At 47.4% G+C, this 120,294-nt stretch overlaps 3 protein-coding genes across 15 annotated transcripts; 1 reads left to right on the plus strand and 2 right to left on the minus strand.

Moving 5' to 3' along the window:
- Positions 1-1,138: 1,138 nt before the first annotated feature.
- On the minus strand, positions 1,139-3,248 carry Fzd9 (frizzled class receptor 9). Its single transcript, NM_010246.1, has one exon. It carries the CDS (start codon positions 3,228-3,230, stop codon positions 1,452-1,454), a length of 1,779 nt encoding a protein of 592 aa, NP_034376.1. The 5' UTR covers positions 3,231-3,248; the 3' UTR covers positions 1,139-1,451.
- A 40,656-nt stretch (positions 3,249-43,904) lies between these two features.
- On the minus strand, positions 43,905-104,010 carry Fkbp6 (FK506 binding protein 6). Of its 10 annotated transcripts, XM_011240913.2 has the most exons (10): positions 103,412-103,427; positions 102,136-102,257; positions 101,819-101,936; positions 100,078-100,167; positions 98,291-98,493; positions 96,850-96,969; positions 92,123-92,317; positions 91,679-91,788; positions 89,816-89,908; positions 43,905-44,312 (listed from the first exon to the last, which is right to left on the minus strand). In XM_011240913.2, the coding sequence occupies exons 2-9, from the start codon at positions 102,190-102,192 to the stop codon at positions 89,818-89,820; spliced, it is 984 nt and encodes a 327-aa protein (XP_011239215.1). In that variant the 5' UTR covers positions 102,193-102,257; positions 103,412-103,427; the 3' UTR covers positions 43,905-44,312; positions 89,816-89,817. The 10 variants fall into 10 exon arrangements, with proteins under 10 accessions (XP_011239215.1, XP_030110812.1, XP_011239217.1 ...); XM_030254952.1 differs by lacking the exons at positions 96,850-96,969; positions 103,412-103,427 and adding an exon at positions 103,441-103,497; XM_011240915.1 differs by lacking the exon at positions 96,850-96,969 and having other exon boundaries at positions 103,412-103,430.
- Positions 104,011-104,084: 74 nt separating this feature from the next.
- Trim50 (tripartite motif-containing 50) lies at positions 104,085-120,091 on the plus strand. 4 transcript variants are annotated; one of them, XM_006504411.4, is made up of 7 exons: positions 104,085-104,262; positions 105,484-105,895; positions 111,056-111,151; positions 115,929-116,159; positions 116,251-116,273; positions 118,742-118,866; positions 119,275-120,091. In XM_006504411.4, exons 2-7 carry the CDS (start codon positions 105,497-105,499, stop codon positions 119,853-119,855), a joined length of 1,455 nt encoding a protein of 484 aa, XP_006504474.1. In that variant the 5' UTR covers positions 104,085-104,262; positions 105,484-105,496; the 3' UTR covers positions 119,856-120,091. The 4 variants fall into 4 exon arrangements, with proteins under 4 accessions (XP_006504474.1, XP_006504475.1, NP_001333674.1 ...); XM_006504412.4 differs by having other exon boundaries at positions 116,254-116,273; NM_001346745.1 differs by lacking the exon at positions 104,085-104,262 and having other exon boundaries at positions 105,496-105,895; positions 119,275-119,855.
- Positions 120,092-120,294: the final 203 nt, after the last annotated feature.

Genomic DNA, 120,294 nt, shown 5'->3' on the forward strand with positions numbered 1-120,294 from the left:
TGAGGCTCCAACTACCGAATATTCTGTTTTGTTGTTAGTGAAGGGTTTTATTGTTGATGTTAATGCTGTTTTTGTTTTTTGAAGACAAGGCTTCTAACTTGCTGAGCAAGTCTTTAAAAAATATTTTTACATCAATTTAGTGGGGGTCAGGGATTTGTGGGTGTTGGTTCTCGTACCTAGTGGGTTCAAAGGACTGAACTCAGATTAGACTCCATAGTAAACAACTTTACCTGCTGAGCCATTTGGCCTGCCCACTCTCTTTTTTTATTTTTATTTTTATCCAAAGAGTTTCAGGTAGCCAGGGGATACCTATGTTAAATTCCTGATCTTCCTACTTCTATCTCCCAAATATTTGAATTACAAACATGCTCCACTATGCCTCTTTTAAGCCGTGCTGGAGACAGAACCCAGGGCTTCATGCACGTTAGGCAAGGACACTGCCAACTGAGCTTGGATCCCAGCTCTCAGCAACCTTCATAGATAATGAGGACCATCCTCCAGACTTGGGTGAAAGGATGCCTTAGAAACAGTCTCCCTCCTCCCCTCCCTCCCTCTCTTTCTTTATAAAAAGCATCTTACTACATGTATGTATTTGTATAGTAGGAGTTGTGCCACAGGGCACAGGTAGGGGTAAAAACAGTCTGTGAGTTGGTCCCCAGCCCTATGTGAGTTCCTGCGATTGAAAGCAAGTCCTCAGTTTTAGCGGCAAGCACCTGTCTCCACTGAGCTCTCTTGCCAGCCCGGACCTTATTTGCTAAAGCAAAGTATGGGTGGGTAGGGGCGGGGGAGCTTACCTGTTTCTCTAAACAGGCTAGATGACACTGTTAGGACTAGAAGGAGCCATGTCACAGCCAGGGGTTCCTGGGTATTCATGAGGAGGTTCTTGTTGCACTTCAGAAGCACAGATCTCAGACTTGAGACAGGTGAGAAGAGAAACACACACCACGCACACGCACACACCCACAGCAGTCTAGGACTCCTATAATCCACCGATGCCCCCACAGAGGAACTTCCTCCTGGACAAGGGGTCAGAGGATGAATCTCATGGCCTCCGCCCCCCACCCCCAGCTCTGCTTATGAAGTTTCTCACCCTCCTGTCTTGTCTTCCCTCTTTCCAGCCCAGATAGAACACAGCAGTGCCACACGAGGGTTTATTCCAGTCACAGCTTCCAGAGAAATGCCACAATAAATTACATCATTAAATAACTCTGCACTGGACCCTGCCCCCTTCTGCCCCTTCTTATCCTGGGACCCTCTGTGGACTAGGACCACTCCCTGCATGAGACAGAAGGTCAAGGCCCTGAGCTTTACTGGGTCCCCACCCTAGTCCTCAGCCCCCTGTGTCTCACTTGTCTGACCTTGACAGCTGGGCAGCTGTTAGTCAGCTGTCTCTGAAGGGGGGAGGGGAGGGCAAGGAGGGAGCAACCATAACTCACAGCCTAGCCTATGTTCTAGAGGTGTGTGGGGTTCTCCAGAGAGGGGTCTGTCTTAGTCATGTGCAAGACCACCGTGGGGGCTTTGTAGTGGCAGTGGGTACCCCGGCCATAGCCCCCTGGGGTTCGGCAGGCCTTGGCCCGGGCTCGGCCAGCTGCCATTTTTCGGTAGCACAGGCTCTGCCAAGTCTGAAAAGTCTTGGAACTCCATACCCAGACTCCACTGGTGATGCCCACCACCAAGGACATGAAGATTTTGAGCATGAAGACAGCCACAGTGGGCACCGAGCCCCCTGGCAGCGAGCAGTCTCTCCGGCCTCCAGGCACGGTGGCAGCAGTACATGGTTGCTCTGTGGCCCGAAGCCGCCAGAAGTCCATGTTGAGGCGTTCATAAACGTAGCAGACAATGACGCAGGTGGCCGGCACTGTGTAAAGGATGGAAAAGACTCCGATTTTGACCATCAGCTTCTCCAGCTTCTCCGTATTGGTGCCTCCCGTCTTCATGATTTTGCGGATATGGAAGAGAGCCACAAAACCGGTCAGGAGGAAACTGGTACCCAGTACCAGGTAGCAAGATAGGGGTACCAACACAAAGCCAGTGAGGGCTGCCGGGTCCATGCTGGCTACATAGCAGAGCCCAGTCAGTTCATCGCCAGCCACCTTGCGCAGAGTCAGGACCACGATAGTTTTGAGTGCTGGCAGGCCCCACGCTGCCATGTGGAAGTAGCTGCCGTGAGCCTCGATGGCCTCGTGGCCCCATTTTTTGCCTGCAGCCAGGAACCAGGTTAGAGTCAAAACCACCCACCAAAGTGAGCTGGCCATCCCGAAATAATAGAGCAACAGGAAGACCAGGGTGCAGCCTGTGTTTTCCAGACCCTCCTGGATCACATACAGAGCCCCTGCCTCCTGGTCGCATGCCACACTCTGTGCACCTGCCACCGCTCTGATCAGGAAGGCCAAGGAGTAGACATTGTAGCACATAGAAAGGAAGATAATCGGGCGCTCTGGGTACTGGAACCGGTGAGGCTCCAGCAGGAAGGTGAACACGGTGAAGGCCGTGGAGAAGAAACACAACGCGGACCACACAGCCATCCAAACCAGCGCGAAGTCCTTATCGCGCCGAGACCAGAACACCTCGACGCCTGGCCCGCAGCGCGGAGCGCACGAGCGACTCTTCTCCACGTACTGGAACTTCTCGGGGTTGTCGCAGGTGCCACCGCTGCCGGGACCTGGGGCTGAATCTCCCGGTGGCCTCGCGGGCCGAGGTGCCACAGGGAGCATGCCCAGGCCCTTGTGGGGTTCTGTGGGGCCTGCTGTAGCGTTCTCGGGTGCCTCCATACAGAGTGCGTGCGGGTCGTTGCGCGTGGGGAGCCGGGCACAGTCGAGTGAGTCGGGCCAGCCGAAATTGAATTGCTCCATGATGGGGGCGCAGCGCAGGCGAGCCTGCTCGCACATGGGCCGGCAGGCTGGGATGGGAGTGGAGACCTGGTCGGTGCACATTGGGGCGTAGAGCGAGCAGAGGAAGAAGCGCAGGTGGCTGTGGCAGCCGTACTGCACGAGGGGCGAGAACTCGGCCAGCTGCGCCGCCGCCTCGCCCTGCGACGTGTGGCCCAGTAGGTTGGGCATGCGGGTCAGGTTGTAGCCAATGCCCCGGCACATGGGGATCTCCATCGCTTGGCACGGTGCGGGGCCACGGCCACGCTCCGGATCGAAGCGGCCGATCTCCAGCGCCGCGCCGCCCGTCGCCAGCAGCTGCCACAGCAGCAGCGCCCCGCGGAGCAGCGGTGGCACGGCCATCGCCCCGCGGCGCGGCCGCTCGGGCTCACTCGCACCGCTCCATCCCGCGTCCCGGGATCTGCGCGCCACGTCGCGGCTCCCGCGCCATCTCTCGGCCGCCCACGTGTGTCCCGGAGCGCGTGGCGCCTTCGGAGGAACAACCGCTACCACCGCCGTCGCCGCCGCCGCCGATGCCGCCGCCACTCCAGCCAGAGCCGGCGTGGTCTCCGCCGCCAGCCGCCGCGGCTCGGCACCCCGAGGGCGTGGTCAGTAGGAGGACACGCCCAGGGGCGGGGCAGTCCCTCAGGGCACGCCCCCGTCGCGCTTTAAAGGTGCCGCGCCTCTCTGCCACGCTGGAGGCGTGTGGGCAACGTTGTGGGTCAGCTTTTCTTCTCTTCTGCTCATTTCTTTCCCTTCCTTTGCAGACTCGACAGTCCGCGGGAACGCACCTCCCAATGTACTCCCTCGCATCAAGTGCGCCCTTTTCTTCCCAGGTGGGAGGGGACCATCCCAAGCTCTCCAAGCTCCAGGCTAGGGAGTTGCTTGTTCCCCCTCTCCTCTCTTCTTCCCTTAAGGGTGTTTTTGTTGATCCTGTTGTTTTTGAGACAGGGTCTCATATAACCCAGGCTGGCCTCAAGCTCACCTTGAATTCCTGATCCTCCTGCCTCATAAGGGCTGCCACCACATGAGGTTGTTTTTTGTTTTTTTGTTTTTTTGGTTTTTTTTTTATTAATTTATTATATGTAAGTACACTCACTGTAGCTGTCTTCAGACATTCCTGAAGAAGGCATCAGATCTTATTATGGATGGTTGTGAGCCACCATGTGGTTGCTGGGATTTGAACTCAGGACCTTTGGAAGAGCAGTCAGTGCTCTTACCCGCTGAGCCATCTTGCCAGCCCCCCACATGAGTTTTTTCTGCTGTTCATTCTAGGGATGGAACCCAGGCTAGACAAGCCACGTGCCCAGCCCAAGCTGATTTTGTTTTGTTTTCATTATATTTATCACACACACACACATCCTGCCGTTTGTCTGTCTGTGTGTGCGTGTGTGTGCATGTGTGTGTGTGTGTGTGTGTGTGTGTGTGTGACACGCACGAAACTGCATGCAAGCAAGGACAACTTGGGGAGTCAGTACTCTTCTTCTATCACGGGATACCTGCCCCCTGACTCGGGTCATCATGACTGGGATGGGGTGACTACCTTTATACTGAGCCATCTCTCCGGCTCCTCCACTTGTCTGTTTTGTTGTTGCCTTGCTTTGCTTTAAATTTTTAAATTTTCTTATTAATGTGCTTTGCTTGTCTATCTGTATGTGCACCACGTGTGTGCCTGGTACCCTTGGAGGCCCTAAGAAGGCTTTGGAACTGGAGTTGTGAACCTCCATGTGGGTGCTGGGAATCGAACCTAGGTCCTCTGGAGGAGCAACCAGTGATCTCAATTCCTGATCCATTTCTCAAACTCCCCATTTGTTTGTTTTCCAGACTATTTCATGTTGTCCAAGCTGGCCTCACATTCCTTATGTATCAAAGGACTTCTCACCCTCCTACTTCCACCTCCCAAGTGCCTGAGCCAGGTATTTCACAGTGATGATTTCAGCCTCTACTGTGGCCCTACAGGAAAGCCGGAGTCTCTGGTACAAGTCTGAAGGGAAAGCTATACTACTCAGGCTCACACACCTCCTCGGTGTCAGGACTGGCAGGCACATTGTTTCCCTGCTAAAAGTTGCCTGTTACATGCGCGCACACGCGTACACACACACACACACACACACACACACACACACACACACACACACACACACACACACACACACACACACACACACACATACACGGCTTGGCCAATACCCTCCTGCTATATTTAGAGCCGGGATTCAGGAAGAAGCCAGGGCAGCGCTGATGGCCGCAGTGAGAAAATGGGGTGGTCATTTCCTAGTCTCTCGGCTCCCAGAAAGCTGCAGCTCGGCAGGGACAAAGAAAAACATATGTGTCACTGGCATGCACCCAGCCCCCCCCCCCCCGAAAAGACTGGAGAGAAGAGGCTTTGTGAAGATGCAGCCAGCCCTGCACGCCAAACTGAGCCCCTGCGAGTCCCCAGGTTGGGTCTTGCTTCGCGATCCTAAACTCGGGGCTGGGGAGACGGCTTAGGCAGATAGGTGCTTTTTGGGCAAACATGAGGTCGTGAGTTCGGATCCCCAGCACCCACAAACGAAGCCAGGTGGCGTGATACACACCTGTTGATCACACTCCTGGAGAGGAGACAAGAAGATCTCTGAGGGTTCTACCTCAACCCCCCCCCAACCCCCACCTTATGAACCTAGGTCCTCACTTCTCCATTCTTTAAGGTTTTTTTTTTTTTTTTTTTTTTCAAATACCCCAAGACCTTTCTCTTATTCCATCGATCATAGTAGACTCAGGGGCAGGCTCTGCTTTGGGTCCCCCAGTGTCCTTACCTATCCTATAAGCCTTCTGCTATCTTTCCCTTCCTTTTTGCAGAACACTAACAGCCACACCAGACACCCGGGTGAGGGAGCACTTATTTCTGATCTCAAGGCTTAGCCTTGCTTCCTGAGCATCTGTCCCAGTGGCTGGAGCTCTCTTTAAGGAAAGTTGTCCCTTTCCTCAAAGCCAGCTAGGAGGCAGAGACTAGCCAGGAGTTCTATTTTGTATGTCCCTGCCTCCCACTCCAGGATGCAAAAGAGTTGGGGGCCCCTAACTTTGGCAGCCATAGTGGGAAGGGCAACTCCAGGGGCCAGTGGGATGCAAGGCCTGCCTGTCACTATGGCAACAGCCAGCTCCTGGGAAGCCAGAGGTGTATGTGTGCCTACCCCTCAGTGCAGATGCTTCAGGGGGAGGGAAGAGAAGAGGCCCCTTGGGCTGCCTGCCCACCCACCCGGCTTTGTTACCCGATCCCCCTCTTTACAAAAGAGGAACAATACCTCAGGCACACACTGAAAGGGAGACGATGCGAAGGGGCAGAGACCGAAGGAGGTCACCATCACTGCCCCACCCCCACTGGGAGCCCCTCGAAGCTCCACCTCCTTGGAAGATGCCAGCCTTTCTAGGGGCCTTGGCTAGAGGCCAATTGTGGGAAGGGACAGCCTTCTGTCCTGAGTTCCCACCCTCACCAAGCCAACCTTCCCCCTAGGCCTCTCTTGCATTGTAAGCTCCCCTCATTCTTGGATAAACCGGAATCCTTCCCCCAGGCCCCACCTCGGCTCTGATTAGCCTGTCAGGATGCCCTACCGGGCACCCCACTGCAGAGTACAGCTAACTGCTCCAAAGCCTGATTTCCCTACAAAGCCTGGGGGCTTCAGGAGGAAGGCACCGTGCCATGCCCTACAAGGTTCTGGCTCCTGGCCTGGAGGAGGCGCCTATAAATGTCCGTTGTGTTAAAAGAACGTGTGAAAGAGAGGGACCATTACCAATGCTTAAAGAGGGCTGGGGGAGACAGCGCAGGGAGCGATACACTTGCCCGGGAAGTGTGAGGAGTTTGAGGAGCCGAGTTCAAGTCTCCAGACCCATTTGAAGCCAGGCATGGTAGCTGTAATCCCAAGGCTTCTACAGGGAAATGGGACGTAGAGACAGGAGAGAGCCCCTGTAAGCCGGCAGGCCAGCTACCCTGCTTTACAGATAACGGACAACAACAGAGCCCTGACTCAAACCCAAGGTTGTCCACTGACCTCTACATGCAATGCAACATACACACACACACACACACACACACACACACACACACACACCATACGCAAAAAAGGTGTAGCATGCACCTTTGATTCCAGCAGAGGTAAGCCCAGTCTACACAATAAACTTGTCTAAAAGAAATGCTAAAAGTATTTTAAAATCTGTTATATGTATTTATTCGGGGGAGGGGCCATATACCTGCTACAGTGTGTAGGCTACAATGCACATGTAAAGGTTAAAGGACAACCTCGGGGTTGGCTCTCTCCTCCACTATGTCACCTTTGGGACTAGAACTCAGGTCATCAAACTGGGCGGCACACACATTTACCCAGTGAGCCATCTTGCCAGCCCTAAAAAAGCATCTTTTTTTTAATTATTAAAATTTTTAAATTTTTATATGTTTGTATTTGTATAGGGAGGGGTATGTGCACATGAGATCTGGGGACCTCAGAGGCCAGAAAAAGATGTCAGACACCCAGGAGCTGGAGTTATAGGTGGCTGTGAGGTGTTTGACATGGGTGCTGGGAAGCAAACTCGGGTGCTCTGAGAGAGCAGTGCATACTCTTAGCTGCTGAGCCATCTTCAGCCCCAAAAAGCTTTTCTTTTCGCTTTTTTCTTTTCTTTTCTTTTCTTTTCTCTTCTCTTCTCTTCTCTTCTCTTCTCTTCTCTTCTCTTCTCTTCTCTTCTTTTCTTTTTCCTTCTCCTCTTCCTCCTCCTCCTTCTCCTCCTTCTCTTTCTTCTTTAGTTTATCAAGATGGGGGTTTCCTTGTGTAGTCCTGGCTGTTTCTGGAACTGGCTGTGTAGACTAGTCTGGCTTCAAACTCTCAGAGATCCACCTGCCTCTGCCCCCTGAGTGCTGGGATTAAAGGCGTGCACCACCATGCTCTGAAAGAAGCATTTTCTTAAAATCTAGGCACTCTGAGCACGCAGGCACACGCCAGCACTCTGAGGCAGAAGAAGGCAAATCAATGTATGTTGAAACCAGCCTGGTCTACATAGTGAATTCCGGAAGAGCCAGGGCTACACAGTAAGACCCCATCTCAAAATAAAATAGAAGCCAGTCATGGTGGCACATACTTGTAATCCCAGCATTTGGGGGAGCAGAGGAATTGTCATGAGTTCAAGGTCAGCCTAGGTTACACAGTTAATGAGAGGCCAAATCCAAAGCCAGGTATGGTGGCGGAAGCCTGTCATTAACATCTTCTGGACTGGACGCCAGAGGATTGGGAGATGCAGAGGTGCCATCAGCTTACTTTTTCTTTTTCGTTTTCTTTTCTTTCCTTCTCCGCTCCCCCCATGCTGGCCTCCCTCTCCTCGTAAACCATATGGAGGGACATTATTGGTATTATACCTTAAATGGCAATTTTTTTTTAAGGTTTTGGGTTTTGGTTGTTTTTGAAACAGGGTGTCTTAGTTTGGACTTTATTGCTGTGAAGAGACACCATGACCAATTCAACTCTTATAAAGGACAACATTTAATTGGGGCTGGCTTACAGTTTCAGTCCAGTATCATCATGGTGGGAAGCATGGTAGTGTGCAGGCAGCCATCATGCTGGAGGGGCCCAGAGTTCTACAGCTTGATCAGCAGGTAGCAGAAGGGGACTCAAAGAGGAGGCTCTGGAATTTCACACTGGGTGGAGCTTGTGCATTGGGACTTCAAAGCCCGCCTACACAGTGACATACTTCCTCCAACAAGGTCACGCCTACTCCAACAAAGCCACACCCCCTAATAGTGCCACTGTCTATGGGCCAAACGTATTCAAACCACCACACAGGGTCTCACTTATTAACCCTGGCTGACCTGGAACTCACTATGTAGACCAAGCTGGTCTTGAATTCATAGAGATCTGCCTGCCTCTGTATCTTAGTACTGGCATTAAAGGTGTATGGCACCACACTTGGCTCTGTCTGTTTATGTCTTATTAGCATGGATCAATGATATATAATTACATGATGGTCTCATATAACATTTCCATACATGTACGAAATGTGCTTTTGCGCGTGCGCAAACAGGCACTATAGAGTATGTGTGAAGGCCAGAGGCCAGCTTCCAGGGGTCAGTTCTTTCTGTCTACCATAGGGATTTAGGTTATGAGACTTTTCTACCTCTACAGCCCTTGATATTTAATTAGTCAGTCAGTCAGTCAGTCAGTCTGTCTGTCTGTCTGTCTGTCTGTGTATTGGGACCCATGTGAGTCACCTATTGTATGTGAATCAGTTCTCTCCTTCCACCAGATGGTCAGGTCGGTAGTAAGTGACTTTACCTACTGAGCCATCTTGCTGACCCAACGATATGATTTTTTAAAAAGACTTATTTTACTTATTCGTTTGTTTGGAGATAGGGTCTCCTTGTGTAGCCTTGGCTAGCATCAAACTCACAGAGATCCACCTGTTAAAATTAAAGACTTGTGCTACTAAGTCTACTAAGTGGCTTGATTTTCTTCTCTCTTTTCTCTTCTTCTTCTTTTTTTTTTTTTTTTTTTTTTCGAGACAGGGTTTCTCTGTAGTCCTGGCTGTCCTGGAACTCACTTTGTAGACCAGGCTGGCCTCAAACTCAGAAATCTGCCTGCTTCTGCCTCCCAAGTGCTGCTGGGATTAAAGGCCTGAGTCACCACCACCCGACCTTTCTCTCTTTCTCTCTCTTTCTTTCTTTCTTTCTTTCTTTCTTTCTTTCTTTCTTTCTTTCTTTCTTTCTTTCTTTTCCTTCCTTCCTTCCTTCCTTCCTTTCTTTCTTTCTTTCTTTCTTTCTTTCTTTCTTTCTTTCTTTCTTTCTTTCTTTCTTTCTTTCTTTCTTTCTTTCTCCCTGCTCTCTCTCCCGCTCTGCCCCCTTTTCTCTTTCTCTCTCCTCCCCCCCCCCCCCAGTGTTTCTCTGAGTAGCCCTGGTTGCCCTGCACCTAGTTCTTAGTTCCATAGACCAGGCTGGCTCTGAACTCAGAGATCTCCTTGCTTTTTTCTGCCTCCCAGGTGCTGGAATTAAAAGCCTATAACCAAGAGCTTGATACAGACTTAACTGAGCACTTGCTCAGTGCCAGGCAACGACTCCTTTGCGCCCCCTGCAGTTCACAGTCTTCACGTCACTTGTGGCGACTGAAGCGGAAGAGGTAAGGGGTAAGGCACCATCACGGTCCAGATCCCAGATCGTGAGGAGAACGCAGAGAGGTGATACTCCCTGCCCCGCAGGACCTCAGTCCGAAGAGGAAGCCACGGAGAAGGAAAGGGAAGGGTGTTCAAGATGCACAGTGTGGGTGCACAACGAATTCCAGCACTTGGGAGGCTGAGGCAGGAGGATCACGAGTTTAAGTCATCCTGTGTTGCACAGGGAATTTGAGATCAGCCGAGGCTTCATGAGACTCTGTCTGAAAGCTCCAAAAAGAAGAAAAACTAGGAAGGGGGGGGGGGAGAGGAAGAGAAAGGCGGGGGGGGATAGGAGGGGGAGGAAGCAAGGGGACAGGAAGAGAGGAGGAAGAGAGAGAGAGAGAGAGAGAGAGAGAGAGAGAGAGAGAGAGAGAGAGAGAGAGAGAGAGAAGCATCGGCCCTCGAGGACAAGGACGCATTAGTCTGGTAAAGCGGAGGCCCCCAGCCAGGACTCCGGGATCCCCCTAGGGCAACAGAGGGCCAGGCAAAGCTTTTAAAGGGGCGAGCGTTTTCTAACACCCGGACAAAGAACCAGACCCTGCTGGGGGCAGGCGGGATCCCGAGCAGGGCTGGGGGCGCTTCTGGGAAAAGGTGGGGTTTGGGGGGGCGAGCATGAAGGCCAAGTGCAGCCTGGCTGGGCTGGGGGGAGCCCCGACGGCCCGGGCGGGAGGCGCCCGCTGCTGCTCAAAGCGGCTTTTGTGCGGCTGAGCCCGGAGCGAGCTCCTGTTTCGTTGACGTTGGACGCTCCTGCTTATTTATCCAGTTCAGCAGCGGCCCAGGCGGGTGAAAAAAAGAAAAAAGAAAAAAAAAAAGAAAGAAAGAAAAAGAAAAAGCCTCAGCTGCTGAGTTAGCGAGGAGGAAAGAAACCCTGCCAACTTCCACAGCCCTTCCAGGCCGGAGGGGCCTCAAAAAGCCTGGCAGAGGAGCCTCAAGCTGCCCGGAGGCCCCAGGGATTGCCCACAGGCCCTGAGGGCTGAGGGGAGTCCTCTAGGCCTATAGTCCATTAGCAGTCTCTCCCTGCAAGACACCAACTCTCCTCTGGGGTGGCAAATAGCAGCCCCCCCCCCCGGGGGGGGGTCAACCAGGTGGGAGGGGCACCCAGCCTTTGCCAGGCCTCATCTTGTCCCGGGGACATTTGCCAGGGTCTGGCTGGGGTTCTTGGCTTTATAAAGCTCTCTCCAGCTTGCCTGGCCAGCTGCAGGAAGTCACCCCTCAGATGGACGAACTCCACTGTCCCGAGCCCCATCTTTCCAATCTAGTCTGGGCAGTTATGGTGCTAGGGGTTGATCTAAGTTGTAAATTCAGAGACTGTTTTAGTCAGGGATTCTATTCCTGATTAAGAAATTGTGTAGTCCAACATCAAAATACACACCACAGCAAAATGCTGTCATTTTTGCTCCTAAGTCCCGGTGGTCAGAATTTTAGAAGTTCATGATCTACTGAGCTCACTTTCTTGACTACATTGCTGTTCATCACCAAAGGAAGTCAGGACAGGAACTCACACAGGACAGGAACTTGGAGGCAGGAGCTGATGCAGAGGCCATGAAGAGGTGCTACTTACTGGCTTGCTTCACCTGGCTTGCTCAGCCTGCTCTCTTATAGAACCAAGACTACCAGCCCAGAGATGGTCCCACCCACAAGGGGTCTTTCCCCCTTGATCACTAATTGAGAAAATGCCTTACAGTTGGATCTCATGGAGGCATTTCTTCAACTGAAATTCCTTTCTCTGTGATAACTCCAGCTGTGTCAAGTTGACACAAAACTAGCCAGTACAGAGACTGAATTCATCCAGTACTGGCCCATGGGGCTAGCAATGACAGAAGGTGGAAAGTAACAGATGACCATATCACTGGGACATGGCAGGACATGTGTCCCCTGTGACCTCAGCACTCCTGAAGCTGAGGCAGGAGGACTAGCATGAATTCAAGGCTAACTACAGTTGCCTGCCGAGATCCTGTCTCAAAGAAGAAAAAAAAAGAGGGTGGGTAGTGTGTGTCTGTGTGCATATGTCTGTATGTGTGTCTGTGTCTCTGTGTGTCTCTGTGTGTATGTCTGTGGGTGCCTGTGTGTGAATCTGATTGTGTGTGTGTCTGTCTATGTCTGTATGTATATGTCTGTGTCTTTGTGTGTATCTGTGTGTCTGGGTATGTATCTGCATGTATCTGTGTGTATATCTGCAAGTGTGTGTCTGTGTGTGACTGTGTATGTCTGTGTGTGCCTGTGTGCGTATCTGCATGTATCTGTGTGTGTGTGTGTGCCTCATTGGGTAAAGGAGCCACTAAGCCTGAGGTCCTAAGTTCAATTCTGGTTTCCCATACAGTGGAAGGAGAGAGCACCCACTGGAGAGTTGTCCTCTGAGCTCCACTCACAGGCTGAGGTGCGCGAGTGCGCGCGTGCGTGCGTGCGTGCGTGCGTGCGTGTGTGTGTGTGTGTGTGTGTGTGTGTGTGTGTATGTGTCGCCCCAAAGAAATAAATGTGAAAAAAGAAAGAGCTAGGTGTGGTGGCGCAGGCCTTTAGTCCCAGCATTCAGGAGGTAGAGGCAGGAGAATGTCTGTGAGTTGGAGGCCAGCCTGCTCTACATAAGGAGTTCCAGGGCAGGGTTACATACTCAAAACACACACGCACACACACATGCACATGCACACGCACACACACACAGAGTTGCAGCCGTTTATGTGGGCCCCAACAGGACATTAATTGTTGGACAGGAGAAGGGCCTGGTGCTGGCAGGACACTTGCTCAGTGACAATGCAGAGTGGAGCAGTCTCGGGAGCAGTGTGACAGCTCTGCCCAGCGGTGTGAGGGCTCAGTCCCCTGTCCCCAGGGTCCCAGCATTGTCACAGAAAGAATTCAGAGACAAATTAGGTAAGGAACTGGGAGGAAGTTGGTTATATATAAAGCAATGTACAAATGGTGAATGTGGGGTTCTCAAGAGTCAGGGTGCGGCAGGCCTGTGGTTCCAGGTACTTAGAAAGAAGGGGGAGAGGCAGAGGCAAAGGAGAACAGAGACTTCAAAGCCTGTCCGGGATACAGAGGGATTTCAAGGCCAGATGAGACAGTTCAGGGAGGCTCTGGTAGTACAATTGACTTGGAGGCACATTACGGGGAAGATCCTAGAAGAGTCAGACTCTACTCCTGACTGGTGGCTTGCTGCTATCTCTCCTTAAAAGTTAAGCCAGCTGGACTGGCAGACAGACCTGGCCAAGGATATGCTCTCAGAAAGGCAGGTTCACCCAAAGTTGTACAGAAGAGGTGGCAGGAATAATTAGCCCTTGATTATCTTCCCAGAATTCCTACCCCTAACACAGTGCCTACAAGCCCCTCTGTTTCTGGTCTGCCTGGTCTTTAGCAGTGATGGCCCCAGAGCCTAAGTGTGCTTTCCTGGCACTCTGGGACTCTTTCCCCCAAAGCTCCCCTCCCTGTCTTGTGGCTGCTCCTTGCTGGCTTAATCAGACAATATGGCCTCTTCTCCCCCCCCCCCCCCGCCACCCTTTCTTCTCTATTTCCTTCCTTGAGGCTTCTGTGGAGGTCCACAGCCCACCTGCCTTGGTGTCTGTCTCTCCTTTCAGATTTACTTATGTGCATGTGTGTTTTGCCTGCATATATGTATGTGTCCCATCTGTGTGCCTGATGCCTTCCAGGGCCAGAAGAGGGTGTTAGATCCCCTGGAACTGGAGTTATCATGTCACCGGGTGGATATTGGGTTCCCTACAATAGCAACAGTGCTCTTAACCACTGGACCAACTCTCCAGCCCAGGGCTTTTCTTTAAAACGCTAATAAAATTGTCCTTGAGCTTCCATTTGAGTCTGCTCTTAAATCTTTTTTTTAAAGGTTTATTTATTATTATTATATATAAGTACACTGTAGGTGTCTTCAGACACACCAGAAGAGAGTGCCAGATCTCAATACAGATGGTTGTGAGCCACCATGTGGTTGCCGGGATTTGAACTCAGGACCTTCGGAAGAACAGTCAGTGTTCTTACCCGGTGAGCTATCTCTCCAGCCCCCCCCCCTTTTTAAAAAAGATTTATTTATTTATATGAGTACACTGCAGTTGTCTTCAGACACACACTAGAAGAGGGCATCGGATCCCATTACAGATGGTTGTGAGCCACCATGTGGTTGCTGGGAATTGAACTCAGGTCCTCTGGAAGAGCAGTCAGTGCTCTTAACCACTGAGCCATCTCTCCAGCCCTTAAATCCTTTTATTAATGATAAGTTGGTCCCAAGGGGGGGAGATTCCAATTTCCTTAGTATCATTTTCTCAAAATAATAAATAAGACGGATCAGTCCGACATGATGGCGCACTCTTTTAATCTTAGCACTTGGGAAGCAGAAACAGGTCCACCACTGTAAGTTGGAAGCCAGCCTGGTCTACATAGTGAGTTGCAGGCTAGCCAGGGCTACATAATGAGACCTCATCTCAAAACAGGGTTTTGGGGCTGGTGAGGCATCTCAGCATCTCAGCAGTACGGGTTCAGCACTGGCCTAGAACCCATGATGGGTTCAGAGGCTTTTTGCAGAGAACCAGAGTTCAGTTCCCAGCACCCACACCAGGAAGCTCACCCACAGCATCTAACCCTCCAGCACCAGAGGAATGCAATGTCTCTGACCTCTAAGGGCGCCTGCGCTCCCATGTACCCACCCCCACTTCACACGCAAAATTAAAATAATAAAAGAAATCTTTAAAAAAATCTAAGTGCTGGCATTCTAGCTGTGTTTATATTGGTATATGTGTATAAACCTGTGTGTGTGTATACAGGTATATATGTAGACTGTTAATGGTGATCATGTATTTGCTTCTCTAAGATAGTGTCTATGGCTGGCCTTGAACTCATTAGGATCCTCCATCTTCAGTCCCTGAAAGTGGGATGAAAGAGCTGCATGGGGTGGGGGTGGGCGCTTACTCCTTAGAGGAGAGTGCTCGATGCCCTGAAACTGGAGTTACAGATAGTTGTGAACCACCATGAGGTGCTGAGAACCAAATTCAGGTCCTCTGACCCAACAGCCTGCATTTTTATTGCTCTTCAGAGGTAAAGATGACATTATCAGAGCTGGGCGGTTTTAATCCCAGCACCCAGGAGGCAGAAGAAAACCGTTGATCTCGGAGTCTGAGGCCAGCCTGGTCTACAGAGCAAGTTCCAGGACAGTCAGGGCTACACTAAGAAACCCTGTCTTGAAAAAAAATAATTAAAAATAAAATTAAAAAATAAAGATGATGGCGCTGGAGAGATGGCTCAGTTGTTAAGAGCACTGGCTGCTTTTCCAGAGGACCGAAGTTCGATTCCCAGCACCCGCATGGCAGCTCATAACTGTCTGTAATTCCAGTTCCAGGGGACCCAACACCCTCACACAGACATTCATGTAGGCCAAACAACAAATGTACATATATATATATACATATACATATATACATATACATATATATATATATATAGAGAGAGAGAGAGAGAGAGAGAGAGAAAAGAAAGAAAGAAAGAAAGAAAGAGAGAGAGAGAGAGAGAGAGAGAGAGAGAGAGAGAGAGAGAGAGAGAGAAACTCAAGATGACATTATCAGAGCCATATTTAGGTCGGGAAGTGTCTCGGTTGGTGCCATGCTTGCCTGACATAACAATGTCCTGGGGTCTGTACTTCGGTACTGCCAGCACTCGGGGTGGAGGCAGGGGATCAGAATTTCAGTGTCATCTTTGACTATGTAGCAAGCAGGAGGACAATCTGAGCTACATGAGACTCTGTCTCAAAAAAAAAAAAAAAAAAAAAGACGAAACCAGAGATCTCAGAGTCCAGAAAGAGAGAGTGAGCTTGCTGTCAGCAAGGCACAGAGGTGCACAGCAGGAGCCAAAGAAATGGACTGCGATCTAATGCACAGGATGCCCTGAACTGCATGCATGCCCAAAGGAATGAAGGAAGGAACGCATGCATAAGTATATGAACGAATGTATGAACAAACATATACGAAAATGCATGCATGAATGTGCCTAAGTGAAGGAATGAAGTTATGGATAAACAGATGAATGAATGCGTGGATGAATGGCGGGATCGGTCACAGACACTGGCTTGTCAGGAAAGAATACTCTATGGTTGAGAGTAGTCAGTATTCTCCAAGCCTCTTCACGATGACCACAGCACTGTCCAGCCTCCAGCCTCTGATGTGGACGGAAAGAACTACCCGAGATTGGTGAGATACGGGCAAGATGCTAGGCAGGACTGAACCCAGGCTAAACATGGTAAGTGTCCGGTTATGGCTCCCGAGGCTTCCCTCCACCCTGGGCTCACAGGTCAGTGGCTGGGAATCTTTCTGATCCCTGAATCCTTTGTTGCCCCTCCCTCAGCCTCGGTCCCTCCCAAGCGGTATCATGCGAGCAGCCCTCCGTCCCTCCCCACACAGAAGCCCTTTCACAGGGCTGGCTCTGAACGCTGGCAGCTCAGGTCCACGCCTCCTTCCTGCCCGGGCCCCCATGCTGCCTCCTGTCCCCAGGCTCCTGTGGCTGGCCCAGGGTGGGGAACTCGGGCAGGGAACACAATGTGGCTCCTTGTTCCCTCGCTCAGCCTGCTGGAATTGGCCCATTTCCTGCCTGGGCCTTGGGGCCTTTTCCAAGGTAAATAAACAAATACAGAGAAGTCGGGGCCTTGGGTGGAGAAAGGGGTGTTGGGGTTTTCCTACCCCTGGCACCCCACGGGCTGGGTCTTTATTCTCGGAGGGTCTTTGACTTCTGGGAAGACAAGCTCTTCTTGAAGATTTGGGTGCTCTGCCTTGGGTACCCAACCCCGCCCCCACCCCTTTTCAAGTGCTGCCCCAAGAGAGGAAGCCGGGGCCTGGGCAGGGGGCAAAACCAACTGACAGGCTCTCCGGAAAAGGGATCTGGGGTGCATGGTAAGCCCTGTGTTGCTGCGCGCCTGCTTGGCGTTGATTTCAGGAAGGAAATGACTGCCATCCAGCATTGGATATGGGCTCCTCCCATGGGGCACTTCCTGGAGAGCCTTGACACCTGGTCCCCAGCTCTGACGTGGTTCAGTTGCTTGCTGTCCTCTGGATTCGGTTTCCATGACTTCAAAATGGGGGCATTTCCGCTTTCAGAGTGGCTGGTTGGTTGCAGAATGCAGGCACTCAGCTGGCCCCATGGATTTGGGTGTGGGACACCCTACACCTGCTCTTAAGGAACTTCCAAGTGGGACTTGATTTTCTTGTGAAAAAAAAAAAATGAGAAGAACCTGAATGGACGCAGGCACCTGTCACCTAGCATTTCAGAGGCTGAGAAAGGAGGACGAGCCAGCCTGGTCTACCCGGAAAAAAACTGACCAAAAGAAAGAAAAAGAAGAAGGAAAAAAAGCGAGAGCGCCAGGGTCTAGCTTACACGGCAGAGTTCTTGCCTAACATGCACAAAGCCATCACTAGGTTTGAACCCATCACTACATAAACTAGACATAATGAAACACACCTACAAGCTTTGGAGACAGAGGCAGGGGGATTGAGAATTCACGGTCATTCTTGTCTAATTGGAGGTTTAAGGTCAGCCTGGGCCACACGGGGCTCAGTGTTAAACTGATGATGGTCACTATGATGGTCTTGAGGAGAGTGCAGAAGTCAGTCAGCTCCTCCCTCCAGGACTCAGGGGTCAGGCTCTCCTGTCACCCTCTCTGTCCTGTGGGTCCCAGCTGGGCCTGCTATGGCCTGTAAGTGTAAGAGGGCCATGGGGGGACAAAGCACCTTCATACTTCTCTCTCTCTCTCTCTGTCTCTCTCTCTCTCTCTCTCTCTCTCTGTCTCTCTCTCTGTCTCTCTCTCTCTGTCTCTATCCCTGTCTCTCTGCCCTGTCTCGCTATCTCTGTCTCTCTCTCACCACCGACATACCACTCTCATGGAGAAGACACACCCATCATCCATCCACGGCTCCTCTGTCCACCATCCCTCCATCATCCATCATCCACCCACTTGAAGAAATTTTAGTCCCAATCTGGTTTTTGTTTTTGGTTTTCAAGACAGGGTTTCTCTGTGTAGCCCTGGCTGTCCTGGAACTCACTCTGTAGACCAGGCTGGCCTCAAACTCAGAAATCTGCCTGCCTCTACCTCCCAAGTGCTGGGATTAAAGGTGTGTGCCACCATTACCCAGCTGAGTTTTTTTTTTTCCCCTGCCATTGACCATTTAGTTTTTGGATAAAAGACACAACTTTTATTATTTACAATAAGCCTTAAACAGCACAAGAGCTGGGCAGATATCTACCCTCTATGCTATTAAAGTCTATTTTTTAACATTTATTTAATTATTTTACATATATGAGTACACTTTAGCTGTTCAGATAGTTGTGAGCCATCATGTGGTTGCTGGGATTTGAACTCAGGACCTTCAGAAGAGCAGTCAGAGCTCTTAACCACTGAGCCATCTCTCCAGCCCCTTAAAGTCTATTTTTTATTGATAACTCTGAGTTATTACTATGTTTTATCTGGGCTGATCTTAACTCTAATTGGCCAGTCCTTGGGATCGTGTTTTTGATTCTTAAACCATGGCGACCATTTTTTTTTTCTAACCTTCTTTCCCTCTCTTGTGGTTCTCTGTTGCGGTACTAAGGGAATCCGCTCCATACTTTCTGGCAGGTGCACACGAGCTTCTTGCTATTGCCCCAATGTTCTGGATTCCTGAAAGACATACAGACACAGCCTTATATTTTAAATACCTTAAACAGCTTAATGGCTGGGCCATTCCCTAACTCCATATGGATAACACACACTTCCCTCCGATATTCCTGAGTTAATGCTTACTAAACCTATATTTCATCTTTCCTGCCCTAGACCCTGCTGGGCAGCCATCTTGGGGCCGCTTTCCCCCTGCACTTATGTGTTGGGTCTCTCACCCTATGCCCTCGTCATGGTGGAATCCCTTCCTCCTCCTCCTTCCCCTCCTCCTCCTCCTCCTCCTCTTCTTCCTTCTCCTCCTCCTTGTTCCCCCCTCCTCCTCTTCCTCTTCCTTTCCTCCTCCTCCTCCTCAGTCCATTTCTGGGAATCCCAAAAGTCCTGCCTCTGTTTCCCTGCCCAGCATTGGTCACTAGCCAGTCAAAATCCAACTGGGGACAGGCTTCCTTTAGTCCTATATGCAGGACACTGCAAACAGGTTTTGGGGTAACATAATTAACATGAGAACACAACCCAGCCCTAAGGGGACCCTAAGCCTGACAGTCCTAAACCCCACTGATATGTCTTCTGCTCAGCTATTGGCTGTCAGCATCTTTATTCACCAATCAGAAATAATTTGGGGGCAAGGTCACATAGTGTCACTTGGGTCTTTGTGTAGATTCTCTGGTCTCTGGGGCAACCAGGTCTTGGGGTTTGCACTTAGCATTACAATACACAGCAAAACCATAGCTCATCTATCCATTACCCTTCCAAAGTCCATCATCTTCCCATAGACCATTACCCATTTCATCATCCTTCCATAGACCATCATCCATTCCATCATCCTTCCATAGACCATCATCCATTCCATCATCCTTCTATAGACCATCATCCATTCCATCATCCTTCCATAGACCATCATCCATTCCATCATCCTCCCACAGACCATCATCCATTCCATCATCCTCCCACAGACCATCATCCATTCCATCATCCTTCTATAGACCATCATCCATTCCATCATCCTTCCATAGACCAGCATCCATTCCATCATCCTTCCATAGACCAGCATCCATTCTGCCATCCTTCCATCATCCATTCCATCATCCTTCCATAGACCATCATCCATTCCATCATCTTCCCATAGACCATCATCCATTCCATCATCCTTCCATAGACCAGCATCCATTCTGCCATCCTTCCATCATCCATTCCATCATCCTCCCACAGACCATCATCCATTCCATCATCCTCCCACAGACCATCATCCATTCCATCATCCTTCCATAGACCATCATCCATTCCATCATCCTTCCATAGACCAGCATCCATTCCATCATCCTTCCATAGACCAGCATCCATTCTGCCATCCTTCCATCATCCATTCCATCATCCTTCCATAGACCATCATCCATTCCATCATCTTCCCATAGACCATCATCCATTCCATCATCCTTCCATAGACCAGCATCCATTCTGCCATCCTTCCATCATCCATTTCATCATCCTCCCACAGACCATCATCCATTCCATCATCTTCCCATAGACCATCATCCATTCCATCATCCTCCAAGACCATCATCCATTCCATCATCCTTCCATAGACCATCATCCTCCCATTCTTCTATAATCCACCATTCTCCTTTCATCCTTCTGTAGATGATCTTCCATGCATCACCCACCACAGTCCATCACCCATCCCCTGTTCTCCTCTAGACCATCTATAGACTGCCATCCATCTATGATCCTTCCATAGTCCACTGCCTACCTCCCAGCCTCTCACTGTCCACCTGCCACTCCCTGTTACTCACCACTGCCCATCTACCACCCACCCATCTGTTCCATCCTGCCTGTGGCCATCTTGCCCATCTGCTCCATCCTGCCCATGGCCACCTCACACACCCAGAAAGCCTTCTGCTCCAATGCTTAGCATCCACCCTTGTCCCTTCAGTTCTTCCCAATCTTTCTTCACTTTTTCTCCCTGCTGGTCTTTGCCAGGTGCTTACTTAGCCCTGAACTTTGTTCACAGAAGCAGTCCGTGTCCTCAGTGGGGAGGTCTTACTGGGTATAGATGGCGAAGGGGAGCTGGAGGGAGTGTTTTAAGTTCTACATTCTTTGAGACTTGATATGTTTGATTTGATTGGTGCTCGGGATGTCTCTCAGCTTGCTTTCTATTACTGGGGTGTGCCCCAAAGCAACTTGGGGAGGAAAAGATTTTGGCTGACAGCTTACAGTCCATCATCAGAGGAAGCCCAGGCAGGAACCTTGGGAAGGAACCACGGAGGCTCAATGCTTCCGGGATAGATTGTTCTCCACGGGTTGACATATCTCTCTCTCTCTCTCTCTCTCTCTCTCTCTCTCTCTCTCTCTCTCTCTCTCTCTCTCTCTCTCTCTCTCCAGCATTTCTCTGTGTCGCCCTGGCTGTCCTGGAACTCACTCTGTAGATGGCACTACTCACTGTGGGCTGGGGTTTTGTACATCGACCATCAAGTGCAAGTATGTTAGCCCACTGAGCCATCTCTACTGCCCGGAGGATCAAAGAAACAAAGAGAAACACAAAGATCTTTCCTGAGCTCCCACACCTGGCAAATGGAACTGGCAAAAGGGTAAACAACCGTGGGTGAGGACAGACTGAAGGACACAACAGGGCCGGGGTAAGGTCCATCCGGGAACTGAACACCCCTTGAAACGGTTTCCAAGAGGGGCATGTCCTATGGGGACATTTTGGATAAGAGGCAAAGCTGGCTCAGTCAGCCATTCTGACCTCCTGCCTGGCTCCTGGCTCCCTTCTATTGCCCTAACTTCACCTCCATCCTATACCAAAGCCTGTTTCTTCCTCTCTGCTCTCATCCAGGATCAGAGCTGTACCCTGCCGCGCCCCCCCCCCATACCTCCTGCCTCCCCCCGCCCCGCCCCCCACAACAACTGGGTTTCCTGGCCTTGCCTGATAAACTCACTTATACTAACCCTGAGGGACTGAGGTGACCATTTGAGGTGGGAGCCAAGCCATACAGGACAGGGCCTGGGCTTTCTCTTCAAATGAACAAGAGTGTGGGGCTGGGTGTATTTATAATCTGGCCTTGAAGGGGACCAGGCCGCACATAAATCACACTGTTTCCTAGCATGAGTAAAAATAGCCTGTGGCAGGCTGCTTAGGCCTGAGCACATGGGGCAGAGTTGGCCTCGACAACCTTCCACCCCCCAGCCTCACCCCCCAGTCACGCCTGCTTTGACAGTCAGGGCCAGGTTTCCATTCCTCTCGTGGCACCAGCTTGCTGACTGCGTTCGTCTCCCAAGACAGGGGCGCCCCCCAACAGGGTTGGAAGGCTCACTTGAAGAAGGCAGGGTTAGGGGAAATGGCTAAGAGACTGGTAATTTGGGCTGTCTCCGGCCTGCTCAGAGAGGGACAAATGACAACACAAAGTCTGATGGAGGGAAAGGTCGGAGCCAGGTAGCCTGCTCAGTCTGCCAATCGGGCCTCCTGCCTGAATCCTTCTGAACGCCTATTATCCTACCCTGTCCCTTGAAGGAGGTGTAAGAGCAAGGTGGGGACAACGGGGGGTGTATGCTGAAGAACCCCAAATCAATATCCTGGTGCATGTGAGGCCTTTTGTGATTTCATAGTAGGGGAAACTGAGGCAGAAGGGATGGAGGACCTTTATCAAACCCTAATCAAGAGTCCAGTGGGAGCCGGGCGTGATGGCGCACGCCTTTAATCCCACTACTTGGGAGGCAGAGGCAGGCAGATTTCTGAGTTCGAGGCCAGCCTGGTCTACAGAGTGAGCTCCAGGACAGCCAGGGCCACACAGAGAAACCCTGTCTCGAAAAACCAAAAAAAAAAAAGAGTCCAGTGGGAGAACCCCTTTGCAGCAAGGCCATCTGGGGGTCTGGGGATTCGTCACCATGGGCCCTGTCAGTGGCCCTCACAAGCCCTTGGGACATGGACTCTGTGGGGTGTGTGACAAAGACTGCTTTTGATTTAATTTGGGGGAGTGGTAACGGTGGGATCCCATGTCAGGGCTTCTTACCATGCTAGGCTACTTTTTGCTCGTTTTTGAGATGGGTTCTTATATAGCCCAGGCTGTTCTCAAACTCACTGTGTAGCCAAAGGTGACCTTGAACTTCTGACCTCCTGCTCCCACTTCCTGAGCACTGGGGTTGGGTTACAGGTGTGTGTCAGCACACCCAGTTTACCAAATGTGAGGATTGGCTCTTGGACATTCGGGCACGCTGGGCAAGCAGGTCATCAACTGAGCCACATCTCAAGCCTCACTTATTTTAAGACAAGGTCTCACTATGTAGCCCAGGCTGGCTTTAGACTCATCCTACCTTAGTCCAAAGCTCCACCAACCGTGTCAGGTTTTGTGCCTTCCGCAATCTGCACTGTGGTCCTCAAGCTTGGGCATAAGCGATTTACACACAGGAGGTGTAAAGGGTGTAGAGGGGTTTGAGGTGGTGTGGTGTGTGTGTGGTGTGTGTGGTGTGTGTGTGTGTGTGTGTGTGTGTGTGTGTGTGTGTGTGTGTGTGCGCGCTCGCGCGCGCTTGTCTCTTTTTCCAAGCTACATTTATCATCTCACTTGTGGCTCTGCAAGGAACCGTCCCTGCCCTCAAACCCGGCACCCTGCCACTCCACGGATGCACTGGGAGCTGGAAGGCAGGGCAAGGTCAGGGCCACTTCTCCCACCTCCCTTGTCACCTCCCTTGTCCCTCAGTTCCTTTCCCTTGAGCCAGCCAGTTTTCCAGCTGTCTGTGGGTCAGCTACTGTGGAAAAAAAAAAGGGACCTGTTGGAAAAGTGACCTATTTGGGGCATGATCACACCCTGCCCTGGCTAGCAGTTGTTTCAGTCTCTCTCTGGGGGTCAGGAGAGGTGGCCTTGTTTGTAAAGGAGACCTTGGGTCGCATCTGGGAGGAGTCACAGAGAAAGACCTGCGGAACAGCACCTCCAATGTACTTTTTTTTTTTTTTTTTTTTTTTTTTTGCGACAGAATCATCTCACATAGCCCAGGCTGCCCTCCAACTGACTATGTAGCCAAGGATGACAACAAACTTCTGGTCCTCCTGCCTCCACCTCCTAAGGGCAGGGATTACACCACACCCAGTTTGTGCAGCGCTAAGACTGGACCCCAGGGCTCTGAGCATGATTGGATAGTGCTCTGCCACATTCCAAGCTACATTTTAATTTTTGCTTTGTCCTGTTCATTTTCTTCTCGAGACAGGCTCTCATTATGCAGCCCAGAGTGACTCTGAACTCATGATCCCCTGATGTCTGTTACCCGAGTGCTGGGTTACAGGCCTGTCCCACCACACCTGGCTCCATTGTCTCTCTACTTACACAGAGGGGTCTCAGCCAGGGTCTCTTTGATAGTTAGCCACACAGTCTGACTCAGAATGGGAAACCGCAGTTTCTTTCTTGCGTCCAAGCTCAGCTTTGTCACTAACCTGGCTTCGGCGTCTCCCTGCTGTGATGTTCGGGATGTAGGCATCCACTTGAGCTCAGGCCAGGGATGGCAGTGTGCCCTGCCCTCCCTCTCCCTTCCCTGGGCATCTGCCTCTGCCAGGCAGAACTCCACGGTGCCCCCGGCGCTGAAGTTCTGCCAGAGCCTTTGGGTACTTAATTCATCTAATTAGACTTGAGCAGCGGTTCTGGCCACACCAAGCCCTGGGAGATCTCGGGGGAGTTAATTTTCTTCCAAGTCTGATAAATTCCAATCCAGCTGACAGCCTGCTTGTGACCAGCTCCAATCTGGGATATTCTCTTGTATTCTATACATGCCCTGGGTAGGTGAGAGTAAGATGAGAAAGCTTCCTGTCCATGGGACACTTCTAAGGAACATCATATAGTATAAAGAAGAAATTAAGAGCAGAGACTTTAAGAACCAGGGAGATGGCTCACTCATCCAGTGCTCACTATGCAAGCCCAAGGACCAGAGTTCAATACCCAGCGCCCCTGTAAAAGTCCGGTGCACCTCTGTAACCCCCGTGCGGGGGTGGGGTGGGGGTAAAGCTCTGGAGCTGGCTGGCAAGCCAGGCTGTCTGGCTCGATGAGCTGCAGCTTCAGTGAGAGGCCGCGTCTCAAAACATAAGACACCGATGTCAACCTGTGGCCTCCGCACGCATGTCCACACTCCCACATGGACATGGACACACACACACACACACACAAGCGTGCATCTCTAAACTGGGCATGGTAGTACACGCCTTTAATCCCAGCACTCAGGGGACAGAGGCAGACAGATTTCTGTGAGCTCGAAGCCGGCTTCATCTACATAGTGAGCTCTAGGACAGCCAGGCCTATGGGGGCGAGAGAGAGAGAGAGAGAGAGAGATACAGAGACAGAGACAGAGACAGAGACCCTGTCTCAAAGAAGGAGGAGGAGGAAAAGGAGGAGGTAGAAAAAGAAGGAGAAGTTGAAGGAGGAGGAGGAGGAGAAGAAGAAAGACCTCTGAGTTTGATCACAAAATACATTAAAAAAAAAAAAGGATGTATCTGTACACATCAGTGGTTAAATATACTCATTGCTCTTCCAGGGGACCTGGGTCCAGTTCCCAGAACCCACACAGTGTCTCACAAGGATGTATGACTCCAGTTCCAGAGGCTCCGACACCCTCTTCTGACCTCCGAGGGTACCAGGCATAAGCATGGTACACATGCATACTTAGGTAAAACATAAATAAAATAAAATAAAACAATTTAAAAAAGGAATACTCCACTAGGTTTCTCCTTTATATTCAACCCAGGACCAAGGCCAGGGAATAACGCAGCTCTCCCTTAGGGCACGTCTCCACAGGTCAGCTAACCCGAGTGTGGTAATCCCTCACAGGCACCCAGAGGCCAATTCATCTAAAGGACTCCTCAGGTGTGCCTAGAGATGGGCTCTTAGGCGATGTTACGTTCTGCTGAGTTAGTAATCAGTATCAACGCCACGGGATAATAATGCTGAGATTGTTTCAGTTCTGTTGTTCTGAGCACACTATAGCCATATCTGATAAAGCATGGAGGGCTTAGGAGCTAATGCTATCACTCTAGTATTTGCCCTCCATCACTATGGGATGCACCTCAGAGGCCAGTTGTCAATGTGCTCCTGGCCTGCATCAGGAGCTGCCCTGGAGTGGGTTAGAAACCTGATTTCTCAGACTCCTCCATCACTGGATCTGGATGCTCCGTAGGAGGAGCCTGCATTTCCAACTGCAACATCACTCTCTCTCTCTCTCTCTCTCTCTCTCTCTCTCTCTCTCTCTCTCTCTCTCTCCTTAGTCTCTATTCTTCTCCCCTTCCTCCTCCTTCTTTCTCTGTGTATGCATGCAAGTTTGTGCAGGTGTGTGTGTGTGTATGTGTGTGTGTGTGTGTGTGTGTATGTGTGTGTGTGTGTGTGTGTGTCCAAGCCTGTGCATGATGTGACATTAGATCACCACTGTAGGCAACCCACCTTGTTTATCAAACAAGAGTCTCTTGTTGGCCTGGAACAGGCTGCATAGGCCTGGGTAGCTGGCTCAGCAGATTGCAGAGATTTGCCCCCCTCCACCATGGCTGGAGTCAGAGGTGTGAACCACCACCCCTGCATCACCACACTTGCCTGCCTTTGAATTCCTGGGACCAGAACTCAGGTCCTTGTGCCTGCAAGGGAAGCGCTTTACTGAGCCATTATCTCCCTGAATCCTTTCCTTTCTCAGTCTCTCTCCATCTCCCTGCCTCCCTCCCACCCTGTTTCTTATGACCGGGCCTTACTTTCTCATTCTGTCTTGCCTGCAACTCAGTATGTAGACCAGGCTGGTCTTGAACTCACAGAGATCTGTCTGCCTCTGCCCCCACTCTCTGAATGCTGGGATTAAACATGTGTACCACCACAGCAGACTTTCTCTTCTTTTAACATCTTTTATTATATCTCTTTACTGTTAGGGTGTAGATGTGGGTGGAAGGTACCAGTACCACCCATGCAGAGATCGGAGGACAACTTGTTCTCTATGTTCCCCATGTGGGTCCTAGGTATGGAACTCAGGATGCCAGCTTGGTGGCAGGGACCTTTCCCTGAGAAGCCACTTCCCCTTGCCCTCCCTCCTTCCCTCCTTCCCTTACTTCCTCTCTTTGTTTCCAACATCTCCCTCTGTAGCTCAAGTTAGTCTAGAATTCTCTATGTAACCTAGGTTAGCCTTGACTTTTCCTCCCTTGGCCTCTGGAGTGCTGGGGCCACAGGCTTGCCCATTCCCCCAGCTCTTTGGTCTATTTCTGGCTCCATTTTGGGAACTCCAGACCTAGATCTGTGATGTCAGCAGCTCCTCCCCCACTCCTGGCAGGAGGGGTGTGTCTTCCTGGCCCTCCGGGGTACACTTTGCTTACCGCAGCCCCCTTTGGAATGGCTCCGAAAGGCATATAAAAAGACGAATAAACATTTATTCAAGAAACTCCACTGACACGTGGGAAGCACAGTGAGAGCCTGTGGTTTTTGAGCTACGATCCACTCCCCACTCCCTGTGCAGGACAAGATGGAAATTCCACTCCCAGCCGCGCAGCCAAGAACACTGCGGCTCCTCTCCCTGGCGTGCATGGGCTCCCACTTGGAAAAGCCTTCCCAGGAGGGAAGCAACGGATACTGGGCTCCTGCCTCTTCTCTGGCTTGAAAGACAAAGAATTCACTGTTTTGGCATTCTTGAAAGAGGGTCTCATGCGGGCCAGGCTGGCCTTAAGCTGTCTTTGTCTCAGAAAATGATGAAGTCTTGAATTTGGGAATTACAGGCCTGTGCCACCAAGCCGAGCTTGTCTGTCTGTAAGCCCAGCGCTGCAGGGTGGAGAGGAGTGAGTGGCTGGGACTCCCTGGCCAGCCCACTTAGCCTATTACTGAGCTACAGGTCCAAAGAAAGCTACAGGAAGGCAGAGGGGCTGGCGAGATGGCTTAGTAGGTAAAGGCATCTGCTGCAGAGGGTGACAACCCCAAGTTTGATCCCTGGGTCCCCACATGGTGGAGAGAGAGATCACCTGGGTCCCCTGTTCCACCGGAGGAGACCACACTGTCTCTCACGGAAGCTCCTGAGATGCCTTAAAACAGTATGGGTGGTGGGTTGGGGAGCCGATTCTGTCGTCCTGGCACTCAGGAATGGAGGCAGAAGGATCAGGGGTTTTAAGGCTAGCCTGGGCTATCTGAGACCTTGTCTTTAAAAAAATTTTTTTTCGCCGGGTGTGGTGGTGCACGCCTTTAATCCCAGTGCTCGGGAGGCAGAGGCAGGCAGATTTCTGAGTTCGAGGCCAGCCTGGTCTACAAAGTGAGCTCCAGGACAGCTAGAGCTATAAAAGAGAAACCCTGTCTAGAAAAACCAAAAAAAAAAAAAAAAAATTTTTTTTTACAGGGAGCCCTGGGGTCTGGTCCCAGCACTATATAAAGCCAGGCTTCGGTGTGTGCACTCAGGAAGTAGGGATGGAAGATCAGAGTTCATGGTCCAGGGGTACCAGAGGTCAGTCCCAGGTGTCTTCCTCCACTGCTCTCTGCTTTCTTTTTAGTTATGTTTAAATTACATTCATTTGTATGTGTATGGGGGAGTGTGGGGGTCAGAGGTCAGCTTGTGCTTTCTCGACTCCCACCCTGTGTAGTGTAGCCCAGGGATCGAACTCGGATGGTCACACTTGGCAGCAGCCACTTTTACCCACAAAGCCATCTTGCCAGGCCCTCCTCCTCAGTTTATGAGATGAGCTTTCTCATGGAACCTGCTATTCACTAGATGATAGGTTGGCTGGTCACTGAGTACCAGGGATCGGCTTGTCTCCATCCTTATGCTTGGCAGGGTCCCTCTGGGCACATTTGGTGACAGCATTGCTGACAAGGCAGCGCCCACTTCATCATCCATTTAGGTTGACGAAGAGCCCATGTCTCCTGGGATAATGACAGTGGGGTGTTGGAAAAATGTCTCCCGACCTTCCCTCAGAGACTAGAGGGAGCAGCCACCCTGCCCAGGAAGAAACGCTTTATTTTCTTTTTTTCTCCTCCTCTGCCCCTGGGGTTCACATTTCCTGTGCCTGGGCCAGGACATAACCTTCGCTGTGAGTGTTTTTTTTTTTTTTTTTTTTCCACACACACACTCCACGCACGCACGTGTATTTTGGGAAAGAGGAGGAAAGCTTCCAAGCTCTGTTAAGAGTAAAGTGAGCGGGGCACGGCGAGTGCAGACAGAGGCCCCTTTCATCGCCCAGGCCTTGTGCCCCGGGCCGCTGCCAACACAAATGCAGGCGGATCCGAACCCGCACAGCGCCGGCCACGCTCCAGTCCGCGGTCCCGCCGCCCCGCGCTGGCGCCACGACACTTTCTGCTGACGGCGACGGAATCGCAGGCGACGCAGGAGCCTTCGCCCCTGAGGGATGGGGGTGGGAGACCGGGTAGGGAGGGTGAGTACCTAGCTCAGTGTCACCGCCGCGATGCTCTATCCTCCGCACACACTGCGGCTGTCCTGTAGGTGCAGAGTGGCTCGTCCATGAAGCCCGTTTGGCTCCCAGCGGCTAGAGCCAGGCCTCCAACCAGTTGTGTCTGGTTGGAGGGGACAGGACAGGGCTCTCGGGGCAAGATGGCTCGGCGGGTGAAGCACTTGCTGAAAAAGCCTGAGGATCTGCGTTTGGTTATCCCTGGCACTCGTTTGAAAGCTGGGGTGTCTGTTTGCCTAGAACTGGGGAGGCAGAGACAGAAGGACAGAAGGGTGAGAGCTCCAAGTTCATTTAGGAGACCCAGGCTGACAAGTGGAGAGAACCTTAGAGACCCACATAGAGAAAGGAAAACACAAGCAAGCAATCAAAACCAAATAAAACAGCTCCAAGTTGCCCTTTGACCACCGCTCATGTGCCTGCGCTCGCGGTCTCTCTCAATTGTGCGCATTTTCTCTCTCCCTGTCTGTATCTTTGTCTCTGTCTCTGTCTCTGTCTCTCTGTCTCTCTCTGTCTCTCTGTCTCTGTCTCTCTCTGTCTCTCTGTCTCTGTCTCTGTCTCTCTCTCTGTCTCTCTCTCTCTCTCTCTCACACACACACACACACAAACGGAATTAAAAATAAAACAGAGGGGCTGGTGAGATGGCTCAGTGGGTAAGAGCACCCGACTGCTCTTCCGAAGGTCAGGAGTTCAAATCCCAGCAACCACATGGTGGCTCACAACCACCTGTAACAAGATCTGACTCCCTCTTCTGGAGTGTCTGAAGATAGCTACAGTGTACTTACATATAATAAATTAATAAATCTTTAAAAAAAATAAAAAATAAAACAGAGAGTGGCTGGGGAGACACCGTGCCCTGAGACTTCTGGTCTCCAGGCATGCACACGATGCACACCCTATAATAACTGACATGTACACACATGTACACCACACATTCAAAAGAGAAAAAGGGGGGAACGAGGGATGGAAGGGAAAGAAAAAAAGAAAGGACTTGAGGCAATGAGATGGCTCCGCAGGCCACCAAGCTAGAGGACCAGAGTTCGATTCCTGGAGCCCCCAGGGTGGGAGGGAGGACTGATTTTTGTCCTCTGGCTTCACAAGAGCTATGTGGAGCTTCCTCACAGACAAACACACGAAAGAGAGACAAAGAACTGTAAATAGAAGGGAGGCTCTTAGCTGAATCACTTGCCTTGGTGGCCTGGGCCATTGGACGCGAAATTTCTTTCCTACACCTTGGTGGCCTGATAGTTCACCGGCTGGGGCCCAGAATCTCCATTTAATCCCCTGCAAACTGTGTGATTTTCTAGTTTTGATATTTTGTTTGTTTGACATTGTGTTTGTTTGTTGAGACAGGGTCTCTCTACATAGCCCTGGCTGTCCTGGAATGATGTAGACCAGGCTGACCCCAAACTTACAGAGATATCCCTGCCCCTCCTAGTGCTGAGATTAAAGGTGTGCACCATCATGCTCAGGCTTTGACTTTTCCTTTTGTTTGGGTTTTTAAATTTTTTTTATTTTTATTTTTTGTGTACGGTTGTGTACAGGTATTAGGGATGCATGTATGTGTGTGTACCTATCACATGTGTGCCTGGTGCCCACAGAGTTGTGAGCTGCCACATGGGTGCTGGGAACCGAACCCCGGTCCTTTGGAAGGAGAGCTAATGCTCTTAGGCCCACCCCACCCTGCCCCACCACAGCACCATCTCTTCAGGCCTGGCTTCTTATCTTTTGAGGTGGGCTAGCTTAGTCCAGGCTAATCTCAAATTCACTCTGCAGCCCAGGCTGGCCTCAGACTCTCAAGGCTCCTGCCTCATCTTCCTGGTGCTAGGGTTAGAGGTCTGTGCTACTGTGCCCTGTGCAGAGAAAGCTACTGGATCTCAGAGGCACCATGACTACCGTCAAGTCACCTCCTCTGATGTCAGAACTCCAGTGCTGATGGGAAGTATATTGGTTCTTTTTCTGTTGCTGCAACAGACATACCCGAAATTGGATCCTGGGACTCAAACCAGAAAACTTTGTGCTTCCTACACAAGCCCCAAAGTCATAAACCCCAATCACAAATTTATTTACTTATTGGGGTGGGGGGCATGTGTGTGGGGGGAAGGACAACTTGTAGAAGATGATTTCTTCCTTCCTCCATATGGGCCCTGGGATGGAACTCGGGTCACCAGCCTTGGTGTCAGGTGCCTTTCTCCGCTGAGCCCTCACGGTGGTTTTAGTGTTACTTATTATGGATCTAGTGCCCGGCTCTGGAGGAGTGCGGTCCTCCACTAGGTGGTACCTGTCCAGTTTGTACTTTTGGAGGAACTTCTGGCAAGAGGAAATACATCGGCTGTGGAAGGTCTCACACATTTATAAGGAAGCTGTAGACCAGTGAAAGGGCAGTCTCATCCATCCATCCATCCATCCATCCATCCATCCATCCATCCATCTTCCAGATAAGGGCTCATGTACCCCACCTGAGTTTTCAGCCAAATATATGTACCTAAAGATGACTGTGACCTCTGGTCCTCCTGCCTCCATTTAAAAAGTGCCAGGATTACAGACGGGTGCCATCTTGTCCAGCCGCTGAGTCTTTGCGGTTGCGTTATGGCGTCTGTTTTTTGGCCTGGGACTTGCTATTATAGACCAGGTTGACCTGGAATCCATAGCGATCTACTTGCCTCTGCTCCCTCGCCCCTAGTGCTGGCATTAAAAGCCATCCACTCTAGATGGACATAGTGGTACGCGCCTTTAATCTCAGCACTTGAGAAGCAGAAGCAGGCAGATCTCTGTGAGTTCAAAGCTAGCCTGGTTTACATACTGAGTTCCAGACCAGACAAGTCGACCTAGTGAGGCTTGGTCTCCAAAAAAAAAAAAAAAAAAAAAAAGCAATTCACAAGTAGGAGCATAAAGCAGGATTCCGTGAGGACTACACCAGCTCCGTAGGACTGAGGACTGAGCCTCCTGCTGGGCTGCATCTTTAAAAGTCAAAGGTTCCACTGTCTTGATCTTGCTCCCATTGGAGATCACACTTTTTAAAAATTAGATATTTTCTTTATTTACATTTCAAATGTTATCCCCTTTCCTAGTTTCCCCTTCACAAATCCCCTATTCACCTCCCCACCCCCACCCCCGCTCCCCAACCCTTAACACATGAATCTGTTGAGGATGAACCATTACAAACCATAGCAACGTGGACAGCTCCAAACCACAGGGCCAGCCATGATTCTTTTTCGACAAGGTGTTTACTACTAGCCAGGAATTCTCTCTCTTCACATCCTCCTCATCGTCCCTCTCCTACCCCCTCATAAAGGAACCCTCAAGACTCCCCCTGTGGAAGAGGTTTGGTCACTTGGCAGCTTTCTGGCTTTCTGGTTTCAGAGAACCTCATTACTGAACTCTCAAATGCCCCAAATCAGAGACGGGCACAAAACCAGACGGCCAATCAGAGATTACTACCCAACTTCCTATTGCGTTCAGGGATGAGCAGCGAGCCAAGCGGAGCCAATCAAAGCCATACCTGAGCTGTTCTGGACACAGTCCCGGGAATCCATCTTTTTTTAGACAGGGTCTCACTATGTAGCTCTGGCTGGCATGGACAACTCACAGATCCGGCTGCCTCTGGCTCCCAAATGCTGGGATTGAAGGTGTGCCACCACACCAGGCTTCCGGCTCCCATTCCCCACCTCCCGCACATGGGGTGGAATAAACAGTAGTGACCCTGTTGGGAATACTTTAGCTTCCAGCTGTTTTCAAGGACACAATGTTTCTAACACCTTTAGCTCCTGGCTGTTTTCACTCTCCCTGTTACAGAGCCAGGGGACTGGGCTGCCTCAGGACAGAGTGTTTTTGGAGGGGGCGGGGTGGGGGGTGGGGGGTGGAGAGTGAGCATCCTTGATCCCAGACTTCCTTCCAAAAAAAAAAGAAAAGCATGTGACAGCTTAGCAACAGAGTTTACAAGCTGCACAGGGGCGGGGCTGAGGGAAAGGTTAAGGAGGACTGTGGGTAAAGTTGGAGGTTGAGAATGGTGGTTCTCTACGTGGTCATTGAGACCCCTTTGGGGGTCTAACCACCCTTTTACAGGAGTCACCTAAGACCATCAGAAAAACATAGCTATTTACGTTATGATTCGTAACAGTAGCAGAGTTACAGTTATGATATAGTACTGAAAATAATTTTATGGTTAGGGGTCACCACAACATGAGGAACTGTATTAAAGTGTCACAGCACTGGGACGGTTGAGAACCACTGGTTTAGATGAACCCTCTCTGGGAAAGGGCAGGCAATCCAGGGTGGAGCCCGCGTGTTGGACAGAGGAGTCAGGCGACAGAGCAGAGCCAGGGGAAAGATTTGTGAAAGTCACAAGAGAACAAAGCCTAGTTTGAGACAAGTCTCTCTCTCACCCAGACTAGCCTAGAGCTAACTTTTTAGCCAAGGCTGATCATTCATTCAAGGCTATCCTGTTACCTCAGCTGCCCAGTTCTGGTATTTCAGGGGTGTCTCACGTCACCAGATTTGTTTCCATACATGGTCTGTGTTACTGGGGCTCGTCTTGAACCCCCAGTCTTCCTGCCTCAGCCTTCCAAGTGCTGGGATTACAAGTGTGGACCTTTAATCCCAAGAGGAATTGTGTTATTTTGTTTTTGTGTTGGGGTTCGAACCCTGGGCTTTGCCCATGCTGGGCGAGTGATCTATTTCTGAGTGAAGGTCCCAGCCTCTCATTAGGGGAATCGAAACAAACAACCACTGAGCCACACCCCCTGCCCTGACACTTCCATACCATCTCATTATATAGCCCAGGCTAGCCTTAGCTTCATGACTCTCCTACTTCATCTTCGTGGGTGCTTCAGGGACAAGTGTGCACCATCTTACCATGCCCAGAGTGTCATCCTTTTAAGTGTTAATACCTCTAATCCCTTATTGTGACTGTCTTATTCGCAGTCCCATCCTGGGTTTAACATTTTACTGTACCTCCTTTTCATTTGTTTTCCTGTAGTGCTAGGTATGGAATTCAGGGCCTTGCGCCTATCAGACAAGAACTGCATCTCAGAACTGTACCATCGGCCCTCTTTACTGTTTGAGTGAGCCCACACTTGCCGGTCGGTTGGCTGAGTCGTCTCAGCTCCTGCTCTATCACATGCAGACGCTAGACTTAGCAACACCTTCCGTGAACACTCTCGGGACTTCAGTCTCCAGGGGCAGCTTGGCTGACCTGACCATCCAGTGGGTACCTTCTGAGTCTACCTCTCCCGCATCTGAAGAACTCCTTCTTACACATCCCTCTTTGGGACTGTGGCTCAGCTAGTACAGGCGCCTCTGGTGCAAGTCTGGTGACTTGATTTTGTTACTTGTTATGTGAGCATAATGGTACAGAGAAAGAACTGACTCCTCAAACTTGACTTCTGATATCCACATGCATGCCACAGCACACCCCACATCACACATTAATAATAGCTTTTAGTAAATACATTTAAATTCAATTTTCATTTAAGTTAATTTTTTAAAAAAGATTTATTTATTTATTATATGTAAGTACACTGTAGCTGTCTTCAGACACTCCAGAAGAGGGCTTCAGATCTCGTTATGGATGGTTGTGAGCCACCATGTGGTTGCTGGGATTTGAACTCCTGACCTTTGGAAGAGCAGTCGGGTGCTCTTACCCACTGAGCCATCTCACCAGCCCCTTAAGTTAATTTTTAAAACAGCGTGTCTAAGGCCAGGGATTCCTTCCACAGCAAAAAGATGTGGAAGAAGCAAAGAGTAAGAGAAGAGGGCTCTGGCAGGAGGCAGTCCTGCTTCCTTCATGATAGACAGCCTTGTTATTTAGTTCTGTGGAGGAGGAGGAGGAATAGCCCCTGGGCCTGGAGAGAGGAATGGAAAGGCGTCCCTGGAAGGGGAGAGAGACCCAAGAATCAAAGGCAGAGTGAGGAAGGGCTTTCTCATGAAATCAAAAGGGAGCCAGTGACGCACTAAAGGGCGGCTGAGGAATCCTGAGGTTGGAAACGTACCTTGGTGCTTTCTACATCTATTCCACGGGGCTTGAGTGAGGCTCTTTGTACACGGTGGAACACTGTGGCATTCATTTTCGGTGCCCCGATAGGGTCAGGCCCCTCCAGGTGCCAGCCTTTCTCTCTAAATGCTTAGCTGGGCAGGGTAGACTCTGCTGAGCAGCAGGCCGTGTGGGGTATGCGTGTATGTGACGTTGGCAGTACACAGCCGAGGAGACACAGGCGGCCAGCCGGTCACAGACTTCTTTATACCAGGCTGCGGGAGTGCTGGCATCTGTGAGTGAGAACCTGGGTTGGTTGGGGTTGTAGAAGAGGTCCAAACTCTGTGTTTCCAGCCAACTCCGTGCTTATTGTGCCTCTCTCTGCCCCCTCCCTGGCTGTGTCTGGCAAGGTGCAGGTGGACCTGAGATGTCATCATCAGGTTTCATGTTCACAGTCCCCGTGTGTTACGGTCGGCAGTTATTAAGCTGTGTTTCTTGCTCAGCTCTCTGAGCACACCCTGGATGGGGCTGCACTCAGAATTTCAGCTTGCAGACCTGCCTGGGCTTCTGTTCTAGCTTCCTTCCTATTACTGAGATGAGGCACTCTGGCCAAAAGCAATTGAGGGAGGAAAGGACTTATTTGGTTTACCCTTGCATGCCACAATCCATCATCTAGGGAAACCAGGGCAGGAACTTAGGTCAGGAACCCGAAGGCTGGCTTGCTATTCTAAGCAATATTACCTCTGACCAGGGAACTCACTTTATAGCTAGCAGTCATGGTAGATGAATGCTGTTATCCAGCTCGCTCATGCAGGCTCACACTTAGCTTTCTCATACTGCCCAGAACTACTTTGCCTAGGGAATGGTTGCCACCCACAGTGGGCTAAGCCCTCCCACATCAATTAACAATCATAACCCCTCCCTTGCAGACATGTCCACAGGCCAATCAGATCTAGGTGATTCCTCAATTGATTCTTCCTTCTCAGGTGACTCTAGGCTGTGTCAAGTTGGCAGTAAAAGCTAACCAGAAGAAGTTCATAGGAAGGAAGAGACCTGGCAGAAACCCCAATACCCATGGCCTGGGTGGGATCCTGTCCCTGGCCTAGATTAGTCTTTTTTTTTCTTTAATCAAGGGTTTGCCAGTTATGTCTCCTCTACAGGGCATGCCAGTGCAGACTGATCTCAGTCTAGGCTACCTGCTGTGTACTGCCACACCATCTTGTCTACGTGGCAGGGGTTCCTTTAATAGTTATCAATGAAGGGGCTGGACAGGTGTTTGGAAGTTAGCAGCACTGGCTGCTCTTCCAAAGGACCTGGGTTCTGTTTCCAAGACCCATATGATAGCTCATGGCATCTGTAATTCCAGTTCCTGTGGATCCAATACCCTGGTCAAGCCACTGTGAGCACCAGGCACACACATAGTGCTCATGAACATGGGGCAGCTGATGAACACGGGGCAAACACATACATGTAGGCAAAACACTCATACACTTTAAAAAATCATTTTAAGAAGTATCATAGTTGGGTGTGGGTGGCCTTTAATACCAGCATTTCGGAGGCAGAGGCAGGTGGATCGCTGTAGGCAATTTGGTCTACATAGGAAGTCCCAAGTCAGGCAAGGCTATGTAGTGAGTCCCTGCTTCATACAAAATTATCATTGTTATGACTACTTTAGTGGTGCTGGAGAGTGACCTTAGGGCCTCCTACATGCTAGGCAGTAACTCGACCACTGCACCATGCCTCCCTGCCCCCCCCCCCCCACTCCTCACTGGGGATCACTGTCTCTTCCCTCTCTTCTTTGAAACAGGGTATTTGTTTATGTTTTTTAGAGACAGGGTTTCTCTGTGTAGCCCTGGCTGTCCTGGAACTCACTCTGTAGACCAGGCTGGCCTTGAACTCACAGAGATCCACCTACCTCTGCCTCCCTGAGTGCTGGGATTAAAGACGTACACCACCACCCATCAGATAGGACCTTGATAAGTTACACAGGCTAGCCTTGAACTTGTTCTCCTGCCAAGGCAGGTCTTGAACCTGAATCCCTTCCATTCCAGCTCCTTTAATAGCTGTGACTACAAGCCTGCATCACCAGGTCCATCCCATAAGAGGTTCCCAGTAGACAAAAGCCTTGCTGGGACCTAGGCTGAGTGAGGATGTATGGAGCTATCTTACTAGTGGCTTCTATGATGCCCCATTCTAGACTCTCCAAAAGAGATCTGAGATTCTCCATCACTGTCCCAAGTCTGCAGCCACCTTGGGTTTCAGGGACAGCAGAGCTTTGAAGACAGGATCGCCAAGGATGAGATCAGCTTCCGAGCAGACACAGTCACCTGAACCAGTGTGTCCCCTCAAACAATGACTTCTGAGGATCACCTCACAGAGCTGAGACATTGATCCACCAGACTATGCTCTGGCCAGGCCTGCTTAACCACGCCTGCCTGCTACTTACCCTGATTCTTTCTCATATTAAACCTAAAGCTCATGTCAGTACCCCCAAAACAGTCTTGGGATTGCCAGCCTCCTTATCTGTCTCTCTTTCACATACAAAACTTGGTTCAAGCTCTCTGCTTTCTCCCAGCATTCTCTTTAATTGCACTGGGAAGGTAGCCAAGGCTAGTTTCAAGCAAGGGCTTTAGCCACGGGGGTCTTGTGAGCTCCGAGGGGCTTTTCTTAGAAAGAGGCTCAGCTTGCAAAGTGCTTGCCACACAAGCATGAGGACCTAAGGTTGATTCCCAGAGCCTAGGTTAAAAAGTCAGGCATTGTGGCTTGTGCTTGTAACCCCAGCATGGGGGAGGCAGAGAGAGGCAAATCGCAGGAGTTTGCTGGCCAGCCTGTCTGCCCAAAGCCATGAACTTTAGTTTCAGTGAGAGGTCGCATCTCAGGAGATAAGATGGAGCTGTGTGTGGTGGTGTACACCTTTAAGATCAGCACTATGAGCCGCGAGTGGTGGCGCACGCCTTTAATCCCAGCACTCGGGAGGCAGAGGCAGGCAGGTTTCTGAGTTCAAGGCCAGCCTGGTCTACAGAGTAAGTTCCAGGACAGCCAGGGCTATACGGAGAAACCCTGTCTTGAAAAACCAAAAATAAAAAAACAAAACAAAAAAAGATCAGCACTATGAAAGCAGAGGGAGGTGGATCTCTGAGATTGAGGCCATCCTGGCCTTTACAGCAAGTTATAGGCAGCCAGAGTGAGGTTCTGTCTTTTATAAAAGTCACCGGCCAGATGGTGGTGGCGTACGCCTTTAATGTCAGCACTCAGGAGGCAGAGGCAGGCAAATCTGAGTTCAAGGCCAGCCTGGTCTACAGAGTGAGTTCAGGAAGGCCAGGGCTATATACTAAGACCCTGTCTCAAAAATTTTTTTTTCTCCAGAGTGCCGGAGGAATGAGCCCCTGTCTGTATTTTGTCTGTGGAGGGAGGGGTACACTGGAGTCAGGACACACACTGTACCCTTGTGTGGGGCCAGCCTCTATTACCACCCAGGTCCCCTCTCTGACCCTGGAACCATTTCATTCCAGCAGTGTGGAGATCACATCCCTGACTGGGCCCTGCTGTCAGCAATGTTCTGCCTGTGGTATAGTGAGCATCCCAGGGGTCAATGGCTGCGACTGACAGCATGACGTGGGCTATGTCGCCCCCTATCGTCTGATGCGCTCCGCAAGAGCCAGTTTGATCCTTGTGGACTGGGTTCTGAGAGCTCAAATCCTTATTTCTCTCTCTGTCTCATTGTCTGTCTGTCTCTGTCTCTGTCTCTCTGCCTGTGGTGTGTGCATGTATGCTATGTATCCCATGTTGGGGTGCAGGAGTTGTTTCCACCACGCTGGCCCTGTGGCTGGAACTCAAGATGACCAGGCTTGGCCACATGTGCCGATGCCCTGTGTGAACTCACAGTCCTTCAAATTCCGTTTTTGAAAGAGAGAAGAAAGACTGAGGGAGGAGGGTAGAAAGCCTGAGGCTACGCTGGGCAAATGAGACTCTATGTTAATATAAAAAACACAAAGAAGGGCTGACTGGGTGTGTAGCTTAGCTGTAGGAATTTCCCAACATGCACAAGGTCCTCGATTTCAGTGCCCAGCAGTGGATAATAACCACCAAACCAGCAACTGGTGGAGCGATGGGATCCGAGGGCTGGGGTGTGTTTCAATGTAGAACACTGGCGAGCACGGGTGGGTGCTTAACCCTAAGCACTTGTACTCTCTTCAGACCCACCTGTGCCACAGACCTTCCTTCCCTGGGACTCAGAGGCTAATTCTAAAGTGACCCTGGGGATCCGTTCCACTGTGGCTAGAGCAAGGCCTGGGAGGGGTCATCCCTACTGTGTCTGCCTAGGAAGATGGTTCTGGAAGCTTCCGGTCCATTCTAAGGCAGCCTTTTCCACCCTAGGTGAGTGTGGCCACACAATGGTGGCAGGCTGAGCACTGCAGAGCCCAGACCTCTGGCTGCCCAGAGGTGGTGAGAGACACCCATTATCTGTTCCCACATTACCAGGGAGTCTGGCTATGTGGCATCCACACGGACACATTTCACAAGAACACACATACAAAGCATGAAGCATGGAGAAGGAGACAACACGCTGGGAGCTAGAAAGGGGATATCAAAGCCCTGGAACCCACCTTACCTGAGAAGGGTGGATAGCTGGAAACGGTGGGGGCATGCCTGTCATCCCTGCTACTGGGAAGGCTGAGGCAGGAAGATTTCAAGTTCAAGGCTTATCTTGGCTACAGAATGAGTTCCAGGCCAGCATAGGCAACTTAGGAGACTCTGCCTAGCAAAGGAGAGTTTAAAAAAAAAAAAGGCTGAGTTGAGATATAACTTAGTAGCAGAAAAGCTGCCTAGAATCCCCCAGAAAGGGGCTGGGGGTGTGGCTCAGTGGTAGAGCCCCTGCCTAGAATCCCCCAGTGAGGGGCTGGGGGCGTGGCTCAGTGGTAGAGCCCCTGCCTAGAATCCCCCAGTGAGGGGCTGGGGGTGTGGCTCAGTGGTAGAGCCCCTGCCTAGAATCCCCCAGTGAGGGGAAACTAAAAGAGGAAATTGTAACGAAGTCACCTTGACTATGCTGGATAGCCTTGCATGCTCTCTGGTTCAGGTATCAGAGGAGCAGCTGATGTCAGGGCAGGGAGACACGAGGGACCTCGCAATGCTTACTGAAGTGCTTGTGTGAGGACAACTGGGGGAGCCATTCTGCTGCATTCAGCAGGAAGAAAATCACAAGGGCACCTCTAGCAGGTGCTTCACACTGTACCCAGCTGTATCAGTGACCTAACCGAGACCTCCCCCTTATCCTTGAACAGATGTGAAGCATTCTCTGGGGTAGCCATGCTATGATTTCTTTTCCCAGTTCCTCGGAAGAATTTGAAGTCTTCTTTCTTTTTTTTTTTTAATATTTTTTATTACATATTTTCCTCAATTACATTTCCAATGCTATCCCAAAAGTCCCCCATACCCTCCCCCCCACTTCCCTACCCACCCATTCCCATTTTTTTGGCCCTGGCATTCCCCTGTACTGGGGCATATAAAGTTTGCGTGTCCAATGGGCCTCTCTTTCCAGTGATGGCCGACTAGGCCATCTTTTGATACATATGCAGCTAGAGTCAAGAGCTCCGGGGTACTGGTTAGTTCATAATGTTGTTCCACCTATAGGGTTGCAGATCCCTTTAGCTCCTTGGGTGCTTTCTCTAGCTCCTCCATTGAATTTGAAGTTTTCTGTCCTATTGCTTCTCCAGCCATGGTTGAGCTAGCCACTGTGACAAGACACCTGCCATAAACAAAGATGGCTTACACTGGTTCATGTTCCAGGGACCTTAGAGCATGGTCAGCTGGGCCTGGGCAGAGGTAAGCAGGTGGCAGCTGGATGGCAGGATGCAGCAGAGCTGCTCATTTCATGGTGGCCAGAGACAGGGCCAAGCTAGTCCCAATGGGGGGGGGGGAAGCTAGTCCCAATTGGGGGGGGGCGCATTCTCCCAACCAGGCTTCCCCTCGTATAAGCTCTTCAGCTATGAACTCATCGGTGGGTTGACAAGGGTGACTTGGTGCCCTCCTGATCTATTCTCTTCTCAGGAGTGCCCTAGCTGGGACCTGAGACTTCCACACGGGAGCTTTTCCACCCAAAGGACACATCCAAATAGGGACAATGGTACAGGGTGAGCATCCTTTTAGCCCAGTGTCACTGTTTTAGGAGATTCTTGGAAATGGTGATGCTGGGTTATATTCTGAGTGTGTCTTCTTATATTTAAAATATTTACTTTTAATTATGTGTCTGTGTGTGCATGTGAGTGTTAGATACCTGCAGAAGTCTGAATATGGTATTGATTCCGAGAGCTAGAGTTACAGGTAGTTGTGAGCTGACATGGGTGATGGATCAGATGTGAACTTGGGTCCTCTGAAAGAGCAGTACTCACTTTTAACTACTGAGACATCCTTTTTGAAACCGGGTCTCACCATAAAACCTGGCTGGCCTGGAACTCACTATGTAGACTAGGATGGCCTCAAACTCAGAGAGACCTGCCTGCCTCTGGCTCCTAAGCACTAGGATTAAAGGCGTGTTCCACCATACCTGCCCCTCCCCATTAAAAAAAAAAACATTTATTTTGTGTGTACATGCAGGCTCCTCGGTGATTCTAAATCCAGGCAAACTGCCAATCAAGACTGTTTGTACGCAAGGGGGGCACAGTAGACATGACGTGACTGCTCCATTGGTCGGTCAGTGAACGTTTTTATCACAGACACGAGAGAGAATAACCGGTGGCATCCAGAGCACAAAGAAGCAGACGAGTGTGGACATGGCCAGGTCCAGAGAAGTGGGAGAAAATAGTGGACATGAGAGGGGGGGAGAGAGAGAGAGAGAGAGAGAGAGAGAGAGAGAGAGAGAGAGAGAGAGAGGAGAGAGAGAGAGAGAGAGAGAGACAGACAGAGGAGAGAGGGGGGGAGGAGAGAGGAGAGAGACAGAGAGAGAGAGAGGAGAAAGAGAGAGGGGGGAGGAGAGAGACAGAGAGAGAGAGAGAGGAGAGGGAGGGAGGGAGAGAGAGGAGAGAGACAGACAGACAGACACAGAGAGAGAGGAGAGAGAGAGAGGAGAGAGAGGGGGAGGAGAGAGGAGAGAGAGAGGAGAAAGAGAGAGGGGGAGGAGACAGAGAAAGAGGAGAGAGAGAGGAGAGAGAGAGGGAGGGAGGGAGAAAGAGAGAGAGGAGAGAGACAGACAGACAGACACAGAGAGAGAGGAGAGAGAGAGAGGAGAGAGAGAGAGAGGAGAGAGGAGAGAGAAGAGAAAGAGAGAGGGGGAGGAGAGAGACAGAGAGAGAGGAGAGAGAGGAGAGGAGAGAGAGAGAGAGAGAGAGAGAGAGAGAGAGAGAGAGAGAGAGAGAGAGAGGGAGGGAGGGAGGGAGAGAGAAGAAGGTAGCCAGAGAGAGTGTCCTAAGAAACACCCAGGTTATAAGAAGGGTAAGTAGCTAGGGGGAGGGAAGCCCATGGGCTGGAGGGAGTTTTGGGTAGGGGAGGTGAGAAGGGCAGGACAGAGGCATGGGTTTTGATATGTAACTACAGGTAAGAGAAATGGCTCTTTAGGGCAAGTGGGACTTGGTCTAACAAGTTCCCCCAGGACTGGACGCTTTTATCTCACCAACAGAAATCCTATAGTTCAGGGCCTGTGCTCATTTCTGGATCTTTAACAGCTCAAGACCCATCAATCAGTCCCATCCAAACAGAGCCACTGAGGTGGGGCAGCCTGGAATCCCAGAGCTTACAGTTGAGGCAGAAGGCTCACAAGCACTAGACCAACTGATACACATACTGAGGTGTAGGCCAGCCTGAGCTGTAAAGTGAGATTGTCTCAAAGCCCCACTCCTCCTGAGAAACACTAGGTAGAGAGAGGACCATGGGTCATGACCGTAAGATTCAGCAGGTTTGGGCCTCCTGAGTCTGGAGAGACTGAGGGACATCTGCTGCCATATGAAGCCAGGGCATGGCCCAGATCTGGAGCCACAGATTTGGGAGTGTCATGGAGGTTCTCAGAGAACTACTGGGAAGTCACCAGCCCCAGCCCCGGTCATGTACCATCTTCTCCAGGAGAAGGCTGGCCTAGCCCGGTCTGCTGAGAGGGAAGGAAGCGGATGGGGCAGAGGCAGGGGCTTGGTTTGGGTCAGGGGCACACTAGTCTCCTGTGCGTATGTGGCCTCCATGGGTCCTTACCCTCGCCCTTGCAGTATCTTCAGGACATGAAGAACGCCTGTGAGAGAATTTCCAGTGGTAGGAAACTGAGAGAAGGCTAAAGGGAAGGAAGCTCTTCCTGAGACCAGGAAACCCAGCAGTGGCAGGTCAGAAACTTGGCTGGGTGGAGACCAGTCAGCATTAGGAATGCCTGTCTAATGGCTGGCTCTCTTTGAGCTCAGTGTGAAGATGGGAAGGCAGGGTGTACTGGATAACTGCTTGTGGTGCGGGAGGAAGGCACAACAGCAGGCAGCATGCCGGAAGGATGGCCAGACAAGGGACCAGCGACAGCATTGTGAAGGGATATTCAGGTTGTGGCCTGGGGGCAGGGTGAGTACCATGTGAAAGACTGTGTGTGTGTGTGTGTGTGTGTGTGTGTTCTGCTGGGAACTGAACAGCTGGGAGGCAGTTGAGAGGGAGGAGGGTCCTTCTGCTTTAGCCTCAAGAGCAAGCACAGGGCACTAGGCAGGACTCTAGGGCTCCAGCAGGAAGACTAATTGGCTTTCAGTTTCCAATTACCTTGCCTGGCCACAGCTCCCCACAGAGAGGTGTCAAGTGTGCCTTGTCCAGGTGCATGGCGAATCTGTGGCTCTAGTCAGCAGACCCTATTCCACTCCTGCTGCTCTCTACAAATGGCTCCCTCTCCCCACCATGGATCCACTTCAGGAGTTGAGCCCAATTCACACAATGAATTGTACTGCATACTGCTAGGACAAGAACATGTTTTATTTACAACAAAAACAATTGTAACATAATTATCTTCAAAAAACCCAACAGAATATACAAAGCCTTTCTATCTGTACTGACCCACTGACATCAGCAGTTGGAAAGGAGGTGGTGGTGAGGCTGGGAGGTAAGCCAAACACACACACACACACACACACACACACACACACACACACACACACACACACACACACAACCTACTTTTTTGAGCAGTTCTCTGCTACCAGGGACTACCTTTGCTACTGTGTGTGAACCTGGAGTAACAGTCAGGGCTGGCAGGGTGTCTGTCTTCCAGAGGTGTCTGGAGCAGTCTGCGCTAGGGAGCTCCATCCATCCCCAGCCACAGTACACTGGAGGAGTCCAGTCTTGCTTGCAGTAGCTGAGACCCTAGGAATGAAGCACAGTGTAAGTTGCATGCCAGGACCTGTAGTCTCAGAAGAAAGCAGCTACTGGGAAAGCCAGAGTGCAGTATCACACACAAGTAGAGAGGAAGCCAGGCCCCAGGTGGGTCTGTGGTCCAGGGAGCAGGCATAGTTCCCCGATGGGTAACACAGGAAGCCACATGCTGTTAAGTATGGCCTTCTTGATGGCTTCAAGAAACCAGAACCATGAACACAGAAACAACAGCAACAAAATATATAGGCCCCCATCTCAGAATGTCAGGTCAACAATCTTTCCACATGAGGCTGCAAGTAGTTGGATTGTTTTTTCTGTTTAAAAATTTATTTTTATGTGTACAGGTGTTCTGCCTGTGTGTGTCTGTGCAACACGCACACACAGTACCTGCAAAGCCCAGATCTCTTTGAACAAGCAGTTGTAAGCTGTCATGTGGGTGCTGGGAATTGAACCAGGGTCTTCTGGAAGAGCAGCAGTGCCCTTAAGCACTGAGCCTTCTCTAGCTCTCAATTTCTTTTCTTGGTATGTGGATCCTGAGGTCAACTTTAAGGGTCATTACTATGGGATTGTGTTTTCTTTTTTTGAGACAGGTTCTTAATACGTAGGCCAGGCTGGCCTTCAATGTACAGAGATTCACCTGCCTCTGCCTCCCAAGTGCTGGGCCACCATGCCTAGTCTTGCCTTGGCTTTTTGACCCAAAAAAGTTGTCTCATCAGCTGGCCTGGTGTTCAGTGGTAACCTGGCTTTTATACATGGGTTCTTAGGCTGTTTGCTAAGGCTGAGCATCTACCATGCTGATGCAGGCAGTTCTTAAAGGCATTTATTCTTTTCAACTGTTTTTCAAGGAGCACGTCTTTTCTTTTTAAAATTTATTTAATTTATATGAGTACATTGTAGCTGTCTTCTGACACACCAGAAGAGGGCATCGGATCCCATTACAGATGGTTGTGAGCCACCATGTGGTTGCTGAGAATTGAACTCAGGACCTCTGAAAGAGCAGTCAGTGCTCTTAACCGCTGAGCCATCCCTCCAGCACCCATATATGTCTTTAAACTATTTCAACATGGAATGGTGCTCCTAAGGCCACCCATGGGAGCCACTTTTCATGGGTTCTACAACCCCCTCGAATGGTCTGAGCCCCTCACAATGTCAACACCCACACTAGAGATACAGCACAACTTCCCCAGGGTCACTAATCTTACAGTCAATGCACAATGGTGGGGGGCAGAGGCACATCTGTACAGAGGCCTAGGCTCCCCTCCTTCTACACAGTATGGAGGGAACTGAGCTGACATACAGACAGTGTCTGAAGCTGCTGCACACTGCTTGTCTTGGCTGAGTCTGAAAGCCTTTCATTAGCAAGCAGTTGCTTAGGAAAAGCAATACTGTGATCAGGGAAGCTGCCGCCTGTACAGAGGCGCAGCACATTTATTCCTGCCACAGCAGAGCATAAACCATAATGAGTCAAATGGGGAGGAGGGGAGAATGGGTCTTTGTGCTAGAAGGTACTTGGTAATACTTTTGATAAAAGCCCTTAGTGAAATAATTTCTTTATAGATTGATGTTGAAAGGAATGTCTGAACTCAAAGCCAGCACCATGGTCAATGTCAAAAGTCATAGACAGGCCTGAAGTTTTGTCCATCGCGCTGCTCAGGGGGGACAAGTGTGGGAAACCCTGCTGAGGAAGGTCCAAGTCCACCACTGATTGAGCAGGCTCTGGTGCTCAGCGTGTAACACAAGACTCCCTTCCCTGGCACTGACCTTGTCTGAGGAGTGTCTGCAGCCTTAGCTACAGGATTAACCCTGCTTCTCCTCATAAGAACCCGTTCAGCTACAACCTGAGATGCTGAAATGCCTCCCCATGCTAATGAGGCATTTTCGTATCCAAAGCCTTCAGCAAATGACCTTTGCCCATCCTGGATGTTTCTACTCCTCATCCCCCAAATTATATAAGCCTTGAATCGCCCCAAGCAAAGTTGATCTGATTCCCCATAGCTGGTCCCGGTGTGACTATTCACCACACATCCTCACAGAGCTTCTGAACCTGTTGGTCGTCTCTGCTCCCACTGCCCACTTGGACCAATATCTGCCTATGATCCCCAAAGGCGGAGAGAGTCATAGACAGCGATCCCAGCTCAGGATGCAGATGTCCAGTGCATCCTGCACAGCTGCTGACATAATACAGCTGGCTGACAACTCTCAGGTAGCTAAAGCAAGAGGCCTGAGAGGTAGATAAGTGGATAGTGTTTACTGCATAAACATAAGGACCTGTCTGATCCTTAGCACCAAGACATAAAACACCCCCCACCACTGCCTACAAAGACAAAACGACAACACCACCACTCCAGTGTAGGTCAGTGGTACATATACATTTGTAACCCCAGAGCTGGGGAGGTGCAGATGGGTGGATTGCCTGAGACTGGCTAAGCAGCCAGCCTAGCCAAATTGATAACTCCAGGTTCAGTGACACCTTGTGGGTTATGGTGGTGGCACAACCCTTTAATCCAACTACTTGGGAGACAGAGACAGGTGGATCTCTGAGTTCTAGCTAGTCTGGGCTACATAGTGAGACTGCATTTCAAAGACCAATGGCTTACATGAGAACATCCACACCTAGGCCCAGAGGTTTGAGTGCTTGGTCCTTTTTGAGTAGTGGATGGCATTACTTGGGAGGTTGAGGAGGTGTGGCCTTGCAGGAGAAAGTATGTTAATGCAGGTGAGCTTTGAGGTTTCAAAACCATGTGCCATTTCCAGTTCATTCTCTCTACTCCCTGCTTACAGTTTAAGAGGCAAGTTCTCAGCTGTTGTAGTTGCCATGCCTGCTGGCCACCACGCTGCTGTGAGGGTGATGGGCTCTTGCCCCTCAGAAACTGGAAGCCCAAATAAACCCTTCCTTCTTGGTCATGATTTTTTAAAAAAATGATTTATTATATATGTAAGTAAGTACACTGTAGCTGTCTTCTGACATGGCAGAAGAGGACATCAGATTTCATTACGGGTGGTTGTGAGCCACCATGTGGTTGCTGGGAATTGAACTCTGGAAGAGCAGTCAGTGCTCTTAACTGCTGAGCCATCTCTCCAGCCCCCTTGGTCATAATTTTTATCACAGCAAAAGAATCCAGACAAATAAACAAAACAAGAAGTGGCAAAGGTTACAGAGGTGAACACTGCAGAAGACAGCTATAGAATAGAATCTCTGACAGTAACTAAGGGGATGGGATGGCCAATGGGAAGGCAGGAGAGATGCTCAGGGATTCGGAACACTTGCTGTGCATCCGTGAGAACTAGTACAAATCTCAGAAAAATACAAGATTTATGCTGTTTTATTTTAAAGACATCTTTCATTTTCTTCATACAGAAGTTCTATAAGGAATCCCATTCCTTCCCACCAGGCCTTTTCTCCTCTCAGTACACATACTTTACAGTGTTGGTACCTGGAATTTCCTACTGTGTGGGCTCTGTCTTCCATCCTTCTCCACCTTTTCTTCACCCTTTCAACCTCTTAACATGAGATAAGAAAAGGACAGAGGGTAAAGGACAGAGCTCTCGGAATCAAGTCGGGGGGCCAGTGAATTATCACTAGACTACTTCCTGCTGATTAAGGGTGTGGAGTTCCTTGGGGCAAGTTTGATCTTCACTGTTAGGGTAGCTATTATTTCTTCCTCCTCCTTTCTCTCCCTTCTCCTCCTCCTCTTCTTTTTGAGCATGGCTACTTAACAAACCACGACCAACAATAATCAAGCTCAGGAAACAACCCTCTCCTAGGGCCCTAGCATTTATAATGCATTTCTCTCTAAAAAGTCCTCAGAATTCCCAGCATCACACAACTGCAGACACTGCAGCTGGCAGAATCACACCCCTGCTAGGGCATGAGGCAAATCACAGTCAGCTGCTGTGGAGAGTCTGGAGCAGCCTCATATACCCTACCTAGGATTAAAACAAAACATATTCCTATAATATTTTTATGGTTTTAAAGAAATCCAAATTCTCACCACAGAGCATAGCCATTTGTGCCCTGTGGAGCTCCGTCTCTTTTCAGCAGCTGCAGCTTACTGCTTTATCAAGAAGCCAATGCTCTATAAAAACAATTTTAGGGCTGGAGAGATGGTTCAGCAGTTAAGGGAACTGACTGCTCTTCTGAAGGTCCTGAGTTCAAATCCCAGCAACCACATGGTGTCTCACAAACATCTGTAATGGGATCTGATGCCCTCTTCTAGAGTGTCTGAAGACAGGTATAGTGTACTCACATACAGAAAATAAATAAATCTTAAAAAAAAAACCAACAGTTTTAATCATCACACATTTAAAGCCCAACAACTGTCGAGACGTGGTCCTCATCCTAGTGATCTTTGGCAAATGGATGCAATCTGCATACGTCCTTTTGGCTGTTTTAAGTTTGTTCATGTTTGCACTGATGCCTCTACATACTTCTTATCTCTTCACATGAGTCTGCGCAAGCTGTTTGCAGACACTGCTTTCTCTGTAACAGGAGTCCCCAAACAGATGGAAACAAACAGCTTAGGTATGTAAAACTTTTGTTCCTTTTGCCAACTTTGGGAAATTCATGTCTCCCATGGCATTCCTATAAGCCTCAACACAAGCCATAATTAATGCCTCATTTATTACTCAAAAATCAAATGCATAAGCAAAAAAAAAAAAAAAAAAACTAAGGGATCGACTGCTCAAGAGTAACTTGCTAAAGCAGCTTATACTTTAAATTTTTATAAATTGTTCCTCCAATTTCCATTAACACCTGTAGAAAAAACATAATAAACAAGAAGCTGAGCCCAAACCAATGATTTTATATCAAATCCCACTTATTAATTAGAGTTGAGGCCCTGCATCTGTGCTTTCCCCTAAAGAACCTGGCACCAGAAGCCAAGGAGGGCTCCCTGGATCTCAGCCCCGCATCTGGGCTGAGCCGCTGCATAAACACTGTCAACCTCAGCCTCCAACTGCCTCCAACCTGGGGAGACAGCACACACGCAAGCGATGCGGCTCGACAGCACCTGGAGAACACCGAGTCTGAAAATCACCCTGCAACCCATTCTTCCACACAGCCATTAACAAGCTGGGTGTCCTGTGCACACCTAGGACCAGCTCTGAGCAGGGTAGACACAGGAGGGACCCCCTAGGCTTGCTAACTTCCAGGCTCACTGACAAAACAAGAGCCCTGGGTTCAGGGAAAGACTGCTTCAAAGCAATGGACAGAGAATGATGGAGGACAAGCAGCCCTCCCTGCGTCTCTCTTACATGTGTTCATGTACCTACACAGAGACATGTACATATATAAATTAAACAATCACATCTTTTTGTTGTTTTCTCTTTACTATAATAATTGAATCTTTAAAAACTCACAAAAGAACACTATGGTAATATTCATGACATGACTATTTACAAATATTCTAGTATATGATGTATTTGTAGAGAAAATAAATACACAATTAACATTTACAAAATTTACCAAACACTTCAACAAAAGTCGCTCTGTGTCAGGTGCCTTAGATTCAGTGTGCTCTGAGCACTAGGGTGGCACGATCCCTGTCACACCAGGCCTTTTGTGTGGCTCAATGAGTTCAATTTACAAACTGGGACTGATAAGAAGTGACATCTTAGCCTGACAGAGGAGGAGTCAGAAGAGTCAGAAGTCTCACAGTGAAGGCCCAGTGTGCACACCAGAGGTGAGTGAGTGCCGCCAGAGACCTAAGAGACAATGGAAGGGACACAGCCTGGTCTGCGGGCAGACTCTAGCTGGACCTGTGAATTCTAAGCAAGCTGTTTCCCACGGCCTCTGGAAAAGGCACAGGCCAGTGTGAAACAAAAACTGGGTGGCATGATACCATCAGTGCCCACAGTTGTCACCCACACAATGAGCAGTAATTGAAGAAGAGTGTGAACTCCTAACAGAGACGGGATGGAGAAGCCAGGCAGTGCTGCCCCGCTCCAGTGCAGGCTGCAGACATGGGATGTTTACAGCACATGGCACCCGAGGACAAGGAGCTGAGGATCAGGCACAGGAGGCAGCATTCAGTTCCCATGGTGGCTGCCCTCCAGCACTTCCATGGTTCTGTGACAGCCACTTCGTCCTCAGACAGATGTGAACCTCACTAATGAGAAGCTTCTGAAGCCAGTGAGGTCAGCGTCTTTTGAAAACATAGTGATGCTGCTGTGCTATGGAGGCGTACGCTGTGATCTGCACACTTTCCAGGCTGAGGCAGGATCACAGGTGGCAAAACACTGTCTCAAATACCTGCACCCCACAGATGAAAGCAATGGCTCCTGCTGTAAAAACCCTAGTGGAGAGATGCAGGACTGGGGTGGCCACGTGGGGAAACCACCTGCCACTAGGCAGGAGGACCTGACTTTGACTCCCAAGTATCCACATATACGCTTAGACATGTGACACATCTGCAGTCCCAGTGTTGGAGCTCAAGAACAGGCAGGTCCCTGGGGCTCAGAGGCCAATCAGGGAGCTCCAGCTTCAGTGAGAAACACGGTCTCAAAAAGTAAAGTGGACACTCACTGAGAAAGATACTTGCCATCAGTCTCTGGTGTAGACACATGCATGCACATACACACAGGTGCCTGCTCACACACACACACACACACACACACACACACACACTCTCTCTCACACGGAGCAGATGCAGACCTTCTATGAGGCTTCTTAGCCAGCTCTTCCCTAGAATGCCTCATACCTGAACAAAACTAACACCTTGGGCCTCCCTCATCATCATCTCACTGGAGGAGATTGAGCCCATCACTGATACTGTGCTCTGGCCAGATGGCTCCTCACACTATTGAGGGTTGGGGATGGGCCCCCCACCCCACCAAGCTCAATTACTGAACCAGTCCAAGATAACTTTTGCCTGACCAACAATCATCAACACCATGTCACTACTCCTAGACACCACCGAAGGTCTTCTCCATAACTGTTTAGAGACAATTGCACACATTCATGGGCTGTGGTCAAACCTAACAGATGTGCCAGTGAAATCTCCTGACTTGGAGATGTTCACAGATGACAACAGCTTTATGGAGGATAGTTGCTGGCTGGGGTAGCTGTGGTAACTCTGGAAGAGATTCTCTGGGCTTAGGCACTCCCTCCTTGGACATTGGCCCAAAAAGTCAAACTCATAGCCTTGACCCGGGCATTGAACCTAGGAAAAGACAAAATTAAATATCTACATAGACAGCCAGTAGGCCTTTGCTACTCTCCACGTCCATGGGACCATATACAGGGAAAGAGGCCTTCTAGGAAGCCAAGGGCAACAGGAGGATAGACTTGGAGCCAAAGAGATGGCTAAGGCAAACCAATAATTGAACTTGTGGTCTTTCCAGGTCCAACCTTGCCTGAAACACCAACCTATTTGGAAGAGGATGACAAATTCTTCCAAAAGTTTCCTAATACCACCATCGAGAAAGGCTGGAGATTTCTGTGGACAGCAGGGTCATCTACCCCAGGCCCTAGGCTAAAGTCTACTAAGGCAGCTCCATGAGTCTATTATGTACCTTGGTTGTGCCAAAATGTCAACACTCCTGTCAAGAAATTACCTCATCACCTTCTTACACTCAATTCTCCATGATATTGTTTCTGGGTTTTCAGTCTGCCAAGCAGTGAACTCCATGTAGCAGACAGGCTCCTAGAATCAGAAGAAGTGGGACTGCACCTGAAGTCTTTTGGGAAGGTGACATCATGTAGGTAAGGCCTGGAAGGTATGGTTAAAGTACCTTGTCATTTTTCTAGACACTTTTTCAGGGTGGGCTGAAGCCTTCCCAACTAGGCAGGAAATGATACAAGTGGTGACTAAAAAACTTTTTGATAAGATTATTCCCCAATTTGCAGCCCCATTGGCCACTGGCTCAGAAAGTGGCCCAGCATTTGTGGCTCAAGTTATACAGGAGATATCTAAAACAGTGAAAAGTTAGTTAGAAACTAAATTGTGCCTATCACCCCCATATCATATCTCCTTATTGTGCATATAATCTGGTAGAAAGCCTTTCAGGCCGGGCGTGGTGGTGCATGCCTTTAATCCCAGCACTCAGGAGGCAGAGGCAGGCAGATTTCCAGGACAGCCAGAGCTATATAGAGAAACCCTGTCCCACCCCCCAAAAAAACCCAAACCAAAACACCCCCCCCAAAAGAAAGCCCGCAGGCTATATTCCTCCCTGCCCACTGCAGCATGAGAAAATAGGGTGAAAAAAGCCACCAATCCCTGAGTTTCCCACAAATTTCAATCTGGAAATCTCTGTCTTAAAAACCTCTGCTCGATAAGAAATACTTTATATAGCCGGGAAGTGGTGGTGCACATCTTTAATCCCAGCACTTGGGAGGTAGAGGCAGGTGGATTTCTGAGTTCGGGCCAGCCTGGTCTACAGAGTGAGTTCCAGGACAGCTAGAGCTACATAGAGAAACCCTGTCTCGAAAAAGAAAAAAAAGAAAAAAAAAAAAAAAAGAAAACCTATATGCCCCACCCTTAACCCAATTCTCTGCTTTCTGCTCCCAGGAGCAGAGGGCAGACATCCCTAGACTCTTCCTTGGACCCTCCAATAAATCTCTTTCATGAGTTTTGCCGCCTGGTGTGACTTTCTCATTGAAAGAAACCAAAACTCAATAAAGAGAAAAGAGAAGTAGAGTTGGGTTGAGTCATTATTTATGCTTTTTCAGTTGAACAAACCCCTACACCCTCCTCTCTAACTTCTCTCTTACACTTTACTGTCCTGGAGTAAAGGACACTTTCTTTAATCCTACACACCTTCTATTTTGTAGGTGATATTTTACTTGGCAGCCTTTCCCTGTCCCTGTCCCAAGGAAACACTGCATTACTCTACTGGTTCCCTGGGCTACCAAGTCTCTCCGTTTAAAGCTCGGCTGTGCTCTCCTGCTACCATGTACTTGGGTGTCCAACTCAGACCATGCTCTGACCAAGTCCCAAGTCCAAGCCTCGCTGGACTTGCAGCCCCCAGCCACGGTGGTCCAAATTCTTTCATTCATTTATGGACCTAATGGGATTCCACCACCACTGGGCCTTTATGGCCGTACCATGCAGCCAGAGAGGCCCCCAGGTCCCTTACCCATGTGGCCACAGTCTGCCATCACTTCTCTTTATTTCAAGATGCCCTCTTAGTGGTCCCTGCCCTGGCCCTCCTGTACTCTACCTGCTCCTACTAACTTTGTAGAGATGAGAGGATGGGAGTGGCCACAGGTGTCTTAGCTCAACTTGTTGGCCCTCCCAATCGGCCTTAGGTTTTTTTGTCCAAACAGATCCACTATGTAGGAATAATCTCTTGTGGGCTGTGTAAAAGCATCACATGTCAATAAAAAGCTGATTGTCTACTAGCAAAAGGCAGGAAGTAGAAGGTGAGAATTCTGATAAAGAGATAGGAACTCTGGAAAATAGTCAGGTGAGGGAGATTCACGGACCCAGAAGCTTAAAGAAGTTGGACTTATGAAACTGAGGAGAGGTAACTAGGAATGTGACAGAATTGGAATAGTATAAACGGGTTAATACAAATTGAGAGGTGGTTGTGAAGCAAGCCTGAGCTAAGGTCATAAGCCTTGTAAAGAAATAAATCTCCATGTCATTCCAGAGCTGGGGCAGACCAGACATAGAAAGCTTTAACACTTAACAAAGGACGCCCCTTGTGGGAGGTAAAGATCCAAGCTTAGAAGAAAGATTCAGGTATTAGAGAAGCCTGGGTGGAAGGTGGAAAGGTGGGAACAAACATCTCCCAGAGCAATTTTCAAGCTGGGCAGAAAGTGGTTCCTTTTAAGAGAAACCAAACCAAAGCCTCAGTGCACTTCCCAGGCAAGGAAGAGGGACTGAGCAGCCTGGGCCTATGGGAAACCAGCAGGTACCGGTGGAGAATCCTGCAGTGTTCTGGAGGCAGAACAGGCAGCAGCAAGATGCAGCCCAGACCACTGTACCAGAGTGGGCAGAGGTCAGAGGCAGACCTAGCATGTGGGCCCTGAACTGCCATCAGGTGACCGGGGTGAAAGTCAGCAGCTGTCAAGAGTCTTGTCAGGGTAGAGAAGCTAGCACCAGCCCCTTCTACCTCTTCCCTGTGAACGGGAGTGCAGAGCCAGAAACCACCAGCCTGCTCAACAGCCTAGCTGAGCAGACAGAGCCTGCAGCCACAGAACTGCAGCAGGGGCAGAGAGACTTGGTGGACACCAGCTATAGACATGTAGAAACAGCTGGAAAAGCTGAAAAGTCAAAAGACTTGGTAAGATATTTGAAAAGTCCTTAAGGAGACAGAGATTTAAAAGGAAAATATTTTCTGTGTTAGAAATGGAACACAATGATGCAATGTATCTGGATCCCGTATGATTTTGTTTCGCTTATTAACATACAAGTAATTTTTTTCAGTAACAATTACAGTTTTACATACCCTTTTTAAAAGTGTTCAGAAGGAGACTTACAGAAGGAAAAATTAAATGTTAGAGTGGAGGCAATAAAAATGGGGTTGGAAAATCCTCTGAAGAACAGATCTCAGAGGAATGCAATCTAAAGCCTAAGCCGCCACCTTTTGTAAGATTGCAGAATGGCAGTCTATTAGATTCCTCAGATTTCTGCTGAGTTAAGAGTACACTTTACATTTGAAGCCATCTTAGGGCAATGTCTTAAGTAGCTATGTATTGCGTTTTGTACAGTTTGAAAATGTAAAATATGTCCATGTGCTAATACACTACACAGCTGATACATGGTCAGAATTCCCAGGGGCTTTTACCTGGAATTCTGGAATGCCTGGTTCTAAGATTGCATTTATTAAAGATGGTGGCTATCCTGAGATCCCTTTGCAGGTTAAAGCTGGTAATACTCCAGCATGTGTATCCGATAAAATGCAGCAATATTGTAGACATTATGCTATAGAACATGTTACAGATGGATCTTAAGATCTAACAGGACTTTAAAAGATAGCTCATGGGGCTGGAGAGATGGCTCACTGGTTAAGAGCACTGACTGCTCCTGAGTTCAATTCCCAGCAACCACATGGTGGCTCACAACTATCTGCAATGAGATCTGATGCCCTCTTCTGGTGTGTTTCAAGACAGCAACAGTGTACTTATACATAAAATAAATCTTTAAACAAAATATGCTCATAAAACAAAAGGGGGACACGGGATCTCCAAGAGATAGATTAAATAATGCTCTATTAAATTTAAAAATTTAAAATGTCATCGAGACAGCACAATTGCTGAAAAAACTCTGGATTTTAGGAACAACTGCTCCATTAGGTCAGCCTATATATTATGTTTTAATTTCAGAATGGAAGGCAGGAAATATGTTACATTGGGGAAGAGGTTTTGTCTTTGTTTCAACAAAAGAGAAACTATGGATTCCATCAAAATTTGGAAGACAAATAAAGATCTAGGTCACACCCACAAAGGAAGAAATCAAAAAGAACAACAAGCCAGGTGACGTGAACACCGATGCCTCCACATGGGACCCGCTCTGAGATTGGCTGAGATGTGAAAATGTCTCCAACCAGGTCATCAGCTGAACACAGCCAATAAATCTTGTTGGCTACAGATTCCTCAGGACGGATCCTGCCATCCCCCCACATGGCATGGATAGGGTTACACTGCAGTTTGGCAATACAGACAGACACACGGACGGACTTACAAAAGCTGGATGCCTTCTTCCTGCTTGAACAAAGAGCAAAGAATCATGTGTAGCTGAATTGTACACAGTACACATTCCATATGTGTGTTAATGTAGAAATATATATTACCTTTCAAAGTTGTTGTCTGCAGAGCAAAAGGACCAGACATCAAGCAAAACAAGTAGCCTATGTAATTCAACTTCACTGACTGCCTCAATTGCTGTTTCCTCAAACATCTGCATCCAGAAAAACTTTTTTTAAAAAGATATTTTTAAAGATTCATTTATTTATCATATGTAAGTACACTGTAGCTGTCTTCAGACAACCCAGAAGAGGGAGTTAGATCTTGTTACGGATGGTTGTGAGCCACCATGTGGTTGCTGGGATTTGAACTCCGAACCTTCGGAAGAGCAGTCGGGTGTTCTTACCCACTGAGCCGTCTCACCAGCCCCAGAAAAACTTCTATATGGCTTTCTGATCATCCAGCAGCACAGACTGTTGTAGCCAGGACTTCAGTTAAACCCTGCACTTTTCTGTCACACAGAGACTGGACAAGAAATGATATAGCTTAGGAACTGACCAATACCACAATTTCCTATGGGCCTGCAAAATGGAACATCACTCTCAGACAGCAGGATACAATTTTAAGAGAAAGATGCTCTATTTCCAAAAATTTGGGGTGGATAGTTTTTGGTTGTTTGGTGGGTGATGGATGTTTATCGTCATTTTAAGGGGGTTGGATGCAAGTTGTTAATGGTCTCGGTCAGGGATACAAAGTAAAGGAGGTGAGATTTAGGGATTTGTGTCTTTTTCTTTCTTCTAACCTTCTTTGTCTCCTATCTATTGTTAGGGGAAAAGAGGGAAGAATGGATGAAAAGACAAAAGGGGGATATAGGAACAATAACTCAGTAGATTACATTGAATCAAAATTTAAACTGAATAGCATCAAACTATCCAAATATTTTACATTTGGGATGGATCTATGTATACTGATACAAATTTAAGATTATTTTTGTTAAACATACTACATATATACTTGTGTGTGTGTTTCAACTCTTTTTAAAGTATTGTACCAATTCAGTTCACTTAAAAAGCAGTTCTAGTCCTTTAAAGATGCTATTGCAAACTGTTACGGACAATTACGAAATTCAAGTTAGTAGTTAAACTCATGGTCATGTTAGATTGTATTGTAAATTACAGAAATATGAACAGATAGTAAATTGGTAGAAAAGAGCAAAGTTTGCCTATTCAGATATACTACAGATAGAGGGACTATGACCAGACAAAAGATGATTGTAAATAATGTCCAGAAAAGTATGGGGGCTGCCCGTATTGGTCTTGTTAGATACATATGCTAGGATCACGGACCAATCACTTCTTGTATCAACAACACAAGACACTATTTTTCTACATATAAGACCCATGGAATTCCAGGTGGGAGACAGGAGTTGGTGGTAAGCTCTACCGTAAAAATGAAGCCAAGTCCCCAGTAAGTACCATCCACATCCAGAGAAAACCTGTTTCAATTGCCCAGCCTCTAGGTATTGGGAAGTATGGGAAGTAATCACACCCTGCTCTGAGGTCCTTACCTCCTTGACATCCCTCATCAATGGCATTAATTTGTTATTTCACCTTTTGCTTCAGATCTTGACCTCGGCGTACCAACTCCTATTGTCACCTGACCTGGTCACTTTAAAGATTGCTGGCTATGTGTGCCCCCTTGGAACTAGCTAGAAATTGCCACTTACAGCCTCTTGGCGATACTGCCGAGTAGCCTTACCTCACCTTTTGTCAGCTGCCCTCACTCTGATGTCGCCATGACTCCATACCTTTCCTCTATACATATATATATATATATATATATATATATATATATATATATATATATATATTCCTCTTTTGGGAATGGCAAACTGTTTAAGACATTCAGGACACGTTCTATAGGAATGCTATGCTTCCTAGACTGAAATATAACCACAACCCTTGATACCTCAACAATGCTCTGCAGTCCAAACTGTGTCAATTCTTTGTGGCACTCAGGTATATCACCGCCTACCCGCCAGCTGGTCAGGAGTCTGCACGTTGGTACCCCTTTTCCCTGAACTGGGAGTAATCGAGGGAAACGAACCTCTGCCAATCCCAGGTATAAATATGATAGCTGCCCACCATGTGTGGGAGGTTTAGTTTGTGCCACTCTTGGTCTCTGCCAGAATAGCCATAGGTGCTGGTACTGGAATTGCAGGGATAACAACTTCCATAAACCAATATGGTAAATTCACTGCCAAGCTTAATACCAGTTTTCAAAACATGTCTGAAACCATGCTTATAATCCAGAAACAGATCAATTCTTTGGCAGCTGTGGTGCTTCAAAACCACAGGGGCTGGCTGTCCTGACCGCTAAAGAAGAATGCTGTTTCTACATCAGCCAATCCAGGACAGTGAGAAGTAAAATCCAGGAGGTACAATCGGACATTCTGAATTTCAAGAAACATGAGGCTTCCAATTCCTGGATTTTTGAAAACCCTGTATGAAGTGAATCCTCCCTTCGTGATGTCTTTCCTAGCCATCTTCCTGGCCTTATTAGTCACCCCCTGTCTTATTATTCTTGTTTCTACATTCCTACAACAACAAATACAAAACATTTCTAACCAAGCTATTAACCAGTTCCTGTTACAGGATTACCAGCTGCTGTCCACAGAGGAGCCTGATGCGAATGTTTACCAAGTGCAACCCGATGGTGAAAGTCAGCTCCACCCCAAAATTGACAATGCCCTTTGACAGCACAGCAGGAAGCCGTTTAAGAGACACAATGCCCTATTCCCCTTTCCCCATCGGCTCCTCTCTCCCTTTACTTTTCTCCTCTCTATGGTAAGAGAAAAGGAGGTGTCAGGCTGGTATCAGGAACCGGTTTCTGGTTTTATGGTAGCAGATCACCTCTGAATTCATCCATGATGGTGACACCACCCACAGGCAACACGGACCTGTGCATCTGTTGCCATGGCAACTGCCATACATTCTCAGCGTCCACATGGCTCACCTAGCACCTTTACCTGCGAGTGGTTATGTCACAACCCAAATAAAAGTCAGACTCTCTTGACCTCGGCCCTCTCTTACCCACTTCATCTTTGTTGCCACCTTTTGATCCCATCCCCCAAAATAAATCTCTCACATGGAACTGTACTGGCCTGCTGTGGTCTGTCCAGACACGAGCCACAATTCTAGCACAACACTAACCATTTGTCTCTTTGCGAAAACATGGCCACTGCATGCTTGTGTAAATGAATGTTCTTCTTTTCTCTGCCATAAGCCACAGGCTCAATTCACCCCTTGTTTTTTTTTTTTTTTTTAACAATAAGGATGCAGATGTTATTTAAATATGTATAATCTTAAAGTTATTTCACACTGTTGTACTGGTATTTTATGCTGTTTTATCTTAGTACTAATTGTTCAATTAGGTTATTGTTCACCATTTTCAGACTCTACAGTAACATTTTTAAAATCCAAGGTCAAGGGCTGGCGAGATGGCTCAGTGGTTAAGAGCACCGACTGCTCTTCCGAAGGTCGTGCGTTCAAATCCCAGCAACCACATGGTGGCTCACAACCATCCGTAACGAAATCTGATTCCCTCTTCTGGAGTATCTGAGGACAGCTACAATGTACTTACATATAATAAATAAATAAATCTAAAAAAAAAATCCAAGGTCAAAATAGTCTATTAATCTTAAATCATGTGACATTCCATTCTGAGATGTTGCCAACACATGACTAGTTGCCATCTTTGATAAGGGCTAAAAAAGTAAAGCCATAGCTTCACCACCATCTTGCTTAAGGGCAGCAACACATGAATAGAACAGGAAAGCAGGTCTCCAGAGATACCTTTAAACTCAGAAAAGATTTTTGATTTCCATACTGTCTTAACCAGTTGTTTACAATATTGGTCTATGTTTTCACTCTTTGAAAGATGGTTTATTTTAGTATTAGTTTAGTTAAATTAGTTTAAAATTAGTTAAAAAGGCTAAAGATCACTGCCTTAAAGATATGTTTAGCCTTGTTTTGCTATAATACAGCCTTAGATTTTTATAAACTATAGACTTTTATAATGATATACCATATAAAGATCAAAGGTTCCCAGTTTCTTTATGAATTGTTTAAAGATTTAAAATTTTTGTTTTGATACTAGAAGAGCTTCAACTCAAAATCCTAATTTTTAAGGCTCAGATCTAACAGTTCTAGTTTCAAAAGCTACTATAAAAATACAAGCTGATAGTTAGTAACCTTATAATCATATCCCTTAAGGTGTTCACAAATATATTTTAAGTCATGCTAAAACCTGATGCAATTACATCAATTAATTACAATTACAACATTAAGCCTTAGCGTCAGATTTATAATTACTAGTTTCAGTCAGTAACAAGACACAGACATGGATTGTCTAACTCACATACGCTTTAATAGATACTAGCTCTCAATCCTATCAGAGGTCTGCTGATTGTGGCATTAAATGGTTAAACTTACTATTACAGACAAAGGCTCCAAAGTCCTAATAGTAACCTCCCAAGGTTTCCAGGAAGATATGGGTACAGAGACAGAGGACTCTACTTGGAGTGTGGTACACTAACCACTGGGAAAAACTGTCCCAATGTCTTGCCCAGTGCCAAGACTCAGCCTGAACTTTGGACAAAATGAGGACACCCAAAGAGTTGGGTGTTTCATATTGCCTAAGATAAGGTGAAGTCATCTCTCCCATGCTCCTCCTCCACAGAAAAAAAGCATCTCACCTTCTGGGCCTTATGGCCAGACTGCCTCTGCCTAAGCTGTGATGGAGACCACAGGAACCTGGGAGAACTGTTTAGGTAGTGGTCTATAGGCTAATCTCTGTCATTTTAACTTATATATGACATTTAGATTATAAGTTATCCCTTTTGATACAGAAAAACCCTGTCTTGAAAAACTAAAAAATAAAAATAAAAAAGTTCTCTCTTTTGGGTCTCTGATTACATTGAAGGCTAAGCTAACTGTAGCGTGACAGCTAGAAAACAGGTAACTACCTCCTTACCCCAAAGTAATCCACCACCGTGTTAGCTGCTCATTAGTCAATTCATTAACAAGTTAAGACTACCAGATCTCTTATTTAAAAAATAAACAGGTTTGCTTTGCTTACAGGGTTCATGATAAAAGATACACAGCTTTCAGATACAAAGTTTATGTAAGTTTTGAGGACCTTAAAAAAGTATTTGAGGGTCTAAGAAGGCATTTTGAGGTTGGTAATTGCAAAGTATGAAGGTTAGAGAACATGAAATACTTGGATGGTAATAGGAAAGTAATTTACAGTACACAAAAGGAACAAAAATGTTTCAGATTTCTTCCCCTTGCTATATTAGGACTTTAAAAGTTCAGAGTTCTAACATTAATCAATGGAGTCCTGATAAAATTTTTGCCTAGCTTCGATAAAACATTCTACTATATAATCAACTATCATAGTCACAAATACAGGTTTTTCTTGATTGTCTTCTAACTATATAGACTTAAATGTGTTTCTTATACTAAATTACATGATCAATTATAATTGTAAGATCAAGAGTTTAAGTTTCCTTTGTTTATCTTTATGCTAAATTTATGTACATTTAGTTTTTTGGATAGAGGAAAAAAAAACCCTCTCTTCCCCTTTTGCTTCCCAAAAGGTTTCGTCTTCCTTGAGCTCACCTTAGAGACTGTTCATAATCTTAATATTTTTATTTCTTTTGTAAGAATGAAGAAATTTTTGTGGGATCCAGGAAACCCACTCGGATCTCTCTCATCGGTCAACTGAACTCCATCTGGATAAGTACCCCTGCCAATCAACAGCCTAAGTTCCCTACCTGCTGCCTATGTCTAAGGGTGGGATTTCTCCATTGTTCCCTGGTATGGGGACTCCACTCCCCCAACCACCAAGACCATGGGCTTAACAGTTATAAATGTATACCTAATAAAACAAATTTCTCCCACTCCTACTTAGCTTCATCTTCTGGCTCTAACATGTATGTGTGTTTCAGAATCCTGCCAAGTCCAGGCGTTTACTCAAAATCTACATCCACAACAAGTCCAGGGAAGCAGCCCACAGGTGCCGGTCCACCCTCACAGGCGCTTCTACCAAGCCTGCACTTTCCCAACCTCAGATGGTCCCACAGCAATGACAGCCAGGACTTGACTGGCATCCCGGTTTTCTTAGGTTCCTCAGGGACAGAACCATCACCGCAAAGTCAGCAGGAGACAGATTAAAGAGCACAACATCCTCATCCTCCACCACCATAACCACCTTTAGGTCCTCATTTCTAGTTAAACAAAAATGGAGGAACACTGGCTTATAGACAATTCTACTAGGGTCCTCCCAGGAACCTAGCCACAGCGACTAGCAACAGCTGACATCAACATGCTGCCTGCCAGGTGCCAGCTGAGCTGGGGTAGGAGAGGGACTGCCCAGCTACTCCAGCTCTCTCCATTTCCTAGTTTCCCTCCAACCCCCGCCTCTTCCTCTCTCTCTCCTTATCTTTCTCTGCCTCTACCTGTCTCCAGGTCCCCTTCCTTCTCCTGCTAATAAATTTTGATTGTTTAGGGGAACATCTTGGCTGGGCCCACCAGGTTGTCACTGCATCACACCACCTTACACCACCTTAGACGAAACACAACAGCCCGCTCATGACTCTCCCCTGTCTCACCCTGGATGCTGGTGAACTCACCTGGGAGCCATTCCCAAAGAAACCTGCCCTTTTTTTTTTCTTTCTTTCTTTTAATTCACCTTGAATTGGCTTTCTTCATTGACCAAGAAAACCTATTAACACATGATTAAAAAAATAAATAATATAAGAGTTCAAAGTTTAACATACTAATCAGTGGATTTCTTTTGAGTTGTTAATCTAATCTTGGTAAAGCACTGGCTACCACTCTGTTGTAATCACAGGCTCAAAATGTAAAATCTCCTGTGCTTGTTAAAGTACTTCTCATTGCTCTGAAAACACCTCTGTGCAATGTATCCACATCCTTGTCTCTGAACAGAGGACAGAGCATTCATGCTTTTATCCCCAAACTAATATGTGTCCCCAAACTCTCCTCCTTGGTTATCTTTCCTGCCATGAAATTTCTGTCTTATTATAGATAAATGTGCATGCTTCTACTGTGTTCATAACTTTTTAGGCTTATTTTTGTTGCGTTATTTTTGCTATGGATCAAAGGTGTGATCTATTCCAGCTGTCTACAGACACTTGTTAACTACTTCTTCTGTGATGAGTGTTAGCAGCAGGTGCATCCGTGGACAGCCCAAAGCTGCTTACAGCCAGCTCTTGGACTCAGTGACAATGTCATCTCTAGGTGACATTATCTATTGCCATAGCACCTGTTGCACACCGTTCTACAGGTGAGTCACCTGTGTCACAGCCCTGATAAAAGACACGTATTCCCAACCCATAGTTCTCTCTCTCCTTTGCTCTTCCCCGTCACCTCACCTCAGAGGCGCCTCTGTTAATAAAGCCTCCCACATGAGACATGTGCTGGCTTGGAGTGATTTGTCCTGGAGTGAGGATTTCAGATCAGATTACTGACGGTGGTCATGCTAATGTATCTAAAATTTTGAACTCTTTTTGAAATTTTTAAAAAATTAATGTAAATGTCAGTGAATTGAGACTTGAATCCATCTGTCACAAATCAAACAAGTACTCCTATCAGTCAACAGCTTAGGGCATGATTCTTCCTTCTCTTGGCTTGGGACTGACTCCTTTCCATTCCCTAACTACCAAGACCACATGACAGGCCTTGACATTTCAAGTGCACACCCAACATAAACATTTCCCCTTAAGCTCCTTAGCTCTAGCTTGTATCCCTTGTCTGTATCTGCACCAGCAGATATCTACTCAGTTGACAGACACCATCTAAGAATCAACTTCAGCCTTTGCAAACTGCTCCAAAATAGCCTACACTTTGATAGCTGCAAACCAGCCCTGCACTGCTGCAGCTCAAACCAGTCCACCCAATGTGATTGTTTCCTGTCTCCTCAGACTCCCTCAGAGAACCAGATGTTTCTGACAAAATTTTCACTCTCTGTAACAGGAGCAATGGGGCCACCTCTATGTAAACACTGGGGGCCGGTACAGCCACAAAAGCATCTCCTGAAGGAGGACCTAATTGAGGACTGCCTGTGAGACCAAATGTTGGCATCAGGACCTCCCAAACCTATGACATCACATAGGTGACAGCACAACCTACAGACCTGTTGCCAAGACGACAGCTACCATGTTCCTAGAATACACTTGGCTAACCTCACACCTTAACCTGTGTCATTTTCCATATAAATAAGGGGAACCCCTACCTCTTTCTCTTTTTCCCCTTTCTCTTTCTTCTGCTGCCTTCTCTCTCTCTCTCTCTCTCTCTCTCTCTCTCTCTCCCCCCCCCCACTCCCCCCAGTGTGCTGTGTTCAGACGTGAACGGCTAATATCACCCATCACCAAGGATTGCTGATGCAGACAATGGCAGCGAGTCAGGAACTGCTGTTTAGGAGAGATGCTTTCTTGGGACAAATGAGCCCATGGGCCTGAAGACCTGGTAGTAGTGTGGAGACTACAGGTGGCAGAAGCAGCTGGCAGCTGATGTGGAACTTCTTCCATTCTTATCACACTAGCTCCCAAAAGAGATGACATTTTGGTAATCAGGAAAATCTATGGACAGGACAGGTCAAAGACTCAGCCACAATCAGGCATCTTTACAGCCAGCTTTCAAGTGACCCATGACAATACATGTCATCATTAGCTGCCTAGAGGTGGCACGTTGTTGCTGCATCCTGTGTCCCCTTGCGTCCTTCCCCCACTCTCTTCTTTCCTCCCTCTTCCAGAGGCTGCCTCAATGCCCCCTCCCTTTAATAAACCTCGCATGTGAGACCTGTTGCATGCTGTGATTTTGTCATCTAGTCCCATCAGTGGTGCTGAGACTCAGATTCAAGAATTTGCAGTTTGGAGTAACTGGAATCAGTAGGACCCAGTCACGCAGGAACTCTGCCAGACCAGTGGCACCAGTTCCTTCCAGTCTGGGCCTGGGCCCTGAGCAGACCTTGGGTGCAAACTCCGTAGCCAGTCTCACAACACCCAGAAAAAGCTCCACTCCCAGGCACTCTAACACTCCCAGAATCACAGGATTCCGGGAGCTTGGTCACACCAGGATCTCAGGGTCCCAGGATCCCAGAGTCACAGGATCACAGAGACAACTTAACTCTGAGGAGTTCTGACACAACCAGGGTCAAGGAAGAATGTACTCTGGTCAGATATAGCCAGGGTAGGTAGTACTAGAGATAACCAGATGGCAGGAGGCAAGCATAAGAACATAAGCAACAGAAACCAAGGTTACCTGGCATCACCAGAACCCAATTCTCCCACTGTAGCAAGTCCTGGATAAACTATCACACCGGAAAAGCAAGATTCAGATCTAAAATCACTTCTCAGGATGCTGATAGAGGACTTTAAGAAGGATATAAATAGGGGGCTAGAGAGATGGCTCAGAGGTTAAGAGCACTGACTGCTCTTCTGAAGGTCCTGAGTTCAAATCCCAGCAACCACATGGTAGCTCACAACCATCTGTAATGAGATCTGATGCCTTCTTCTGGTGTGTCTGAAGACAGCTACAGTGTACTTACATATAACAATAAATAAATCTTTTTTTAAAAGGACATAAATAACTCCCTTAAAGAAATACAGGAGAACACAGATAAATAGTTAGAAGTCCTTAAAGAGGAAATACAAAAATCCCTTAAAGAATTACAGGAAAACACACTCAAACAGGCAAAGGAAATGAACAAAACCATCCAGGATTAAAAAAAAAATGGAACTAGAAACAATAAAGAAATCATTAACTCTAGAGTTAGAAAACCTAGGAAAGAGATCAGGAGTCACAGATGCAAGCATCAGCAACAGAATACAAGAGATAGAAGAGAGAATCTCAGGTGCAGAAGACACCATAGAAAACACTGACACAACTGTCAAAAAAATGCAAAAAACAAAAAGCTCCTAACCCAAAACATCCAAGAAATCCAGGATACAATGAGTAGACAAAACCTAAGGAAAACAGGTATAGAAAGAAGAGAGTGAAGATTCCCAACTTAAAGGGCCAGTAAATACCTTCAACAAAATTATAGAAGAAAACTTCCCTAACCTAAAGAAAGACATGCCCATGAGCATACAAGAAGCCAACAGAACTCCAAATAGACTGGACCAGAAAAGAAATTCCTCCTGTTATATAATAATCAAAACACCAAATGCACTAAACAAAGAAAGAACTTAAAGGCAGTAAGGGAAAAAGGTCAAGTAGCATATAAAGGCGGCCTATCAGAATTACACCAGACTTCTCTCCAGAGACCATGAAAGCTAGAAGATCCTGGGCAGATGTCATACAGACCCTAAGAGAACACAAATGACATCCCAGGCTACTGTGCCCAGCAAAACTCTCAATTACCATAGACGAAGAAAATAAGATATTCCATGATAAAACCAAATTTACACAGTATCTTTCCACAAATCCAGCCCTACAAAGGATAATAGATGGAAAACACCAACACAAGAAAACTACACCCTTGAAAAAAGCAAGAAAGTAATCTTTCAACAAACCTACACAAACATGATTCCACCTCTAATAACAAAAATAACAGGAAGTAACAATCACTTTTCCTTACTACCTCTTAATATGAAAATTAATATTACCAACATATCCTAATTAACTGAAATTCAAAAATATGAGGGATTAGAAATTTGTTGGCTGTTATCCAGTGGTTTCTCTAATTTGGTAATTGGAGAAATAGGTCCAATATTGTACAATCCATATACACTTTCTGCTTGTTTGTACATGACAGGGTCTTGCTGTGTACCACATAATGGTCTTGAAATCATGCTTCTCCTAGCTCAGCCTCTCTATCTATTGGATTGTGTTTATTTGATGTTTTTACGCTATACTATGGTTTTCAGAACAGCTTACATATTTGAAAATTATTTATACAGCCAAAAGAAATGTAGACAATTAATTTGGGAGGTGGCTGGTAAGAGAGCAGCAAAGAGCGAGACAGAATGTTTTGCTTGATATTTATAAATATTTTATTAATTTTGAAGAAGACCTCATAAGTTACTCTTTTCCTGAGATGCTTTTCAAAATCATCACAACCAATGAACGAGAGTCTTACCCTCAGCTAATTAATGTCTGTGCCACCCTCCAAGCAGAACCATTGTTCATTGAAACACTTGATGAATGACTTCATGGATAGACCACCTCAATACACACATCATTTCATAAATGAATATAACCTGTTCACTGTGGGCTGAGAATGATGACATTCACTCAAGTTAAATAGCTTTGACCAGAGCAGGAAATCTGCATCCAAATAATCGAGCCTACAATCCATTCCTTGGCGCAGCAGAACTGTCAGCTCTCAGCTTAGCTACTATGGAGGTAAAATCCTTTGGTGATGTGAGGGACACTGAAGTACAGCCTTATTACAATGAACTCCAATGTCCAAAACCTGTTCTTATTTTGGGTTTGTACCACAGTAAGAGCCAAGATTTTAAAGCTCTACTAAAAAACAAAACAAAACAAACAAAAAAACCTTTATCTGTTTATGTTCATTTAATAATATGTCCACCATTTTAAAAATTGGTATAAAAATATGTGTTGAATATAATAATAAAATAAATCCTTAATAAAAAAGGAAAGAAAAGAATTTGTGGTCCTGCCACCACATGGGGTAAGCCCTCAGGCTTGGATCCCATCCCAACAAGTCCACCTGCTACTCAGGGTCACTTTCCCGTCATCGGATCACTGTATCTGTCCATCTAAACATCAGCAAATTGGTGAGTTCCCCATCCCCTGTCAGTGTAAACAGCCCCTGGTCCCAAAGGAATGACTGCTCAACTCCCAGCATCCCTCTGGTGTCCTTGGGGACAGAGGAACCCCCAGCCAAGGCTGGCCCTTCTCAGTGACCCACACACCTTAGGACCTCTTCCCTTGGGTAAGATTTCTCTCTTCTCAAGACAGGGCTTCTCTCTTTTCTCTCAAAACTCCCAGTACTGGGTGTTCCATATTTATCAGTCATCTGCCCTAATTGGTCTCTGGCTACCACGTGATGACTTTGTAGACCAGCTTGTAGCACACATGTTCTGTTGTTATTGTTTCTATCTTTAGGAAGCTGCAAGCAAGAGAACCTTTCCCCTCACATATGGGTATCACGTCTTTGTTCATACCTCCAGGCTACCCACTGGGATGCTTCCTGGAAAACCTCAAACCTCTAAAAGCTTCCAAATTCATACACTATTACAATAAAATTTGGCTCTAATACCCACTATAAAACAACTCTAAATGCCCACTTAACAGCACTTTTGATCCTAATTATTACAAGGGACCTTTACAACTATTGTTATCGGCCTGGAAAATGGAAGGTTTCCTACATGCAGGTTTTTTTTCTACCTTCACTCTAAACTTTCTCTTTCTTCCTCTTATTCCCCAACTCAGATCCTCCTAGCTACGAAATCTCAACCAGAAGAAACTTCCACTCCTTGATCCAGCTAATGAACCTCCTCATCAGCCTGACCAGCCTCTGCAACCTCTGCTCCCTCAGCTTCCAGTTCCCCTTACTCCCCCAGCCTCCCTAACTTCCTCTCCTTGCCTGGCTTCTCCAGACTCCTCCCTTTCCATGTTACCTACAGGCCACCCTAGTGGTCCTACACTAGCTCGCGCTCTCTCTCTCTCTCTCTCTCTCTCTCTCTCTCTCTCTCTCTCTCTCTCTCTCTCTCTCTCTCTCTCTCTCTCTCTCTCTCTCTCTCCAGCCAACCTCCCCACCCCTACTCCTTCCACCACCCAGCCCAACCCAGCTTCAGTTCTTCCTTGTGAGAAGTTGCTGGGGTGGAGATCTAATTAGGGTACATGATCCAGTTTTTCTAAGTGAACTTTCTCAAATAGAAAAAAGACTGGGATCCTAGTCATCTAACTCCTCTACCTTTCATAAAGATTCCAATATATCACTAAATCTTATAGTCTAACGTCCCATAATCTGTACATGACCCCCAGGAACAATCTAATCCCCATGGGTGCAGTGACTTTGGGAGCAGGCTGCAGTACAAGCAGATGAGATACACCAAATTTAACACAGCACACCGACCCGGTCAGAGGCGGTGCCCGACCAGGATCCCTGGTGGAATTATACTACCTCAGGTGGCATTTTAGCTAGAGACCAATTTACAACCTGCCTCCTGGCTGGTCTCCATAAGGCTGCCGTTAAACCAATAAACTTGGAAAAATTCCAAGAAGTCATCCAGGATGAAGAAGAAAACCCATCTCACTTTATAGAGAGCCTTGGGAAGGTCCTCTTATAATGTACTAACTGAGATCCTGAAAACCCAAGACAAACAACCCCTAATGACCTATTTTTCCCCCAAAGCTACTCTGATATTAGGGCCAAGCTTAACTGCTTGGACAGAGGATCCCTAACTCCATGGGCAGAAGTCTTGGTGTTGGCCTTTAAAGAATGCCATGAGAGAGATGAAAAGGCCCATAAACAAAAATACCTTATTTTGGCCAAAGCTGTTCAACAAGTTTCTAAACTGCATGGGCTTTCTGGCCTTCTAAGTCTCAAAACAAAACAAAAACAAAACAAAACAAAACAAAACAAAACAAAACAAAACAAAACAAAAAAACCACTAGGTTACTGTCTCAAATGTAGTCAACAGGCTCACTGGGCACAGATCTGCCCTAAGCCACCAGGGCCATGTCCAAAGTGCCATGAAGGCTGCCGAGTTATTTTGGGAATTGGTCGGGAGTAAATTTAAATGCCTAACTTAATTTATGAAAATTGCTGGGGCTCCTGAATCTGGTCACCCTTACCAGTTTTTCTGTCTTGTGGCACAGTCCACTCTCCACAAGCGGGAAGTACTTTAACAAATCCAGCACCCCTATTCCCACCTTACCATCACCCCCATTTTAATTCCTCTGTTTATGATGGCAATCAGGCACATGCAAGGACAGCTGAAAGTGACTCTTGGACAATCATGCATTTTTACAGCCAGCTTTCAAGGGACCCTGCCCTACAACAAGACATGTCATCATTAGCTGCCCAGAGGCGGCACACTGTCAACCCTGCTGCTTGTCCCCATGCACATGTGCCACAGACCCAATAAAAGTCCTTTCCGCACTCTCTTCTTCCCTCCCTCTCCCAGAGGCTACCTCTGTGTCCTCTCCCTTTAATAAGCCTACCACATGAGACCTGTTGCACAGTGTGACATTGTTGAAGCACACTGCTTAGGACATGAGGATGGTGAACAACCTCTTCCACCCTCCTTCTTCTGTCCAAGCTGCAATGCTGACCACACTGCTGTCACCATGGCAGGCCTGGCACCTCCCTTCCACTGTGAGTGAACAGCTGCCCACTGTGCCTGAGAGCATGCTTCTGCTCCCAGCTCTTTCAATCTCTACCTATCAGGTCTGAGACCCTTAGGCTCACCCCAGTTCACCTCTGCTTTTTCCTGAGTCTGTGACAGCTCTGGGGCTTTAAGGAAAGCAACAAAGGTCAAAATCAGGGATGGAGGCTGGACATGGTGACATACCCAGGAGGCAGAAGCAGAAGAATTTCTGAGTTTGAGGCCAGCCTGGGCTACAGAGTGAGTTCCATGACAGGCAGGAGTACACAGAGAAACCCTGTCTCACGCAAACAAACAACAACGAAACAGGGCTTGGAGTGTGGCTCAGTAGATACAACACTGATCTCGCATGTTTAACGACCCAGGTTCCAACCACAGCACAGCACAAACTGGAGATGTGGTGCACTCCTGCAATACTAGCACTCAGGAGGTGGAGGCCTGACTAGCACAAGGTCAAGGCCATTCTCAGTTTTACAGTTTAAAGCCAGCTTAGGACTACATAAGACCCTGTCTCAAAACAGCACAAAACTACCTCCACATTTACAAAGAAGTCAAGTTCAAGGCGTAACATGTAGCTCAGTGGTAAAGCTCTTGTTTATTCGCATGTGGAAGGATCTGAGTTTTACCGCCAGTACTGCCATTTTTTAAAAAAAAGATTCTCTATTTTTGGGTATGAATGTTTTGTCTCCATGTGTGTCTGTGCAATGCACAGACACAAGAATATGGTTGCAGCCGGGTGTGGTGGCGCATGCCTTTAATCCCAGCACTTGGGAGGCAGAGGCAGGCGGATTTCTGAGTTCGAGGCCGGCCTGGTCCACAAAGTGAGTTCCAGGACAGCCAGGGCTACACAGAGAAACCCTGTCTCGAAAAACCAAAAAAAAAAAAAAATGGTTGTGAGGCCACTATGTGGTGCTGGGCACTGAACCCAGGACATTTATAAAGTGGACAACAAGTGTTCAGTGTTCTTAATCTCTGAGCTATCTCATTGGCCCCTACTGCCAAATATTTAAAAATGGTTTCATCATATTTCTTTATTGTGTGTATATATGAGTGTGCATGTCCACATAGAGTGGATTGTAAGAAGGAACCAAACTGAAGCCACTTTAAATAAAACTTCCATTTTGAATGGGGGCCAATAAAGTTTAAGTTCCCAGACCTCCCTGGTGACCAACATCCTGCCTGACAAGTTGAGACATGAATGCTAGACAAGTCACCCTGCCGCAGTTGAATAAACGACCAATGGGAACAGGATACATGTACCATGAAGAAGTCCCCTAAGGCTGAATCCTCATTGGTGGAAAAATGTAACTGTAACTTGGGGCAGATGTTTGTGGATTTGTGGATTAAAAATATTGTAGCACTTTGGGGTCACAATTCTGCTTCTGCTCTGCTCTGTGGCCTGATCAATCAGCAGGGTCTGAGTCAGCTCCATCATCTGCTTAAATCCTTACTGACGTGAATGTTCGAACACTCAGTCAGCTCACAAGTCTGTGCTGTTGTCCCTGATTGGCCAGTTTTGCTGCCTAATTCAAATAAAGATCTTGCTTTGTTGGACTCTTGTGTCTGCTTGGATTGTTTTGGATTTTCAGACACGACATGCTACACACATGTGATGTCAGAGAACCAGAGTTGGTTCTCACCTTCCACCATGTAGGTCCACGAGTTACCAGATGGTCTTCTCCCCCGACCCCTGCCCCCCCCCCTTCTGTCCTCTTCTCTCATGGCTCTGCTCTTGTCTGTCTGCCTCTACCTGTTCTCCAGGCCCTCACTCTCTTCCCTTCCCCCAAATAAACCCCCTTTATACCAGGTCTGCTGGATGGTGTGATTTCTCAGGGGGAACACCTTGGCATGGGCCCACCAGGTCACGCCTGCCCCAGCCAAGTTATAGTTCACAGCATTGGTACCAAGACTAGTTTGCGTTCTCCTGGTGCTTGGGCTCCCTCTGTGGGCTATTCTCAGTCTGCCTGCTACAAGCTCTTTTCTGTTTTGTTTTGTAAGTTCCCCATTCCTGGTTGGCATAAGTGCTTCCTTGGATCCCAGGAGTGTCTGCTGAGCATCTGGAACCCCTCTGGTGTCCTTGGGAGCAGAGGTTTCCCCAGTCACAGTCTTTATGCCTATGGCTGGCCCTTCTTGTTGACCCTCACCACGAACCTTTTCCCTTGGCAGAGGCTTCACCTTTCCACTAGCACGATCTTTTTCTCATAATCCTAGCACTAGGTGAGCCATGTTTGCTCAGGCACCTTTCCCTGGTCCCTGCCCAGCCTGTGACAGCACGGCTGGCCAACCTGTACCAACTTGTTCTAGTCCTGTATCCCTGAGATGCCTTGGGCTCAGGCCTGCAACTCCTCTCCCTGCCCATGGGAACTCCAAGCTCCCCACTGAGATGCCCTTTGGGAAACTTCAGACCTGACACCTAGTACTCCATTTAAACCCTTCCAACTCAGCAATCCAGTAAATGATAAGAGATTCCCTATTTCTCCTTTCTCCAAGCTCTGTTTGTTTCTTTCTGCCCACCCCCTCCCCTTAAATGACTTGTCTATAAGTTACAACAGGTCAGGGCAGGGTAGGATAGGGACAACAACATACACCAGTTGCCACCAATGGCTCCTCTGAACCAAGCCACTGATCTAAACACACCTGAGGTATGTAGATCATTTGTGAATTTGATTCTAAATTCTAGCTAGAGTCTGATTCCTCCATGTGGCTTTGGTTCTCAGCCTGCTCATGTGGAACTGCACGACCCCGCCCCACAAAACCCCTCATCCTGGCTTCCTGCAGCCAGCCTGCAGGCACTAAGCTAACAATGCTGACTGTTAATGTACTCAGGTTTTATTACAAATTGGCATAGCTGATTTCCAGATTCTCACCACCACAAATGACTAAAATACCCTGTATGTTAACTTGCTCTGCTCCACACTTAAAGTTCTACTCCCCCACTCTTAAAAATTTTTATCTCTGACTTCTTTACATTCTGGTCTCAAAAGGAAAAATATATATCTTAAGATTGTGCTGTGAATGCTCATGTAAAGATTTATAAGTTGCTTCTGGGTTATGGGTTAAAATATATATAACTATAATAGTATTTAGCCTTACTCAACTCTTATTAAGGACATATACGGGTGCATATAATTCAAATTCAACTCTGTATGTAACTTGGATGTAAATTTGTATATATGCATGTAATTTAGAGGCAATCTCATTTAAGAATATATATCTACACAAACACAAATGTTCTTAAATAGCAATCATGTCAGCCACATGGCTTGCAAACTGCCATATGATTTGACCATCTTAAGATGACCACATGATATAAAGCAGCAATTACAAAACTTCTCAATCCTAATTATCTCTCTATTACTATATCTCCTTTTAGACTAAGAAAGCAACCAGTCTCATGTTTCAGTTGGTATGGATTTTTGTGTGATGACAGAAATTAAAAGTTATATTTTTACAACATACTATTATATGATTTAACCCTGATTTAAAATATCTTTATATGATGATGAAATTTCAAGGTTATAAACGTCTATTCAAATTAACAAAAGCTATTTTAAGCTAATGTCTAACTACTTCTATCTTCACTGCAGGGCTGTCTCTGACTTGTCTTGCATGTGTAAATGGGTGCTGTTTCTTCTGCCACCAGCCACCCAGGCTCAATTCACTTCTTCCTTTTTTTTCCTTCTCTCCCCCACAGGATTTACTATACTAGAAATTCACATATTATTTAAATATGGAAAAATCTGAAATTATTTTATACTATTGCTATTTTATATTGTTCTACTTTATTGCTAGATCTGAAAATAGGCTATTGATCACCCTTTGCAAATCCAGGCATGTACTTAAAGTTCAGGTTCAAAATTATTGGGCTGGAGAGATGGCTCAGCGGTAAGAGCACGGATTGCTCTTCCAGAGGTCCGGAGTTCAATTCCCAACAACTACACGGTGACTCACAACCATCTGTAATGGAATCTGGTGCCCTCTTCTGGTGTGTCTGAAGACAGCTACAGTGTACTCATATAAAAAAAAATCTTAAAAGAAAAACAGAATTACTGACTTAAAATTATTGGATATGATTAAAACTCATAACTCAAGGCTACTAATTGAAAATCTATGTTCAATTAATCTTAAACCATGTGACTTGATTCCATTCTGGGATATAAACAACACATGGCTAGTTGTTATTTTCACTAAGGGCTGGAGACACTGGAGCCACAGATTCACCATCACTTGATTAAGGGCTGGCAGTCATCTTTGTTATGGGAAGTCAAGGCTTTACCACCATCTTGGTTAAGGGCACATATGACATGAGCAAAACATGCAAGCTAGTCTCCAAAGAAACTTTTAAATTACGATATGATTTTTGCATGATTTCTATCCTGTCTTGATAAATTGTTTACATTGTTTAATTTTAAACTCCTTTTAATTTTTTAAACTTAAAATTTTTTAAGGTTTGTAACATTAAAAATCACTGCCTTGAAAATATGTTTGGCCTTGTTTTTGCTAATATTATTAAGCTATAATGTAATGTAGCTTTAGACTTTTATAAGCTATAGATTTTTATAAGAAATATCATGCAGAAAATTGTTAATATTCTATAATGATCTACCCATAAAAAGGTCAAAAGGTTCCCAGTGTCTTTATGTACTATGTTCATAGATCATAAAAGTTTTATTTTGATTCTAGAGTAGCTTTAATTCAAAAGTGATTTTTGCTGGACAGTGGTGGCGCACGCCTTTAATCCCAGCACTTGGGAGGTAGAAGCAGGCAGATTTCTGAGTTTAAGACCAGCCTGGTCTACAGAGTGAGTTCCAGGACAGCCAGGGCTACACAGAGAAACCCTGTCTCGAAGAAGAAGAAAAAAGAAGTGAATTTTTTAAGGCTTACACCTAGCAGGGATGGAATTAACATTGTCTCAAAAAAGCTCTTATAATTAAGAAATCCAAGTTGATAGTCAGTAACCATATAAATAATGAAATTCTTTAATATGTTAGAAATCTATGTTTAAGTCATGTAAAGAACTGATGCAGTCAATTTCATGATTGAGCTTTGTTTCCCCTCCTGTTTTATGTTTCCAAGGCACAAGTTAGTGCAAAGAGCTACAAGGCAGTTTAACTTAGATATGCTTAGTAGGTACTAACCCTCGGAACTGTCAGCGATCTGCTAAATATGGCATTAAGTATTTAAACTTACTATAACAGAAACTCCCAAATCCTAACAGTAACACCCCCTTCAAGATTTTCAAGAAGATATAGGCACAGCAACAAAGGACTTTACCTAGACTGTGGTACACCAACCATGGGGTGAGACGGCCCCAGTACCTTGCCTGCTGCCAGAGAGTTGTCTCATGTTGCCTAAGACAAGGTGAGGCCATCTTCCTACTCCACAGGAAAAAAACCTCTCATCTTCTGGTCCTGATGACCAAGACTTGCCTCTGCCCATGTTGCCATGGAGATCACAGGAACCTGGGACAACTGTCTAGGTAATGGACTATGGACTAATCTCTGCTGTTTTAATTAACATATGGCATTTAGATTATAGTTTATCCTTCTAAGGTCTCTGATCACATTGATAGCTAAAGCTAACTGTAGCTTGGCAGCTAGAGAGCAACCAGATCCTTGCCCCAAGGTAATCACCACTGGGTTAGTTCATTGTCAATTCATTAACTAGTTAAGACTACCAGCTCTCTTCTCAGAAAAGCAAACAGGTTTGCCTTGCTCACAAATTTTATGTTAAAAAGTAAACAGGTTTCAGATGTAATTATTTATTTAAAGGAACTCACTTGGCAGTGACTGCCCCCAATAATCAACCACCTGTGCATTGTGGTAAATAATTGGATACAAAAAGATGTAAAGTTTATATAAGGTCTGAGGACATGAAAGCTTAAGTTATGAGGATATAAAAATGTTTTAGAGTTTAACAAGGTGTTTTAAGGTTGGTAAATACAAGTAAAAGCCTAAAAGGTGATAAGAAGTGATTTAAAGTACATAAAAGGAATGAAAAGCTCCTGATATTTTCCCTTGCTATGCTACTGTTGTTAGGACTTCAATAGTTCAGAGCTTTGACATAATAAGTAAGTTATTAATCCACTGTATGATCCACTATCATAGTTCTAAGCTCAAGAATTTAAGTTTCCATCGGTTGTCTTTTAAGTATAGATTTAAGAGTGTTTCTCACTGTGCTAAATTTATACACATTCAGCCTTCTGGGGAGAGGGAAGAAGCCCCTTCCACAGTCTGGAGTCGTATGGACACATCAAGACCAACTGAGCGTTTTTTAACCCCTTCTTCTCCAAGGAAGGTTTCTGTCTTCCCTGAGCTCACCTTAAAGAGTGCTCACACTTTTAACAAATATTTCTTTCTGTAAACTTAAAAAGATTCTTGTAAGCTTCAGGAAATCCACTCAGATCCATCTCTCCTGGGCCAAATGGACTCCAGATAAGTACCTGGTAAACCAATGGCCCAGGTTTTCCACCTATTGCCTACTCCAGAGGATGGGATCCCGTCCCTGATGCCAGGCTTCGGCATTCGTCTCCCTTTCAACTACCAAGATCATGGGCCTAAAGTTTCAAATGTACATCTAAGAAAAAAAAGTTTTTTTCCCTAACCCATGTAACTCTATCTTCTGCTTCTAACATGTACGTGTGTTGCAGTATCTTGACAAATCCAGGTGTTTCCTTGAAATCTGCATCCAGGACAGCACCAGGGTGGTGCTTCAACCACGCTTCAACCAGGCCTACACTTTCCTAGCCATAGATATTCTCACAGAGCCTGGACAGGAGTGAAACAGCCAGCTCACCAGGACTTGACCAGCAGCACGTCAAGTTTCTTAGGCTCCCTAAAGACATCACCCCAGTCAGCAGCAAGTAGTCTAAAGAACACACCAACCTCACTCCTGCCCCACCATCGCCCCTTCTTAGTTCCTCATTTTTAATTCAACAAAAAGGGAAGAATGTCAGCTTCCAGGTAATTCTGCGAAGTTCTTCCCAAGGGGCCTAGCAGTAGCTTAAGTCATCAACTGTTGCCTGGTGCAGACAGCATAGAAGGACAGCTCCCCAGCCAGCTCTCTCTGTTCCCACATGCTCCCAGCTAGTCTTTCTCCACCTCCTTTCTGCTCTTCTTGTCCTTCTCTGTCCTCATGGCCCTGCTCCCATCTATCCGCCTCTACCCCTTCTCTAGGCCGTCACTCCTTTCCCTTCCCCCTAATAAGCCTCCTTTACACCAGGTCTGTTGCATGGCGTGATTTCCCAGGAGAATATCTTGGCATGGGCCTGCAAGGTAACCCCCCTGCTGTATTTTTTTTTTAAATAATATCCCCACACAAACATTTTGAGTAAAATCAACAGTAGCTGTAACCTAAAGTCATGTGCATGTAGTCCATGTCCACAGGGCTGAAGGCAAACTCTGGGAATGGGGAGGGGTTTCTCATCATCCCACTCGGAAGGCAAGATGGTCATTCTTTTCTCTGTGTAGCCCTGGCTGTCCTGGAACTCTCTTTGTAGACCAGGCTGGCCTCGAACTCAGAAATCCGCCTGTCTCTAAGATGGTCATTCTTATTGCTTGAGTCCCTTCTTTCAGGTTCCTGGATACTTTTTATCCAACTAGGTGCTCTGAATCATGTGCTCAATGGCAGGAACCCAAGAAATTAGAAATAAGCTCAGTTGACTTAGTGTTTACCTAGCAAAAGCAAAGCCCTGGGCTCCATCCGTAGCACCACATGAGCCAGGCATGCCTGTAATCTCAGAACATGGTCAACAGAAGCAAAAGGATTGGGAATTCAAGGTCATCCTTGGCTACCCAGCAGTTTTTGATTCCAGGGTAAGTAAGCAACATTTAATTGTCTCAATGAAGCATAACCTAAGGACCCACATAAGACAACTCCACTGAAGCCTAGAAGGGCTGAAATGACTTGGCTAATCTCACAGCCACAGGACTACAATTGGCGATCTGTTTCTCACTTCTGGACCCTGGAATGAAACAGAGGGCATTTCTGCACTTGCTCACTCTGTAGATGAGAAAGGGAGCCTAGCTAGCTTCCGAGATGATAATAATAGCCACATTGATCCCTCACTTACAAAGAGCATGGAATCCACTAAAGCACATCTCAGCAGGAAGCAGGCTAAGGGCCTCTGACCACTGCCAAGAGAGGATGTGGAAGAGGTGAGGGGCCAAAGACACCCTACAGGGGAAATGCCTTTTCAGGAAAGGGCTATCATGAAACAGGAGCTACCTGAGCGGAGGTATTTATAGTCAGACAACAAAGGGCTGGCTTCAGAGGCACCTCCTGAGCAGGCAGAAAGGCAGCTCACAGCAGTGCAGAAGATCAAGAGCTGTGTTTAACAGCTTAAGCTGAACAGCCCTCCCTCAGCAACAGGAGTAGGAAGGACAGACTGGCTTGACATCCTGGGGAAAATGAGATTCCACAGTCATCAAAAAACTCGGTGTGAAGATAGGAAGTCAGAAGAATGAATCCCATATTAAGTTTCAAAGCACATTTAAACAAGGTATCTGTCTGGGATGCCAACACCTAACTGGATGCACAGAGTATCTTCACAGACTGCATGCTGGTTCTGAGGGCTTCCTCTTTCTCTGGAAAGATAGATCAAATAGACTCCCCAAATAAATTCAGTCACACACTACAAACACCAAACAATTACGATCATCTCGGGATTTCCTTGGTAACTGGCCTGGGGCCTAGATATTGGGGGGCTGTTCTGAAACACTGTTGTCCCAAGACCTCTGAGGCCCGTTGCTCCTGTGCTCTCTCAGCTGACCCAGGTCCAAATTCCTGGATCTTGGCTTCCAACACCTTCTCCACAGCCTGCCCCACTTCCACACAGGCCTCCTGTGACTTCCCAGAAAACATGTTTTTTTTTTTTTAAAAATCCCATTAAGATACTCTTTCCCTTGGAGCTGTAGAGACAGCTTAAAGAACCCAGTTGTCATGTGAAAGCCAAGCACAGGGCTGAGCATGATACCTTTAATCACAGTATTCACAAGGATTTCTTTGAGTTCAAAGCTGGCCAGGGCTACACAGTGAGATCCCACCTTGGAAAAACAAAAACAAAAAAAACAAAAAAACCCAACATCAACAACAGCAAAATGCAAATCCAATCACGGAGAGCCAATTGTGTTATAACCCCAATGCTGGGCTGGGGGTGTGAAACCAGCAAGATCCCTTAGCCTGCTGACCAGCAACCTAAGCAAACTGGCAAGCTTCATGTTCACTAAGAGGTCTTGTTCAAAAAAGGTGCAGGAATGTGATACAAGAAGCCACCTAGTGTTGACCTCTGATTTATCTTGTATGCATATACACACAGATACTCTTTTATCAGGGTCAGCTGGCCACATAGCTCAATCCTTTTGTTTCGTGTGTGCAGGCCTCCATGTCACTGAATATATGTTAGTCAGAGGATAGTCCATGGGTGTCAGATCTATGCTTTTACCATGTGTATTTGGGGACTGAACTCAGGTTATTAGGCTTGACAGAAGTACCTTTACCCACTGAGTTACCTTGTCAGTCCCTAGCTCAATCCTTTTAATTCTGTGGCCCAAAGGCTTTGGCTTCCCTTAAGAATGGAGAGCAGGAGCCGGGTGTGGTGGCGCACGAGGATTTCTGAGTTCGAGACCAGCCTGGTCTACAGAGTGGGTTCCAGGACAGCCAGGCGATACAGAGAAACCCTGTCTTGAAAAAACAAAAACAAACAAACAAAAGAATGGAAGCAGGTCTGGAGAGATGGCTCAGAGGTTAACAGCACTGGATGCTCTTCCAGAGGTCCTGAGTTCAATTCCCAGCAACCACATGGTGGCTCACAACAATCTGTAATGGGATCTGATGCCCTCTTCTGGTGTGTGTGAAGACAGCTACAGTGTATGCATATGAATAAAAAATTTTTTAAATCTATAAAAAAGAATGGAGAGCAGAGAAGAGAGCTTGCTTCACATTTAACATAAGAGGGGACACAGTGACCACATTCCAACTTACATTACGCCCAACAAAAGCAGTCACAGTGCTCACACACCCAACCAAGACTCCACAGGGGAAAGATACAGAATTAAGAGCTTCATCCTTCCCCAGCCTATGAGACAGAAATGCTCATCTCTTTCCCATACCAATGCTGGGCGAGCTAAGTGGGTTTACAGACACCACAGAGCACTACAAACATGGAAGAATGCTTGGATGCAGGAAGATCTGTGAGGAAGCCCTTTATCCTGACTCCCACCACAAACCACAAACAGACCTCTGCTTTTCCCCACAGGTCATCAGTCCCTGTCCCTGGAACTACATTGAAAATAAGATAAATTATCTGAACTTTCCCAATTGGTATTTAGTCATTATATTCACACAGAAACCAGCTCAGCTATAAACAAAAACAAACAAACAAACAAACAAACATCCTAGAGATGGGAAAGGTAGGCCATTTTCATTTTTCACAGCTGTCTGTAACTCTGGTACAGACTCATGCAGGCAAAGCATCCAGACACATAAAGTGGGGGAGGCGAGTAGGGGAGGAGAAGCAATATGGCTCAGCAGGTAACAGGCCATCAAGCCTTACTTGTGACAGAAAAGTCAAAACACATAGTCAGAAAACATCCCAGGAAAGGGCAGAAAATTTGCAAAGAATGGTCCTTATCTTCCAGATAGAGTACTTAGGGGCATGCCAGAGGATGACCCACCTACTGAGAGCTCTGACATGAACTCAGCAGTGCCAGGCCAGGGGTCAGGGGCTGTGACAGAAACAAGTGCATGGGAATGAATGAATGAATGAATGAATGAGTGTCATTCTTTTTTCCCCCTTCAAGACAGTGCTTCCTCTGTAAAACCCTGACTGTCCTGGAGATTGCTCTGTAGATCAGGCAGAGTCTGTAAAGTGGTGTTTCCCCTTTACCTGCCTGTCATAGGGGAACAGATCTTAAATCTGGCCTGGGACCATTTCCTCTGCCCAGCCCTGTCAGACCAATGTCTGTTAAGCCCTAGGCCATGAGGGGAAGTGTGTGCTGTGTTTCTAGCAGTGATGGACGGTCAGAGTAGCATGTGAAACTCCATGTTTGGGATACTGACTTAGGAGTAATGGCAAATGCCATGGCCATATTGGTAGGTAGGACAAAGGACACCTTGCCTATTAAAGAGACGCTCCTGAGGGGCACAGCCCAAAGGAATCACTAAGGGAAGGTGAAGGGCAGTTAACGAGAGTGTCTGGGAGTGGTGACTCTCTCCTAGAGATAGAGCCTAACAAGTTAGGTGTAAATTTGGGGCTGTTCTAAGAGAAGGAACATTCTTCTCTCACCCTAAAGTCTATGCTCAGTTAGTTTTATGCTAACTCAAGGGTAAAGACCTACTAAAACATTCCTTGGACAGAAAAAGGTTAACATGTTAAAGCAGGTTTGTCAGTACACATCTGAAAGCCTAGTGCTTGGGAGGCAGCTGCAGGAGACTTGCAAGTTCCAGCCTGGGCGGGCTATATATGGAGACTCTCCCCCTCCATCTCTTCCAGACAGCGTTTCCTCTGTGAAGCCCTGTCTGTCCTGAAACTTGCTCAGTAGATCAGGCTGGCCGTGAAGGCATGCCCCACACCTGCCTATAGCTCTACCTTAAAAATACACAAACAGGGCTAGGGAGCGAATTGGTAAAGCATTCACCTTGTAAGCATTCAATCCCCAGAACCTACATTAAAAAAAAAAAAAAAGTCTAGAATGGTTGCATATGCCTGTAATCCCATTGCTGTAAAGCAGGGCCCTGGGGCTCACTGGAAGCCACTCTATCCTAACTGAAACTCCAGGCCCATGAAAGATCTTTCTCAAATAAAATGGTGGGTGCCACCTGAGGCTGAACTGTGGCCCTCACACTATGTGAACCTACACATAAAAATATACATACAAAAAAATTTTCATAGCTGTTTCCTATCTAATGCAGTCAATGTCCAAAGTTGCCCTAAGGAAAAGGAAAAGAACAAGAAAAGGAATTCAGGTAATAGTTGCTTTAGCTGAGTTAATAAAAGAGGCTATGATGCCAGCTGGGCCTCAGCTTACAGAATCAACCATCTTACAGACTGCTATGAGAATCCAAATTTCCAGGAGGGAAGTCCTACAAAAAGGATAAGGAGATATGGGAATGGGTATGCCTCAGTCACAGTGTGTGTCTATGTCAGAAAATCCACTTTGTCCTTCTACCTCGTGGGTCCTGGGGAGCAAACTCAAGTTATCAGGCTTGGCCCCAGCCTCTCTATGTCTGAGTCATTCGCTGGCCCCACAGAGCTTTGATGCAGACTCACTTGGCTAGTGAATCTGAGCTTCCCTGAGATCAGGAGGCTTGGAATCCTCAAGTTGGAGAGTGGAAGATCCCGGGGCTCACTAGGCAGCTGGAAGAGCTGAAGTGGCATGTTCCGGGTCCAATGAAAGACCGTCTTCAGAAACTAAGGTAGAGCTGGGTGTGGTGGCACCTTAAATCCTAGCACTGGGGAAGCAGAGGCAGATGGATCTCTGTGAGTTAAGGCCGGCCTGGTCTACAAAGCAAGTTCCAGGACACTCAGGGATGTTACACAGAGAAACCCCATCTAGAAAAACAAAACAATCAATCAAAAAGTAGAGTGTGGCCTGGTAGAGCACACCTTTACTCTCAGAGCCTGGAAGACAGAGACAGGTGGTCAGTCTGGTTTACAGAGACTCAGGTCCACCAGGGCTACATAGTAAGAGAACTTAAAAAATGGGCGGGGAGTTGGAGAGCAATTGAAGAAGATCCTTGATGTTGGTTGTTGACTTTTAGCTTCCACATGAGCTGTGTGCGTGAGGGACGATGGCGCTGAGACCAGTATGATACAGACAATACAGGCCAACAGTACAGTTCATTTGGTGGAAAGGGCAATTAGAAGTTTCAGGAAAAGCCTAAGTTATAAAAACGATCCCCACACAGACAGTTAATATGAGTCTCGCCTAGAGCAGTGCACAGAACAGTCTTTCTGGAAGCACAGGCATCAGAATCCTGGGATCATCATCCTGGAAGAGTGTCTGACAGTGGGAATGCAGTTAGTAAGGGAGGAAGAGACAGCACCAAGGCTTATGATGTGTTAAGAAGGCCGCAGTCAACACTCCCAGGATCACAGGATCAGAGGTGAGGAGGACACAACATCTGCTCCAACACAGGAAGTGACTGGGACCAGCGGGACCCAGGCACCCAGGAATTCTGCCAGACCAGTGACACAAGTTCCTTCCTGTCTGGGCCAGTGCCCTGAGCAGACCTTGGGCATGAACTCCACAGCCAGTTCCATAACACCCAGAGAAATCTCCACTCCCTCCCAGGTACTTTAACATGCCCAGGATCATAGCATTAGAGGTATCCTGAGCAGACCTTGGGCGCAAACTCCGCAGTCAGTCCCACAATACCCAGAAGTTGTTCCACTCCTAGGCGCTCTAACACGCCCAGGATCCCAGGATCCCAGAATCACAGAGACAGCTGAATTCTGAGGAGTTCTGAAACAACCAGGATCACAGAAAGGACAGGTTCCAGGCAGATATAGCAAGGGCAGGTAGCACTAGAGATAATCAGATGGCAGAAGGCAAGTTACTTGGCATCATCAGAACCCAATTCTCCCACCGTAGCAAGTCCTGGATAAACCATCACACCGGAAAAGCAAGATTCAGATCTAAAATCACTTCTCATGATGCTGATAGAGAACTTTAAGAAGGATATAAATAAACTCCCTTAAAGAAATACAGGAGAACAGAGGTAAATAGCTAGAAGCCCTTAAAGAGGAAACACAAAAATTCCTTAAAGAATTACAGGAAAACACACTCAAACAAGCGAAGAAAACTAACAATACCCTCCAGGATCAAAAAATGGAACTAGAAACAATAAAGAAATCACTAACTCTAGAGTTAGAAAACCTAGGAAAGAGATCAGGAGTCACAGATGCAAGCATCAGCAACAGAATACAAGAGATAGAAGAGAGAATCTCAGGTGCAGAAGATACCATAGAAAACATTGACACAACAGTCAAAAAATGCAAAAAACAAAAAGCTCCTAACCCAAAACATCCAAGAAATCCAGGATACAATGAGTAGACAAAACCTAAGGAAAACAGGTATAGAAAGAAGAGAGTGAAGATTCCCAACTTAAAGGGCCAGTAAATACCTTCAACAAAATTATAGAAGAAAACTTCCCTAACCTAAAGAAAGACATGCCCATGAGCATACAAGAAGCCAACAGAACTCCAAATAGACTGGACCAGAAAAGAAATTCCTCCTGTTATATAATAATCAAAACACCAAATGCACTAAACAAAGAAAGAACTTAAAGGCAGTAAGGGAAAAAGGTCAAGTAGCATATAAAGGCGGCCTATCAGAATTACACCAGACTTCTCTCCAGAGACCATGAAAGCTAGAAGATCCTGGGCAGATGTCATACAGACCCTAAGAGAACACAAATGACATCCCAGGCTACTGTGCCCAGCAAAACTCTCAATTACCATAGATGGAGAAAACAAGATGTTCCATGACAAAACCAAATTTACACAGTATCTTTCAATGAATCCCTACAAAGGATAATAGTTGGAAAACACCAACACAAGGAAGGAAACTACACCCTAGAAAAAAGCAAGAAAGTAGTCTTTTAACAAACCCAAAAGAAGAAAGCCACCTCTAACAACAAAAATAACAGGAAGTTAAGAATCATTTTTCCTTAATATCAATAGACTCAATTCCACAATAAAGAGACATAGACTAACAGACTGGATCCATAAACAGTACCCAGCATTTTGCTGCACAGAGGAAATGCACCTTAGTGACAAAGGCAGACACTGCCTCAGAGTAAAAGGTTGGAAAACAATTTCCCAAGCAAATGGTTCCAGGAAACAAGCTGGAGTAGCCATTCTAATATCGAATAAAATCAACTTTCATCCAAAAGTTATCAAAAAAGATAAGGAAGGACACTTCATACTGGTCAAAGGAAAACTCTACCAAGATGAACTTTCAATTCTAAATATCTATGCTCCAAATGCAAGGACATCCACACTCATACAAGAAACTTTACTAAAGCTCAAAGACACATTGCACCCCGTACAGTAATAATGGGAGACTTCAACACCCCACTCTCAGCAATGGACAGATCATGGAAAGAGAAATTAAGCAGAGACACAGTGAAACTAACAGAAGTTATGAACCAAATGGACCTAACAGATATTTATAGAACATTTCATCCTAAAGCAAAAGAATATACCTCCTTCTCATCACCTTATGGTACCTTCTCCAAAACTGACCATATAATTGGTCACAAAACAGGCTTCAACAGATACAGGAAGACTGAAGTAATCCTATGCACCCATATCAGGTTACCACGGACTAAGGCTGGTCTTAAAAATCCAACAAAAACAATGGAAAGCACACATATACACAGAAGCTGAACAACGCTCTACTCAAGGATAACTTGGTCAAGAAAGAAATAAAGAAAAAAAATAAAGGCTTTTTAGAATTTAATGACAATGAAGACATGTCATACCCAAACTTATGGGACACAATGAAAGCAGTGGTAAGAGGAGAACCCATAGCTCTAAGTGTCTCCAAAAAGAAACTGGAGAGAGCTTACACTAGCAGCTTGACAGCACAGCTGAAAGCTCTAGAACAAAAAGAAGGAAATACACCCAAGAGGAGTAAACAGCAGGAATTAATCAAACTCACAGCTGAAATCAACCAAATAGAAACAAAAAGAACTATACAAATCAACAAAACCAGGAGCTGGTTATTTTAGAAAAATCAACAAGATAGATAAACCCTTAACCAGACTAACCAGAGGGCACAGAGACAGTATCCAAATTAATAAAATCAGAATTGAAAAGGGAGACATAACAACAAAATATATTTTTAAATAATTATACTGTTTGTTGAATATTAACAGTTGAAAATATCAAAATTATGTTCTACAAATATAATAGAAATGTTATTGATAAATTTTCTCACTGCGCTCAAAATTAGCATTTTCTTAATGTTCTCCTTCAAAGATTTTTTGCTATTTTGAAAATTTTAAAATATACTTACTGATAAAATAATTTCTCTCCTAGAAACACCAATAATCTTTTTTAAGTAAATTTATAGTTAGACAATGTACACAGATATATAATGTGTTTTAAACACTCTCTATGTCAGGTGGTATCATATAAGGGTTTTTGTTTTTTTTTTTTTTTTTTTTTTTGGTTTTTCGAGACAGGGTTTCTCTGTGTAGCCCTGGCTGTCCTGGAGCTCATTTTGTAGACCAGGCTGGCCTCGAACTCAGAAATCCACCTGCCTCTGCCTCCCGAGTGCTGGAATTAAAGGCGTGCGCCACCAAGCCCGGCTTGAATATATTTCTTAATGATCCATTTTTAATGTTTTATCTCTTTTACTATGATTAATTCCAGAAGAGTATTTTCTATGTTTTGAAACAATTTAGTATTCAACATTAGATATAGGATCTTCAGTTATGGATAGTATTAAATGTTCATTAATGCTATTTTTAGGGTATGAAATGATATGAATATTTTTATGTATTATTTGATTCTCAAAATATTCAATATTATTAATATGTTTGATGTATAAAATGCATTTAAATAATAAAAATTTTTAAAAAGGAAAAAAAAGAAGATGGCCATAGTCCCAAACTGATAAACTAAAAAATGACAATGTGGGCTTGGGGAAATGGTTCAGTGGTTACAACAAACAAAACGTTATGGTGCTTGTGAGTGTCATTTCCCAGAGTGCTGGCTTACAGTTCTGCTAGACTCCTCCCATCCACCTAGCAACAGTTATGTCATCATCTGCCCTCATTACTACCTTTGCCACCAGCTGGCAGTAAATAAGAGGTCTGCTTGCTACCCCTGCCCCCTTTTTTTCTGTCCCTCTCTCTACTCCTTCCTTTTCTCTCTTCCCCTCTCTCTACCCACTTCTCTCTCTCTCTCCCTTCTCACTCTGTCTTTCTCTCTGGTCCCACATGTTCCCAGCCAGCCTCTTTTTCTCTTTCAGCCTCCCCTCCCCCCACCTCTCCTTCTTCAGGTCCTCCCGCCCTTTCTCCCACAGTAAACTTCCCTTCTATCAGGTCTATCGCATGGTGTGATTCCTCAGGAGGACACCTTGGCATGGGCCTGCTAGGTACCCACTTACCCCTCTGCTGCCTCCACATTATATATCATAACATGGAGTCCACATGATTTCGAGAGGCAGGGGCAGAGAGGCAGAGGCAGGTGGATCTTTGCTGGTCTGCACAGTGAATTCTAGGACAGCCAGGAGATCCTGTCTCAACAAAACAAAACAAAACAAAACAAAAAAAGTTATGGTACTTAGAATGAGAATGGCCCCCACAGACTCATATATTTGAGTGCTTGGCCCCCAATTGGTGAAACTGTTTGGGAAAAATTAGGAGATGTGGCCTAATGGAAGAAGTGCCTCACTGGGGATAGGCTTTGAGGTCTCAGCAGACTCACAGCGTTCCTAGTTATGCACATACTCTCAGTCTGTCTTTTATGTGTTTCCTGCTTGTGGATCACAATGCTGAGCTCTAGCCAGGCAGTGGTAGTGCACACCTAAAGGATTAAAATCCCAGCACCGGAGAAGCAGAGGCAGGCGGATTTCTGATTCCGAGGCCAGTGTAGTCTACAGAGTGAGTTCCAGTATAGCCAGAGCTACACAGAGAAACCCTGTCTTGAGAAAAAAAAAAAAAAAAAAAAACCCAAAAAAGTTGTGAGTCCTCAGCTACTTTAGCACCATCCCTGCCTGCCACTTGCTCCCCACCATGGTTATGAACTCTAAAACTTCTCAAACTGTAAGCCCCAAATAAACTCTTCCTTAAGTCACTTTAATTTAGAAAACAACAAACAAGTAGAATCACTGGCCAGTGGGCAGGCAAGACAGTCCAGTGGGTAAAGGCACCTGTAGTGAAAGTGATGACCCCAGTTCAAACTCCAGAACCCATTGGGAGACATTTGCAAAAGACACACACAAACACATACACACACAGAGACGGGGGGGTGGGGGGGGACATGCAGCCACACAGATCCTTACACACACAGATCTGGGAAACAGATGTTATATGTCTCTACTAAACGTGACAAGAGCCAAATCACAAGAGGTCCTCTGGTTGCAGCTTAGTTCAGAAGTTCCCCTGCAAGACTCAAGAGGATGGAGTCAAAAGTCACACCTGCAAAGGCACTAGCAGGGGCATCTGCCAAGCAGACAGCAGCACTCCAGAACCTGCCTGAGCTCATGGATGAACGGGCCTTTCATGTCCCCTCCTCTCAAGCCCTGTTTTTGCAGATACAAGGGACAATAAAGGCAGGATTTCCCAACAGAGCCAGCCCAGCAGCTGCTTCCTCCTTCTTCCTTCTTTAACCTCTCTCAGGAGAGTGGGGCTCGAGACCTGCTTAAATGGGTGTTTAAGGCAGGTGATTTTGTTCCCATCAATTTTCTTAAGTAATAGCAGGGCAGACTGAAAGGTTATCTTGGGTACTTGTAGGGTCACTCTGCCCAGTGCTCGCTCAACCACAAGCTGCTGTTGGCTGACAGCAATGCCATGTTCTGCTCCTTCAGCTCTCCCTATCTTCAAACTTTGAATTCTAGTAGCAGAACTGATAAAGCACAACCCAGAGGTAAACTGAGGTTGGAGTCTTCCTAGTTCTTGGGAAAGCCTAGATTAGAAAAAGCCTGAGATTTTCAGTAACAGAGCACTTGTCTACATTTGCCTAGCACATGCGAGGTTGCTGTGTTCATCCCTCAGCAGCCACCCCCACACACACCTGGCCTGCAGCTACACATAATGGTGTACTACTCTTTTTTTGTACTCACTCTGTAGACCAGGCTGTCCTGGAACTCACAAATATCTACCTGCCTCTGCCTCCTGAGTGCTTAACCCTACCACTCTTGAGGGACACACATACACACACACACACACACACACACACACACACACACACACACACACACACACACACTCATGCTCGCATGCATGCCAGGCTGAGCATGCAGCTTGGTGGGCAGAGTGCTTGCTTACTGGGCTCACAGGCTCAGGGTTCCATACCTACTACTACATTACTCAGACTCTGATGATGGCACAAGCCTGTAATTTTAGTACTCAGCTAGTAGAGTCAAGGTCATTCTAAGATACATAGCAAATTCCAGGCCAGCCTCGACTACATGCAATTATCTCCAAAACATAGTAATAAAGAAACTCAATTTTCCTCTTTCAAGTCCAGCTAAAGTGTCACACTAATGACTTCAGTTCTAAGAAACTTTGAGGAAGAGTTTAATTTCACAAAGTATGAAAAAGTTGTTGAATGGGAGAGCTCAGGACCTCCCAAACATGAATGTAAGCTCCAAGTGCTCCTCCTTCAGTGACCACTCTGTGGGGAGCCCCCACAGTGGATTCTGTCCTATGCTGTTCTCAGTGGCGAGCGAGAGCCGTGAGAAGGAGCATCTCCCCAATGGACAGAGCCTGAATCTTTGGATGAAGGCCCAGCCGGCTGAGTACCTTCAGTTTCCTCCCACTGAAGATCTGCTTCCACAGGGAGCAAACATGCGGTGACACATCTCTCTCTCTCTGTCCACATAGTCCCTGTAGTGGCTGTGGAGAGAAAGGCAAGTTTTGTAAGTTTGCAGGAGGTGACATCTGGTGGCTGGAATTCTCTGGTTACAGCCACTAAAAAGTCAGCATTGGCTATCAGTCAATGAAGAAAGATAACACTGTGGAGAGATGCCGGGGCAGACAAGGCTAAGCCCACTGGCAAAGGTCCTTGACACAAGGCCATCATTTGGAAAGATAGCAGCTGGGAAGGCAAAAACTACTGTTAGTGGGCTCAGGCCAAGACCTGCTAAATGACCCTTTTCCTACATGTTGTCGAACTCATTTTGACATCTTTCCTCCTAAAAAATGGTCAGATTGCCCCAAAATTCATTATCTAACCTGAGGATACTTCCCATACCAGACAGGAAGCAGCAAAGAGACTGCATCCAAATGAAAATGATGCACACACCACAGCAATGGTGAGGGAATGCTTGGCCTTAAGGAGAGAAACTCACCAAAGCAGGAGAAAAATACATGGGGAAAATGGTGGCTATCCTAGAACTTACGGGAAGACATTTCAGGTTCTCTACAACAAACACAGCTTCTCTAAGCAGAAAAAGTGACATTTTATAAAGCTTTTTTCTTTTTTATAATTACACTTATTAATGTGTGTGTTGGGGGAGGGTGTCTGTGAAGTTCAGAGAACAGCTTGCAGAAATCAGTCTTCTCCTCCTATCGTATGGGTTCTAAGAATGAACACTCAGGTCAGAAGATTTGGCAGCTCGAGACTTTACCCACTGAATTATCTTTTCCTCACTTGAATGAGTCGTACAGAAGCAGCTCATTTGTGCTTCTAAAAAGATTCATCAGGAACAAGGAGTCTCAAGAGATTTTGAGAATAGGTAGAATCTTAAGTACAGTTTTGTTTTGTTTTGTTTTACAATTAATTAATTTTGGTTTTTAAAGGCAAGGTGCAACCCTGGCTGTCCTAGAACTCACTCTATAGACAAGGATAGCTTTGAAATCAGAGATCTACCTGCCTCTGCCTCCTGAGTGTTGGGATTCAAGACTTACTTTATTGTGGGAGATCTAAAAAGATTTTGTACGTTTATTTATTCTGTACATGTGTACACTATGCATGGAGGTCAGAGGACAATGTGCAGGCCAGTTCTTTCTTTCTACTATGTAGGTCCTAGGGATCAGAAAGGCTGGCACTCTAAGCTCACCAACCTTTTGGGTTTTGAACCTAGAAGGGTATAGAATGCCTTACTCGGACCCTAGAAGGTCTGCCATTTGTAGTCTTCTTGTCTGGGGACTACAGACATAGCTCAGTTTGGAAACTGAGGACCCAAACTTGGATCCTCAGCACCATGTAAGAACCAGGCCCATTGGGTAGAAATGTGTCTATAGTTCCAGCATGGGGTGGGGTGGGGAATGAGGTAGCAGTGGACAGAGACAGGAGGACCTACAGACCAGCTACCAGCCCAATCTAACTATTGGACCCCAGGCACACACTCTAGGTTGTTTTCTGGCCTACACACACTCTTGCAAATATACACAAAAGAGTTGCATGGGCTGACTTCACTAGGGAGAGCTGACCTTCAGGGTGGCACAACAGGAAGGAGGGAGATGCTCAGAAGTGAAGCTTCCTCACACACGAACAGCCAGTGTAGGACAATGAGCAATGGGCTGTGCAGGGGAGATGGCTACTCTGAGCTAGTCTGGGGCAGCATTCCTTGCCTGTACTCTATCCAGATGGCTGGCTGGACTATAAGTCTCACAGCCATCTCTCAGTGTGCCTCTGGTCACACTTCTGCCCTTGGCTCTCACCTGGACAGCTTTTTCAGCTCATTATTGATGTCATGGTTGCAGGGCTGCTCTTTCTGAGCTCGCACTAGAAAATCCCGGGCCCGCTCATACTCAGTTAGGAGGAGGCAAGCCTGTGAAGAAAGGACAAGACATTAGAGGACTAGCATTTGTGGTAGTAGCCCAAGTGAGACCTCTGCTCTGTGTAGGAGTTCACATGTAGATGGAGACCAGAGGTAAGCCTGGCTTCCTTCTTTGGAGCAGCCCACCTTACTTTTCAACATAAAGTCCTCCTTTGGGACCCAGGGCTCCCCAATTCATCTAGGCTGACTAGCCAGTGAACCCCAAGGATCTACCTGTCTCTGCCTCCCCAGTGCTGGAGTCCAGCACTGTGGGTTCTAGAGAATGCCTGGCAAGCACTTTACTGAGTTGCTGTCCCAGCCCCTCTCCCCACTACCCTCAACTCACCTGTCCACACCTGAAGAGGGCCTTGGCGTTCCTTTTGTCAATGAGCAGAGCCTGCTCCCCATAGCGCAGGGCCATGGCAGGTCGGTCTAGCTTCAGGTACACAAAGGACAGGTTAAGGAGGACTAGAAGCACGGCAGGTTCTACCAAGTGCTGCTCCTCACAGGTGGCCAATCGTCGGTGGAGCAGCAGCAAAGCCTGGAGAGAGGAGGGAAGGCAAAGGGTCAAGAGGGACAGTCTTACATCCCTACAAGTCACACACAACTACTGATCTACAAAAGAACTCAACTAGTTCATAAAACATATCACTGATATATTAAAGTCAGAAGGCTTCTTAAGATTCATTTTCACTGTTTTAAATTATGTGTACGTGCTGTGGAAGTGTGAACATGCTTACGCCAGGGAGCAGCCTTGCTGGAGTAGGTGTGGCCTTGTTGGAAGAAGTGTGTCACTATGGGGATGGGCTTTGAGACCCTCCTCCTAGCTGCCTGGAAGACAACAGTCTTTTTCTGTTTGCTTTTGGAACAAGATGTAGAACTCTCAGCTCCTCCTGCACCATGGCTGCCTAGATGCTGCCAGGCTTCCCACCATGATGATAATGGACTGAACCTTAGAACCTGTAAGCCAGCCCCAATTAAATGTTGTCCTTTATAAGAGTTGCCTTGGTCATGGTGTCTCTTCATAGCAATGGAAACCATTAGACATGTGCCAAGAGGTGGTGGCGCATACCTTTAATCCCAGCACTCAGGAGGCAGAGCCAAGATCTCTGAGTTCCAGACAAGCTTGGTCTACAGAACAAGCTCTAGGACAGTCAGAGATGCACAAAGAAACTCTGTCTCAAGAAACTAAATTAAAAAACAAACAAACAAACAAAAACACACGGGATGGGATGTGTGCACATGAGTATAATGCCTGTAGAGGCCAGAGAGGGCATGAGATCTTCCTGGAACTGGAGTTACATGTGATCTTGTGCCTAATGTGAGTACTGGGAACTGAACTCAGGTCCTCTGCAAGAGCAATACATGTTCCTAACCACGGAGGCATCTCTCCAGCCCAGTTTGAAAGATTCTAACAGGAGAAGTCATGCAAACCTGAGTGAGGCACACAACAATTTGCAGACAACATACTCTATTCTTTTGCCTCAAAAGGAGAAAGGAAAATAAGCCCACCAAGAGTCAAGGACAAGCTGGAGTCCCAGCACGCACATCGGGTGGCTCACCACTGCCAGTATTCCCATCTATAGGGGGTCCCATACCTCCAGCCTCTATCAGCACCAGCACTCTCAAATGCCAATACTCCTACACAGAAACATACACGTAATTTTAAAAAACCCCTTGGGAGGTGGGGTTTGAGACAGTGTCTCTCTCTCTACAGCCCTGGCTGTCTCGGAACTCACTATGTAGACCAGGCTGGCCTCGAACTCCCAGAGTTCTGCCTGCTCCTGCCTCCCGAGAGCTGGGACTGAAGGTTTGTGCTAACACATCCAGCCTCTGCTTTTCTCAGTTTCTTTTAGTTTTATGTGTATGGATACTTTGCCTGTATGTTTGTGCGCATGTATGCCTGGTGCCTAGAGATCAGAAAAGGGTATCAGATTTCCTGGAACTGGAGTTATGAGTTACACATGGCTGTGTGGTACTATATGGTGCAGTGAATTTAACTTGGTTCCTATGTAGGAGCAGAATGGTCTAAACTGCTGAACCATCCTTTCAGTACCCTGTACCTGCTTTTTTGTGGGACAGGGTTTCTCTATATAGCCCTAGTTGTCTTGGAACTTACTCAACACATAGACCAGGCTGGCACTGACCTCACAGCAATCTGCCTGATTATGCCTCTCAAGTACTGGGACTAAAGATATGCACCACCATTCTAAGCTTCCCTTTTTTTAATCTTTGAGATAGGGTCTCATGTAGCCCAGGCTGGCCTCAAACCCACTATGTAGCAAAGAACAACCTCCACTTTCTTATGTTTAACTATGTGTATGCATGTGCATGTGTGTGCTTGTCTGTGGGTATATGCACATGAATGCAGGTGCTAGTAAAGACTAGAGATAACATATAGAGATGGCAGCCCTTGGAGCTGGAGTCACAAGCAGCTGTAAGCAGCCTGATATGAGTGCTGGAATAGAACTCGGGTCTTCTGCACTCTTAACTCCTGAGTGATATCTGCAGTCTGAATTTCAACTCTGGTTCTCCTGTCTCCAATCTAAGAAAGAGTATACCCGTTTTACAGTGCTGGGGATGGAACCCAGGGTTTCACAGGCGTGCCAACCGAGCTGTATCCCCAGCTCGGGTCTGTTTTCTGGAGAAATAAAACTGAAAAGACTGTTGATTCAGGGCAGGTGGAGTGTTGTTAATGGGTGTGTGAAATAGTTCTGTTTCCACAGCAGAGAGCACAACAGACCTGTCTCACCTGCTTGTCGCAGAGCCCTATAGCTGGAGACCTAACCAGCCACAGAGTGACCCAGTCTCTATAGTCAGAGGGACAGGAAATTCCACAGATGGCACAATGAAGAAAATCAGCTACAGCTGGAGAGAGTTGTGCTGGATGGAGGGTATTTTAATAAAATTTTGGGGAGCAGTAGTTTTTTTTATTTACATGCGTGCATGTTTGTCTGTGTGGATGTACAGATGGGTGTGTACCAGTACATGCATGTGGAGACCAGAAGACAACCTCAAGTATCACTCCTCAGGAGCCACTCACTCACCTTGTTCTTTCGGACACAGCCTCTTTTGCTGGCCTGAAGCTCGCCAAGGGGATCAGGCTCGCTGGTCAGGGAGTTCCAGGGACCTGCCTGTCTCTGTCTTCCCAGTACTCGGATTACAAGTATGTACCACCACACCTGGTCCTTTTTTCTTTATTTTAAATATGGATTCTCAGGGTCAAATTCATATCGTAATTCTTTCTTTCAAACCCTGTATCAACTGAGCTATTTCCCCCACCTCCCCAGGATGATAATTATTAAAATATATATGGACATAGGTAAGAAAAAGTGCACAGCTTAATGAAGCTTCATCACTCAATTATACCCAGGAAAACAGCACAGAGATCAGCACGCAGGCCAGGCATGGTGGTACACACCTTTCATCCTAGCACTCAGGAGGTAGAGACAGGTTATCTCTGTGAGTTCAAGGACAGCCTGGTCTACAAAGCAAGTACTGGCCAGCTAAGGTTACACAGTGAGACTCTGTCTTAAACAGACACACAAATAGAATCAAGAGACAGAGCCAGGTTTGTGCCTCTCCCTGTAACCCCAGCACTTGAGAGGCTGAGGTAGGACTGCCATGAACTGGAGGCCAGCCTGGGCTATAGAGTGACAGTCTTAAAAAAAAAAGGAAAAAGGATCAGCATACCGAACATTGCCTCACACAGCCCACTCCCAAACTCCCCCTCGGCCACTCCCTTCTACCATAAGGATTTTTTTTTTCTATATATGTGTATATGTGGGCAGAGGACAATGTCACATGTCCTGCAGTATCACTCTACCTCAGTGGCTCTCAATCTGCGAACTGAAACTCCTTTTGGGGGGGTCTTACATTACAATTTATAACAGGAGCAAACTGACAGTCATGAAATAGCAACAAAAATAATGCTATGGTTGGGGGTCACCACACGAGGAACTGTATTAAAGGGCTGCAGCATGAGAGGGTTGAGAGGCTCTGCTCTACTTTAATCCTTGAGACAAGGTTTCTCACTGAACTTGTAGCCAAGTCTCAGCAATCTCGATGGCCTCCCACAGTATTGGGATTGAGCATATGTGTGGCCATGCCTGGCTTAAAAAACAACAACGCCAGGCAGTGGTGGCGCATGCTTTTAATCCCAGCACTTGGGAGGCAGATGCAGGCAGATTTCTGAGTTTGAGGCCAGCCTGGTCTACAGAGAGAGTCCCAGGACAGCCAGGACTACACAGAGAAAACCTGTCTCGAAAAACCAAAAACCAAAACCAAAACCAAAACCCAAACCCAAACCCAAACCACCCCAAAACCCAACAACAACAACAACAACAAACCCTGTGTGTGTAAAGATTTGTGCATGCCTATGTGAATGTCGTGCAGGACCCAGTGGAGGTCAGAAGAGGGCATCATATTCCTTAGAACTGGAGTTGCAGGCAGCTGTGAGCCATATGGATGCTGGGACTTAGGCTCTGATCTTCTGTAAGAGCAGTAAGTTCTCTTCCCTGTTAAATCATCCTTCCGGCACCCATGCCAGCATCTTATGTGGGCACTGGGATCTGAACCCAGATCCTCATGCTTATGAAGCAAGCACTCTTACTCACTGAACTCTCTCCCCAGCCCCTTTTTGCTGAGACAGAGACTAAGAAATCCAAGCAGGCCTGGAACTCACAATCCTCCTATGGCCAGCCTCCCAGAGACTGGGATCACAGGCATGAGCCACCAGGCCCAGCTTAATGTGATCGTCTTAATGGCTGCCCATGGAGAGTAGCAAAACAGAGGAAGCGTATGCTCTCAGGTTTTCTGGGGCTGGAGAGATGGCTCAGAGGTTACGAGCACTGGCTGCTCTTCCAGAAGATCTAGGTTTGAATCCCAGTACCACATGGTATCTCACAACTGTCTGAAATTACAGTTCCTGGGGATCAATTCCCAGGGACCAGACATTTTCTTCTGGCCTAGGCATGCCCATGGTGGGCAGACATACATACAGACTGCACAGCCATACACATAAAAATGTAAAAGCTAAGTTTTCTGGAATGCACACTTCCATAGCATTCTTACCCGCTTGTATCTCACTTTGGCATCACAGAAGCGATTCTGGCGGAAAAGGTAGTTGCCAAACTCCCTCTCAGTTGCTGCTACTTTGAGGACTTTCTGGAGTGGAAACTGTTCTTGCTGCTCCTGAAGAGCAGAGACAAGAGGAACGACATGGAGCCAGAAGCCCCAGTGGCACAGTCATCAACATTTCTCTCTTGGGCCATGAACTTACTGCTTGTGTGTGCAGAGGCCAGGCCACACAGATGCATACTATAATGGCCCCATCGACAGAGCAGCCCAGATGTCAGTGGCTGCTGTGGTCTTTCTCAGATCCCCCGAGAAGCAGAAGGACCCACAGAAACTGAAGGAGACTGCCAAGCCCAGACCAATTACTCAACAAAAATTTGGAAGGTCCTAGTTGGCTTAGGGCCCAAGGAGATTCTACATGCTCATGTTGATATCCCGGCTTCATATTAGAACTTCCATAGAACCCTACCCTGAGCCTGGAAATCAGAACCCCAGGTAAGTGCAGGACCATGTACACTGTGGAAAGATTTGACAATGGTGAGACATTCACTTGTGGCCCTGACAGTTTAGTGTGTAAGACCAAAGCTTGTGGAGGAGCAAAGCCTGCAATGGCTGCACAGCTACCACTACATATCCATGGTCGCTGATGGGATTACAAGCTCTGTTTCTATGGGCAAGGGAGCTAGAGGTCACACAGGAAAGCCAAGACTCAGGGTATGAGAGCTGGAGCTCTAATCCCACTTTCCCTGAGGCTGTCTCAGCTTGCTTCTCATGTCATGGCTAGCCTGTCAAGTTAATAAAAGCCTTCTCTCTCTCTCTCTCTTTTTCTTTTCTTCCTTCCTCCCTCCCTAGCTCCCTTCCTTCCTTCCTTTTTTCAAGAAAGTTTTTCTGTGTAGCTCTGGATGTCCTGGAACTATGTAAACCAGCCTGGCCTTGAACTCACAATTTCCCGCCTCTGCCTCCCGAGTGCTGGGATTTAAAGCGTGTAACAGCACTGCCCGACATCAAAGCCTTTTTCAATTCTCAAGGAGGAACCAATTCTCTAACTTGTTTTTATGGTCCTGGGAATAAAACTGAGGGCTTGTTAATATTATCACTCTACTACTTGACATACATAGCCCCAGCCTTTAGTGGGGGGTTCTAGGCAAGAACTCTATCACATTCCCAAGCCTCAATAACCTTCATTATTAAGCTACCAGTGTCTAACTTCCAGAAAAGTAGCCTCCAACTTGAGTGAGAAGTAAGCAAAAGATAATTAAATAGCAAACAGCTAATACAGAGCTAATCTATACCTTACATTACCTCAGATAGAGGAAAGCAGATATCACTGTGCAGTAGGCTGGGTGGAGGTCAGGGTGGGGGTTCTAACAAAGCCACCCAAATATGATCCCATCCCTCCATTTAGAAAGTGCTGGAAAGTCCAAGGCCTGGAACTTACAGCTGAGAGTGCACAGAACTTGTCTGACTCAGCAGAATCCAGGAAGTCAATCAGCTCGATCTCAAACAGGACGGTGGCATTTGGCGGGATGAGGGGAGGGCACCCCAGGGTGCCGTAAGCATAGGCTGGCTTGAACAGGAACCTGGCCAGTTCCCCTTTGCGCATGCTCAGAAGGCCCAGCTCCATGCCCCAGAGTGTAATATCTGGAAGAAAGGAGGTTCACTCAGCATTCAGTCCGTCCGTTCACAGGTACCAGTTTCCCTATGCCAACCCAAGCCCATTGGGTTGGGTGCCAACTCAGTGCTCAGTCTTGCTCCTGCTGTCCTACTTTCCCCAGACGCCATCTTCTGCAGGCTCCATCTCTGTTGCATAGTCTGCTCTTTCTTTTAAGTTCTCTGCCATTAATGCCTGTGGTCTATCTACTGTAACTGAAATTTAAGATTTTTTTTCCTTTAGTTTTATGTGTACTTCTATGTATGTTTTGCTGTTTGTATGTGTGCCAAATTCATTTAATCACTGCCCACAGAGGCCAGAAGAGGGCATCAGATCCCCAGAAACTGGAGTTATAGACGACTGTAAGCTACCATATGGGTGTTGTACATTGAACCCCATCTCCTGGAAAAGCAGCCAATGCTCTTAACTTCTGAGCCATTTCTCAAGTCCCACAACTGAAATCTTATTCAAACCTCAGGGCTCTCATCTCAAGCCTTCTTTTTCACAGAATGCCTGTGACCCTGCCAAAAGGAGGGCAACTATAATGTCACCAAGCAGACCCAGGTTACCCCTCAGAGCTCCAGGCTTCATTTAATTCTATCGTCCATTTCTGGACCAGAGACCAAGCTCCCCAGCCCTAGCAAGGTCCATAAGATGTGGATCTCATCATCTGAGTGTGGCCTCTTGAGATGTGTGCGTGTATGTGTTGATGCGTGTGTACATGCATGCAGATGCTAGAAGACAGTCTCAACTGTCATTCCTCAGGGGCATCTGCCTTGTTTTTTGAGACAGAATCTCTCATTGTCCTGAAGTCTGCTAAGGAGGCTGGCTGGCCAGAGAACCCGAGGGAGCCGTCTGTTTCTGCCCTGCTGCACTGAGATTATAAGCATATGCTACTATAGCTGACCTTATAAAACAAAAACCAACCAACAAACTCAAACCCACGGGCTCTATGGGATGGAAAGCAGGTCCTCGTGCTCGAGTGGCAAGCACTTACTGACTCCTTCTCCCAGACCCTGTGCTGTCTTATCTCACTACACACGCTAGGAAGGGAGCGTTTACTATGTTATTTCATAAATGCACAAAGCATCTTGTCCAGTGGATCCAGGTGTGGGGGCTCATGTTTATCACCCTATCGTGGCAGAGCTGAGCTAGGAGACTTCTGAGTTGATGGTAGGTGGGGGCTTCACAGTGCGATTCCGTCTTAAAAGCTGCCCTGCACCTGGAGAGATGGTTCAGCAGTTAAAGAGTGCTTACTGCTTCATGGTGGCAACAACTGCCTAATTACAGTTCCAGGCGGCTTGCCACCCTCTTCTGGCCTCTGCAGGCACTGGGCACACATACACATATACATAAAAATTTTAATAGCACCCAATGGGCAACTTAGATGCCAAGATAAACTTGCCAGGTAGGCTACCAGCCAAAAATAATGTCTCAAGAAGAAAAGTGACAAGACAACCTGGGTGCTTCCCTGAAACCCAAGCTCAGCTACAAACTCTAAGAACCTGTTTCCTGGATGCTGTGACAGTCTTAAAACATGGCCTCTTTTGCCCAAATGACCCAGGTGACTTTACCTTCTCCAAGTTTCATCAGCCGAGGTGTTTTCCTAAAGCAATTAGAATCGAAAGGCTTGTCCATGTGCTCCAGGTATCCAGAATATTTCACTAAGGCAGAGGAAAAGACAGCACGAATGTGAGGAAACCATGCCTGAGGCACCGCCAGAGCCATCAACAGGGAACACTACGATTGGCTGTTCGTGGTAGAGGACGTCTGTAATCCCAGCACTTGGGAAAGTGAAGACAGGAGTAGCCTCAGCTACACTGCAAATCTATGCTAGTGCTAGACACCTGTCTAGTCAGAGACGCTGTCCGGGGGTGGGGGAGAATTAAATGAGTTTACGCTGCCTGGCACCCCGACTCGCAGGAGAGCTTCTTGTGGGGTTCTGAGTATCTGACTTTCAGCTCTGAGGTTCAAAAGCTCTCCTGATGAACCAAGCCTGCTTTGTTTCTGAAAAGCTCAAGGCAGGCAAAAATGGCAGCCACTTGTCACCCCAGCTCTAAAGAAGCTAAGGCAGGAAGAGGGTCAATTTGAGACTGGCTTGAGATACAGGGAGACCCTGTCTTAAAAAAAAAAAAAAAAAAAAGGCTAGACTTGGTGATGCACAGCACTACGGAGGCAGAGGCAGGTGGATCTCTGAGGTTTGAGGAGAGCCTGACCTGGTCTACTACATACAGAGTTGCAGGCTACCTAGGGCTACACAGTGAACCGTATCTCAAAAACAAACAAAAAATTAAAACAGGACTGGAGAGATGGCTCAGCAGTTAAAGAGCACTGACTGCTCTTCCAGAGGTCCTGAGCTCAATTCCCAGCAACCACATGGTGGCTCACAACCATCTGTAATGAGATCTGATGCCCTCTTCTGGTGTGCCTGAAGACAGCTACAGTGTACTTAGATGTAATAAACAAACAAACAAACAAACAAACAAATCTTTAAAGAAAAAATTAAAACAAAGGCATATGCCAGCAATTTGGGAGGTAAAGCAGGCAGCTCTCTGTGAATTCGAGGCCAGCCTGGTCTTCAAAGGGAGTTTCACAGAGAAACCAGTCTTGAAAAACAAACAACAACAACAAAACAACAACAACCCCACCACTCCACCCCCAAAACAAAACAAACAAGAAAATCAAAACCACAAACAAAACCAGATAAACAACAACAAAACAGGCAGAGGATGTGGCCCAGTTGGTAGAATGTCTGAGTAGCATGTAGAAGGCCCAGGGTTCCATCCCCAGCACCTCAGAACCAGGCATGTTAGCAGACACGAGTAGTCTAAGCATTTGGGAGGTGACACAAAAGTTCTAAGTCATCTTTGGTTACATACGGTCTGAGGCCTGCAGACATGAGATTGCTTCTCAAAACCAAACCCTCTTTGTTCAGGGGAAACACAGCCAGTCCCATAAAACGCCGTATTTTGTAAATATGCAATCACTCACTGAAGGTACTCAGGTTCCAGGTTCAATCCCTGGTACCTGGAAACAACACCTTGACCCTGCCAAGAGGGTTGGTGTACATTCCCAGGGCTCTGTCCCTAGCACACTATAAAACGTAGTGGTGGCCAACCATTAGCCCAGGACTTGAAAGGCAGAAACAGGAAGATCAGAAGTTCAGGGTCAACCTCAGCTAGAGCGGCAGTTAAGAGGCCAGTCTGGGTTGCATGAGACCCTGTCTTAAAAAACAAAACAAAACAAAACAAAACAAAAAAAACAAAAACAAACTTAACCCAAGGACAAAAGAGCAGCCAGCAGCGGCCTCCATACCCAGCACAGAAGCGTCAGGTGTCACGGTATCGCCAGTGCCCTCTCGGATGATGTCCTTCAGCACACCTCGGTCCCCGGAGATGTCCAACATGCGTTGACTTAGTCGCTCATAGGGAGACTGGTGGAGAGAAAGCCACAGGCCTCAGAGGTGGAAGCCGCTTGCCTCATCGCCTCAGGCCAGCGCCATGGTCCCGCCCTCACCTGGCCTAGGATGCCAGCCCCTTCCAGGGCTCCCGGGTCTCGGGTGCTGCCACCCATGGCCGCGCTCCAGGTGCTCCCCAGCTCGTGCTCCCAGGCTCCCGAACCCCGCTCCGTACCTGGCAGTCGTCTCGCGACGGTGGGATTCCGTTCCTGAGGCGCGAGAAGACGCTCATCTTGCCGCACAACTGTCTCCAAAGGCCTTGCCGGAAACGACCCCGGAAGTCAGGCACCACGCGGGCTGTGCACGAGAGAAACGGCACGTGATCGATAGACGCAGCGAGCATGCGAGCATGCGCTGAGGGTCTCCCAGCACGCGCTGCACACGTGATGGCAGGCGCAAAGCAGGATGGAGCCCTGGGAGGGCTTCGGACAAAGCATTTTATGCGGCACAAAAAAAGCCTTTCCTTTGGTCTCAATGTTATGCTTGGCGTTCTGTCACAAAAGCAAAACACATTGCTACAAAATTAGTGACTGAAACCAACGCATGCTTTTTGCCTCGCGGTTGTCTTAGATGCTCAATAGCTTATTTGTATGTGGCCTGGCGATAAAAGTGGTCATTATTAGGCAAGCGATCTACGACTGAGTCACAGCCCCAGGAGGATACAAGTACGTGGCCCTCCTCCGAACTAGGCATCCAGTTGCTTTACCGAGGAGTCCAGGCAAGCTTTCTGCTGATGAGCTATGTCTCCAACCCGAGAGTTCACCTTTCCTTCCTTCCTTCCTTTTTCTTTTCTTTCTTTCTCTTTCTTTCTTCCTTCCTCCCTCCTTCCCTCCCTCCTTACTTTACTTCTTTCTTTCTTTCTTTCTTTCTTTCTTTCTTTCTTTCTTTCTTTCTTCTTTCTCTCTCTCTCTCTCTCTCTCTCTCTCTCTCTCTCTCTCTCACAAAGAGGATCTCACTATGTAGTCTTGTGGGCCAGGAACTAGCTAGGCAGAATACGCTGGCCTGGAGAAGTCACAGAGATCCACCTGCCTCTGTCTCCCAAGTGCTGGGAATCAAGATGTTTGCTACCACAGCTGGCTCCAAGATTTCACATGTTAAAAGTTCATATTTTAGTAACATTGACAGAAAGAGTCAAAGAGTACTGTTCACATCAAATTCACAAACAGACCCCATAAGATAGGGAGATAATTCAGGAGTAGAGCGCTTTTGTAGCATGCTCAAGACCCTGGTTCTATCTCCCAGCAAGGCAAGAAACAAACAATGGCAATCAAGATAGCCAAGTGGGTAAGGTGTCTGCCACCAACCTTGACAGCCAAGACCTACAGGTGGAAGGGGAGAACTGACTATTGCAAGTTTTATCCCCTGGTTTCTCATGCATAAGGTGGCCTGCACCTGCAAGCACACACAATAAATGTTAAAATACATACATACATACATACATACATACATACATACGGGCAGCTGGTAGGAGGATACGAACCAGAACGGTAACTGTGTTGATTGCAGAGCCTGTTCTGGCAGGAGGCAAAGGACTGACTCTGCAAATTCTCTACAACTAGATTTTTTTGTTTTGTTTTGCTTTTGAGATAGTCTCATGAGGTCCAGGATGGCCTTGGGTGTGCTACATAGCCTGAGAATGAACTTGACTTCTGGCCTCCGGTCAGCATTTCCCAAGTTCTGGGATTATAGGTGTTCAACACTCTGTCCAGTTTACAACTTGACCTTGAGCATGAGTGTACACAAATAAGATAAAAGTTACACTGCGTGGTTAAGATCTGTTCACATGTTACACCTCGAATGAGAAAAATCAGAGTAAGCAGCGTATTTTATCATTGCTGTGTGTGTGACCCAAACTTAGAAAACGAGAAAAATCTAAATAAATAAAATACCTTTAAACTTCCGGGTTGAGGTATTCAGAAAGCTGCTCGTCATACAAAGCTTATACCTGCTTGTGCTCCGAGCTGGCGCACGGTCTCAGCCCTTCCCCCATCCTGGGCAAGGCCACACAATCTGCCTGTGTAGGTTATCGTAAGGGAACCCAACAGAGGCCGCCGCCTCAGTCTCGTGGTGTGTGACCCACTTCCCACCTGATTCTGGATGACCTTGGGACACAGGTGTTGCCGGGAAAGGGGAGGGGATGGGAGAAGGGGCAGACACCAGGCAGTGGCATCTATGTCCAGCTGGCTGCCCCGGGTCTCCGTGTCAGCTTCCCCATTCTGGGAGGAAGGAAAGGCTTCAGTGACCAGAGAGAGCTGCTTGTTTGAGGCCCTAGTGGGAGGCCTGCTGGACCACAAGAAATCAGGTAATGCGGTAGTGGGATGTGGGTCGAGTTGCTGCTATCTTGCTCAGTGGAGACTTTGTTTCTGTTTTGGAAGATGAACACCCAAGGCTCTTTTTATCTCAGACTCTGTGAGGACAGTGTTACCCTGGGACAAGGGACATTGCTCTTGTTGTTCAGGATGTAGCTACTGAGTAGATACTGACTTACCAAGCATGCTTAAGGCCCCCAAGGGGTCTATACCCAGAACTATTTAAATTGTGTATAGTGGAGCACACCTGCAATCCCAGCTACATACAGGGTTCAAGGCCACCACCGTCCACAGGACCCCTATCCCAAAAAGAAAAAGTAACAATCTGGCTTTAAGATTGCTTAGGCGGCAGGTTCCTGGTGCTCCCTGCCTTTAATCCCAGCACTTGACAGGAAGAGGCAGGCAGAGCTCTGTGAGTTGGAGACCGGCGTGGTCTACAGAGAGAGTTCCAGGACAGCCAGGGCTACACAGAGATTCCTTGTCTTGAAAACAAAAAAATAAACAAAAAGTGCCTGGCTTGAAGGTGTATATTACAGATTTCTGGGTCTCAAGAGAGAATCTTCCTTGAAGTTGAATCCCTGCCTGGAACTGGGGCTCTGGAATCTCTAGAATAGCAGTTCTCAACCTTCTAACACTACAGCCCTCAACACAGTTCCTCATGCTGTGTGACCCCCCCCAACCATAACAAAGTATTTTTGTTGGTACCTCATAACTAATTTTGCTACTGTTATAAACATCTGTATTTTCCCAGTGGTCTTAGGCAACCACCTTGAAAGGGTTGTCGGAACCTCAAAAGGGTTGCAATCCACACACTGAGAATCATTGCTTCAGGACAATTTCATGAGTGGCTGTTCATGCGCAAGGCTCTGGGTTCAATCCCCCCCAGATGCTGGGGTTACATGGGGGAAGGTCCTAGCTCAATGTGACGTTTGTGATGCTAGAGATTGAACCCAGGACCTCATGTATGGAGAAAAAACTCTGAATTAGACTTGCAGTTGATCTATATATCCAGACTCATAGTGGCCATTGTTTTCCACTTAAGTCCTTTTTTCCCAGACGGGGAAACTGAGGCTCAGAGTCATAGTAGGCGCTAGGATCAGAATCCAGGGCTGGCATCCTTTTCTCCCTAGGCTTTCAGCAGCCCTGGGGGAAGGGAAAATATGACAGAGGGAGGGGGCGGCAGGATAGAGGACTGACTGCCACCTGTGTTGCAGCTGAGCTGTGCGCATGGCGTGGCGGCTGACTGTGCCGGAACTCCAGGACCAGCTGCAGTGTCCCATTTGCCTGGAGGTCTTCAAAGAGCCTCTGATGCTACAGTGCGGCCACTCCTACTGCAAGGACTGCCTGGATAACTTGTCCCAACACCTGGACTCCGAGCTATGCTGTCCTGTGTGTCGTCAGTCAGTAGACTGCAGCAGCTCCCCGCCTAATGTCTCCCTGGCCCGGGTGATAGATGCTCTGAGGCTGCCGGGGGACATAGAGCCCACCGTCTGCGTGCACCACCGAAACCCTCTCAGCCTCTTCTGCGAGAAAGACCAGGAATTCATCTGTGGTCTCTGTGGCCTGCTGGGCTCCCACCAACACCACCGAGTCACACCAGTCTCCACCGTCTACAGCCGCATGAAGGTGCGAGGGGCGGGCGGGCCGCTAGCGGGAGGAGCAGAGCAAAGGGCGGCTCTCCTGAGTGCTGTCTTGCGCCTCCACGCGGTAGAGGAAGGCTACTGCACCAGGGCTCCATTTCTCCAACTCCATCTTGCGCACATACTCAAGTATGGCGCACATACTCAAGCATGCATTCATTCATTGGTTTTTAATACTTATTTGATTATTGACTGCTTGACTGTGCACGCGTGTACCACGGCATGCACGTAGAAGTCAGAGGACATTTTGTGGAAGTCAGTGCTCTTCTTCCACGTAGGGGTCTCTTCATTGGTTTTTGAAGAGTTGCTTATATACCAGGGTCCTGAGGATCGTAGCTGCAGGAATGACAGCGAGTCCCTTGCCAGACTTTTCCTATTCTTTTACCTTGTGTCTTTGGCTTGCTTTATTTTGTTTTGCTTGCTGTCCTACGGATGGAATCCAAGGCTTAGTTTATAGCTTAAGCAGCATTCTTCTACTAAGCAACATCCTAGGTTCAGTGGTATGGATTTTGATTGTGGTTTATTTGTAGCTCAGACTGGCCTTGAACTCACTATACAGCCACTGGCCTTGAACTCTAAATCTTCTTGTCTCATTCTCCACAGAGCTGAGATTATAGGCACGTACCACAATAGATTTCTTTCTTTTTATATTCTTTATTCATTTATGTGTAGACATACACATGGAGAACAATGTCAAGGAATCAGCTTTCTTATTCCACCACGATCAAACCCAGATCATCAGACTTGACCTGCTGAGCCACAACACTAGCCTTGCTTCTTCAGAGCTCCTAAGCCCATCTGGTCACAAGCATGAGGGTGGGGCCTTTGTTCCTTGCTGTATTTCAGCAGCTACAGCAGAGGTTCTTAACCTGTGGGGTGAGACCCTTTAGGGGCTAAACAACCCTTTCACAGGGATAGCATACCAAATATTAGATATCCCGCATATTAGATATTTATATTGTGATTCATAGTAGTAGCAAAATTAAAGTTATAACGTAGCAATGAAATAATTTTATGGCTGGAGCTCACTATAACATAAGGAACTGTATTAAAGGGTCACAGCATTAGGAAGGTTGAGAACCACTGGTCTACAGCTACAGTTGAAGTGGTAAATGTTCAAAATATAAGTGTTAAATTTGTGAATTCCTCAGCCCATGGACTTTTATCTCAGGTAAACAGATCGACATTTACTATTTAATTTTTTAAATGTTATATTTATGATGTTTATATATAATATATTTATTATATAAGGCTTGAGAGTCATGTTTACAAGGCTGGAGATATGGCTCAGATTCTAGCACTTGTCTAGAACCCCTCAGTGAAGGCCTGTGGGCATTGCCTCGAGGTAGAGCACCTTCCTATAATCCCACGATGAGGGGCTGGGGATGTGGCTCAGCAGCAAGTGGCAGACAGCTTGCCTAGCGTGAGCAAGGCCCTGGGTTTTATTCCAGCACCAGAAAGAAAAACAAAATGTATCTGTAATAGTTTGAAGGTGGGACTGGAAAGGGTTGGTTTGCTTGTTCTTTTTTTGGTGCATTTCTTTGTTCCTTCAACCTAGAGTATATAACACCAAGGATAACATCAGGGCTGGGCAGACCTGTGCCTTTCAATCACATGTATACAGTCGGTGTCTACTATGTGCAGGCATTGTGCTTGTGCCTGCTATAACAGTAGGCAAAGGTCTCACCAGGCCTGGAACACGCATCACTTGGGGTCTGCTGAGCTCTGTATGTTGGATGCCCAGGCTGAGTACCAGTTGCTGACAAGAAGCAGCCTGAAGAAGGAAGGGCTTACTGTGGCTCAAGGTTAGATGATGTACAGTCCATCTCAGCAGGGGAGGCATGGTGGCAGGAGCAGCTGGTCACGTGGCATCCACAGTCAGGCAGCAAGGAGAGATGGATGCTGGTGCTCACCTCAGTGTCTCCTTTTCCTCAGTCTAGGACCTCAGCCTGTGGCAAGGTGCCACTCACACTGGTTAGGTTTGTCTTCCTGGACTGAACCACTCTGGAAACACCTTTACAGACACACCAGAGTCCACACCATTTCTAAATCTAGTCAAACTGATTATTTTTTTTTAAAGATTTATTTATTTGTTATATGTAAGTACACTGTAGCTGTCCTCAGATACTCCAGAAGAGGGCATCAAATCTCATTGAGGATGGTTGTGAGCCGCCACGTGGTTGCTGGGATTTGAACTCGGGACCTTTGGAAGAGCAGTCGGTGCTCTTAACCACTGAGCCATCTTGCCAGCCCCAAACTGATTATTGAGATTAACCATCATAGTGGCCATGGATCCTGTAAAAGCTTGGGCACTCAGGGAAGTCTTCCTGCAGGAAGTGGACCACCAACCTGAGTCACAAGAAAGGGAGGTGGTGGGGGCAGGAGACAGAGAGAGTAGCACCCACAAAGGGTCAGGAGGTGTGTGGGGGGAGAGGGGACAATAGTGAGGGCACTTGCTGCATGAGGGCCTGAATTTGAATCTTCAGCACCGTGTAAAAAGCCAGGCATGGCTGTGTATTTCTGTGACACCAGCAGTGTGGAAATAAAGACAACAGGAAGATGTCTGGGGCTTGCTGGCTGCCAGCCAACCTCTCAGTCTTCACTAAGAATAAAGCAGACAGGGATGGAACAGGGCATAGGACATCCTTCTCTGGGCTCCACAGGTATGCAAAATGGCATGCATACCTACATATGTGTGTGCAGTGCATCAAACACACACACACACACACACACACACACACACACACACACACACATGTACACACACACACACACACACAATCCCACAATTCAGGAGGGAAAGTGAGGTGAAGAGCCAAGCCTGGTGGTGAATACCTAATGCGGAGGCAGGAGGATCAGAAGTTCAAAGTCAACCTTGGTTGGATCATCAAGTTCAAGGCCAACCTGAGTCACATGAAACCTCAGGATATGAGGAGAGAGGCAGAGAGGGTACCATGAGGGGGGAGCAGAGGGAACAGTAGCTGACTATGGTATCCTGGGAATCAGAAGGGCAGCACCTTAAGATCAGCTACCTGTGTCTCTGAGGCCTTGGGATGGAGCCTGGAATGTGGTGGGCCACACTCTGGAGGCTGAGGGGACAGGGTCAAGAATTAGACGCTAGGGCTGGAGAGAAGGCTCAGCGGTTAAGAGCACTGGCTGCTCTTCTAGGGGTCCTGAGTTCAGCTCTCAGCAACCACATGGTGGCTCACAACTACTTGTAATGGGATCATATGCCCTCTTCTGGTGTGTCTGAAGACAGCTATAGTGTACTCATACACACACACACACACACACACACACACACACACACACACACACACGCATGCACACACATGCACACTAAATAAATAAATACATACATAAAATTTATATGTCTGGAGCATATAAAGGGGAGCATGTCTAAAAAAAAAAAACCATAAGCAATGAAAGCCATCAAACAAACAAGCAAGCAAACAAAGCAGCACTTGGGGAGCAGAAGGATCTGAGCTGGGCCAGGGAGACAACTCAGCATGTAAAAGCATCTGCCTTGCAAGTGTGAAGACCTGAGTTCAATCCCTGCACATGGTAGAAGGATAGTACGGGCTCCTTAAAGTTGTCTTCTTCTGACCTTCACAAATGTGCCTTGGCTTGCACATGTACACACACACACACACACACACACACACACACACACAGAGACAGAGACAGAGACAGAGACAGACAGAGACAGACTAGGTCTCAATACACTATGCTGTTGTGCTGGCCTGGAACTCACTATCTTCCTGCCTCAGTCTCCTGGGCTGGGATATAAGTGTATGACTTGGCTGCGTAGCTTCTATGACTCAGTTTCTCTGCATTAAGGAAGTGAGTGTGGGTGTTCCCTCACAAGTCTGCTGGAGATGCTCTGTGCCTGTGTGTCTCAAACAAGAACATCAGTCGCCCTGTATACTTGGACTTGCTGGCTTCCTCTTCTTTTTTTTTTTTTTTTTTTTTTTTTTTTTATTTGTTTTATGTATGTGAATACACTGTCTGTCTTCAGACACACCAGAAGAAGGCATCAGATGTGGTTGCTGGAATTTGAACTCAGGACCTTTGGAAGAGCAGTCGGTGCTCTTAACCACTGAGCTATCATCTCTCCAGCATGGCTTCCTCTTCTTCTCCTCCTCCTCCTTCTTCTTTTAGAATATTTTTAAAGATTAGTTGTATATTTTGTGCATTAGTGTTTTTCCTGAGTGTATCATGTGCATGTTTGGTCTCCAAGGAGGTCAGAAAAGGCTGTCGGATCCCCTGGAACTGGAGTTAGAGACAGTTGTGAGCTGCCACAGAAGTGCTGGGAATCAAACACTGAGCCATTTCTCCAGCACCTTGTTTGTTTGTTTATTTATTTATTTTATCTATATGAGTACATTGTAGCTGTACAGATGGTTGTGAGCCTTCATGTGGTTGTTGGGAATTGAATTTTAGGACCTCTGCTCGCTCCAGTCAACCCTGCTCGCTCTGGTCAGCCCCTCTTGCTCTGATTAACTCCTCTCACTCAGTCCCTGACCAAAGATTTATTTATTATTATACATAAGTACACTGTAGCTGACTTCAGACGCACCAAAGAGGGCGTCAGATCTCATTATGGGTAGTTGCTGGAATTTGAACTCAGGACCTTCGGAAGAGCAGTCAGCACTCTTACCCACTGAGCCATTTCTCCAGCCCAGCACCTTGCTTTTTTTTTTTTTTTTTAATCTTCCTTTCCTTTGCCCTTTCCCTTCCCCCATTCCTTTCCTACCTTCTGCTCCCTCTCTCCTCCCCCTCCTTCTCTTGCTTTCCCCTCCCCCACATCTCCTTCCCTCCTTTCCTTCTCTTCCCTTCTCCTCCTTCTCTCTTCTCTCTTCCCCCTCCCCCTCTCTCCTTCCTCATTCCCTCCCTGACAGTTTGGTTACCTGTGATGCAGGCTGATCTTGAACTCCTGCCTTGGTGTCCTGCGTGCTGGGAAGACAGGCATGTAGCACTACTTCGCCTTTCTTAATGCTCTTCACCTGGGTGTGGAGGGCAACTAGAAGGCTCTGGTTCCTCCTCTGGCTCTACTGGCATGGTGACTGAGAAGTCTCAAAAGGGAAAGGGTCTGGACAGAAAGAGAAAGCCAGCTACTCACAGGGGCACGGCTTCTCCCCTCCAGGAAGAGCTTGCAGGCCGCATATCTGAGCTGAAGGAGGAGCACAGGAACGTGGAGGAGCACATCGGCAAACTGGTGAACAACAGGACCCGGATTATTGTGAGTCTCTTCACTCTGCCTGGGGCCCAAGATCCATCCACGCTGTTCCGACAGAAGTGCTTCCCACCTCGTTTTCCCCACCAACCTACATTCCCTCTTTCTGACAGTCTTGTGTAGCCCAGGCTGATCTTGGACTCTTGATGTAACTGAGAATTACTTTGAACTTTTCATCCCTAGACTCTTCTTCTTGAGTGCTGAGATTATTGGTGTTTCCCATCATGCTTAGTTTATGCAGGGCTGGAGATGGAATGCAGCGCTTCATGCCTGCTAGGCTGGTGCTCTACAGCTGAGCCACGCCCCCAGCCCCTCCCTGGGGGATTCTAGGCAGGTGCTCTACCACTGAGCCACGCCCCCAGCCCCTCCCTGGGGGATTCTAGGCAGGTGCTTTACCACTGAGCCACGCCCCCTGCCCCTCACTGGGGGATTCTAGGCAGGGGCTCTACCTCTGAGCCACGCCCCCAGCCCCTCACTGGGGGATTCTAGGCAGGGGCTCTACCACTGAGCCACGCCCCCAGCCCCTCACTGGGGGATTCTAAGCAGGTGCTCTACCACTGAGCCACGCCCCCAGTCCCTCACTGGGGGATTCTAGGCAGGGGCTCTACGACTGAGCCACGCCCCCAGCCCCACACTGGGGGATTCTAGGCAGGGGCTCTACCATTGAGCCACGCCCCCAGCCGCACACTGGGGGGATTCTAGTCAGGGGCTCTACCACTGAGCCTGTTCCCAACCCTGGTGGGGGGTTGTTCTAGACAATTGATATGTTCCTGACCTACATTTTCTGACTTTATTTTTGTTAATTTTATTATTGCCAGTTGTTGTGGGCACAGGGTTCCAGCACTGAACCACACCCCCAGGATTTTCTAATTTGCCCTTTGTAGAAGAAGGTGCCTTCCACACAAAGCCAAGTTCAAAGAGTTCCCAGGAGGCTGGGGGAAGGTTCCATTCCTTATAAGGGAATTGGACCCAGTGGTCAGAACTGGTTCCAAGTTGGCTTTTGTTCAGTGTCCTTTGGGACTGTGATAAGACAGGACGGGAGTCCCAGAGATAAAGTCCCAAAGCTTGAGCCCAGCTCTCCTCCATACCCTGGTGCCACCTGTGTCTGCTTGCCCTTGGCAGCTACTGTGAGGTACTGGGTAACAAAAGTCTGAACACAGAGCTGACAGCCTAGGGGTGGCAGAGAAGGGGCAGCAGTTCTACACATGCTCTCACTCCGCTCTCCTGAGCCCTAGGAGAAAGATGATGGAGATCTTTTCTTTTCTTTTTTCTTTTCTTTTTTCTTTTCTTTTTTCTTTTCTCTTTTCTTTCTTTCTTTCTTTTTTTTTGGGGTGGTGGTGGTGGTGGTGGTGGTGGTATTTTTTCGAGACAGGGTTTCTCTGTGTAGCCCTGGCTGTCCTGGAACTCACTATTTAGACCGACCACGTTAGTCTCGAAATCAGAGATCTGCCTGCCTTTGCCTCCCTAGTGCTTAAAGGTGTGTACCACCCCTGATTTTTTTTTTTTTAAGCTACTAAAGGCCTGATGGCCCTTTGACCTGATTACAGCTGGATGGCTGTTATTGTCCGACCTGTCCTGTTAGTGTCCCACACTCAGGTTCTGGTAGGAAGTGTGTAATAGCTGCATGGTCCTTTCTATAGCTGATTTTAATTCTTTTTCTTTTTTTTTTCTTTTAGTTTTTTGTTTGTTTCTTTATTTTATTTTTGACACAGAGTCTTACTACGGAGCCCTGGCTATATAGTTCTAGGCTGTCCTCGAACTCATAGAGACCTGCCTGTGTCTTCACTCCTGGGACCAGAGAAATGTGCCACCATACCTGATCCTACTTCTTTTATTTTGGGTTATTACAAATCATTTTACTCTTTGGCTACCCTTAACAACAACAACAACAACCATCACCTGCATGTAGTGATGGCGCATGCCTTTAATCCCAGAACTCAGGAGGCAGAGGTAGGCAGATCTCTGTTGGTTCGAGGCCAGCCTGGTTTACAAAGTGAGTTCCATGTGAGCCAGGGCTACACAGAGAAATTTTGTCTTAAAAAACAAATAAAAGATCATTGATCTGACCAAACATTTACCAAGTTTATTTTTATGTTCAAGGTCAATTGAAGATCAATGTAGGGTCTCTGTAGGAGCCCTTGCTCCTTTAATGTCCTCTACCAATCACGCTGTGAGATGTATTGGGGTCTTGCCAACCAGATGGCTTCCCCCAGAAGCATTGAAGGCATTTCATTCTGTGGCCACCTTTAATTTCAGAGTCTCTACTCCTGAGAAAGTTAACCCTGGGTCTCCACAGCTCTCTCTGGCCAAGAGGATGAGGGTTAACTTACCACAGCGTCAGGACCCTTTGAGAGGCATCCTGTTGTTTCCTGGAATGTAGCTGACCTGGGATCAAGCATGGGCCAAAGAACTGGCTGCCCCTATACCATTACGGGCAGTGGCCTCCAAGTATGGTTATTGAACATTCAGAAGGTCACTTACACCAGTATTTAGGAATGAACAGTGCTTTCAAACTTAGCTGTTGATAACACTTAGATAAAGTTTGACAGAGGCACATTTCCAAATAAACTTTAACTCTGTTAGAACTTAGTTTCCTGGCTCGAAGCTAAGTGGAGACCAGGGGCGATGATCTTGATGAGACAGCAAACCTCCTTTGTTCTCTAAGCACTTTTTAATTTTTATTTTATTTATTTATTTATTTTTGGTAATCCCATACTACTTTTCCTAATAAAACAAGTTTATATTTCAGTGAAGACAGGAACGTGTAGCTGAAGCCCGGAGAATGTGTACATCATGTTTTCAATACATAACAGCTGCAAGTGCAAACCAAACAGCCCTGAAGATAATTGTAATAATTTATTTAACTTTATTTTATGTGCATGAGTGTAAAGGTGTCAGATCTCTTGGAACTGGCATTACAGACAGTTGTGAGCTGCCATGAGAGTGCTGGGGATTGAACCCAGGTCCTTTGGAATAGCAGACACTAATAATAAAAAGTGACCAGTCTTATTCTTGAAATCTGGGAACAGTAGAAAGATCAACCCCCAAGGGAGGCTATTCCTCCATTTGGGTGGAGCTGTAGGTTGGAGCAGAAGTCACCACGTCCTGGGGGAGGTAGTTTATTTCCCCCCATCAATAAGGACTTCTTGGGAGCCGGGCCATGGTGGCACACACCTTTAATCCCAGCACTTTGAAGGCAGAGGCAGGCATATTTCTGAGTTTGAGGCTAGCCTGGTCTACAGAGTGAGTTCTAGGACAGCCTGGGCAAAACAGAGAAACCCTGTCTCGAAAAAAAAAAAAAAAAGACTTCTTGGGTCATTTTGTGGAACTAGACAATGACCAAGCAAACAACATTCTAAGAATGTTTAATTACATATCTATTTCGTCTTCTGTTTTAGAGTTTCAGTCGCACTATGAACTAAAATGAATTTGGTCTAACAACAGTTTCTATATTTATGTAACCCATCTTAGTCACTGTCCTATTACTGTGAAGAGACATCATGACCAAGGCAACTCTTTTTTTTTTAAGGTTTATTTATTTATTTTATGTATATGAGTGCACTGTTGCTGTCTTTTAGACGCACACCAGAAGAGGGCATCCATCGGATTCCATTATAGTTGCTAGCCACCATGTGGTTGCTAGGAATTGAACTGAGGATCTCTAGAAGAGCAGTCATTGCTCTTAACCTCTGAGTCATCTCTCCAGCCCCCAAGGGAACTCTTATAAAAGAAAGCATTTAATTTGGGGTTGGGATTAAAGGTGCATGCCACCATGCCCACCCCAATGCACAGCAAAATGTGCAATGATGATTCAATGAACAATCTAGTGATGACTCAGCAAAAGTCGAACTGTCTTCAGTAGAATGCAAACTATGGCTAAGCATAAAGAGAAAAAAAATGAGCCTGACGTGGTGGTGCACGCCTTTAATCTCATCACTCCAGAGGCAGAGGCAGGCAGATCTCTGAGTCTAAGGCCAGTCTGGTCTACAGAGTGAATTCTAGGACAGCCAGGGCTAACAGGGAAGCCGTGCCTTAGAAAACCAAATAAACAAACAAACAAACAAACACAGCCAAACATAACCAAGACAAACCATGACCCAGCAGAAAGCACATCATGACTCAATAACAAGAAAAGATCAAACCCCAAACCTCAGTCCCCCCAAAATCAAACCACGACTCAGTAAAACTAGCCAAATTAATTCAGTAATGCTCCAAAGTGAGACTCAGCAAAATCACCCACAATGGCTTAGCTGCTGCCAGCCATAACCACACACTGGCTGCTTTTGGTTCCAGGGTGAGGATTAGGGTCAGGGCTAGGAATAGAGTAAGGTACTTGCCTAGCATGCATGAGGCCCAGGGTTCAATCTCCAGTACTAAATACAAAAAACTAAATAAATAGGGGCTGGTGAGATGGCTCAGTGGGTAAGAGCACCCGACTGCTCTTCCGAAGGTCCAGAGTTCAAATCCCAGCAACCACATGGTGGCTCACAACCATCCGTAACGAGATCTGACTCCCTCTTCTGGAGTGTCTGAAGACAGCTACAATGTACTTCCATATAATAAATAAATAAATCTTTAAAAAAAAAACTAAACTAAATAAATATAAAATAGAAGCCGGTCACCACTAGGGCTCCCCAGTCCCATGAACCCGATACTATCATCAGCCCGCTTGGCATGTAGGATGAGCCCCTTCAGGACAGGCCAGAAAGACATGCCCTGGGGATGCTGGGACCAGCCATTCAGCTTGGTCCTGGCTGCACTGTGACTGGCCCTCCTGTCTTAGAATGAGTCCGATGTCTTCAGCTGGGTGATCCGAAGGGAGTTCCAGGAATTGCACCACCTGGTGGACGAAGAGAAAGCCCGCTGCCTGGAGGGGCTTGAGGGCCATACGCGTGGCCTGGTGGCCTCCCTGGACATGCAGCTGGAGCAGGCTCAGGGTACACAAGAGCGACTGGCTCAGGCGGAGCAGGTGCTGGAGCAGTTTGGGAACGAGAGTCACCATGAGTTCATCCGGGTAAGTGGACAAGAGTGTGGTCCCCAGCTTTCTCCTCAACAATGCATAGTTTGGACACAGCAGTAACCCCCTGTCCCTCTCTTTCTTCCAGAAGTTCCACTCTGTGGCCTCCAGGTAACAACCTCAACTGAAGCTGCTGGGAGAGAGGTCAGCCAGTGTGTGCAGTTGCTGGGGCACAGGCATCCCGTCTCTGTGCTTCCTTCGTGTGCTCTAACCCTAAGCTGCTCTCCATGTGTGCCTGTCACTGAGCACAAGGACAATAATGGCAGTCAAGTGTCTGCCATTGGGGTTCTCACAGACCAGTCGTGCAGTCTGGTCCCAACCCTGTGGTGGCTATAGCAACAGATAATTGCCTCAGGCTATGACAACGCTGTGGAGGAAGGTGATGGCCAGGGACTGGGGTGACAGCCGAGAAGGCCGAGGTGTGCAGGCAGGCAGGGAAATGAGAGTGACATGTGTGCAGAGCACAGGGTGCAGAGAAGTTCATCTGTGGAGTCAACTATTACGTGTGAGGAAGGAGATGTCCCAGGCAGGGACAACCAGAATGAGGGACCTTGACGTATACTCTTCAGACCTCGGAAGGGGAAAGTTAGTGAGCGCTGGAAAACTCAACAGCTCCTGAGCCCATCCTGTCCATGTGTGGCTCCTTGTTTTCTTTCTTCCTGATTCTTATTTTATGTGTATGAGTGTTTTGCCTGCATATATGTCAGTGTGAAGAGCCCACAGAAGCCGAAGACAGCATTGGATTCCCAGGAATTGGAGTTACAGATGGTTGTAAGCTGCCATGTGGGTGCTGCCTATCGAACCTGGGTCCTCTAGAAGACCAGACAGTGTTCTTAACCACTTAGCCAGCCACCTCTCTAGTTTTCTTTAGGTGTTGGTGTGCATGCACATTTATGGGTGTGGAGGCCAGAAGCCAGCCCTGGCGGTTGTAAAGACACTGTCCAGTTTGAGTTTTCGAGGTATGGCCTCTCACTAGCCTGGAGCTCACCAAGTTGGCTAGGCTGACCCGTCAGAGAGCCCCAGGGATCTGTCTGCCTCCGCTTTCCCGGTATTTACTGCACTTGGCCTTTTAGATTTATCCTTTTATTTTATGTGATGGTGCGCAGATATGTCTGTGTACCAACTGTGTGTTCCATGAGTGGAGAGGTCAGAAGAGGGAGATGGATCCCGAGGACCTGGAGTTGCAGACAGTTGTGTATGCTGGCAACTGAACCCAGGTCCTCTGCAAGAGCAACCAGTGCCAGTGAGCTATCTCTTTAGCCACCATGACCGGTGGGTTCTGGGGACTGAACTCAGGTCTTCAATTTACCCAGTGAGCCACCTTCCAGCCTGTGCTCCTGGATTTCTTTAGTCTTTGGGGTCACGTGCCTACAGAGCACAGATAGAAATGAACAGACAATTTGCTGGGAGCAGAATCAGGTTACCTGATGTAGTGCGTCTCAGGTGTCAGCACACATGAGAAACACCTTGCAGGCTGGCTAAAACACATTTGTACAACTTTCCCAGGGTGATCGGTTTCTGATGAGCAGATCTGGGGCAGGGCCGAAGGCTCTGCATCTCTAACAAGTTCCCAGGAAAGTTAGACTTGTTTCCCCAGCCCCGTGCTCTGTGAACACCTGCTGTACTAGTGACCTTGCCTTGCTGAGACCACATTACCTGATGCAAGTGACCTAAGGGAGGAGAGGTTTGTTTTGGTTTTAGATGGTCAGGGAGGTGTGACAGTATTCACAGCTTGTTCATATGCTGGCAGATAGGAAGTAGAGAGATAAGACTGAAGCCAGAAGTGGGGACAACCTTCAAAGACCTATTCCCACCAGCCACACCCCACCTCTTTCTAAAGAGTTTTACCAGCTGGGAACCAAATTTCAGAACATGAGCCTGTGGAAGATGCTTCTAATTCTGTCTACAGCAGCAGCTGTGCAGCATCCCCACTGTGTCCTGCATGGCGTGGTTCTGGAAACCTGATTAGGCATCGAGTGAATGAAGAGAGGACAAGTTCATAGACACACACAGGCAGAAAAGCTGGGCTCGGGTGGGACATGCACACTCTGAGGCACTGGTGTCAACCTCACAGCAACCTGGGGTCCTGGCATGCTTGTTATATGCAGAGTGGGGGTGGGTGGATGGGATGGGAGTTAGCAGGAGGTGTCTACAGGCCAGCAGTCTCAAACATCTGGAAGCTGCAGGTTTTGCACACACGAGTCAATCTTTTGTCAACACTTGGTCTGGGACAAGGGGAAGGTTTTGGCATCCCCTGAGCTTCACCTTGGGGGAAGGCTTTGCCATTCCAGGGATCTGAAACATTGAGGTCCTTGACTTGGGCCACACCCAAGTCAACAACTGCACCCCCTCAAGACTTCATCTGCACTTTGCACATTTCCTCGGGGCCTTCCTCAGCTCCCTGACAATCCCAGTTCTAGGAAGCAGGCATGTTCTCCAGGAAGGAGGTTTGAGAGGAAAGGGTGCTATGAATGTGTGGCCTGAGTGGTGACTTTAGTCTTGTGGACCCCCACATGAGGAGGAGAGTGGGAGGCAGTCTTGATGCAGAGCTCCCCAACCACTGGAACCCATGTACACAGGGCAGAGGTCCAGCAGGCTCGGCCTTTGGAAGGCGTCTTCAGTCCCATCTCCTTCAAGCCAGCTCTCCACCAGGCTGACATCAAACTGACCGTGTGGAAGAGACTCTTCCGGAAGGTTCTGCCAGGTGAGGCCCCAAATTGTTATCCTCCCAATTCATCAAGGGTACCAAGAAGCATAGAGAGAACTTAAAGGGGGCCTGTGTGGGGGTGGAGAGGAGATGTGGGAGTGGCTGTGTAGGCACACACATTTGCAACGCAGTAAACCTGTTCCATAGCCGAACTCCTTCACAAGTGGCCACGTCTAATGCGCTCCACAGGCATGATCCGCCCACCCACTTGCCCATCTCATCCACTTACCCGATACCCCACCCATCCTTCATCCCTTCCATACACACAGCCCTGTGTCTGCCCCTCCCAGCATGGGAACACAGAGTCAGCACGGTTCCTGTACCTGAGGACTCGGCCTGCCATTGCCTCCTGGGCAGGGTCTGCGGTTTCTCTGTGAGCCAACCACAGGACTCTTTCTCTTCTAGCTCCAGCATCTCTCAAGCTGGACCCGGCTACTGCCCACCCTCTGCTGGAGCTCTCTAAGGGCAACACAGTGGTGCATTGTGGCCTCCTTGCCCAGAGACGAGCCAGCCAACCCGAGCGCTTCGACTATAGCACCTGTGTCCTGGCTAGCAAGGGCTTCTCTTGGGGTCGCCACTACTGGGAAGTGGTGGTGGGGAGCAAGAGTGACTGGCGCTTGGGGGTCATCAAGGGCACAGCCAGCCGCAAAGGCAAGCTGAACAAGTCCCCAGAGCACGGTGTGTGGCTAATTGGCCTGAAAGAGGGTCGGGTGTATGAGGCTTTTGGCTGCCCACGGCTGCCACTGCCTGTGGCTGGCCACCCTCATCGCATCGGCGTCTACTTACACTATGAGCAGGGTGAGCTCACGTTCTTTGACGCTGACCGTCCTGATGATCTGCGGACACTCTATACTTTCCAAGCTGACTTCCAGGGCAAGCTGTACCCTATCCTGGACACATGTTGGCATGAGAGGGGCAGCAACTCACTGCCCATGGTATTGCCCCCACCCAGTGGGCCTGGGCACTTCACACTGGGACAGGTATAGGCTGTCCTGGTCTGTCTTGCAAGACAAAGGGATTTGAGGGCTTCCGCTGGGTCTCAGTGTTTGGACTGCTTGAAAAGATTCTTCACACCCGCGTGTCCCCAGAACATTTATATCAGGGGATATAGCCTCTTCCTCACCACCTAGGGGTATGCGTGCCACCTTGCACCTTACCAGGTCCTATAGTTGCTCATAAAGTAGCCCTGTCCCCAGTACAGGAGAATGCCAGGGCCAAGAAGCGGGAGAGGGTGGGTAGGGGAGCAGGTCGGGAGGAGGGTATAGGGAACTTTTTGGGGTAGCATTTGAAATGTATATAAAGAAAATATCTAATAAAAATAAATAAAAAATAAAGTAGCCCTGTGCTTCCCAACTTGTCCAGCAGAGGGCAGAAACATTTCCTCACATATTTAAACGTTATCACTGGGGCCTTCAAACATCTATT

This window comes from Mus musculus, chromosome 5 (genome assembly GCF_000001635.26).
Source record: "Mus musculus strain C57BL/6J chromosome 5, GRCm38.p6 C57BL/6J".
In the NCBI taxonomy this organism is placed as follows: domain Eukaryota; kingdom Metazoa; phylum Chordata; class Mammalia; order Rodentia; family Muridae; genus Mus; species Mus musculus.

What these genes read in the sequence shown, in the direction of transcription:
- Fzd9 (NM_010246.1), bottom strand. Translation starts at nt 3,230, where the DNA reads ATGGCCGTGCCACCGCTGCTCCGCGGGGCGCTGCTGCTGTGGCAGCTG.
- Trim50 (XM_006504411.4), top strand. Translation starts at nt 105,497, where the DNA reads ATGGCGTGGCGGCTGACTGTGCCGGAACTCCAGGACCAGCTGCAGTGT. An exon ending in GTCACCATGAGTTCATCCGG is followed by an intron (nt 116,160 to 116,250) that starts GTAAGTGGACAA and finishes TCTTTCTTCCAG; the next exon opens with AAGTTCCACTCTGTGGCCTC. An exon ending in CTTCCGGAAGGTTCTGCCAG is followed by an intron (nt 118,867 to 119,274) that starts GTGAGGCCCCAA and finishes TTTCTCTTCTAG; the next exon opens with CTCCAGCATCTCTCAAGCTG.
- Fkbp6 (XM_030254950.1), bottom strand. Translation starts at nt 103,892, where the DNA reads ATGACGAGCAGCTTTCTGAATACCTCAACCCGGAAGTTTAAAG. An exon ending in CTCAACCCGGAAGTTTAAAG is followed by an intron (nt 102,258 to 103,849) that starts GTATTTTATTTA and finishes TCTCGTGCACAG; the next exon opens with CCCGCGTGGTGCCTGACTTC. An exon ending in GAGCTGAAAAAGCTGTCCAG is followed by an intron (nt 89,909 to 91,678) that starts GTGAGAGCCAAG and finishes TTCTCTCCACAG; the next exon opens with CCACTACAGGGACTATGTGG.